Source organism: Rutidosis leptorrhynchoides, chromosome 3 (assembly GCF_046630445.1).
Source record: "Rutidosis leptorrhynchoides isolate AG116_Rl617_1_P2 chromosome 3, CSIRO_AGI_Rlap_v1, whole genome shotgun sequence".
In the NCBI taxonomy this organism is placed as follows: domain Eukaryota; kingdom Viridiplantae; phylum Streptophyta; class Magnoliopsida; order Asterales; family Asteraceae; genus Rutidosis; species Rutidosis leptorrhynchoides.
In genome coordinates, this window is record NC_092335.1 from 286,233,647 (window position 1) to 286,377,825 (window position 144,179).

At 33.1% G+C, this 144,179-nt stretch overlaps 1 protein-coding gene across 1 annotated transcript; it reads left to right on the plus strand.

Moving 5' to 3' along the window:
• Window positions 1-24,760: 24,760 nt before the first annotated feature.
• LOC139901017 (uncharacterized) lies at window positions 24,761-25,813 on the plus strand. The gene has a single exon (XM_071883760.1). The coding sequence runs from the start codon at window positions 24,761-24,763 to the stop codon at window positions 25,811-25,813; it is 1,053 nt and encodes a 350-aa protein (XP_071739861.1).
• Window positions 25,814-144,179: the final 118,366 nt, after the last annotated feature.

The following is a 144,179-nucleotide window of genomic DNA, read 5'->3' on the forward strand; positions in this document are numbered from 1 at the left end:
TCATTAAGTTAGTAGTCTTGTTTTTACATATGTAGTTCATTGTTAATATAATTAATGATATGTTTACTTATCATAATATCATGTTAACTATATATATAACCATATATATGTCATCATATAGTTTTTTTACAAGTTTTAACGTTCGTGAATCACCGGTCAACTTGGGTGGTCAATTGTCTATATGAAACCTATTTCAATTAATCAAGTCTTAACAAGTTTGATTGCTTAACATGTTGGAAACATTTAATCATGTAAACATCAATCTCAATTAATATATATAAACATGGAAAAGTTCGGGTCACTACAGTACCTACCCGTTAAATAAATTTCGTCCCGAAATTTTAAGCTGTTGAAGGTGTTGACGAATCTTCTGGAAATAGATGCGGGTATTTCTTCTTCATCTGATCTTCACGCTCCCAGGTGAACTCGGGTCCTCTACGAGCATTCCATCGAACCTTAACAATTGGTATCTTGTTTTGCTTAAGTCTTTTAACCTCACGATCCATTATGAGCTTCTCTAAGTACCATTTCTCTCATATCTCCAAATTTTGGTACCCAAATCCTTTCAGCCCTATACCGGGTTCCGTCTTCCCGAATATTAAGATGCTTCTCCGATCCTTTGGGTATTTCATCCTTTAAATTTCCCTCTTTTAAAACTCCTTGTTGCGCCTCCTTTATTTGAGTAGTAATGTTATTATGAATCATTATATTCATAGATTTTACTCGAATGGGTTCTCTGTCCTTCCTGCTCAAGGCATCAGCTACCACATTTGCCTTCCCCGGGTGGTAACGAATCTCAAAGTCGTAATCATTCAATAATTCAATCCACCTACGCTGCCTCATATTCAGTTGTTTCTGATTAAATATGTGTTGAAGACTTTTGTGGTCGGTATATATAATACTTTTGACCCCATATAAGTAGTGCCTCCAAGTCTTTAATGCAAAAACAACCGCGCCTAATTCCAAATCATGCGTCGTATAATTTTGTTCGTGAATCTTCAATTGTCTAGACGCATAAGCAATCACCTTCGTTCGTTGCATTAATACACAACCGAGACCTTGCTTTGATGCATCACAATAAATCACAAAATCATCATTCCCTTCAGGCAATGACAATATAGGTGCCGTAGTTAGCTTTTTCTTCAATAACTGAAACGCTTTCTCTTGTTCATCATTCCATTCAAATTTCTTCCCTTTATGCGTTAATGCAGTCAAGGGTTTTGCTATTCTGGAAAAGTCTTGGATGAACCTTCTGTAGTAACCAGCTAGTCCTAAAAACTGGCGTATGTGTTTCGGAGTTTTCGGGGTTTCCCACTTTTCAACAGTTTCTATCTTTGCCGGATCCACCTTAATACCTTCTTTGTTCACTATGTGACCGAGGAATTGAACTTCTTCCAACCAAAATGCACACTTTGAAAACTTAGCGTACAATTCTTCCTTCCTCAATACTTCTAACACTTTTCTCAAATGTTCACCGTGTTCTTGGTCATTCTTTGAGTAAATAAGTATGTCATCAATGAAAACAATGACAAACTTGTCAAGGTATGGTCCACACACTCGGTTCATAAGGTCCATGAACACAGCTGGTGCATTAGTTAAACCAAACGGCATGACCATAAACTCGTAATGACCGTAACGTGTTCTGAAAGCAGTCTTTGGAATATCATCTTCTTTCACCCGCATTTGATGATACCCGGAACGTAAGTCAATCTTTGAATAAACAGACGAGCCTTGTAGTTGATCAAATAAGTCGTCGATTCTCGGTAGTGGGTAGCGGTTCTTGATGGTAAGTTTGTTCAACTCTCGGTAGTCGATACACAACCTGAATGTACCATCTTTCTTCTTGACAAACAAAACAGGTGCTCCCCACGGTGATGTGCTTGGTCGAATGAAACCACGCTCTAAAAGTTCTTGTAATTGGCTTTGCAGTTCTTTCATCTCGCTGGGTGCGAGTCTGTAAGGAGCACGAGCTATTGGTGCAGCTCCTGGTACAAGATCTATTTGAAATTCAACGGATCGATGTGGGGGTAATCCCGGTAATTCTTTCGGAAATACATCGGGAAATTCTTTTGCAATGGGAACATCATTGATGCTCTTTTCTTCAGTTTGTACTTTCTCGACGTGTGCTAGAACAGCATAGCAACCTTTTCTTATTAGTTTTTGTGCCTTCAAATTACTAATAAGATGTAGCTTCGTGTTGCCCTTTTCTCCGTACACCATTAAGGGTTTTCCTTCTTCTCGTATAATGCGAATTGCATTTTTGTAACAAACGATCTCCGCTTTCACTTCTTTCAACCAGTCCATACCGATTATCACATCAAAACTCCCTAACTCTACTGGTATCAAATCAATCTTAAATGTTTTGCTAACCAGTTTAATTTCTCGATTCCGACATATATTATCTGCTGAAATTAATTTACCATTTGCTAATTCGAGTAAAAATTTACTATCCAAAGGCGTCAATGGACAACTTAATTTAGCACAAAAATCTCTACTCATATAGCTTCTATCCGCACCCGAATCAAATAAAACGTAAGCAGATTTATTGTCAATAAGAAACGTACCCGTAACAAGCTCCGGGTCTTCCTGTGCCTCTACCGCATTAATATTGAAAACTCTTCCACGGCCTTGTCCATTCGTGTTCTCCTGGTTCGGGCAATTTCTAATAATGTGGCCTGGTTTTCCACATTTATAACAAACTACATTGGCATAACTTGCTCCGACACTACTTGCTCCGCCATTACTCGTTCCGACACCATTTGTTCCTTTCGTTCTATTAACCCCTGGTCCGTAGACCTCACACTTCGCCGCGCTATGACCATTTCTTTTACACTTGTTGCAAAATTTGGTGCAGAACCCCGAGTGATTCTTTTCACACCTTTGGCATAGTTACTTCTGATTGTTGTTGTTGTTGCGGTTATTATTGTTGTTGGGATGATTGTTGTAGTTGCTGTTGTTGTTGTTGTTGTTGTTGTTGTTGGGCCGTTTGTTGTAGTTGCGATTGATGTTGCGATTGTTGGGATAATTGTTGCGATTATTGTTGTAATTGCTGTTGTTGTTGTATTGGTGATTCTTATCACCGTTTTCCTCCCACTTTCTTTTGACTTGCTTCACATTGGCCTCTTCAGCAGTCTGTTCTTTAATTCTTTCTTCAATCTGGTTCACTAGTTTGTGAGCCATTCTACATGCCTGTTGTATGGAGGCGGGCTCGTGTGAACTTATATCTTCTTGGATTCTTTCCGGTAATCCTTTCACAAACGCGTCGATCTTCTCTTCCTCATCTTCGAATGCTCCCGGACACAATAGGCACAATTCTGTGAATCGTCTTTCGTACGTGGTAATATCAAATCCTTGGGTTCGTAACCCTCTAAGTTCTGTCTTGAGCTTATTTACCTCGGTTCTGGGACGGTACTTCTCGTTCATCAAGTGCTTGAATGCTGACCACGGTAGTGCGTACGCATCGTCTTGTCCCACTTGCTCTAGATAGGTATTCCACCATGTTAACGCAGAACCTGTGAAGGTATGCGTAGCGTACTTTACTTTGTCCTCTTCAGTACACTTACTTATGGCAAACACCGATTCGACCTTCTCGGTCCACCGTTTCAATCCGATCGGTCCTTCGGTTCCATCAAATTCCAAAGGTTTGCAGGCAGTGAATTCTTTGTAGGTGCATCCTACACGATTTCCTGTACTGCTAGATCCAAGGTTATTGTTGGTATGTAGCGCAGCCTGTACTGCGGCTATGTTTGAAGCTAGAAAAGTACGGAATTCCTCTTCATTCATATTCACGGTGTGTCGAGTAGTCGGTGCCATTTCCTTCAAAATAGTTAAATGGAACAAGTTAATCATACAGAATATTAAGAGTAGTTAATAGTATTTCGTAGCATAATATGAACTCATTTATAAAAGCTTTTTCTTCATATTAGCGTTTTATAAGTTTAAATTCGGGTAGTACCTACCCGTTAAGTTCATACTTAGTAGCTAATATACAATTCAACTACTACAATTCTATATGAAAAACTGATTATAATAATATTTCGCGTTCAAACTTTTATACAATATTTTACAAACTTACAATACCGCTTATTTTACATAAAGCATGAAATATAGCACACAATAACTTTGATACAAGATAGTTGTGAAGACAATTCTAGCTAGTACACAAGTCGTTCAGCAAAGGCAATAAAGACACGTAATTCATACGTCCAGAAACAAGTCATGCATTCTGGTTTTACTAGGACTACTTCCCATCCTTGGTCTTGTGCAACATAACCGTTATGGCTGTTGATAAGACAGCGTGTTGTAACGTCATCAAAGGGACGAGGGTTACGTAATGTCCAACAGTCCCGTAATAATCTAAAAACCTCATTTCTTACCCCAATTACCGACTCCGTCACTTGTGGAAACGTTTTGTTTAATAGTTGTAGCCCGATGTTCTTGTTCTCACTTTGGTGAGAAGCGAACATTACTAATCCGTAAGCATAACATGCTTCTTTATGTTGCATGTTAGCCGCTTTTTCTAAATCACGAAGTCTAATATTCGGATATATTGAGTCAAAATAATTTCTTAACCCGTTGCGTAAAATAGCATTTGGGTTCCCCGCAATATATGCGTCAAAGTAAACACATCGTAACTTATGGGTTTCCCAATGTGATATCCCCCATCTTTCAAACGAAAGTCTCTTATAAACCAAGACATTCTTGGAACGTTCTTCGAATGTCTTACAAACTGATCTCGCCTTAAATAGTTGTGCCGAAGAATTCTGGCCGACTCTAGACAAGATTTCATCAATCATGTCTCCGGGTAGGTCTCTTAAAATATTGGGTTGTCTATCCATTTTGTGTTTTTAAACTGTAAAATAGACAAGAGTTAGATTCATAAAAAAATACTTATTAATACAAGCAATTTTTACATATATCATAAAGCATAAGAACACTATATTACATATATTACACCACACAAATACAACTATCTTATTCCGACTCGCTCATTTCTTCTTCTTCGGTTTTGGTTCGTTTTGCCAAGTTTCTAGGGATATATGATGTTCCCCTAATACGAGCCGTCGTTGTCTACATTGGTTTAGAAAAACCTGGTGGTTTAGAGGTTCCCGGGTCATTGTTACAACTTAAGGACTTCGGGGGTTGACGATACATATAAAGTTCATCGGGGTTGGAATTAGATTTCTCTATTTTTATGTCCTTTCCCTTATTATTTTCTTTTGCCTTTTTAAATTCAGTTTGGGTAATTTCTATAACATCATCGGAATTCTCGTCGGAATCCGATTCATCGGAGAATTGGTAATCCTCCCAATATTTTGCTTCCTTGGCGGAAACACCATTGACCATAATTAACTTTGGTCGGTTGGTTGAGGATTTTCTTTTACTTAACCGTTTTATTATTTCCCCCACCGGTTCTATTTCTTCATCCGGTTCCGATTCTTCTTCCGGTTCCGATTCTTCTTCCGGTTCCGACTCTTCTTCCGGTTCCTCTTCGGGAACTTGTGAATCAGTCCACAAATTATTCCAATTTACATTTGACTCTTCATTATTATTAGGTGAGTCAATGGGACTTGTTCTAGAGGTAGACATCTATCACATAATATCAAACACGTTAAGAGATTAATATATCACATAATATTCATATGTTAAAAATATATAGTTTCCAACAAAAATGTTAAGCAATCATTTTTAAAGAAAACACGGTCGAAGTCCAGACTCACTAATGCATCCTAACAAACTCGATAAGACACACTAATGCAAATTTTCTGGTTCTCTAAGACCAACGCTCGGATACCAACTGAAATGTCCCGTTCTTATTGATTAAAAACGTTCCATATTAATTGATTTCGTTACGAGGTTTTAACCTCTATATGAGACGTTTTTCAAAGACTGCATTCATTTTTAAACAAACCATAACCTTTATTTCATCAATAAAGGTTTAAAAAGCTTTACGTAGATTATCAAATAATGATAATCTAATATATCCTGTTTACACACGACCATTACATAATGGTTTACAATACAAATATGTTACAACAAAATAAGTTTCTTGAATGCAGTTTTTACACAATATCATACAAGCATGGACTCCAAATCTTGTCCTTATTTAAGTATGCGACAGCGGAAGCTCTTAATAATCACCTGAGAATAAATATGCTTAAAACGTCAACAAAAATGTTGGTGAGTTATAGGTTTAACCTATATATATCAAATCGTAACAATAGACCACAAGATTTCATATTTCAATACACATCCCATACATTGAAATGTCCCGTTCTTATTGATTAAAAACGTTCCATATTAATTGATTTCGTTGCGAGGTTTTGACCTCTATATGAGACGTTTTTCAAAGACTGCATTCATTTTTAAAACAAACCATAACCTTTATTTCATAAATAAAGGTTTAAAAAGCTTTACGTAGATTATCAAATAATGATAATCTAAAATATCCTGTTTACACACGACCATTACATAATGGTTTACAATACAAATATGTTACATCGAAATCAGTTTCTTGAATGCAGATTTTACACAATATCATACAAACATGGACTCCAAATCTTGTCCTTATTTTAGTATGCAACAGCGGAAGCTCTTAATATTCACCTGAGAATAAACATGCTTTAAACGTCAACAAAAATGTTGGTGAGTTATAGGTTTAACCTATATATATCAAATCGTAACAATAGACCACAAGATTTCATATTTCAATACACATCCCATACATAGAGATAAAAATCATTCATATGGTGAACACCTGGTAACCGACATTAACAAGATGCATATATAAGAATATCCCCATCATTCCGGGACACCCTTCGGATATGATATAAATTTCGAAGTACTAAAGCATCCGGTACTTTGGATGGGGTTTGTTAGGCCCAATAGATCTATCTTTAGGATTCGCGTCAATTAGGGTGTCTGTTCCCTAGTTCTTAGATTACCAGACTTAATAAAAAGGGGCATATTCGATTTCGATAATTCAACCATAGAATGTAGTTTCACGTACTTGTGTCTATTTTGTAAATCATTTATAAAACCTGCATGTATTCTCATCCCAAAAATATTAGATTTTAAAAGTGGGACTATAACTCACTTTCACAGATTTTTACTTCGTCGGGAAGTAAGACTTGGCCACTGTTGATTCACGAACCTATAACAATATATACATATATATTAAAGTATGTTCAAAATATATTTACAACACTTTTAATATATTTTGATGTTTTAAGTTTATTAAGTCAGCTGTCCTCGTTAGTAACCTATAACTAGTTGTCCACAGTTAGATGTACAGAAATAAATCGATAAATATTATCTTGAATCAATCCACGACCCAGTGTATACGTATCTCAGTATTGATCACAACTCAAACTATATATATTTTGGAATCAACCTCAACCCTGTATAGCTAACTCCAACATTCACATATAGAGTGTCTATGGTTGTTCCGAAATATATATAGATGTGTCGACATGATAGGTCGAAACATTGTATACGTGTCTATGGTATCTCAAGATTACATAATATACAATACAAGTTGATTAAGTTATGGTTGGAATAGATTTGTTACCAATTTTCACGTAGCTAAAATGAGAAAAATTATCCAATCTTGTTTTACCCATAACTTCTTCATTTTAAATCCGTTTTGAGTGAATCAAATTGCTATGATTTCATATTGAACTCTATTTTATGAATCTAAACAGAAAAAGTATAGGTTTATAGTCGGAAAAATAAGTTACAAGTCGTTTTTGTAAAGGTAGTCATTTCAGTCGAAAGAACGACGTCTAGATGACCATTTTAGAAAACATACTTCCACTTTGAGTTTAACCATAATTTTTGGATATAGTTTCATGTTCATAATAAAAATCATTTTCTCAGAATAACAACTTTTAAATCAAAGTTTATCATAGTTTTTAATTAACTAACCCAAAACAGCCCGCGGTGTTACTACGACGGCGTAAATCCGGTTTTACGGTGTTTTTCGTGTTTCCAGGTTTTAAATCATTAAGTTAGCATATCATACAGATATAGAACATGTGTTTAGTTGATTTTAAAAGTCAAGTTAGAAGGATTAACTTTTGTTTGCGAACAAGTTTAGAATTAACTAAACTATGTTCTAGTGATTACAAGTTTAAACCTTCGAATAAGATAGCTTTATATGTATGAATCGAATGATGTTATGAACATCATTACTACCTTAATTTCCTTGGATAAACCTACTGGAAAAGAGAAAAATGGATCTAGCTTCAATGGATCCTTGGATGGCTCGAAGTTCTTGAAGCAGAATCATGACACGAAAACAAGTTCAAGTAAGATCATCACTTGAAATAAGATTGTTATAGTTATAGAAATTGAACCAAAGTTTGAATATGATTATTACCTTGTATTAGAATGATAACCTACTGTAAGAAACAAAGATTTCTTGAGGTTGGATGATCACCTTACAAGATTGGAAGTGAGCTAGCAAACTTGAAAGTATTCTTGATTTTATGAAACTAGAACTTTTGGAATTTATGAAGAACACTTAGAACTTGAAGATAGAACTTGAGAGAGATCAATTAGATGAAGAAAATTGAAGAATGAAAGTGTTTGTAGGTGTTTTTGGTCGTTGGTGTATGGATTAGATATAAAGGATATGTAATTTTGTTTTCATGTAAATAAGTCATGAATGATTACTCATATTTTTGTAATTTTATGAGATATTTCATGCTAGTTGCCAAATGATGGTTCCCACATGTGTTAGGTGACTCACATGGGCTGCTAAGAGCTGATCATTGGAGTGTATATACCAATAGTACATACATCTAAAAGCTGTGTATTGTACGAGTACGAATACGGGTGCATACGAGTAGAATTGTTGATGAAACTGAACGAGGATGTAATTGTAAGCATTTTTGTTAAGTAGAAGTATTTTGATAAGTGTATTGAAGTCTTTCAAAAGTGTATAAATACATATTAAAACACTACATGTATATACATTTTAACTGAGTCGTTAAGTCATCGTTAGTCGTTACATGTAAGTGTTGTTTTGAAACCTTTAGGTTAACGATCTTGTTAAATGTTGTTAACCCAATGTTTATAATATTAAATGAGATTTTAAATTATTATATTATCATGATATTATCATGTATGAATATCTCTTAATATGATATATATACATTAAATGTCTTTACAACGATAATCGTTACATATATGTCTCGTTTAAAAATCATTAAGTTAGTAGTCTTGTTTTTTACATATGTAGTTCATTGTTAATATACTTAATGATATGTTTACTTATCATAGTATCATGTTAACTATATATATATCCATATATATGTCATCATATAGTTTTTACAAGTTTTAACGTTCGTGAATCACCGGTCAACTTGGGTGGTCAATTGTCTATATGAAACATATTTCAATTAATCAAGTCTTAACAAGTTTGATTGCTTAACATGTTGGAAACATTTAATCATGTAAATATCAATCTCAATTAATATATATAAACATGGAAAAGTTCGGGTCACTACATACATAGAGATAAAAATCATTCATATGGTGAACACCTGGTAACCGACAATAACAAGATGCATATATAAGAATATCCCCATCATTCCGGGACACCCTTCGGATATGATATAAATTTCGAAGTACTAAAGCATCCGGTACTTTGGATGGGGTTTGTTAGGCCCAATAGATCTATCTTTAGGATTCGCGTCAATTAGGGTGTCTGTTCCCTAATTCTTAGATTACCAGACTTAATAAAAAGGGGCATATTCGATTTCGATAATTCAACCATAGAATGTAGTTTCACGTACTTGTGTCTATTTTGTAAATCATTTATAAAACCTGCATGTATTCTCATCCCAAAAATATTAGATTTTAAAAGTGGGACTATAACTCACTTTCACAGATTTTTACTTCATCGGGAAGTAAGACTTGGCCACTGGTTGATTCACGAACCTATAACAATATATACATATATATCAAAGTATGTTCAAAATATATTTACAACACTTTTAATATATTTTGATGTTTTAAGTTTATTAAGTCAGCTGTCCTCGTTAGTAACCTACAACTAGTTGTCCACAGTTAGATGTACAGAAATAAATCGATAAATATTATCTTGAATCAATCCACGACCCAGTGTATACGTATCTCAGTATTGATCACAACTCAAACTATATATATTTTGGAATCAACCTCAACCCTGTATAGCTAACTCCAACATTCACATATAGAGTGTCTATGGTTGTTCCGAAATATATATAGATGTGTCGACATGATAGGTCGAAACATTGTATACGTGTCTATGGTATCTCAAGATTACATAATATATAATACAAGTTGATTAAGTTATGGTTGGAATAGATTTGTTACCAATTTTCACGTAGCTAAAATGAGAAAAATTATCCAATCTTGTTTTACCCATAACTTCTTCATTTTAAATCCGTTTTGAGTGAATCAAATTGCTATGATTTCATATTGAACTCTATTTTATGAATCTAAACAAAAAAAGTATAGGTTTCTAGTCGGAAAAATAAGTTACAAGTCGTTTTTGTAAAGGTAGTCATTTCAGTCGAAAGAACGACGTCTAGGTGACCATTTTAGAAAACATACTTCCACTTTGAGTTTAACCATAATTTTTGGATATAGTTTCATGTTCATAATAAAAATCATTTTCTCAGAATAACAACTTTTAAATCAAAGTTTATCATAGTTTTTAATTAACTAACCCAAAACAGCCCGCGGTGATACTACGACGGCGTAAATCCGGTTTTACGGTGTTTTTCGTGTTTCCAGGTTTTAAATCATTAAGTTAGCATATCATATAGATATAGAACATGTGTTTAGTTGATTTTAAAAGTCAAGTTAGAAGGATTAACTTTTGTTTGCGAACAAGTTTAGAATTAACTAAACTATGTTCTAGTGATTACAAGTTTAAACCTTCGAATAAGATAGCTTTATATGTATGAATCGAATGATGTTATGAACATCATTACTACCTTAAGTTCCTTGGATGAACCTACTGGAAAAGAGAAAAATGGATCTAGCTTCAATGGATCCTTGGATGGCTCAAAGTTCTTGAAGCAAAATCATGACACGAAAACAAGTTCAAGTAAGATCATCACTTGAAATAAGATTGTTATAGTTATAGAAATTGAACCAAAGTTTGAATATGATTATTACCTTGTATTAGAATGATAACCTACTGTAAGAAACAAAGATTTCTTGAGGTTGGATGATCACCTTACAAGATTGGAAGTGAGCTAGCAAACTTGAAAGTATTCTTGATTTTATGAAACTAGAACTTTTGGAATTTATGAAGAACACTTAGAACTTGAAGATAGAACTTGAGAGAGTTCAATTAGATGAAGAAAATTGAAGAATGAAAGTGTTTGTAGGTGTTTTTGGTCGTTGGTGTATGGATTAGATATAAAGGATATGTAATTTTGTTTTCATGTAAATAAGTCATGAATGATTACTCATATTTTTGTAATCTTATGAGATATTTCATGCTAGTTGCCAAATGATGGTTCCCACATGTGTTAGGTGACTCACATGGGCTGCTAAGAGCTGATCATTGGAGTGTATATACCAATAGTACATACATCTAAAAGCTGTGTATTGTACGAGTACGAATACGGGTGCATACGAGTAAAATTGTTGATGAAACTGAACGAGAATGTAATTGTAAGCATTTTTGTTAAGTAGAAGTATTTTGATAAGTGTATTGAAGTCTTTCAAAAGTGTATAAATACATATTAAAACACTACATGTATATACATTTTAACTGAGTCGTTAAGTCATCGTTAGTCGTTACATGTAAGTGTTGTTTTGAAACCTTTAGGTTAACGATCTTGTTAAATGTTGTTAACCCAATGTTTATAATAACAAAAGAGATTTTAAATTATTATATTATCATGATATTATGATGTACGAATATCTCTTAATATGATATATATACATTAAATGTCGTTACAACGATAAACGTTACATATATGTCTCGTTTCAAAATCATTAAGTTAGTAGTCTTGTTTTTACATATGTAGTTCATTGTTAATATAATTAATGATATGTTTACTTATCATAATATCATGTTAACTATATATATAACCATATATATGTCATCATATAGTTTTTTTACAAGTTTTAACGTTCGTGAATCACCGGTCAACTTGGGTGGTCAATTGTCTATATGAAACCTATTTCAATTAATCAAGTCTTAACAAGTTTGATTGCTTAACATGTTGGAAACATTTAATCATGTAAACATCAATCTCAATTAATATATATAAACATGGAAAAGTTCGGGTCACTACAGTACCTGCAATGGACGTGGGTAGATGTCTAGGGACTTGCATAAAATGCATCAACAGAAGGTGTGAGTTGTAAGGAAACGAAGGAGGTGAATTTATAAGAAAATCTCCGACAGAACAATTAAAATGGACGATCGCATTTAAAGCGGATCCTAATTCCCTTGATTACCGGAGAGTCAAATCTTATTAAGAAGATTTTCTTCAAATCCCTTGAAATCTGGGAATCAATCATATCTACGTTAAATGATAAGATGAATCTACACTTACTCATTTCACTCTTCTATGTTAGCTTCATTCGTACTCTTCATATAATTGGATTATTTATCCAAATTATTCGCTGATGATAAAACTCTAATTTTCAGCCCGTATGCATCATGAAAACATACTTATTATCATTCACGACCTTTCCACTCAAATTTCGAGACGAAATTTCTTTAACGGGTAGGTACTGTGACAACCCAGAAATTTCCAACCAAATTTAAACTTTAATCTTTATATGTTTCCGACACGATAAGCAATATTTGTTAAGTTAAATTGCAAGAATTTTAAACTATGTTCATACATTCATTCAACCTCGACCAAGTTCCAACGATTCACGAACCATTAAACGAATATGATTATATATGTATATGTGTATATATATTATAACTTGAAACGTAAACAAAATATTAGATTAAATACTTTATATGATTGTATCTGTTTCAAAATGTTTATCAATGGAATTAGAAGATAAGATCAAATGATTGAATTATCAGATATATTGAATTATGATTACAAGTCTCTGTTGAAAGGCCCACGTTGATTTGAGAAATCTTTCCATTTTAACAATATTCGAAAAATGGTAAAGTGATTTATAAATAAGAACAAATTGTCAATCATTGAGAACTAGACAAAGGATAGTGGAAGATTGAATCTCATAAAGACTCGATTGACCTATTTAGTTTCAAACGTACAAAAACGTTTTCAGTTTAAAAAGAACTTTATTATTAAAACGTATATAACTTTTATAAATATCTAGAACCACTTTTGACAACTCATTACTTAACTAGTATGATAAAGATAACGATATTTATATTTTATTTTATTAAATATATATAACGATTTAAATTAATATTATATATATTTATACGCGTATTATACGTACATAGTTTTATACTTTTACTATTCTTAAACTTTACCTTTACTTTATTTTTACTTTACTTTAACTTTAATAATTCACTTTAATAATTCATACTTTAATAATTCACTTTAATAATTCATACTTTAATAATTCACTATAATAATTCATACTTTAATAATTCACTTTAATAATTCATACTTTAATAATTCACTTTAATAATTCAAAAATCTATTATAAATAGAATTCAATAGGTTTCATTATTTCATAGAAACTTGAAAATATTTTTCTCTAAACTCTCTCAATCGATTTACATATATATATTTACTCCGTATTATTTCAAGATATTATTAGTATACATAAAATATTACGACGGAGTGCTGTCCGAGTGATTTCGAAATTGTTTTTCGAGTAGGATAAGATTAAGGAAATTATGGGTTATAGCTATGGAGGTGATTGAGTATGGTTCATGGGTATGCTCGTGAGGTCAATATAGTGTTTATCATTTCCGTTGCGTCTACGTACCTTTCCTGCAATATTGAATCTCAATATTGATACGTGAGTACTCATAATTTAACTTTTACATGATAGTATTTCGTATGCCCGAGAGACGTATTAAATTAATGTGGCTAATATATTATGATCCAAGTCGGGTCATACCCAATAACAAGCTTACCGACACCTTATACGTATTTAAACTTAACGATTGGTTCGTTAAATAAATAAGCGACACTTGGATTTTAGAAAATTGGTTTCTGAAATATTATCACTTGGGATAAATTATTTGGATAATTTATATTTAATTATTTATTGGTTAAATAATTAAGTTGTGTTATAATTTATAAAATGGTTTATAAAATAAAAGAAACTTATCAAATGCATTATATTTATAAAGTTTTATATAAATCTGAACAAGTTTTATAAATTTATTATATACACATAAGTAATGTGCAGTTTTTTAGGGACTCCAAGGACTTCACCCATGCTTATTCTTTGATGCTTTCAATAACACAATCCCATAGGTGCATGCCTTATACTTGTACCAAGGCTTGACCACTTCCTTCCAAGTGAAAACATAGATGCAATTGCTTAAAAAAACTGCTCAAAACAGTCTCCTTCTCTACTAGCTGGCCGTGGCCTTTCTTGCTCAAAAGAGGAGTTCAAATTTTGGTTTTGCAAGCTTGTATCTAGTGTCAATTAAATCCTAACTAATTACAAAGGTGTTGGGGTTATTGCTTGGGGTATGCAACACTTGAGGCTTCAAGTTAGAGGCTAAGTTCATCAATAAGTTCATCAACTTTCTGCTCAAATCAGTGTTGCTGCTGATTGGTTTATTCAAGTGCAAAAGAAGTAGTTTCAAGCTTGGATAGCAAGGTTATAAAGGCTTAAAGGTTCAACCAACTCAAGGGTGTGTTGAAGCATTATTTCTTCATCTTCTTCTTGCATCAAAACAGCCCTTGAACTCGTTTTAAGGAGGTATAAACACTATCCTTTCTTGTTAATTAGTAAGTATTGTTTCACAACTTGATCCATGGGATTTACATTTAATTGGTTTAAAGACTAAACAAGTTTAATTGGTAATTACACGCTTCCGTTCATAATGATTCTTAAAAGGTTTTAAGACTTCTCAAACATGTTAAAATCCCAACAATGGTATCTAGAGCCGAAGTTGTTGAAATATGCTTCGAATTGTTGTTTAAAACCCACTATATTTGCAATCTACTAACATGCATGAATGTAGATTGCAAAAACAAATGGGTTTGGGTGGGTATTAGGAAATGGCCGAATTCAAGAGGGCTTCAAAAGTGGGTTTTGGACTCTCTAATTTAGTCATACTTGGTTGCATGTTGAAGTTCACAATCTATGCCTTAACCTTGTGTTTGGTTGAATGTTTGAATGAATTGTATGATTCATATGGTTTGTAAGATTATTCATTCATATGACTTGTAATATTATTCTTGTAATAATTCATTCATAAGGCTATGTAATTTATTTTATATTTGGTATGTAAAATAGATTAGGTTGTATTTTCATTTTCTAGATAAAATGTATTAGGATACATATTTTGTAAAAATGAAGATACAAGATGATGAAGATTTGAAGATCACAAGGAGCATATGGATGCAAGGTTAAGTGGGAGATTGTAATCTCCTACTTTGTATTATTATCCCTTAACCCGGTGACATTTGTTTTCGGCTAAACAAATGTCCACCAAAATGGCTAGATTGTGAACATACTTATTTTGCATGTGTAGTTGTTTGTATGATTATGGATTGTATGTTTGATTGCAACAAATTAATCACACATGTTAACAACAAACAAAATGACAATTTAATTGGTTAAATTAGACGTATTAGCGACATGCAAAATGGCAATTTAAATGGTTAAATTGAAAAAGGCAACTAAAGACCTTAATAAATGGTTATTAGGAACAAGAAAATGATAACAAATATAAATTGGTTTATATCAAGTAATTGGCTCAATTACAAGACATGAAATTGGTTTTTCATAAGTACCATACACTAAATGCATGTTGGTGTATGGCATAAAAGTTTTCTCAAACTAGAATTAATGAAAACCTAAATCCCTTTTACTAACAAGGTAAACAAGTTTAACGCCATCCTATTGTGTGACACTTGAAAGTATTAGGGAACTCATGATGGGATAAAGGTCACCTAACCGTTATGAGCAAACTAATATGATTAAGGTAAATTTCGCATGCTTGTGGGATAAAGGTCACCTAACCACTTGTATGTTAAATTTACAAGTCTATACAAGTAGGACGACTTGATTTGGGAATCATGAACTTAGGGTCACCGAAGCATGAGGAACAAATAGGCGTTGATGGGATAAATATGCCATGCAAAAGGATTGCATGATCCTATAATTTAGAAGTTGCAAAAGGATTGCAATTGTCATATAAATGACTACCTAGCTAAATCAAATAACGGGATAAAGGTCACCTAACCGAAATTTGATTTACTGTTGGATTCTAATATTTAATAAGACAATTATAATATAAAAGGGTATTGTTTATTAAATTTGAAATCAATACTTAAATGAACTTTGTTAATTTTGTAGATGGCCGCTAATAACAACAACAACATTCAAAACGCACCACTTAACCTAAACAACCTATCGTTAAGGTCTCTCCTTGAGAAAGACAAACTCAACCATACGAACTTTATGGATTGGTTCCGTAATCTTAGGATTGTCCTTAAACTCGAGGATAAAGCGTATGTGTTGGAGGACCCCATTCCTGATCAACCCGACATGGATGATACGGAGGGCATGGCCTACTATGACAAATATTGTGCCGATTCGGTGCAAGTTGGTTGCCTAATGCTTGGGACTATGATACCCGAACTCCAAAAGGATTTCGAACATCATAGTGCATATGACATGATTACGCAATTGAAGGAGATGTTCCTTCAACAAGCACGTGTCGAGCGCTTTAAAACGGTTCGAGCGTTACATGCATGTCGTATGGATGACACCCAATCCATATCCTCTTATGTCCTCAAAATGAAAAGCCTTATTGATCGCGCAAACCGCCTTAATCTCAACATATCTAATGAGTTAGCCACTGATCTTATCCTAAACTCCCTGTCAAAGAGGTTTGACCAATTTGTAATTAATTACAATATGAATGGGATGGATAAGAGCATAGGTGAGCTTCACGGTATGCTTAGAACGGCGGAAACTAGCATGGGTAAAAGGGCTTTACCCGTGTTAGCAATCGATCAAGGTGGGTCAAAAGGTAACACCTCTAAGCCAAAGGTGGCCAAGAGAAAAGGACCCGCCCATCAAGGTAAAGGGAAAGGGAAGATGGTTACCCCAACCATCAACAAGGCTAAGAAGCAAAAGGTAGCCGAGAAGGCAAACCCCAAAGAAGACCCATGTTTCGGTTGCGGTGAGATGGGTCATTGGAAACGAAACTGTCCGGTCTATCTTAAGGAGTTGAAGGACAAGAGGGATGCAGGGCAAACCTCAGGTAATATGTATATGGTATATATAGAGCTTAGTATTACTTCTTCTAATACATGGGTATTAGACACGGGATGTGGAACTCATATTTGCAATTGTTTGCAGGGGTTCAAAAGAAGTGATCATAAGGCGGGAACATCAAGTCTCTATATGGGCAATGGTGCAAAGGTGCATGTTAAAGCTCAAGGAGATTTTATTTTGAAGCTTCCAAGCGGATTGGAACTTATTTTAGAAAATGTTTTGTATGCTCCGGATTTGTGTAGAAACATTATTTCTATTTCTCGCTTAAAACAATGTGGTTACGTTGTTAATTTTATTGATGATGATATTCATGTTTCTAAAGATAATGTATTCTATTTCAAGGCTTCGCCTTCAAATGGAATTTATGAATTGGTTCATGATGACACATCATCGAGCTCTATATACCATACTAGCACCAAGAAACTCAAAAGGGATTTGAGTGATTCCTACTTATGGCATTGTCGCCTTGGTCACATAAACAAGAACCGAATGCATACACTTCAAAAGAATGGACTCTTGAAATCAAATGAGATGGACTCGTTTGATGTGTGTGAATCTTGTTTACAAGGCAAAATGACTAAAGCACCTTTCAAAGGGACCTATGAAAGGGCTAAGGACTTATTGGGATTAATACATTCGGATGTGTGTGGACCCTTTAAGCCCATAGCTAGGAATGGTGAAAGATACTTCGTTACTTTCATTGATGACTTCAGTCGTTTTGGATATGTCTACTTGTTAAGACATAAGGACGAAACTTTTGAAGCATTCAAATAATATCAAAGCGAAGTACAAAATCAACTCAATAAGACAATCAAGGTACTTCGTACCGATAGAGGAGGTGAATACCTAAGCGATGCTTTCCAAGATCATCTTAGGAGTTGTGGGATTATCTCACAACTTACTCCACCTGGAACACCCCAACTTAATGGAGTTTCCGAAAGGAGGAACCGAAACCCTAATGGATATGGTTCGATCTATGATGGCAAGAAGCTCGTTACCTCTATCGTTTTGGGGTTATTGTCTATGCTCCGCGGCTCGTATTTTAAATATGGCCCCAACCAAGAAAGTGGAACGAACTCCTCATGAGATGTGGTTTGGAAAACCTCCGTCTCTATCATACTTAAAGGTATGGGGATGTGAAGCTTATCCTAAGCGTTACGTCCCTAATAAGTTGAATGCTCGATCCACGAAGTGTATCTTCATAGGATATCCCAAGGATGATATGGGATACTATTTCTATGATCAAACCGAGCAAAATGTATTTGTTGCTCGAAAGGCTGAATTCCTTGAAACTAAGTTCCTAATGGAAGGAAATAGTGAGAGGAAGATAGATCTTGAAGAAGTTCAAGATCAAGTAGATGATACACAATTGGTTGACACTAGCACTCAACATGAAAATGTTGAGAGTGATCAAATGGATGATCAAAATACACAAGACGTTCGCAGATCTGGTAGGATTAGTAATCCTCCTGAGAGATATGGGTTTCTCATGGATGGTTGCTATGTGGTTGATTTGGATGAACCAACAAACTACCAAGATGCTTTATCAAGGATTGATAAGGATAAATGGCAGGAAGCCATGAACGCTGAGATGCAATCCATGTATGACAACCAAGTTTGGGAACTTGTTGAACAACCTACTGGCTCAAGGCTAGTTGATTGTAAATGGCTTTTCAAGATGAAAACCGACATACATGGAAACTTGGATACATATAAAGCTAGACTTGTAGCAAAAGGTTTCACTCAAACTCAAGGGGTTGACTATGATGAAACTTTTTCGCCTGTGGCAATGCTAAAGTCTATTAGGATATTACTTGCCATTGCTGCTCATTATGATTATGAAATATGGCAAATGGATGTCAAGACCGCTTTCCTAAATGGACATCTTGAGGAAGATGTCTATATGGTTCAGCCTGAGGGTTTTATTGATCCGAAATATCCTAAAAAGGTATGCAAGTTAAAGAAGTCAATCTACGGATTGAAACAAGCATCTAGAATGTGGAATCATCGTTTTAATGAGGAAGCCGTGAAATTTGGCTTCATTAAAAATGGTGATGAAGCTTGTGTATATAAGAAAGCTAGTGGGAGCACTATCATGTTCCTTGTACTATATGTGGATGATATATTGTTATTTGGAAATGATATTCCGGAAATGCAAAGAGTTAAAACTTGGCTGAGTAAATGCTTCTCCATTAAGGATCTTGGAGAAGCACAATACGTTTTGGGGATTGGGATCTACAGGGATAGATCCAAGAAACTGATAGGTTTGAACCAAAGTGCATACATTGAAAAGATCTTGAAAAGGTTCAAGATGGAAAACTCTAAGAAAGGTTTGGTACCTATTCAAAGAGGAACACTCCTCAGTTCATCTCAGTGCCCCACCACGAAAGATGAACAAGAGAGAATGAAGAAAGTCCCATATGCGTCGGCCATTGGGTCAATCATGTATGCAATGATATGCACTAGACCGGATGTGTCATGCGCCCTTAGCCTGACAAGTAGATACCAGAATAACCCAGGAAACAGTCATTGGATTGCTGTTAAAAGTATATTGAAATACCTTAGGAGGACTAAGGATATGTTTCTGATATATGGGTCTGGTGAGGAGGAACTCGCTGTAAAAGGTTACGTGGATGCGAGTTTCCAAACTGATCGTGATGATTCTCGATCACAATCCGGTTATGTCTTCACATTAAATGGAGGTGCGGTCTCTTGGAAGAGTTCAAAACAGGATGTTGTTGCTCTATCCACTACAGAGTCGGAGTACATCGCCGCATCATTAGCAGCTCAGGAAGCTGCATGGATGAAGAAATTCATCGACGACTTAGGAGTGGTCCCTTCCATTCAGGACCCTCTTGAGATCTTTTGTGACAACGAGGGTGCGATTGCTCAAATCAAAGAACCTCGTGCTCACCAAAAGACCCGTCACATTGAGCGGAGATTCAACTACATAAGGGATGAAGTTGAAAAGGGGAATATATGTATTCGCAAAGTTCACACAGATCTTAATATAGCGGATCCTCACACGAAGCTCTTACATGAACCAAAACATGCAGGACATGTTTGTGCATTAGGGCTTCGATATTCTAGTGATTGGTCATGATCTGTTTTAAGTATTGTAATGGAACGAAATTGTTCAAACTCATTAATATAATTATGGTATTAATTTATTTTGAGTTATGTTCTTATTTTGCATATTTTATCCATGAATAAGTAATTATTCTAAATTCCGTAGTCGATCACATTTATGGGAACAAGTGTGAGGTTTAGACTATTATGAACTTGGATTGGTGTACATTCACGGGATGAATGTGGGGCAAGGTTGCAACCAAGGTTCATAGATATTTGTGGGATACAAATATTGGAAGACCCGCCCTCAAGATTTACAAAATGGAGCCTTTGTGGTTGATCACATGTAATCTTGAGTAAAGGCGAATATCATTGTATCCTCTGACCTGAGATACATATTGGGTTCAGATATTTGCCAAGTATTGTGCCTTGATTCTTTCCTTCGCTATTCTGAAATATGGTAGTTCATAAGGAGGAGCTCAGGTATAATGCAAGGTATATATTTAGGACATATGTAGTCAAGATGGAATTTGTCCCTCTTATTCGTTGAGATTCAGATGTCTAAGGCCTGATAAAGTTAAATCTAGAAGAGAGTGATCACTCTATGTCTCTTGGATTTAACATGACATCTAGGACGAAAGGATGTGATGAAAGATTCACCTATTCATGTTCGAGACGGGAACTCGAAAAGGATGATGTTATTGAATGGCACAAAGTCATAACATATTGGGGGTGATGGACGGTCGTTAGGTGGTATCCGTCACTTGCATTAATTTCTTACGTTTCTCGTGCAAGTGGGAGATTGATAGTATTTCGTATGCCCGAGAGACGTATTAAATTAATGTGGCTAATATATTATGATCCAAGTCGGGTCATACCCAATAACAAGCTTACCGACACCTTATACGTATTTAAACTTAACGATTGGTTCGTTAAATAAATACGCGACACTTGGATTTTAGAAAATCGGTTTCTGAAATATTATCACTTGGGATAAATTATTTGGATAATTTATATTTAATTATTTATTGGTTAAATAATTAAGTTGTGTTATAATTTATAAAATGGTTTATAAAATAAAAGAAACTTATCAAATGCATTATATTTATAAAGTTTTATATAAATTTGAACAAGTTTTATAAATTTATTATATACACATAAGTAATGTGCAGTTTTTTGGGGACTCCAAGGACTTCACCCATGCTTATTCTTTGATGCTTTCAATAACACAATCCCATAGGTGCATGCCTTATACTTGTACCAAGGCTTGACCACTTCCTTCCAAGTGAAAACATAGATGCAATTGCTTAAAAAAACTGCTCAAAACAGTCTCCTTCTCTACTAGCTGGCCGTGGCCTTTCTTGCTCAAAAGAGGAGTTCAAATTTTGGTTTTGCAAGCTTGCATCTAGTGTCAATTAAATCCTAACTAATTACAAAGGTGTTGGGGTTATTGCTTGGGGTATGCAACACTTGAGGCTTCAAGTTAGAGGCTAAGTTCATCAATAAGTTCATCAACTTTCTGCTCAAATCAGTGTTGCTGCTGATTGGTTTATTCAAGTGCAAAAGAAGTAGTTTCAAGCTTGGATAGCAAGGTTATAAAGGCTTAAAGGTTCAACCAACTCAAGGGTGTGTTGAAGCATTATTTCTTCATCTTCTTCTTGCATCAAAACAGCCCTTGAACTCGTTTTAAGGAGGTATAAACACTATCCTTTCTTGTTAATTAGTAAGTATTGTTTCACAACTTGATCCATGGGATTTACATTTAATTGGTTTAAAGACTAAACAAGTTTAATTGGTAATTACACGCTTCCGTTCATAATGATTCTTAAAAGGTTTTAAGACTTCTCAAACATGTTAAAATCCCAACATTACATACTAATAGTGTATCCCTGACTAGTGCTCGAGTATTTAGGATTATGCATGCTTGTACTTTTGATATTGCCCTTAGACATGTTAGGTTGAATATTGAATTAGTTACACTTGCGGTTGAGATAAGGTATAAGATATGCATGTCCTTGGAAAGCTAGCGAAAAATTAAGAACTTTTCCTTTAGATATCGAATGGTTTCGATGAACGGATTAGAAGTTATAATCAATTAAATTTTCGATATTTTTATTAAAAATGATTATTATTATCGTCGTTTTTATCGTCGTTCTAGTTTTATCTTATTATTATCATTATTATTATATTTATCAATAAAAGGGATTTATCATTAAAAATTGTTATTTTTTTTATTATTACTATCGTTATTATCGTTAAAGTTATAATTACTATTATTATTATTATCCAATTATTATTATTATTATTATTATTATTATTATTATTATTATTATTATTATTATTATTATTATTATTATTATCATTATTAATATATATATATATCATTATTTAAAAATGGTTATTGTTATTGTTATTATTATTATTACTATATTATCATTAAGATAATTATTAGTATTATCGTTAATAATGTTATAGTAACTATCATTATTAATATTAGTGTAATTAAAACAAATATTTGTAACACCTAATTATTTTGATTACTATTATTATCATTATTATGAACACGATATAAAAGACGATTAAAAGCTATTAAACGAAACGATTAGGAAATAATGAGTAAGAGTATCATGATGAAATTAAAATATTATAAGATATTGATTTAGATAAAATTATCGTTCTTATTATTTTTATCATTACTATTATTATTATTAAAAGTATCGTTAGTATTAAAACTATCATTTTAACAAAAATTATCATTTTAATAGAAATGTCAATGTTATTATAAAATATCATTATTATTATTATTATTTTAAATAGAATTATTATTTTAAAGATAATATTAAAAATTATCGTAAATATTAAAGTTATCATAATTAGAATTATCGTTTTATCATAATGTCATCTTAGTAATTATAAATATTGATATTTTTATAATAATAATTATTATTACAAAATAATACAACTTTTACTTACTATCATTATAGATATTATTTTATCAAATAAATATGTGATACAAACATATTTTACTACGTGTAATAACTTACTTTAATAATACCTATCATATTATCTTTATGATATTAAATGAACCCTATAAATTTTATTACTTAATATATATAAAAGTATATTTTATTACATAAATTTAATATAAAATTTTATTTATTAATAAATAAATTATATTATTACTCTAATAAATCTTTTAAAAATATTTAAAAATATAAAACGACGATATTTAAACTATATATTAATCATGTATAGATTTTTGGAAATTATTTTGAGTCAAATTTACTTTTGTTGACTTTTGCATATTAGTCTCGAGCATTAGGATTGTGATACACTATGACTTGACCTAATTTGTTAGACAAATATTGACCAACACATAATTATATATAATTAATTTAGGTTCGTGAATCCGATGCCAACCTTGCACTTGTTCAATGACGTTATATGTATTTTTACTACGAAATACAGTATGGTGAGTTTCATTTGCCTTTTTACCCTTTATATTTTTGGGACTGAGAATACATGCGCTTTTATAAATGTTTGACGAATAGACACAAGTAATTGAAACTACATTCTATGGTTGAATTATCGAAATCGAATATGCCCCTTTTTATTAAAGTCTGGTAATCTAAGAATTAAGGAACAGACACCCTAATTGACGCGAATCCTAAAGATAGATCTATTGGGCCTAACAAACCCCATCCAAAGTACCGGATGCTTTAGTACTTCGAAATTTATATCATGTCCGAAGTAGGATCCCGGAATGATAGGGGATATTCTTATATGTATCTAGTTAATGTCGGTTACCAGGTGTTCACCATATGAATGATTATTTTTGTCTCTATGCATGGGACGTATATTTATGAGAACTGGAAATGAAATTCTTGTGGTCTATTAAAATGATGGAAATAAATGATTATGATAAACTAATGAACTCACCAACCTTTTGGTTGACACTTTAAAGCATGTTTATTCTCAGGTGTTAAAGAAATCTTCCGCTGTGCATTTGCTCATTTTAAAGATATTACTTGGAGTGTTTCATAGCATATTTCGAAGAACGTTGCATTCGAGTCATTGAGTTCATCAAAGATTATTATTAAATCAATTTATAGTTGGATAGTGGATATTATGAAATGGTATGCTTGCCTGTCAATTTTCAATGTAAAGAAAGTTTGTCTTTTAAAAACGAATGCAATGTTTGTAAAATGTATCATATAGAGGTCAAATACCTCGCAATGTAATCAACTATTGTGAATCGTTTATAATGTATATGAACGGGTCCTTTCATACACCACCCATTGTCCCAGCAACTTTGGGTGTATATTCAGGGTTAACAGATCCACTTGATTTTTTGCAAAGATTTGAAGGTGTGGTTAGCACGTATAAATGGGATGAAGCAATTGCGTGCCGCGTTTTCCCAATGGTGTTGCAGGGATTAGCGTGTGAGTGGTTTCATAATCTAAACGCAAGAAGCATTGCGGGTTTTGTTAATTTAAGAGAAAAATTTCTCTTGCAATTTCAAAACTTGTTACCGCAGAAAAAGACACACATAGAGTGCCACGACATCAAACAAGGCTTTAAAGAGACATTAGGAAGTTTGCTGACAAGATACATTTATGAGTGTCAAAAAATTCCAAATCTCCATGAGGATCAAAAAATCTCTGGTTTTGTACATGCAATAAATCCGCAGAGACACCCAACTCTTGTGTGGCGTCTTCGCAGAGATGTTCCACGCAGTTTTGCTAAAGTCATGCAAGAAACATATGATTACATCCTCTGTGGTGAAGACAGTAACATAATGCAAAACTGCGGCTGGGCCAATGACAGTAACATAACACGCAGGGATGGTTACCGCGATTATAACCGCGGATCTGGTCAGCAAAGAAGGAACAATAATGGTGGAAATTGGTGCAATGACCGACAGCGTAATGGGGGAGATGGTGGTAATCAAGGTTATAATAATCGCGACAGGAATTATACGCGTAAATGGAATAATGATTCCTTTGCGGTAATTCAAACTTTGACAAAATCACCAAAAGAGATCCTTTTGCAGGAGCGTGTTGCTAAAGCATTTCCAGATCCACTGCAGTTGAGTGATAATAATAGGCGTGACAAATCAAAGTTTTGTATTTTTCATGACGACTATGGGCATGATACAAATCGTTGTCGCGACCTTGTTGAGTTCATCGCAGACGTGGTTGGACAGGGAAAATTCAATCATCTTTTGATTACCAAGGAAGCAAGTTCCACCGATGCGATAGTTGTGCCCGCATTGGCAGCTACCCCAAAAACGCCAAATGTTAACACAGTGGTGTAACAAGAACGCAAAGCACATGCGGTTAAAAATTTGGGTGCGAAGGTGGTTGGGAAAAAAGGATACTTTGCAGCAAATACAAGTTATAAACATGGTGACTGTTAATGGTGATACACAACAGCAAAAGCCGTTGGAAAGCTATGAAAATTGGCAGCATGTGCCTATAACTTTTGCGGCAGAAAATGGTTGCGCATTTTTGGAGGAACCAATTGTTATATCATGTAAGATTGCGGAGTTGGGTATTCAAGTGATGAAAGTCCACATAGACACTGGTAGTAGTGTTGATGTTATGTATAACCAGTGTTTTCGTAAATTGCCAAAAGATGTTCAATCCAAGTTGAGGCCAACCGCAATGTCTTTGTCAGGCTTTTCTGGTGAGTCTGCTGTAGTGACCCGAACTTTTCCATGTTTATATATATTAATTGAGATTGATATTTACATGATTAAATGTTTCCAACATGTTAAGCAATCAAACTTGTTAAGACTTGATTAATTGAAATATGTTTCATATAGACAATTGACCACCCAAGTTGACCGGTGATTCACGAACGTTAAAACTTATAAAAACTATATGATGACATATATATGGATATATATATAGTTAACATGATACTATGATAAGTAAACATATCATTAAGTATATTAACAATGAACTACATATGTAAAAACAAGACTACTAACTTAATGATTTTTAAACGAGACATATATGTAACGATTATCGTTGTAAAGACATTTAATGTATATATATCATATTAAGAGATATTCATACATGATAATATTATGATAATATAATAATTTAAAATCTCATTTGATATTATAAACATTAGGTTAATAACATTTAACAAGATCGTTAACCTAAAGGTTTCAAAACAACACTTACATGTAACGACTAACGATGACTTAACGACTCAGTTAAAATGTATATACATGTAGTGTTTTAATATGTATTTATACACTTTTGAAAGACTTCAATACACTTATCAAAATACTTCTACTTAACAAAAATGCTTACAATTACATCCTCGTTCAGTTTCATCAACAATTCTACTTGTATGCACCCGTATTCGTACTCGTACAATACACAGCTTTTAGATGTATGTACTATTGGTATATACACTCCAATGATCAGCTCTTAGCAGCCCATGTGAGTCACCTAACACATGTGGGAACCATCATTTGGCAACTAGCATGAAATATCTCATAAAATTACAAAAATATGAGTAATCATTCATGACTTATTTACATGAAAACAAAATTACATATCCTTTATATCTAATCCATACACCAACGACCAAAAACACCTACAAACACTTTCATTCTTCAATTTTCTTCATCTAATTGATCTCTCTCAAGTTCTATCTTCAAGTTCTAAGTGTTCTTCATAAATTCTACAAGTTCTAGTTACATAAAATCAAGAATACTTTCAAGTTTGCTAGCTCACTTCCAATCTTGTAAGGTGATCATCCAACCTCAAGAAATCTTTGTTTCTTACAGTAGGTTATCATTATAATACAAGGTAATAATCATATTCAAACTTTGGGTCAATTTCTATAACTATAACAATCTTATTTCAAGTGATGATCTTACTTGAACTTGTTTTCGTGTCATGATTTTGCTTCAAGAACTTCGAGCCATCCAAGGATCCATTGAAGCTAGATCCATTTTTCTCTTTTCCAGTAGGTTTATCCAAGGAACTTAAGGTAGTAATGATGTTCATAACATCATTCGATTCATATATATAAAGCTATCTTATTCGAAGGTTTAAACTTGTAATCACTAGAACATAGTTTAGTTAATTCTAAACTTGTTCGCAAACAAAAGTTAATCCTTCTAACTTGACTTTTAAAATCAACTAAACACATGTTCTATATCTATATGATATGCTAACTTAATGATTTAAAACCTGGAAACACGAAAAACACCGTAAAACCAGATTTACGCCGTCGTAGTAACACCGCGGGCTGTTTTGGGTTAGTTAATTAAAAACTATGATAAACTTTGATTTAAAAGTTGTTATTCTGAGAAAATGATTTTTATTATGAACATGAAACTATATACAAAAATTATGGTTAAACTCAAAGTGGAAGTATGTTTTCTAAAATGGTCATCTAGACGTCGTTCTTTCGACTGAAATGACTACCTTTACAAAAACGACTTGTAACTTATTTTTCCGACTATAAACCTGTACTTTTTCTGTTTAGATTCATAAAATAGAGTTCAATATGAAACCATAGCAATTTGATTCACTCAAAACGGATTTAAAATGAAGAAGTTATGGGTAAAACAAGATTGGATAATTTTTCTCATTTTAGCTACGTGAAAATTGGTAACAAATCTATTCCAACCATAACTTAATCAACTTGTATTGTATATTATGTAATCTTGAGATACCATAGACACGTATACAATGTTTCTACCTATCATGTCAACACATCTATATATATTTCGGAACAACCATAGACACTCTATATGTGAATGTTGGAGTTAGCTATACAGGGTTGAGGTTGATTCCAAAATATATATAGTTTGAGTTGTGATCAATACTGAGATACATATATACTGGGTCGTAGATTGATTCAAGATAATATTTATCGATTTATTTCTGTACATCTAACTGTGGACAACTAGTTGTAGGTTACTAATGAGGACAGCTGACTTAATAAACTTAAAACATCAAAATTGTAGTGACCCGAACTTTTCCATGTTTATATATATTAATTGAGATTGATATTTACATGATTAAATGTTTCTAACATGTTAAGCAATCAAACTTGTTAAGACTTGATTAATTGAAATATGTTTCATATAGACAATTGACCACCCAAGTTGACCGGTGATTCACGAACGTTAAAACTTGTAAAAACTATATGATGACATATATATGGATATATATATAGTTAACATGATACTATGATAAGTAAACATATCATTAAGTATATTAACAATGAACTACATATGTAAAAACAAGACTACTAACTTAATGATTTTTAAACGAGACATATGTAACGATTATCGTTGTAAAGACATTTAATGTATATATATCATATTAAGAGATATTCATACATGATAATATAATAATTTAAAATCTCATTTGATATTATAAATATTGGGTTAACAACATTTAACAAGATCATTAACCTAAAGGTTTCAAAACAACACTTACATGTAACGACTAACGATGACTTAACGACTCAGTTAAAATGTATATACATGTAGTGTTTTAATATGTATTTATACACTTTTGAAAGACTTCAATACACTTATCAAAATACTTCTACTTAACAAAAATGCTTACAATTACATCCTCGTTCAGTTTCATCAACAATTCTACTCGTATGTACCCGTATTCGTACTCGTACAATACACAGCTTTTAGATGTATGTACTATTGGTATATACACTCCAATGATCAGCTCTTAGCAGCCCATGTGAGTCACCTAACACATGTGGGAACCATCATTTGGCAACTAGCATGAAATATCTCATAAAATTACAAAAATATGAGTAATCATTCATGACTTATTTACATGAAAACAAAATTACATATCCTTTATATCTAATCCATACACCAACGACCAAAAACACCTACAAACACTTTCATTATTCAATTTTCTTCATCTAATTGATCTCTCTCAAGTTCTATCTTCAAGTTCTAAGTGTTCTTCATATATTCTACAAGTTCTAGTTACATAAAATCAAGAATACTTTCAAGTTTGCTAGCTCACTTCCAATCTTGTAAGGTGATCATCCAACCTCAAGAAATCTTTGTTTCTTACAGTAGGTTATCATTCTAATACAAGGTAATAATCATATTCAAACTTTGGTTCAATTTCTATAACTATAACAATCTTATTTCAAGTGATGATCTTACTTGAACTTGTTTTCGTGTCATGATTCTGCTTCAAGAACTTCGAGCCATCCAAGGATCCGTTGAAGCTAGATCCATTTTTCTCTTTTCCAGTAGGTTTATCCAAGGAACTTAAGGTAGTAATGATGTTCATAACATCATTCGATTCATACATATAAAGCTATCTTATTCGAAGGTTTAAACTTGTAATCACTAGAACATAGTTTAGTTAATTCTAAACTTGTTCGCAAACAAAAGTTAATCCTTCTAACTTGACTTTTAAAATCAACTAAACACATGTTCTATATCTATATGATATGCTAACTTAATGATTTAAAACCTGGAAACACGAAAAACACCGTAAAACCGGATTTACGCCGTCGTAGTAACACCGCGGGCTGTTTTGGGTTAGTTAATTAAAAACTATGATAAACTTTGATTTTAAAGTTGTTATTCTGAGAAAATTATTTTTATTATGAACATGAAATTATATCCAAAAATTATGATTAAACTCAAAGTGGAAGTATGTTTTCTAAAATGGTCATCTAGACGTCGTTCTTTCGACTGAAATGACTACCTTTACAAGAACGACTTGTAACTTATTTTTCAGACTATAAACCTATACTTTTTCTGTTTAGATTCATAAAATAGAGTTCAATATGAAACCATAGCAATTTGATTCACTCAAAACGGATTTAAAATGAAGAAGTTATGGGTAAAACAAGATTGGATAATTTTTCTCATTTTAGCTACGTGAAAATTGGTAACAAATCTATTCCAACCATAACTTAATCAAGTTGTATTGTATATTATGTAATCTTGAGATACCATAGACACGTATACAATGTTTCGACCTATCATGTCGACACATCTATATATATTTCGGAACAACCATAGACACTCTATATGTGAATGTTGGAGTTAGCTATACAGGGTTGAGGTTAATTCCAAAATATATATAGTTTGAGTTGTGATCAATACTGAGATACGTATACACTGGGTCGTGGATTGATTCAAGATAATATTTATCGATTTATTTCTGTACATTTAACTGTGGACAACTAGTTGTAGGTTACTAACGAGGACAGCTGACTTAATAAACTTAAAACATCAAAATATATTAAAAGTGTTGTAAATATATTTTGAACATACTTTGATATATATGTATATATTGTTATAGGTTCGTGAATCAACCAGTGGCCAAGTCTTACTTCCCGACGAAGTAAAAATCTGTGAAAGTGAGTTTCATTTGCCCTTTTTTACTCTTTACATTTTTGGGCTGAGAATACATGCAAATGCTTTATTAACTGTTTTACAATATTTATATGCGTGAGTTTCATTAATCCCTTTTTAAATGCTTTTGCAATATATATTTTTGGGACTGAGAATACATGCGCTGTTTTTATAACTGTTTTATGAAATAGACATGAGTAAATCAAAACTACGTTATATGGTTGAATTATCGAAATCGAATATGTCCCTTTTTATTAAGTCTGGTAATCTAAGAATTAGGGAACAGACACCCTAATTGACGCGAACTCTAAAGATAGATCTATTGGGCCTAACAAACCCCATCCAAAGTACCGGATGCTTTAGTACTTCGAAATTTATATCATATCCGAAGGGTGTCCCGGAATGATGGGGATATTCTTATATATGCATCTTGTTAATGTCGGTTACCAGGTGTTCACCATATGAATGATTTTTATCTCTATGTATGGGATGTGTATTGAAATATGAAATCTTGTGGTCTATTGTTACGATTTGATATATATAGGTTAAACCTATAACTCACCAACATTTTTGTTGACGTTTAAAGCATGTTTATTCTCAGGTGAATATTAAGAGCTTCCGCTGTTGCATACTAAGATAAGGACAAGATTTGGAGTCCATGTTTGTATGATATTGTGTAAAAACTGCATTCAAGAAACTGATTTCGATGTAACATATTTGTATTGTAAACCATTATGTAATGGTCGTGTGTAAACAGGATATTTTAGATTATCATTATTTGATAATCTACGTAAAGCTTTTTAAACCTTTATTTATGAAATAAAGGTTATGGTTTGTTTTAAAAATGAATGCAGTCTTTGAAAAACGTCTCATATAGAGGTCAAAACCTCGCAACGAAATCAATTAATATGGAACGTTTTTAATCAATAAGAACGGGACATTTCAGTTGGTATCCGAGCGTTGGTCTTAGAGAACCAGAATTTTGCATTAGTGTGTCTTATCGAGTTTGTTAGGATGCATTAGTGAGTCTGGACTTTGACCGTGTTTACTTGAAAAATGATTGCTTAACAAATTTTGTTGGAAACTATATAATTTTAACATGTGAATATTATGTGATATATTAATCTCTTAACGCGTTTGATATTATGTGATAGATGTCTACCTCTAGAACAAGTCCCATTGACTCACCTAATAATAATGAAGAGTCAAATGTAAATTGGAATGATTCGTGGACTGATTCACAAGTTCCCGAAGAGGAACCGGAAGAAGAGTCGAAACCGAAAGAAGAATCGGAACCGGAAGAAGAATCGGAACCGGATGAAGAAATAGAACCGGTGGGGGAAATAATAAAACGGTTAAGTAAAAGAAAATCCTCAACCAACCGACCAAGGTTAATTATGGTCAATGGTGTTTCCGCCAAGGAAGCAAAATATTGGGAGGATTACCAATTCTCCGATGAATCGGATTCCGACGAGAATTCCGATTATGTTATAGAAATTACCCCAACTGAATTTAAAAAGGCAAAAGAAAATAATAAGGGAAAGGGCATAAAAATAGAGAAATCTAATTCCAACCCCGATGAACTTTATATGTATCGTCAACGCCCGAAGTCCTTAAGTTGTAACAATGACCCGGGAACCTCTAAACCACCAGGTTTTTCTAAACCAATGTGGACAACGACGGCTCGTATTAGGGGAACATCATATATCCCTAGAAACTTGGCAAAACGAACCAAAACCGAAGAAGAAGAAACGAGCGAGTCGGAATAAGATAGTTGTATTCGTGTGGTGTAATATATGTAATATAGTGTTCTTATGCTTTATGATATATGTAAAAATTTCTTGTATTAATAAGTATTTTTTTATGAATCTAACTCTTGTCTATTTTACAGTTTAAAAACACAAAATGGATAGACAACCTAATATTTTAAGAGACCTACCCGGAGACATGATTGATGAAATCTTGTCTAGAGTCGGCCAGAATTCCTCGGCACAACTATTTAAGGCGAGATCAGTTTGTAAGACATTCGAAGAACGTTCCAAGAATGTCTTGGTTTATAAGAGACTTTCGTTTGAAAGATGGGGGATATCACATTGGGAAACCCATAAGTTACGATGTGTTTACTTTGACGCATATATTGCGGGGAACCCAAATGCTATTTTACGCAACGGGTTAAGAAATTATTTTGACTCAATATATCCGAATATTGGACTTCTTGATTTAGAAAAAGCGGCTAACATGCAACATAAAGAAGCATGTTATGCTTACGGATTAGTAATGTTCGCTTCTCACCAAAGTGAGAACAAGAACATCGGGCTACAACTATTAAACAAAACGTTTCCACAAGTGACGGAGTCGATAATTGGGGTAAGAAATGAGGTTTTTAGATTATTACGGGACTGTTGGACATTACGTAACCCTCGTCCCTTTGACGACGTTACAACACGCTGTCTTATCAACGGCCATAACGGTTATGTTGCACAAGACCAAGGATGGGAAGTAGTCCTAGTAAAACCAGAATGCATGACTTGTTTCTGGACGTATGAATTACGTGTCTTTATTGCCTTTGCTGAACGACTTGTGTACTAGCTAGAATTATCTTCACAACTATCTTGTATCAAAGTTATTGTGTGCTATATTTCATGCTTTATGTAAAATAAGCGGTATTGTAAGTTTGTAAAATATTGTATAAAAGTTTGAACGCGAAATATTATTATAATCAGTTTTTCATATAGAATTGTAGTAGTTGAATTGTATATTAGCTACTAAGTATGAACTTAACGGGTAGGTACTACCCGAATTTAAACTTATAAAACGCTAATATGAAGAAAAAGCTTTTATAAATGAGTTCATATTATGCTACGAAATACTATTAACTACTCTTAATATTCTGTATGATTAACTTGTTCCATTTAACTATTTTGAAGGAAATGGCACCGACTACTCGACACACCGTGAATATGAATGAAGAGGAATTCCGTACTTTTCTAGCTTCAAACATAGCTGCAGTACAGGCTGCGCTACATACCAACAATAACCTTGGATCTAGCAGTACAGGAAATCGTGTAGGATGCACCTACAAAGAATTCACTGCCTGCAAACCTTTGGAATTTGATGGAACCGAAGGACCGATCGGATTGAAACGGTGGACCGAGAAGGTCGAATCGGTGTTTGCCATAAGTAAGTGTACTGAAGAGGACAAAGTAAAGTACGCTACGCATACCTTCACAGGTTCTGCGTTAACATGGTGGAATACCTATCTAGAGCAAGTGGGACAAGACGATGCGTACGCACTACCGTGGTCAGCATTCAAGCACTTGATGAACGAGAAGTACCGTCCCAGAACCGAGGTCAATAAGCTCAAGACAGAACTTAGAGGGTTACGAACCCAAGGATTTGATATTACCACGTACGAAAGACGATTCACAGAATTGTGCCTATTGTGTCCGGGAGCATTCGAAGATGAGGAAGAGAAGATCGACGCGTTTGTGAAAGGATTACCGGAAAGAATCCAAGAAGATATAAGTTCACACGAGCCCGCCTCCATACAACAGGCATGTAGAATGGCTCACAAACTCGTGAACCAAATTGAAGAAAGAATTAAAGAACAGACTGCTGAAGAGGCCAATGTGAAGCAAGTCAAAAGAAAGTGGGAGGAAAACGGTGATAAGAATCACCAATACAACAACAACAGCAATTACAACAATAATCGCAACAATTATCCCAACAATCGCAACATCAATCGCAACTACAACAAACGGCCCAACAACAACAACAACAACAACAACAACAACAGCAACTACAACAATCATCCCAACAACAATAATAACCGCAACAACAACAACAATCAGAAGCAGCTATGCCAAAGGTGTGAAAAGAATCACTCGGGGTTCTGCACCAAATTTTGCAACAAGTGTAAAAGAAATGGTCATAGCGCAGCGAAGTGTGAGGTCTACGGACCAGGGGTTAATAGAACAAAAGGAACAAATGGTGTCGGAACGAGTAATGGCGGAGCAAGTAGTGTCGGAGCAAGTTATGCCAATGTAGTTTGTTATAAATGTGGAAAACCAGGCCACATTATTAGAAATTGCCCGAACCAGGAGAACACGAATGGACAAGGCCGTGGAAGAGTTTTCAATATTAATGCGGCAGAGGCACAGGAAGACCCGGAGCTTGTTACGGGTACGTTTCTTATTGACAATAAATCTGCTTACGTTTTATTTGATTCGGGTGCGGATAGAAGCTATATGAGTAGAGATTTTTGTGCTAAATTAAGTTGTCCATTGACGCCTTTGGATAGTAAATTTTTACTCGAATTAGCAAATGGTAAATTAATTTCAGCAGATAATATATGTCGGAATCGAGAAATTAAACTGGTTAGCGAAACAGTTAAGATTGATTTGATACCAGTAGAGTTAGGGAGTTTTGATGTGATAATCGGTATGGACTGGTTGAAAGAAGTGAAAGCGGAGATCGTTTGTTACAAAAATGCAATTCGCATTATACGAGAAAAAGGAAAACCCTTAATGGTGTACGGAGAAAAGGGCAACACGAAGCTACATCTTATTAGTAATTTGAAGGCACAAAAACTAATAAGAAAAGGTTGCTATGCTGTTCTAGCACACGTCGAGAAAGTACAAACTGAAGAAAAGAGCATCAATGATGTTCCCGTCGCAAAAGAATTTCCTGATGTATTTCCGAAAGAATTACCGGGATTACCCCCACATCGATCCGTTGAATTTCAAATAGATCTTGTACCAGGAGCTGCACCAATAGCTCGTGCTCCTTACAGACTCGCACCCAGCGAGATGAAAGAACTACAAAGCCAATTACAAGAACTTTTAGAGCGTGGTTTCATTCGACCAAGCACATCACCGTGGGGAGCTCCTGTTTTGTTTGTCAAGAAGAAAGATGGTACATTCAGGTTGTGTATCGACTACCGAGAGTTGAACAAACTTACCATCAAGAACCGCTACCCACTACCGAGAATCGATGACTTATTTGATCAACTACAAGGCTCGTCTGTTTATTCAAAGATTGACTTACGTTCCGGGTATCATCAAATGCGGGTGAAAGAAGATGATATTCCAAAGACTGCTTTCAGAACACGTTACGGTCATTACGAGTTTATGGTCATGCCGTTTGGTTTAACTAATGCACCAGCTGTGTTCATGGACCTTATGAACCGAGTGTGTGGACCATACCTTGACAAGTTTGTCATTGTTTTCATTGATGACATACTTATTTACTCAAAGAATGACCAAGAACACGGTGAACATTTGAGAAAGGTGTTAGAAGTATTGAGGAAGGAAGAATTGTACGCTAAGTTTTCAAAGTGTGCATTTTGGTTGGAAGAAGTTCAATTCCTCGGTCACATAGTGAACAAAGAAGGTATTAAGGTGGATCCGGCAAAGATAGAAACTGTTGAAAAGTGGGAAACCCCGAAAACTCCGAAACACATACGCCAGTTTTTAGGACTAGCTGGTTACTACAGAAGGTTCATCCAAGACTTTTCCAGAATAGCAAAACCCTTAACTGCATTAACGCATAAAGGGAAGAAATTTGAATGGAATGATGAACAAGAGAAAGCGTTTCAGTTATTGAAGAAAAAGCTAACTACGGCACCTATATTGTCATTGCCTGAAGGGAATGATGATTTTGTGATTTATTGTGATGCATCAAAGCAAGGTCTCGGTTGTGTATTAATGCAACGAACGAAGGTGATTGCTTATGCGTCTAGACAATTGAAGATTCACGAACAAAATTATACGACGCATGATTTGGAATTAGGGGTTGTTTTTGCATTAAAGACTTGGAGGCACTACTTATATGGGGTCAAAAGTATTATATATACCGACCACAAAAGTCTTCAACACATATTTAATCAGAAACAACTGAATATGAGGCAGCGTAGGTGGATTGAATTATTGAATGATTACGACTTTGAGATTCGTTACCACCCGGGGAAGGCAAATGTGGTAGCCGATGCCTTGAGCAGGAAGGACAGAGAACCCATTCGAGTAAAATCTATGAATATAATGATTCATAATAACCTTACTACTCAAATAAAGGAGGCGCAACAAGGAGTTTTAAAAGAGGGAAATTTAAAGGATGAAATACCCAAAGGATCGGAGAAGTATCTTAATATTCGGGAAGACGGAACCCGTTATAGGGCTGAAAGGATTTGGGTACCAAAATTTGGAGATATGAGAGAAATGGTACTTAGAGAAGCTCATAAAACCAGATACTCAATACATCCTGGAACGGGGAAGATGTACAAGGATCTCAAGAAACATTTTTGGTGGCCGGGTATGAAAGCCGATGTTGCTAAATACGTAGGAGAATGTTTGACGTGTTCTAAGGTCAAAGCTGAGCATCAGAAACCATCAGGTCTACTTCAACAACCCGAAATCCCGGAATGGAAATGGGAAAACATTACCATGGATTTCATCACTAAATTGCCAAGGACTGCAAGTGGTTTTGATACTATTTGGGTAATAGTTGACCGTCTCACCAAATCAGCACACTTCTTGCCAATAAGAGAAGATGACAAGATGGAGAAGTTAGCACGACTGTATTTGAAGGAAGTCATCTCCAGACATGGAATACCAATCTCTATTATCTTTGATAGGGATGGCAGATTTATTTCAAGATTCTGGCAGACATTACAGCAAGCATTAGGAACTCGTCTAGACATGAGTACTGCCTATCATCCACAAACTGATGGGCAGAGTGAAAGGACGATACAAACGCTTGAAGACATGCTACGAGCATGTGTTATTGATTTCGGAAACAGTTGGGATCGACATCTACCGTTAGCAGAATTTTCCTACAACAACAGCTACCATTCAAGCATTGAGATGGCGCCGTTTGAAGCACTTTATGGTAGAAAGTGCAGGTCTCTGATTTGTTGGAGTGAAGTGGGGGATAGACAGATTACGGGTCCGGAGATTATACAAGAAACTACCGAGAAGATCATCCAAATTCAACAACGGTTGAAAACCGCCCAAAGTCGACAAAAGAGCTACGCTGACATTAAAAGAAAAGATATAGAATTTGAAATTGGAGAGATGGTCATGCTTAAAGTTGCACCTTGGAAAGGTGTTGTTCGATTTGGTAAACGAGGGAAATTAAATCCAAGGTATATTGGACCATTCAAGATTATTGATCGTGTCGGACCAGTAGCTTACCGACTAGAGTTACCTCAACAACTCGCGGCTGTACATAACACTTTCCACGTCTCGAATTTAAAGAAATGTTTTGCTAGAGAAGATCTCACTATTCCGTTAGATGAAATCCAAATCAACGAAAAACTTCAATTCATCGAAGAACCCGTCGAAATAATGGATCGTGAGGTTAAAAGACTTAAGCAAAACAAGATACCAATTGTTAAGGTTCGATGGAATGCTCGTAGAGGACCCGAGTTCACCTGGGAGCGTGAAGATCAGATGAAGAAGAAATACCCGCATCTATTTCCAGAAGATTCGTCAACACCTTCAACAGCTTAAAATTTCGGGACGAAATTTATTTAACGGGTAGGTACTGTCGTGACCCGAACTTTTCCATGTTTATATATATTAATTGAGATTGATATTTACATGATTAAATGTTTCCAACATGTTAAGCAATCAAACTTGTTAAGACTTGATTAATTGAAATATGTTTCATATAGACAATTGACCACCCAAGTTGACCGGTGATTCACGAACGTTAAAACTTGTAAAAACTATATGATGACATATATATGGATATATATATAGTTAACATGATACTATGATAAGTAAACATATCATTAAGTATATTAACAATGAACTACATATGTAAAAACAAGACTACTAACTTAATGATTTTTAAACGAGACATATATGTAACGATTATCGTTGTAAAGACATTTAATGTATATATATCATATTAAGAGATATTCATACATGATAATATCATGATAATATAATAATTTAAAATCTCATTTGATATTATAAATATTGGGTTAACAACATTTAACAAGATCATTAACCTAAAGGTTTCAAAACAACACTTACATGTAACGACTAACGATGACTTTACGACTCAGTTAAAATGTATATACATGTAGTGTTTTAATATGTATTTATACACTTTTGAAAGACTTCAATACACTTATCAAAATACTTCTACTTAACAAAAATGCTTACAATTACATCCTCGTTCAGTTACATCAACAATTCTACTCGTATGTACCCGTATTCGTACTCGTACAATACACAGCTTTTAGATGTATGTACTATTGGTATATACACTCCAATGATCAGCTCTTAGCAGCCCATGTGAGTCACCTAACACATGTGGGAACCATCATTTGGCAACTAGCATGAAATATCTCATAAAATTACAAAAATATGAGTAATCATTCATGACTTATTTACATGAAAACAAAATTACATATCCTTTATATCTAATCCATACACCAACGACCAAAAACACCTACAAACACTTTCATTATTCAATTTTCTTCATCTAATTGATCTCTCTCAAGTTCTATCTTCAAGTTCTAAGTGTTCTTCATATATTCTACAAGTTCTAGTTACATAAAATCAAGAATACTTTCAAGTTTGCTAGCTCACTTCCAATCTTGTAAGGTGATCATCCAACCTCAAGAAATCTTTGTTTCTTACAGTAGGTTATCATTCTAATACAAGGTAATAATCATATTCAAACTTTGGTTCAATTTCTATAACTATAACAATCTTATTTCAAGTGATGATCTTACTTGAACTTGTTTTCGTGTCATGATTCTGCTTCAAGAACTTCGAGCCATCCAAGGATCCGTTGAAGCTAGATCCATTTTTCTCTTTTCCAGTAGGTTTATCCAAGGAACTTAAGGTAGTAATGATGTTCATAACATCATTCGATTCATACATATAAAGCTATCTTATTCGAAGGTTTAAACTTGTAATCACTAGAACATAGTTTAGTTAATTCTAAACTTGTTCGCAAACAAAAGTTAATCCTTCTAACTTGACTTTTAAAATCAACTAAACACATGTTCTATATCTATATGATATGCTAACTTAATGATTTAAAACCTGGAAACACGAAAAACACCGTAAAACCGGATTTACTCCGTCGTAGTAACACCGCGGGCTGTTTTGGGTTAGTTAATTAAAAACTATGATAAACTTTGATTTTAAAGTTGTTATTCTGAGAAAATGATTTTTATTATGAACATGAAATTATATCCAAAAATTATGATTAAACTCAAAGTGGAAGTATGTTTTCTAAAATGGTCATCTAGACGTCGTTCTTTCGACTGAAATGACTACCTTTACAAGAACGACTTGTAACTTATTTTTCCGACTATAAACCTATACTTTTTCTGTTTAGATTCATAAAATAGAGTTCAATTTGAAACCATAGCAATTTGATTCACTCAAAACGGATTTAAAATGAAGAAGTTATGGGTAAAACAAGATTGGATAATTTTTCTCATTTTAGCTACGTGAAAATTGGTAACAAATCTATTCCAACCATAACTTAATCAAGTTGTATTGTATATTATGTAATCTTGAGATACCATAGACACGTATACAATGTTTCGACCTATCATGTCGACACATCTATATATATTTCGGAACAACCATAGACACTCTATATGTGAATGTTGGAGTTAGCTATACAGGGTTGAGGTTGATTCCAAAATATATATAGTTTGAGTTGTGATCAATACTGAGATACGTATACACTGGGTCGTGGATTGATTCAAGATAATATTTATCGATTTATTTCTGTACATTTAACTGTGGACAACTAGTTGTAGGTTACTAACGAGGACAGCTGACTTAATAAACTTAAAACATCAAAATATATTAAAAGTGTTGTAAATATATTTTGAACATACTTTGATATATATGTATATATTGTTATAGGTTCGTGAATCAACCAGTGGCCAAGTCTTACTTCCCGACGAAGTAAAAATCTGTGAAAGTGAGTTTCATTTGCCCTTTTTTACTCTTTACATTTTTGGGCTGAGAATACATGCAAATGCTTTATTAACTGTTTTACAATATTTATATGCGTGAGTTTCATTAATCCCTTTTTAAATGCTTTTGCAATATATATTTTTGGGACTGAGAATACATGCGCTGTTTTTATAACTGTTTTACGAAATAGACACGAGTAAATCAAAACTACGTTATATGGTTGAATTATCGAAATCGAATATGTCCCTTTTTATTAAGTCTGGTAATCTAAGAATTAGGGAACAGACACCCTAATTGACGCGAACTCTAAAGATAGATCTATTGGGCCTAACAAACCCCATCCAAAGTACCGGATGCTTTAGTACTTCGAAATTTATATCATATCCGAAGGGTGTCCCGGAATGATGGGGATATTCTTATATATGCATCTTGTTAATGTCGGTTACCAGGTGTTCACCATATGAATGATTTTTATCTCTATGTATGGGATGTGTATTGAAATATGAAATCTTGTGGTCTATTGTTACGATTTGATATATATAGGTTAAACCTATAACTCACCAACATTTTTGTTGACGTTTAAAGCATGTTTATTCTCAGGTGAATATTAAGAGCTTCCGCTGTTGCATACTAAGATAAGGACAAGATTTGGAGTCCATGTTTGTATGATATTGTGTAAAAACTGCATTCAAGAAACTGATTTCGATGTAACATATTTGTATTGTAAACCATTATGTAATGGTCGTGTGTAAACAGGATATTTTAGATTATCATTATTTGATAATCTACGTAAAGCTTTTTAAACCTTTATTTATGAAATAAAGGTTATGGTTTGTTTTAAAAATGAATGCAGTCTTTGAAAAACGTCTCATATAGAGGTCAAAACCTCGCAACGAAATCAATTAATATGGAACGTTTTTAATCAATAAGAACGGGACATTTCAAAAATATATTAAAAGTGTTGTAAATATATTTTGAACATACTTTGATATATATGTATATATTGTTATAGGTTCGTGAATCAACCCGTGGCCAAGTCTTACTTCCCGACGAAGTAAAAATCTGTGAAAGTGAGTTATAGTCCCACTTTTAAAATCTAATATTTTTGGGATGAGAATACATGCAGGTTTTATAAATGATTTACAAAATAGACACAAGTACGTGAAACTACATTCTATGGTTGAATTATCGAAATCGAATATGCCCCTTTTTATTAAGTCTGGTAATCAAAGAATTAGGGAACAGACACCCTAATTGACGCGAATCCTAAAGATAGATCTATTGGGCCTAACAAACCCCATCCAAAGTACCGGATGCTTTAGTACTTCGAAATTTATATCATATCCGAAGGGTGTCCCGGAATTATGGGGATATTCTTATATATGCATCTTGTTAATGTCGGTTACCAGGTGTTCACCATATGAATGATTTTTATCTCTATGTATGGGATGTGTATTGAAATATGAAATCTTGTGGTCTATTATTATGATTTGATATATATAGGTTAAACCTATAACTCACCAACATTTTTGTTGACGTTTTAAGCATGTTTATTCTCAGGTGATTATTAAGAGCTTCCGCTGTCGCATACTTAAATAAGGACGAGATTTGGAGTCCATGCTTGTATGATATTGTGTAAAAACTGCATTCAAGAAACTTATTTTGTTGTAACATATTTGTATTGTAAACCATTATGTAATGGTCGTGTGTAAACAGGATATTTTAGATTATCATTATTTGATAATCTACGTAAAGCTTTTTAAACCTTTATTGATGAAATAAAGGTTATGGTTTGTTTTAAAATGAATGCAGTCTTTGAAAAACGTCTCATATAGAGGTCAAAACCTCGCAACGAAATCAATTAATATGGAACGTTTTTAATCAATAAGAACGGGACATTTCAGTTGGTATCCGAGCGTTGGTCTTAGAGAACCAGAATTTTGCATTAGTGTGTCTTATCGAGTTTGTTAGGATGCATTAGTGAGTCTGGACTTCGACCGTGTTTACTTGAAAAAATGATTGCTTAACAAATTTTGTTGGAAACTATATATTTTTAACATGTGAATATTATGTGATATATTAATCTCTTAACGCGTTTGATATTATGTGATAGATGTCTACCTCTAGAACAAGTCCCATTGACTCACCTAATAATAATGAAGAGTCAAATGTAAATTGGAATGATTCGTGGACTGATTCACAAGTTCCCGAAGAGGAACCGGAAGAAGAGTCGGAACCGGAAGAAGAATCGGAACCGAAAGAAGAATCAGAACCGGATGAAGAAATAGAACCGGTGGGGGAAATAATAAAACGGTTAAGTAAAAGAAAATCCTCAACCAACCGACCAAGGTTAATTATGGTCAATGGTGTTTCTGCCAAGGAAGCAAAATATTGGGAGGATTACCAATTCTCCGATGAATCGGATTCCGACGAGAATTCCGATGATGTTATAGAAATTACCCCAACTGAATTTAAAAAGGCAAAAGAAAATAATAAGGGAAAGGGCATAAAAATAGAGAAATCTAATTCCAACCCCGATGAACTTTATATGTATCGTCAACCCCTGAAGTCCTTAAGTTGTAACAATGACCCGGGAACCTCTAAACCACCAGGTTTTTCTAAACCAATGTGGACAACGACGGCTCGTATTAGGGGAACATCATATATCCCTAGAAACTTGGCAAAACGAACCAAAACCGAACAAGAAGAAACGAGCGAGTCGGAATAAGATAGTTGTATTCGTGTGGTGTAATATATGTAATATAGTGTGCTTATGCTTTATGATATATGTAAAAATTGCTTGTATTAATAAGTATTTTTTTTATGAATCTAACTCTTGTCTATTTTACAGTATAAAAACACAAAATGGATAGACAACCCAATATTTTAAGAGACCTACCCGGAGACATGATTGATGAAATCTTGTCTAGAGTCGGTCAGAATTCCTCGGCACAACTATTTAAGGCGAGATCAGTTTGTAAGACATTCGAAGAACGTTCCAAGAATGCCTTGGTTTATAAAAGGCTTTCGTTCGAAAGATGGGGGATATCACATTGGGAAATCCATAAGTTACGATGTGTTTACTTTGACGCATATATTGCGGGGAACCCAAATGCTATTTTACGCAATGGGTTAAGAAATTATTTTGACTCAAAATATCCGAATATTGGACTTCGTGATTTAGAAAAAGCGGCTAACATGCAACATAAAGAAGCATGTTATGCTTACGGATTAGTAATGTTCGCTTCTCACCAAAGTGAGAACAAGAACATTGGGCTACAACTATTAAACAAAACGTTCCCACAAGTGACGGAGTCGGTAATTGGGGTAAGAAATGGGGTTTTTAGATTGTTACGGGACTGTTGGACATTACGTAACCCTCGTCCCTTTGACGACGTTACAACACGCTGTCTTATCAACGGCCATAACGGTTATGTTCCACAAGACCAAGGATGGGAAGTAATCCTAGTAAAACTAGAATGCATGACTTGTTTCTGGACGTATGAATTACGTGTCTTTATTGCCTTTGCTGAACGACTTGTGTACTAGCTAGAATTATCTTCACAACCATCTTGTATCAAATTTATTGTGTGCTATATTTCATGCTATATGTAAAATAAGCGGTATTGTAAGTTTGTAAAATATTGTGAAAAAGTTTGAACGCGAAATATTATTATAATCAGTTTTTCATATAGAATTGTAGTAGTTGAATTGTATATTAGCCACTAAGTATGAACTTAACGGGTAGGTACTACCCGAATTTAAACTTATAAAACGCTAATATGAAGAAAAAGCTTTTATAAATGAGTTCATATTATGCTACAAAATACTATTAACTACTCTTAATATTCTGTATGATTAACTTGTTCCATTTGACTATTTTGAAGGAAATGGCACCGACTACTCGACACACCGTGAATATGAATGAAGAGGAATTCCGTACTTTTCTAGCTTCAAACATAGCCGCAGTACAGGCTGCGCTACATACCAACAATAACCTTGGATCTAGCAGTACAGGAAATCGTGTAGGATGCACCTACAAAGAATTCACTGCCTGCAAACCTTTGGAATTTGATGTTCCCATTGCAAAAGAATTTCCTGATGTATTTCCGAAAGAATTACCGGGATTACCCCCACATCGATCCGTTGAATTTCAAATAGATCTTGTACCAGGAGCTGCACCAATAGCTCGTGCTCCTTACAGACTCGCACCCAGCGAGATGAAAGAACTGCAAAGCCAATTACAAGAACTTTTAGAGCATGGTTTCATTCGACCAAGCACATCACCGTGGGGAGCTCCTGTTTTGTTTGTCAAGAAGAAAGATGGTACATTCAGGTTGTGTATCGACTACCGAGAGTTGAACAAACTTACCATCAAGAACTGCTACCCACTACCAAGAATCTACGACTTATTTGATCAACTACAAGGCTCGTCTGTTTATTCAAAGATTGACTTACGTTCCGGGTATCATCAAATGCGGGTGAAAGAAGATGATATTCCAAAGACTGCTTTCAGAACACGTTACGGTCATTACGAGTTTATGGTCATGCCGTTTAGTTTAACTAATGCACCAGCTGTGTTCATGGACCTTATAAACCGAGTGTGTGGACCATACCTTGACAAGTTTGTCATTGTTTTTATTGATGACATACTTATTTACTCAAAGAATGACCAAGAACACGGTGAACATTTGAGAGAGGTGTTAGAAGTATTGAGGAAGGAAGAATTGTACGCTAAGTTTTCAAAGTGTGCATTTTGGTTGGAAGAAGTTCAATTCCTTGGTCACATAGTGAACAAAGAAGGTATTAAGGTGGATCCGGCAAAGATAGAAACTGTTGAAAAGTGGGAAACCCCGAAAACTCCGAAACACATACGCCAGTTTTTAGGACTAGCTGGTTACTACAGAAGGTTCATCCAAGACTTTTCCAGAATAGCAAAACCCTTGACTGCATTAATGCATAAAGGGAAGAAATTTGAATGGAATGATGAACAAGAGAAAGCGTTTCAGTTATTGAAGAAAAAGCTAACTACGGCACCTATATTGTCATTGCCTGAAGGGAATGATGATTTTGTGATTTATTGTGAAGCATCAAAGCAAGGTCTCGGTTGTGTATTAATGCAACGAATGAAGGTTATTGCTTATGCGTCTTGACAATTGAAGATTCACAAACAAAATTATACGACGCATGATTTGGAATTAGGAGCGGTTGTTTTTGCATTAAAGACTTGGAGGCACTACTTATATGGGGTCAAAAGTATTATATATACCGACCACAAAAGTCTTCAACACATATTTAATCAGAAACAACTGAATATGAGGCAGCGTAGGTGGATTGAATTATTGAATGATTACGACTTTGAGATTCGTTACCACCCGGGGAAGGCAAATGTGGTAGCCGATGCCTTGAGCAGGAAGGACAGAGAACCCATTCGAGTAAAATCTATGAATATAATGATTCATAATAACCTTGCTACTCAAATAAAGGAGGCACAACAAGGAGTTTTAAAAGAGGGAAATTTAAAGGATGAAATACCCAAAGGATCGGAGAAGCATCTTAATATTCGGGAAGACGGAACCCGGTATAGGGCTGAAAGGATTTGGGTACCAAAATTTGAAGATATGAGAGAAATGGTACTTAGAGAAGCTCATAAAACCAGATACTCAATACATCCTGGAACGGGGAAGATGTACAAGGATCTCAAGAAACATTTTTGGTGGCCGGGTATGAAAGCCGATGTTGGTAAATACGTAGGAGAATGTTTGACGTGTTCTAAGGTCAAAGCTGAGCATCAGAAACCATCAGGTCTACTTCAACAACCCGAAATCCCGGAATGGAAATGGGAAAACATTACCATGGATTTTATCACTAAATTGCCAAGGACTGCAAGTGGTTTTGATACTATTTGGGTAATAGTTGATCGTGTCACCAAATCAGCACACTTCCTGCCAATAAGAGAAGATGACAAGATGAAGAAGTTAGCACAACTGTATTTGAAGGAAGTCGTCTCCAGACATGGAATACCAATCTCTATTATCTCTGATAGGGATGGCAGATTTATTTCAAGATTCTGGCAGACATTACAGCAAGCATTAGGAACTCGTCTAGACATGAGTACTGCCTATCATCCACAAACTGATGGGCAGAGCGAAAAGACGATACAAACGCTTGAAGACATGCTACGAGCATGTGTTATTGATTTCGGAAACAGTTGGGATCGACATCTACCGTTAGCATAATTTTCCTACAACAACAACTACCATTCAAGCATTGAGATTGCGCCGTTTGAAGCACTTTATGGTAGAAAGTGCAGGTCTCCGATTTGTTGGAGTGAAGTGGGGGATAGACAGATTACGGGTCCGGAGATTATACAAGAAACTACCGAGAAGATCATTAAAATTCAACAACGGTTGAAAACCGCCCAAAGTCGACAAAAGAGCTACGCTGACATTAAAAGAAAAGATATAGAATTTGAAATTGGAGAGATGGTCATGCTTAAAGTTGCACCTTGGAAAGGCGTTGTTCGATTTGGTAAACGAGGGAAATTAAATCCAAGGTATATTGGACCATTCAAGATTATTGATCGTGTCGGACCAGTAGCTTACCGACTTGAGTTACCTCAACAACTCGCGGCTGTACATAACACTTTCCACATCTCGAATTTGAAGAAATGTTTTGCTAAAGAAGATCTAACTATTCCGTTAGATGAAATTCAAATCAACGAAAAACTTCAATTCATCGAAGAACCCGTCGAAATAATGGATCGTGAGGTTAAAAGACTTAAGCAAAACAAGATACCAATTGTTAAGGTTCGATGGAATGCTCGTAGTGGACCCGAGTTCACCTGGGAGCGTGAAGATTAGATGAAGAAGAAATACCCGCATCTATTTCCAGAAGATTCGTCAACACCTTCAACAGCTTAAAATTTCGGGACGAAATTTATTTAACGGGTAGGTACTGTAGTGACCCGAACTTTTCCATGTTTATATATATTAATTGAGATTGATATTTACATGATTAAATGTTTCCAACATGTTAAGAAATCAAACTTGTTAAGACTTGATTAATTGAAATATGTTTCATATAGACAATTGACCACCCAAGTTGACCGGTGATTCACGAACGTTAAAACTTGTAAAAACTATATGATGACATATATATGGATATATATATATATATATAGTTAACATGATACTATGATAAGTAAATATATCATTAAGTATATTAACAATGAACTACATATGTAAAAACAAGACTACTAACTTAATGATTTTTAAACGAGACATATATGTAACGATTATCGTTGTAAAGACATTTAATGTATATATATCATATTAAGAGATATTCATACATGATAATATCATGATAATATAATAATTTAAAATCTCATTTGATATTATAAACATTGGGTTAACAACATTTAACAAGATCGTTAACCTAAAGGTTTCAAAACAACACTTACATGTAACGACTAACGATGACTTAACGACTCAGTTAAAATGTATATACATGTAGTGTTTTAATATGTATTTATACACTTTTGAAAGACTTCAATACACTTATCAAAATACTTCTACTTAACAAAAATGCTTACAATTACATCCTCGTTCAGTTTCATCAATAATTCTACTTGTATACACCCGTATTCGTACTCGTACAATACACAGCTTTTAGATGTATGTACTATTGGTATATACACTCCAATGATCAACTCTTAGCAGCCCATGTGAGTCACCTAACACATGTGGGAACCATCATTTGGCAACTAGCATGAAATATCTCATAAAATTACAAAAATATGAGTAATCATTCATGACTTATTTACATGAAAACAAAATTACATATCCTTTATATCTAATCCATACACCAACGACCAAAAACACCTACAAACAATTTCATTCTTCAATTTTCTTCATCTAATTGATCTCTCTCAAGTTCTATCTTCAAGTTCTAAGTGTTCTTCATATATTCTACAAGTTCTATTTACATAAAATCAAGAATACTTTCAAGTTTGCTAGCTCACTTCCAATCTTGTAAGGTGATCATCCAACCTCAAGAAATCTTTGTTTCTTACAGTAGGTTATCATTCTAATACAAGGTAATAATCATATTCAAACTTTGGTTCAATTTCTATAACTATAACAATCTTATTTCAAGTGATGATCTTACTTGAACTTGTTTTCGTGTCATGATTCTGCTTCAAGAACTTCGAGCCATCCAAGGATCCATTGAAGCTAGATCCATTTTTCTATTTTCCAGTAGGTTTATCCAAGGAACTTAAGGTAGTAATGATGTTCATAACATCATTCAATTCATATATATAAAGCTATCTTATTCGAAGGTTTAAACTTGTAATCACTAGAACATAGTTTAGTTAATTCTAAACTTGTTCGCAAACAAAAGTTAATCCTTCTAACTTGACTTTTAAAATCAACTAAACACATGTTCTATATCTATATGATATGCTAACTTAATGATTTAAAACCTGGAAACACGAAAAACACCGTAAAACCGGATTTACGCCGTCGTAGTAACACCGCGGGCTGTTTTGGGTTAGTTAATTAAAAACTATGATAAACTTTTATTTAAAAGTTGTTATTCTGAGAAAATGATTTTTATTATGAACATGAAACTATATACAAAAATTATGGTTAAACTCAAAGTGGAAGTATGTTTTCTAAAATGGTCATCTAGACGTCGTTCTTTCGACTGAAATGACTACCTTTACAAAAATGACTTGTAACTTATTTTTCTGACTATAAACCTGTACTTTATCTATTTATATTCATAAAATAGAGTTCAATATGAAACCATAGCAATTTGATTCACTCAAAACGGATTTAAAATGAAGAAGTTATGGGTAAAACAAGATTGGATAATTTTTCTCATTTTAGCTACGTGAAAATTGGTAACAAATCTATTCCAACCATAACTTAATCAACTTGTATTGTATATTATGTAATCTTGAGATACCATAGACACGTATACAATGTTTCGACCTATCATGTCGACACATCTATATATATTTCGGAACAACCATAGACACTCTATATGTGAATGTTGGAGTTAGCTATACAGGGTTGAGGTTGATTCCAAAATATATATAGTTTGAGTTGTGATCAATACTGAGATACGTATACACTGGGTCGTGGATTGATTCAAGATAATATTTATCGATTTATTTCTGTACATCTAACTGTGGACAACTAGTTGTAGGTTACTAACGAGGACAGCTGACTTAATAAACTTAAAACATCAAAATATATTAAAAGTGTTGTAAATATATTTTGAACATACTTTGATATATATGTATATATTGTTATAGGTTCGTGAATCAACCAGTGTCCAAGTCTTACTTCCCGACGAAGTAAAAATCTGTGAAAGTGAGTTATTGTCCCACTTTTAAAATCTAATATTTTTGGGATGAGAATACATGCAGGTTTTATAAATGATTTACAAAATAGACACAAGTACGTGAAACTACATTCTATGGTTGAATTATCGAAATCGAATATGCCCCTTTTTATTAAGTCTGGTAATCTAAGAATTAGGGAACAGACACCCTAATTGACGCGAATCCTAAAGATAGATCTATTGGGCCTAACAAACCCCATCCAAAGTACCGGATGCTTTAGTACTTCGAAATTTATATCATATCCGAAGGGTGTCCCGGAATTATGGGGATATTCTTATATATGCATCTTGTTAATGTCGGTTACCAGGTGTTCATCATATGAATGATTTTTATCTCTATGTATGGGATGTGTATTGATATATGAAATCTTGTGGTCTATTATTATGATTTGATATATATAGGTTAAACCTATAACTCACCAACATTTTTGTTGACGTTTTAAGCATGTTTATTCTCAGGTGATTATTAAGAGCTTCCGCTGTCGCATACTTAAATAAGGACGAGATTTGGAGTCCATGCTTGTATGATATTGTGTAAAAACTGCATTCAAGAAACTTATTTTGTTGTAACATATTTGTATTGTAAACCATTATGTAATGGTCGTGTGTAAACAGAATATTTTAGATTATCATTATTTGATAATCTACGTAAAGCTTTTTAAACCTTTATTGATGAAATAAAGGTTATGGTTTGTTTTAAAATGAATGCAGTCTTTGAAAAACGTCTCATATAGAGGTCAAAACCTCGCAACGAAATCAATTAATATGGAACGTTTTTAATCAATAAGAACGGGACATTTCATCTGCGTGGCCTATAGGGCAGTTGGAGTTGGAAATTGAAGTTGTTGATGAGCAAAACGCACAACTTTCGCGTAAAGCTCAATTGAGTTTGTATGTGATGAATACTGTTTTGCGCTATAACATTCTTTTGGGGCGCACAATGTGACAACCCGGAAATTTCCAATCAAATTTAAACTTTATCTTTATATTATTCCGACACGATAAGCAAAGTTTGTTAAGTTAAATCTCAAGAATTTTAAATTGTGTTCATACATTCATTATAACCTCGACCAAATTCAGACGATTCACGAACCGTTATATATAAATAAATATGTATATATATGTATATATATATTATAACTTGAGAATATTAATAAAGTATTAAACGTATAATACTTTACGTGATCGTATTTATTTCAATATGTTTATCGATTGAATTAGAAGATAATATCAAATTGTTGATTTATCAGATACATTATGATATGATTACGAGTCTATGTTATGAGGTTCACTGTGATTTAAAAAATCTATTCTTTTTGACAACATTCGGAAAATGGTAAAGTGATTTATAAGTAAGAACGTGAAGTGTAAATAACTTAGATGTTGGATATCGACAAGTTAAGTAGCTCGACATTTTTCATTAAGATGATTTCATACGTTTATTTAACCTTTGAACTTTATCCCATGCTTCACCAACAAACTGTAATTTAAAAACTTGAAACCTATTATGAATATATATGATTCTACTTTTTTTAAAACATTTTATGATATAACGATTTCCATTATTTTAACCTTTAAACAAAATGATTCTTAAAAATATATTTGGTTTTGGAAAACAAAATTATTATATTTATTTGATTTAGTTTCAAACGTACAAAAACGTTTTCAGTTTAAAAAGAACTTTATTATTAAAACATATATAACTTTTATAAATATCTAGAACCACTTTTGACAACTCATTACTTAACCAGTATGATAAAGATAACGATATTTATATTTTATTTTATTAAATATATATAACGATTTAAATTAATATTATATATATTTATACGCGTATTATACGTACATAGTTTTATACTTTTACTATACTTAAACTTTACCTTTACTTTATTTTTACTTTACTTTAACTTTAATAATTCACTTTAATAATTCATACTTTAATAATTCACTTTAATAATTCATACTTTAATAATTCACTTTAATAATTCAAACTTTAATAATTCACTTTAATAATTCATACTTTAATAATTCACTTTAATAATTCATACTTTAATAATTCAAAAATCTATTATAAATAGAATTCAATAGGTTTCATTATTTCATAGAAACTTGAAAATATTTTTCTCTAAACTCTCTCAATCGATTTACATATATATATTTACTCCGTATTATTTCAAGATATTATTAGTATACATAAAATATTATGTCAGAGTGCTGTCCGAGTGATTTCGAAATTGTTTTTCGAGTGGGATTGGATTAAGGAAATTATGGGTTATAGCTATGGAGGTGATTGGTATGGTTCATGGGTATGCTCGTGAGGTCAATATAGTGTTTATCATCTCCATTGCGTCTACGTACCTTTCCTGCAATATTGAATCTCAATATTGATACGTGAGTACTCATAATTTAACTTTTACATACTAATAGTGTATCCCTGACTAGTGCTCGAGTATATAGGATTATGCATGTTTGTACTTTTGATATTGCCTTTAGTTAGGTTATGTTGAATCCTGAATTAGTTATATATGCGACTGAGATAAGGTATAAGATATGCATGTCGTTGGAAAGCTAGCGAAAAATTAAGAACTTTTCATTTAGATATCGAATGATTTCGATGAACGGATTTGAAGTTATAGTCCATCGAATTTTTGTATTATTATTAAAAATGATTATTATTATCGTCGTTATTATCGTCGTTCTAGTTTTATCTTATTATTATTATTATTATTATTATTATCTTTATCAATAAAAGGATTTATCATTAAAAATTGTTATTTTTTTATTATTACTATCGTTATTATCGTTAAAGTTATAATTAGTATTATTATTATTATCTAATTATTATTATTATTATTATTATTATTATTATTATTATTATTATTATTATTATTATTATTATTATTATTATTATTATTATTATTATTATTATTATTATTATTGGTATTATTATTATTATTATCATTATTAATATATATATCATTATTTAAAAATGGTTATTGTTATTGTTATTATTATTATTACTATATTATCATTAAGATAATTATTAGTATTATCGTTAATAATGTTATAGTAACTATCATTATTAATATTAGTGTAATTAAAACAAATATTTGTAACACCTAATTATTTTGATTACTATTATTATCATTATTACGAACACGATATAAAATACGATTAAAAGCTATTAAACGAAACGATTAGGAAATAATGGGTAAGAGTATCATGATGAAATTAAAATATTATAAGATATTGATTTAGATAAAATTATCGTTCTTATTATTTTTATCATTACTATTATTATTAAAATTATCGTTAGTATTAAAACTATCATTTTAACAAAAATTATCATTTTAATAGAAATGTCATTATTACTATAAAATATCATTATTATTATTATTATTATTATTTTAAATAGAATTATTATTTTAAAGATAATATTAAAAATTATCGTAAATATTAAAGTTATCATAATTAGAATTATCGTTTTATCATAATGTCATCTTAGTAATTATAAATATTGATATTTTTATAATAATAATTATTATTACAAAATAATACAACTTTTACTTACTATCATTATAGATATTATTTTATCAAATAAATATTTGATACAAACATATTTTACTACGTGTAATAACTTACTTTAATAATACGTATCATATTATCTTTATAACATTAAATGAACCCTATAAATTTTATTACTTAATATATATAAAAGTATATTTTATTATATAAATATAATATAAAATTTTATTTATTAATAAATAAATTATATTATTTACTCTAATAAATCTTTTAAAAATATTTAAAAATATAAAACGACGATATTTAAACTATATATTAATCATGTATAAATTTTTGGAAATTATTTTGAGTCAAATTTACTTTTGTTGACTTTTGCATATTAGTCTCGAGCATTAGGATTGTGGTACACTATGACTTGACCTAATTTGTTAGACAAATATTGACCAACACATAAATATATATAATTAATTTAGGTTCGTGAATCCGAGGCCAACCTTGCACTTGTTCAATGACGTTATATGTATTTTTACTACAAAATACAGTATGGTGAGTTTCATTTGCCTTTTTACCCTTTATATTTTTGGGACTGAGAATACATGCGCTTTTATAAATGTTTGACGAAATAGACACAAGTAATTGAAACTACATTCTATGGTTGAATTATCGAAATCGAATATGCCCCTTTTTATTAAAGTCTGGTAATCTAAGAATTAGGGAATAGACACCCTAATTGACGCGAATCCTAAAGATAGATCTATTGGGCCTAACAAACCCCATCCAAAGTACCGGATGCTTTAGTACTTCGAAATTATATCATGTCCGAAGGAGGATCCCGGAATGATAGGGGATATTCTTATATGTATCTAGTTAATGTCGGTTACCAGGTGTTCACCATATGAATGATTATTTTTTGTCTCTATGCATGGGACGTATATTTATGAGAACTGGAAATGAAATTCTTGTGGTCTATTAAAATGATGGAAATAAATGATTATGATAAACTAATGAACTCACCAACCTTTTGGTTGACACTTTAAAGCATGTTTATTCTCAGGTGTTAAAGAAATCTTCCGCTGTGCATTTGCTCATTTTAAAGATATTACTTGGAGTCTTTCATAGCATATTTCGAAGAACGTTGCATTCGAGTCATTGAGTTCATCAAAGATTATTATTAAATCAATTTATAGTTGGATAGTGGATATTATGAAATGGTATGCATGCCTGTCAATTTTTGATGTAAAGAAAGATTGTCTTTTAAAAACGAATGCAATGTTTGTAAAATGTATCATATAGAGGTCAAATACCTCGCAATGTAATCAACTATTGTGAATCGTTTATAATGTATATGAACGGGTCCTTTCAGTTGGTATCAGAGCGGTGGTCTTAGCGAACCAGTTCTGCATTAGTGTGTCTAACTGATAAGTCGTTAGGATGCATTAGTGAGTCTGGACTTCGACCGTGTCTGCATGTCAAAAGTTTTGCTTATCATTTCTAGTCGAAAATCATCTGCCTATCATCCATAGGAAATTACCTGCTTATCATTATTAGTCTAGACACGTCTTGCTACATTAATTGCATGAGTAGTGTATAGACAAACTTCATATCTTAGCGTATCTGCTAAATCATATCTTATCGTATCTGTTACTTTAAACTTTACCTGACATACCCCGCAAATTCCTCCGTAATCTATGAAATCTTTTGATCTCTATATATAGTTATCCTATGTAAATAGGATACCACCCGATAGCCAAAAAAAATCATTTTTATATCGAAAATCCTTTATCCAATCGTACGAAATGGAATTTGTCATCAGTTCAAGTCACTCGGATTCTGAAATGGAATCTCACTCAAGCTCCGAAAGCAGTGTGACCGGAATGGATCAACCAATCAGTCATCACCTATTCTGGATGAATTGGGGATGGGTTCGTAGCCTCGTCAATCATTGGAAACAAGAAGAAGGCGATCCTTTCCATCCACCACATTGCCCTCTTGGCGAAGAACCTGAAGCACTTACCGGCGAACCTGTTCGAGACACCATTTTCTCTCTCATTTTCAGAGTATCTCGTCACGATTATATACTACATCAAATTCTAGATTTTATTTATCCGCTCGTTCCGACCGACAATCATCCTGGAATAATAGAAGAAGTCAACGAACTTCGCGCTCGGGTAGTGGCTTTGGAGAATATGGTGCAGAGATTACAAACACCAGCAGCAGCACCAGCAGCATAACCAGTACCACCATCATCAACGCCAACAGTACCATTACCACCTCCAACCACAACCGCGTTGTAAACCTCAACTTCACAATCTGTCCCACGAGCATCAACATCATACGCACCTTAGATACCAAGGAGTACCAACAACAATAACTGACGAAGTATTAATTCATAACTTCATTGGAGAAACATTCTGCGGCGATTATATAATCTCTAAAGTCTTAGAGATTATCTAATTTAGCCCTAACCATAAATCAGTTAAGCGAACCAAAATAATAGAAGGAAGAGTAGAAACCCTGACAAAAATGGTGTGTGATTAACAAGTTAAACTTGTTTTACCAACAGCATCAACAGTACCGTCAACGTCACCAGCATCGTCAGTACAGTCAACATCAGAATCAACAACACCTATAACATCACAAACTCCGTCAGTTCAAGAATCACTGTGGACATCATTACGAATCAATAACGTGTATATTGTATCAACAAGTTATGAAGAATTAACTCATTCCCTCTGAAGAAATTATATATATATTTTATATATATATATATTTTTTGAAATAAAAAATAAATCTTTCCGTGCTAAGCTATTGTGTGTGAATCTTAACTACTCAGTTAATTCATATTAAAAATATGCAATAATGTACGTCCCTCACCCGCGACTTAACTATCGTTAACTACAATCTCTGTCTCAATTCAACAAATTCCAATTCCTAATAAATCAAGTATATATTTGATTTTACACTTCATCATTGATGTAACCGAAACTTTTCAGATAACATCATTCGTACTTTGCGAAGTTCACAAAAATTTAACGAAAACCAACATCACATCTCAACAAATAACGAAGTATTGATTCATAATTTCAATATTATTGAAGAAATACTTATGAAACCTCTAAACCTTCAAGGAATTATTCAATTCTAGTTCCAACCGTAAATCGAATGAGTTTAATTTAGTATTAACTCATTAAAATCTATGTTACATCTGAGGAGAATATATACATATAAATTTTCATAAAGACTGTAATAAAATTCTTATATACAAAATATTAATTGTGAAAATTTTTTAACGGGTAGGTAATACTCGAGAGATATATATAAATTCACAATTAATATGTTACATTCTTCGAATCAGATTAAGCAAATTATCAATTATACTTCCTACTTTCACAATAATATACATTCTTTCATAGAAATCAAAACAACCATACTCATTCAAACCCAATTAAGTATTCTGATTTTAAAATCTCAGAATTCAATTCGAGATATAACCGGTACCATTACTTTTAGATTCCTACATCTTTCAAAGCTATACTTTGACTTCAAAAGTGTGTTAGAACATCAAATGTATACAAACGATTACAATCTATGTTCAAACCCTTCGAAAATCTCTGAAGACACTTCAAATAATGAGCAATCGAGATGATGATCCAACCACATATTACCCACAGTTATGTACTTAAAAAGTTCTCGAAACCAAAGTCATAATTCAACACATATCTGTGTCAGATCTTTTGGCATTTATTAGCAAAAATAACCTTGCAATTCCTTTGCAAAGTAGCAAATTATATCACAGCTCCAGCAAGACAACTTCGATTTTTTCATTCGGAGTAGCCTTATCATAATTTTGATATATGTGATTACCCTTTTGTTACCGGAGAACCTTTCCTATTCCACCACATTAGCAATAAACTTACCAACAACTTCACTGATCTTGGGCATTCCGAAGAATCTTTATATTTATCGAAACCTCATCATTTACTCATCTGCCTCTTGTAACGAGAATTGTCATACGAATCATTGGGAGTTAGCAATCAATATTTTGAAATCTCACAGCATGTTGATGCCAACAGTTATACATAACGTCTATTTCCAATGCTTACCTAATTCGAATGTGAAGTTTCTGAAAAACACTCTGAACCGCGAACTAGTTCTCGAAATGCTGATGAAGCAACAAAAACTGTAAACGACCTTAGCAGTAAAAAGTTTGATGATAAAGATTAGTGTATTAACAAAGCTCAGAAATAGAGAAGTTTTGGAACTGGAAAACGGATTGAGCAAAGTATGAAGGAGGCTGCGGACAAATCACAAAGACTGAACCTGCCTTCAAAGAATCCAAATGATTCAGTGTCTGCTGAAGTCATTAACGAATACCTTGCTCCTGACACTAAACCCTTACAGACAATATTCTTCATCATCCTCTGATATTAGAAATTCTAAGATATCATCGTATCTTTCATTATAAATATCCTCCATATTTCTGAAGATATTTCCATAACTATTCTTATCTGGAATCATTTATCTCTTTGCGCTATCTGTATTACATCAAAAAGGAAACTGTTTAGTTCCTATACTCTGTAAACCTTTGAGTTTAAAATATGAATGTTTTTGAAGTAGTGTTGGAAACTGAAGCATGAGTTAGTATAATATAATGACACTTGATCAACGTGATTATATTACAGTAATTCATGCTGAGTTTCTAAATGGAACGTGATGATTCACAGATCATAATATCATCATGTGCCATGTTATACGACTATTGTATTCTATTTAACCTCTAAAATATCAAGAAAATATTTTTTGATGATTCGGCCTTTTCCAAGGTATTCTAGTAATTTGACAAGTCAAGATCGTGCCATCACAATTTCCTTCCTAGAACATTAACAATGTTCATTCCGAAAATCATATTTGTCAATTCTGGACCATTACAAGCGGTGCTTAATCGCAAGAAGAAGAAACGAAAGGATAAAACTCCGAAATAGAAATTGGGGTATAAATTGCAGCAAATAAAAGAGAGCATTAACTGTGGATGACAATGATTATAGAAGATAGAAACAGAGACTTTGAAATATAAGGGAAGATATAAAGCCCAACGACAAACCAAAAATTATAAACCATATATATCGATGCATTTAGCAATATAAAGACACGGGAGAACTAGAAACACTATAAACCCAAGGGTATAGTAGAAGTAAATAGATTCTTTCGGCGGTAGATGAAAAAGAAGAATGACCGATATGAAAGTTATAAGTATATCGAGAATCAGAACTGGATGGAGCATATTGATGAATACTTTAAAATATGAGTTGAGGGGGAAAGAATAGAAGGTGATGAAACATGACTAGGAACTTAGAAATCAACATATTTAACTCACACAATGACGGAATAAGTGAATCAAACCCTCTAGTGAATAGGTTAAGCTTTTTGTGATTAATTTAGTCATACCACAACTAAATCAAGTGTGATTAGATCAACACCTAGAGCTATTATTCACCACCTGGGTGATTTGGGTTGAGAGAGAATCGGAGGAGCTCACCAGATCTGAGTGTGTGTAACAAATGAGAGGGTTAACCTAAAAATGAAGAACATAAGACTTTATATACCCCTGCTGTTGACTCACCCGTACGATTCATCCATCACACATACGAGTTGGCTTCATCAGCCGTACGGGTGATCACTCACTCGTGTCTTCTCATTTAGGTTGTAATTGTGACTTAGCTCAGCATCAATTGTGCGTATGAGCCTGTCAGCCGTACGAGTGAGGCTTCACTTGGACGTCTGACTAAGTCTAACATAGTCAAACATCCACATCTCGTTCCTGCAGTTGCTGTAACCACATACAAACACGGATAGGATAATAACGAACGATCATAGTGGCCTGTAAACTGTTGTACCTGCAATGGACGTGGGTAGATGTCTAGGGACTTGCATAAAATGCATCAACAGAAGGTGTGAGTTGTAAGAAAAGGAAGGAGGTGAATTTATAAGAAAATCTCCGACAGAACAATTAAAATGGACGATCGCATTTAAAGCGGATCCTAATTCCTTTTGTTACCGGAGAATCAAATCTTATTACAAAGATTTTCTTCAAATCCCTTGAAATCTGGAAATCAATCATATCTACGTCAAATGATAAGATGAAACTACACTTACTCATTTCACTCTTCTATGTTAGCTTCATTCGTACTCTTCATATAAATGGATTGTTTATCCAAATTATTCGCTGGTGATAAAACTCTAATTTTCAGCCTGTATGTGTAGTGACCCGAACTTTTCCATGTTTATATATATTAATTGAGATTGATATTTACATGATTAAATGTTTCCAACATGTTAAGCAATCAAACTTGTTAAGACTTGATTAATTAAAATAGGTTTCATATAGACAATTGACCACCCAAGTTGACCGGTGATTCACGAACGTTAAAACTTGTAAAAACTATATGATGACATATATATGGTTATATATATAGTTAACATGATATTATGATATGTAAACATATCATTAAGTATATTAACAATGAACTACATATGTAAAAACAAGACTACTAACTTAATGATTTTGAAACGAGACATATATGTAACGATTATCGTTGTAACGACATTTAATGTATATATATCATATTAAGAGATATTCGTACATCATAATATCATGATAATATAATAATTTAAAATCTATTTTGATATTATAAACATTGGGTTAACAACATTTAACAAGATCGTTAACCTAAAGGTTTCAAAACAACATTTACATGTAACGACTAACGATGACTTAACGACTCAGTTAAAATGTATATACATGTAGTGTTTTAATATGTATTCATACACTTTTGAAAGACTTCAAGACACTTATCAAAATACTTCTACTTAACAAAAATGCTTACAATTACATCCTCGTTCAGTTTCATCAACAATTCTACTCGTATGCACCCGTATTCGTACTCGTACAATACACAGCTTTTAGATGTATGTACTATTGGTATATACACTCCAATGATCAGCTCTTAGCAGCCCATGTGAGTCACCTAACACATGTGGGAACCATCATTTGGCAACTAGCATGAAATATCTCATAAAATTACAAAAATATGAGTAATCATTCATGACTTATTTACATGAAAACAAAATTACATATCCTTTATATCTAATCCATACACCAACGACCAAAAACACCTACAAACACTTTCATTCTTCAATTTTATTCATCTAATTAATCTCTCTCAAGTTCTATCTTCAAGTTCTAAGTGTTCTTCATAAATTCCAAAAGTTCTAGTTTCATAAAATCAAGAATACTTTCAAGTTTGCTAGCTCACTTCCAATCTTGTAAGGTGATCATCCAACCTCAAGAAATCTTTGTTTCTTACAGTAGGTTATCATTCTAATACAAGGTAATAATCATATTCAAACTTTGGTTCAATTTCTATAACTATAACAATCTTATTTCAAGTGATGATCTTACTTGAACTTGTTTTCGTGTCATGATTTTGCTTCAAGAACTTTGAGCCATCCAAGGATCCATTGAAGCTAGATCCATTTTTCTCTTTTCCAGTAGGTTCATCCAAGGAACTTAAGGTAGTAATGATGTTCATAACATCATTCGATTCATACATATAAAGCTATCTTATTCGAAGGTTTAAACTTGTAATCACTAGAACATAGTTTAGTTAATTCTAAACTTGTTCGCAAACAAAAGTTAATCCTTCTAACTTGACTTTTAAAATCAACTAAACACATGTTCTATATCTATATGATATGCTAACTTAATGATTTAAAACCTGGAAACACGAAAAACACCGTAAAACCGGATTTACGCCGTCGTAGTAACACCGCGGGCTGTTTTGGGTTAGTTAATTAAAAACTATGATAAACTTTGATTTAAAAGTTGTTATTCTGAGAAAATGATTTTTATTATGAACATGAAACTATATCCAAAAATTATGGTTAAACTCAAAGTGGAAGTATGTTTTCTAAAATGGTCATCTAGACGTCGTTCTTTCGACTGAAATGACTACCTTTACAAAAACGACTTGTAACTTATTTTTCCGACTAGAAACCTGTACTTTTTTTGTTTAGATTCATAAAATAGAGTTCAATATGAAACCATAGCAATTTGATTCACTCAAAACGGATTTAAAATGAAGAAGTTATGGGTTAAACAAGATTGGATAATTTTTCTCATTTTAGCTACGTGAAAATTGGTAACAAATCTATTCCAACCATAACTTAATCAACTTGTATTATATATTATGTAATCTTGAGATACCATAGACACGTATACAATGTTTCGACCTATCATGTCGACACATCTATATATATTTCGGAACAACCATAGACACTCTATATGTGAATGTTGGAGTTAGCTATACAGGGTTGAGGTTGATTCCAAAATATATATAGTTTGAGTTGTGATCAATACTGAGATACGTATACACTGGGTCGTGGATTGATTCAAGATAATATTTATCGATTTATTTCTGTACATCTAACTGTGGACAACTAGTTGTAGGTTACTAACGAGGACAGCTGACTTAATAAACTTAAAACATCAAAATATATTAAAAGTGTTGTAAATATATTTTGAACATACTTTGATATATATGTATATATTGTTATAGGTTCGTGAATCAACCAGTGGCCAAGTCTTACTTCCCGACGAAGTAAAAATCTGTGAAAGTGAGTTATAGTCCCACTTTTAAAATCTAATATTTTTGGGATGAGAATACATGCAGGTTTTATAAATGATTTACAAAATAGACACAAGTACGTGAAACTACATTCTATGGTTGAATTATCGAAATCGAATATGCCCCTTTTTATTAAGTCTGGTAATCTAAGAATTAGGGAACAGACACCCTAATTGACGCGAATCCTAAAGATAGATCTATTGGGCCTAACAAACCCCATCCAAAGTACCGGATGCTTTAGTACTTCGAAATTTATATCATATCCGAAGGGTGTCCCGGAATGATGGGGATATTCTTATATATGCATCTTGTTATTGTCGGTTACCAGGTGTTCACCATATGAATGATTTTTATCTCTATGTATGGGATGTGTATTGAAATATGAAATCTTGTGGTCTATTGTTACGATTTGATATATATAGGTTAAACCTATAACTCACCAACATTTTTGTTGACGTTTTAAGCATGTTTATTCTCAGGTGATTATTAAGAGCTTCCGCTGTCGCATACTTAAATAAGGACAAGATTTGGAGTCCATGCTTGTATGATATTGTGTAAAAACTGCATTCAAGAAACTTATTTTGTTGTAACATATTTGTATTGTAAACCATTATGTAATGGTCGTGTGTAAACAGGATATTTTAGATTATCATTATTTGATAATCTACGTAAAGCTTTTTAAACCTTTATTGATGAAATAAAGGTTATGGTTTGTTTAAAAATGAATGCAGTCTTTGAAAAACGTCTCATATAGAGGTCAAAACCTCGCAACGAAATCAATTAATATGGAACGTTTTTAATCAATAAGAACGGGACATTTCAGTTGGTATCAGAGCGTTGGTCTTAGAGAACCAGAAAATTTGCATTAGTGTGTCTTATCGAGTTTGTTAGGATGGATTAGTGAGTCTGGACTTCGACCGTGTTTTCTTTAAAAATGATTGCTTAACATTTTTGTTAGAAACTATATATTTTTAACATATGAATATTATGTGATATATTAATCTCTTAACGTGTTTGATATTATGTGATAGATGTCTACCTCTAGAACAAGTCCCATTGACTCACCTAATAATAATGAAGAGTCAAATGTAAATTGGAATGATTTGTGGACTGATTCACAAGTTCCCGAAGAGGAACCGGAAGAAGAGTCGGAACCGGAAGAAGAATCGGAACCGGAAGAAGAATCGGAACCGGATGAAGAAATAGAACCGGTGGGGGAAATAATAAAACGGTTAAGTAAAAGAAAATCCTCAACCAACCGACCAAAGTTAATTATGGTCAATGGTGTTTCCGCCAAGGAAGCAAAATATTGGGAGGATTACCAATTCTCCGATGAATCGGATTCCGACGAGAATTCCGATGATGTTATAGAAATTACCCCAACTGAATTTAAAAAGGCAAAAGAAAATAATAAGGGAAAGGGCATAAAAATAGAGAAATCTAATTCCAACCCCGATGAACTTTATATGTATCGTCAACCCCCGAAGTCCTTAAGTTGTAACAATGACCCGGGAACCTCTAAACCACCAGGTTTTTCTAAACCAATGTGGACAACGACGGCTCATATTAGGGGAACATCATATATCCCTAGAAACTTGGCAAAACGAACCAAAACCGAAGAAGAAGAAACGAGCGAGTCGGAATAAGATAGTTGTATTCGTGTGGTGTAATATATGTAATATAGTGTTCTTATGCTTTATGATATATGTAAAAATTGCTTGTATTAAAAAGTATTTTTTTTATGAAACTAACTCTTGTCTATTTTACAGTTTAAAAACACAAAATGGATAGACAACCCAATATTTTAAGAGACCTACCCGGAGACATGATTGATGAAATCTTGTCTAGAGTCGGCCAGAATTCTTCGGCACAACTATTTAAGGCGAGATCAGTTTGTAAGACATTCGAAGAACGTTCCAAGAATGTCTTGGTTTATAAGAGACTTTCGTTTGAAAGATGGGGGATATCACATTGGGAAATCCATAAGTTACGATGTGTTTACTTTGACGCATATATTGCGGGGAACCCAAATGCTATTTTACGCAACGGGTTAAGAAATTATTTTGACTCAATATATCCGAATATTGGACTTCGTGATTTAGAAAAAGCGGCTAACATGCAACATAAAGAAGCATGTTATGCTTACGGATTAGTAATGTTCGCTTCTCACCAAAGTGAGAACAAGAACATCGGGATACAACTATTAAACAAAACGTTTCCACAAGTGACGGAGTCGGTAATTGGGGTAAGAAATGAGGTTTTTAGATTATTACGGGACTGTTGGACATTACGTAACCCTCGTCCCTTTGATGACGTTACAACACGCTGTCTTATCAACGGCCATAACGGTTATGTTGCACAAGACCAAGGATGGGAAGTAGTCCTAGTAAAACCAGAATGCATGACTTGTTTCTGGACGTATGAATTACGTGTCTTTATTGCCTTTGCTGAACGACTTGTGTACTAGCTAGAATTGTCTTCACAACTATCTTGTATCAAAGTTATTGTGTGCTATATTTCATGCTTTATGTAAAACAAGCGGTATTGTAAGTTTGTAAAATATTGTATAAAAGTTTGAACGCGAAATATTATTACAATCAGTTTTTCATATAGAATTGTAGTAGTTGAATTGTATATTAGCTACTAAGTATGAACTTAACGGGTAGGTACTACCCGAATTTAAACTTATAAAATGCTAATATGAAGAAAAAGCTTTTATAAATGAGTTCATATTATGCTACGAAATACTATTAACTACTCTTAATATTCTGTATGATTAACTTGTTCCATTTAACTATTTTGAAGGAAATGGCACCGACTACTCGACACACCGTGAATATGAATGAAGAGGAATTCCGTACTTTTCTAGCTTCAAACATAGCCGCAGTACAGGCTGCGCTACATACCAACAATAACCTTGGATCTAGCAGTACAGGAAATCGTGTAGGATGCACCTACAAAGAATTCACTGCCTGCAAACCTTTGGAATTTGATGGAACCGAAGGACCGATCGGATTGAAACGGTGGACCGAGAAGGTTGAATCGGTGTTTGCCATAAGTAAGTGTACTGAAGAGGACAAAGTGAAGTACGCTACGCATACCTTCACAGGTTCTGCGTTAACATGGTGGAATACCTATCTAGAGCAAGTGGGACAAGATGATGCGTACGCACTACCGTGGTCAGCATTCAAGCACTTGATGAACGAGAAGTACCGTCCCAGAACCGAGGTCAATAAGCTCAAGACAGAACTTAGAGGGTTACGAACCCAAGGATTTGATATTACCACGTACGAAAGACGATTCACAGAATTGTGCCTATTGTGTCCGGGAGCATTCGAAGATGAGGAAGAGAAGATCGACGCGTTTGTGAAAGGATTACCGGAAAGAATCCAAGAAGATATAAGTTCACACGAGCCCGCCTCCATACAACAGGCATGTAGAATGGCTCACAAACTAGTGAACCAGATTGAAGAAAGAATTAAAGAACAGACTGCTGAAGAGGCCAATGTGAAGCAAGTCAAAAGAAAGTGGGAGGAAAACGGTGATAAGAATCACCAATACAACAACAACAGCAATTACAACAATAATCGCAACAATTATCCCAACAATCGCAACATCAATCGCAACTACAACAAACGGCCCAACAACAACAACAACAACAACAACAACAACAGCAACTACAACAATCATCCCAACAACAATAATAACCGCAACAACAACAACAATCAGAAGCAACTATGCCAAAGGTGTGAAAAGAATCACTCGGGGTTCTGCACCAAATTTTGCAACAAGTGTAAAAGAAATGGTCATAGCGCGGCGAAGTGTGAGGTCTACGGACCAGGGGTTAATAGAACGAAAGGAACAAATGGTGTCGGAACGAGTAATGGCGGAGCAAGTAGTGTCGGAGCAAGTTATGCCAATGTAGTTTGTTATAAATGTGGAAAACCAGGCCACATTATTAGAAATTGCCCGAACCAGGAGAACACGAATGGACAAGGCCGTGGAAGAGTTTTCAATATTAATGCGGTAGAGGCACAGGAAGACCCGGAGCTTGTTACGGGTACGTTTCTTATTGACAATAAATCTGCTTACGTTTTATTTGATTCGGGTGCGGATAGAAGCTATATGAGTAGAGATTTTTGTGCTAAATTAAGTTGTCCATTGACGCCTTTGGATAGTAAATTTTTACTCGAATTAGCAAATGGTAAATTAATTTCAGCAGATAATATATGTCAGAATCGAGAAATTAAACTGGTTAGCGAAACATTTAAGATTGATTTGATACCAGTAGAGTTAGGGAGTTTTGATGTGATAATCGGTATGGACTGGTTGAAAGAAGTGAAAGCGGAGATCGTTTGTTACAAAAATGCAATTCGCATTATACGAGAAAAAGGAAAACCCTTAATGGTGTACGGAGAAAAGGGCAACACGAAGCTACATCTTATTAGTAATTTGAAGGCACAAAAACTAATAAGAAAAGGTTGCTATGCTGTTCTAGCACACGTCGAGAAAGTACAAACTGAAGAAAAGAGCATCAATGATGTTGCCGTCGCAAAAGAATTTCCTGATGTATTTCCGAAAGAATTACCGGGATTACCCCCACATCGATCCGTTGAATTTCAAATAGATCTTGTACCAGGAGCTGCACCAATAGCTCGTGCTCCTTACAGACTCGCACCCAGCGAGATGAAAGAACTGCAAAGCCAATTACAAGAACTTTTAGAGCGTGGTTTCATTCGACCAAGCACATCACCGTGGGGAGCTCCTGTTTTGTTTGTCAAGAAGAAAGATGGTACATTCAGGTTGTGTATCGACTACCGAGAGTTGAACAAACTTACCATCAAGAACCGCTACCCACTACCGAGAATCGATGACTTATTTGATCAACTACAAGGCTCGTCTGTTTATTCAAAGATTGACTTACGTTCCGGGTATCATCAAATGCGGGTGAAAGAAGATGATATTCCAAAGACTGCTTTCAGAACACGTTACGGTCATTACGAGTTTATGGTCATGCCGTTTGGTTTAACTAATGCACCAGCTGTGTTCATGGACCTTATGAACCGAGTGTGTGGACCATACCTTGACAAGTTTGTCATTGTTTTCATTGATGACATACTTATTTACTCAAAGAATGACCAAGAACACGGTGAACATTTGAGAAAGGTGTTAGAAGTATTGAGGAAGGAAGAATTGTACGCTAAGTTTTCAAAGTGTGCATTTTGGTTGGAAGAAGTTCAATTCCTCGGTCACATAGTGAACAAAGAAGGTATTAAGGTGGATCCGGCAAAGATAGAAACTGTTGAAAAGTGGGAAACCCCGAAAACTCCGAAACACATACGCCAGTTTTTAGGACTAGCTGGTTACTACAGAAGGTTCATCCAAGACTTTTCCAGAATAGCAAAACCCTTGACTGCATTAACGCATAAAGGGAAGAAATTTGAATGGAATGATGAACAAGAGAAAGCGTTTCAGTTATTGAAGAAAAAGCTAACTACGGCACCTATATTGTCATTGCCTGAAGGGAATGATGATTTTGTGATTTATTGTGACGCATCAAAGCAAGGTCTCGGTTGTGTATTAATGCAACGAACGAAGGTGATTGCTTATGCGTCTAGACAATTGAAGATTCACGAACAAAATTATACGACGCATGATTTGGAATTAGGCGCGGTTGTTTTTGCATTAAAGACTTGGAGGCACTACTTATATGGGGTCAAAAGTATTATATATACTGACCACAAAAGTCTTCAACACATATTTAATCAGAAACAACTGAATATGAGGCAGCGTAGGTGGATTGAATTATTGAATGATTACGACTTTGAGATTCGTTACCACCCGGGGAAGGCAAATGTGGTAGCCGATGCCTTGAGCAGGAAGGACAGAGAACCCATTCGAGTAAAATCTATGAATATAATGATTCATAATAACCTTACTACTCAAATAAAGGAGGCACAACAAGGAGTTTTAAAAGAGGGAAATTTAAAGGATGAAATACCCAAAGGATCGGAGAAGCAACTTAATATTCGGGAAGACGGAACCCGGTATAGGGCTGAAAGGATTTGGGTACCAAAATTTGGAGATATGAGAGAAATGGTACTTAGAGAAGCTCATAAAACCAGATACTCAATACATCCTGGAACGGGGAAGATGTACAAGGATCTCAAGAAACATTTTTGGTGGCCGGGTATGAAAGCCGATATTGCTATATACGTAGGAGAATGTTTGACATGTTCTAAGGTCAAAGCTGAGCATCAGAAACCATCAGGTCTACTTCAACAACCCGAAATCCCGGAATGGAAATGGGAAAACATTACCATGGATTTCATCACTAAATTGCCAAGGACTGCAAGTGGTTTTGATACTATTTGGGTAATAGTTGATCGTCTCACCAAATCAGCACACTTCCTACCAATAAGAGAAGATGACAAGATGGAGAAGTTAGCACGACTGTATTTGAAGGAAGTCGTCTCCAGACATGGAATACCAATCTCTATTATCTCTGATAGGGATGGCAGATTTATTTCAAGATTCTGGCAGACATTACAGCAAGCATTAGGAACTCGTCTAGACATGAGTACTGCCTATCATCCACAAACTGATGGGCAGAGTGAAAGGACGATACAAACGCTTGAAGACATGCTACGAGCATGTGTTATTGATTTCGGAAACAGTTGGGATCGACATCTACCGTTAGCAGAATTTTCCTACAACAACAGCTACCATTCAAGCATTGAGATGGCGCCGTTTGAAGCACTTTATGGTAGAAAGTGCAGGTCTCCGATTTGTTGGAGTGAGGTGGGGGATAGACAGATTACGGGTCCGGAGATTATACAAGAAACTACCGAGAAGATCATCCAAATTCAACAACGGTTGAAAACCGCCCAAAGTCGACAAAAGAGCTACGCTGACATTAAAAGAAAAGATATAGAATTTGAAATTGGAGAGATGGTCATGCTTAAAGTTTCACCTTGGAAAGGCGTTGTTCGATTTGGTAAACGAGGGAAATTAAATCCAAGGTATATTGGACCATTCAAGATTATTGATCGTGTCGGACCAGTAGCTTACCGACTTGAGTTACCTCAACAACTCGCGGCTGTACATAACACTTTCCACGTCTCGAATTTGAAGAAATGTTTTGCTAAAGAAGATCTCACTATTCCGTTAGATGAAATCCAAATCAACGAAAAACTTCAATTCATCGAAGAACCCGTCGAAATAATGGATCGTGAGGTTAAAAGACTTAAGCAAAACAAGATACCAATTGTTAAGGTTCGATGGAATGCTCGTAGAGGACCCGAGTTCACCTGGGAGCGTGAAGATCAGATGAAGAAGAAATACCCGCATCTATTTCCAGAAGATTCGTCAACACCTTCAACAGCTTAAAATTTCGGGACGAAATTTATTTAACGGGTAGGTACTGTAGTGACCCGAACTTTTCCATGTTTATATATATTAATTGAGATTGATATTTACATGATTAAATGTTTCCAACATGTTAAGCAATCAAACTTGTTAAGACTTGATTAATTAAAATAGGTTTCATATAGACAATTGACCACCCAAGTTGACCGGTGATTCACGAACGTTAAAACTTGTAAAAACTATATGATGACATATATATGGTTATATATATAGTTAACATGATATTATGATATGTAAACATATCATTAAGTATATTAACAATGAACTACATATGTAAAAACAAGACTACTAACTTAATGATTTTGAAACGAGACATATATGTAACGATTATCGTTGTAACGACATTTAATGTATATATATCATATTAAGAGATATTCGTACATCATAATATCATGATAATATAATAATTTAAAATCTATTTTGATATTATAAACATTGGGTTAACAACATTTAACAAGATCGTTAACCTAAAGGTTTCAAAACAACATTTACATGTAACGACTAACGATGACTTAACGACTCAGTTAAAATGTATATACATGTAGTGTTTTAATATGTATTCATACACTTTTGAAAGACTTCAAGACACTTATCAAAATACTTCTACTTAACAAAAATGCTTACAATTACATCCTCGTTCAGTTTCATCAACAATTCTACTCGTATGCACCCGTATTCGTACTCGTACAATACACAGCTTTTAGATGTATGTACTATTGGTATATACACTCCAATGATCAGCTCTTAGCAGCCCATTTGAGTCACCTAACACATGTGGGAACCATCATTTGGCAACTAGCATGAAATATCTCATAAAATTACAAAAATATGAGTAATCATTCATGACTTATTTACATGAAAACAAAATTACATATCCTTTATATCTAATCCATACACCAACGACCAAAAACACCTACAAACACTTTCATTCTTCAATTTTATTCATCTAATTAATCTCTCTCAAGTTCTATCTTCAAGTTCTAAGTGTTCTTCATAAATTCCAAAAGTTCTAGTTTCATAAAATCAAGAATACTTTCAAGTTTGCTAGCTCACTTCCAATCTTGTAAGGTGATCATCCAACCTCAAGAAATCTTTGTTTCTTACAGTAGGTTATCATTCTAATACAAGGTAATAATCATATTCAAACTTTGGTTCAATTTCTATAACTATAACAATCTTATTTCAAGTGATGATCTTACTTGAACTTGTTTTCGTGTCATGATTTTGCTTCAAGAACTTTGAGCCATCCAAGGATCCATTGAAGCTAGATCCATTTTTCTCTTTTCCAGTAGGTTCATCCAAGGAACTTAAGGTAGTAATGATGTTCATAACATCATTCGATTCATACATATAAAGCTATCTTATTCGAAGGTTTAAACTTGTAATCACTAGAACATAGTTTAGTTAATTCTAAACTTGTTCGCAAACAAAAGTTAATCCTTCTAACTTGACTTTTAAAATCAACTAAACACATGTTCTATATCTATATGATATGCTAACTTAATGATTTAAAACCTGGAAACACGAAAAACACCGTAAAACCGGATTTACGCCGTCGTAGTAACACCGCGGGCTGTTTTGGGTTAGTTAATTAAAAACTATGATAAACTTTGATTTAAAAGTTGTTATTCTGAGAAAATGATTTTTATTATGAACATGAAACTATATCCAAAAATTATGGTTAAACTCAAAGTGGAAGTATGTTTTCTAAAATGGTCATCTAGACGTCGTTCTTTCGACTGAAATGACTACCTTTACAAAAACGACTTGTAACTTATTTTTCCGACTAGAAACCTATACTTTTTTTGTTTAGATTCATAAAATAGAGTTCAATATGAAACCATAGCAATTTGATTCACTCAAAACGGATTTAAAATGAAGAAGTTATGGGTTAAACAAGATTGGATAATTTTTCTCATTTTAGCTACGTGAAAATTGGTAACAAATCTATTCCAACCATAACTTAATCAACTTGTATTATATATTATGTAATCTTGAGATACCATAGACACGTATACAATGTTTCGACCTATCATGTCGACACATCTATATATATTTCGGAACAACCATAGACACTCTATATGTGAATGTTGGAGTTAGCTATACAGGGTTGAGGTTGATTCCAAAATATATATAGTTTGAGTTGTGATCAATACTGAGATACGTATACACTGGGTCGTGGATTGATTCAAGATAATATTTATCGATTTATTTCTGTACATCTAACTGTGGACAACTAGTTGTAGGTTACTAACGAGGACAGCTGACTTAATAAACTTAAAACATCAAAATATATTAAAAGTGTTGTAAATATATTTTGAACATACTTTGATATATATGTATATATTGTTATAGGTTCGTGAATCAACCAGTGGCCAAGTCTTACTTCCCGACGAAGTAAAAATCTGTGAAAGTGAGTTATAGTCCCACTTTTAAAATCTAATATTTTTGGGATGAGAATACATGCAGGTTTTATAAATGATTTACAAAATAGACACAAGTACGTGAAACTACATTCTATGGTTGAATTATCGAAATCGAATATGCCCCTTTTTATTAAGTCTGGTAATCTAAGAATTAGGGAACAGACACCCTAATTGACGCGAATCCTAAAGATAGATCTATTGGGCCTAACAAACCCCATCCAAAGTACCGGATGCTTTAGTACTTCGAAATTTATATCATATCCGAAGGGTGTCCCGGAATGATGGGGATATTCTTATATATGCATCTTGTTATTGTCGGTTACCAGGTGTTCACCATATGAATGATTTTTATCTCTATGTATGGGATGTGTATTGAAATATGAAATCTTGTGGTCTATTGTTACGATTTGATATATATAGGTTAAACCTATAACTCACCAACATTTTTGTTGACGTTTTAAGCATGTTTATTCTCAGGTGATTATTAAGAGCTTCCGCTGTCGCATACTTAAATAAGGACAAGATTTGGAGTCCATGCTTGTATGATATTGTGTAAAAACTGCATTCAAGAAACTTATTTTGTTGTAACATATTTGTATTGTAAACCATTATGTAATGGTCGTGTGTAAACAGGATATTTTAGATTATCATTATTTGATAATCTACGTAAAGCTTTTTAAACCTTTATTGATGAAATAAAGGTTATGGTTTGTTTAAAAATGAATGCAGTCTTTGAAAAACGTCTCATATAGAGGTCAAAACCTCGCAACGAAATCAATTAATATGGAACGTTTTTAATCAATAAGAACGGGACATTTCAGTATGCATCATGAAAACATACTTATTATCATTCACGACCTTTCCACTCAAATTTCGGGACGAAATTTCTTTAACGGGTAGGTACTGTGACAACCCAGAAATTTCCAATCAAATTTAAACTTTATCTTTATATTATTCCGACACGATAAGCAAAGTTTGTTAAGTTAAATCTCAAGAATTTTAAATTGTGTTCATACATTCATTATAACCTCGACCAAATTCAGACGATTCACGAACCGTTATATATAAATAAATATGTATATATATGTATATATATATATTATAACTTGAGAATATTAATAAAGTATTAAACGTATAATACTTTACGTGATCGTATTTATTTCAATATGTGTGACGATCGCTCCAAATCCATATGGACGAACACGTCATTCATTGATTTCATTGCGAGGTATTTGACCTCTATGTGATACATTTTGTAACATTGTATTCGTTTGAAAAGGTATTTCATAAATGAATATATAAATTCCAGGTTTTTAACATCTGATGATTTCTACGTATAGACAATCACCATTTAATGGTTTACAATAATACATCTGTTGACAATACAGTCAAAATAAGATACATGGTAATGGTTTGGTGAATGCAAGTTTCTTGTATATAGCATGTATGACTCCAAGCACATATCTTGTATCACGTATAAGCAAACAGCGGAAGACTTCTAGAATCCTGAGAATAAACATGCTTCAAGTGTCAACACAAAGGTTGGTGAGTTCATAGTTTTAATATTACACATAATCCGTATATCAATGTGGATTACAAAAGTTCAGTTGTTTTATTTAAAACGTTATCAATAGGTTTTACATAAAAGGTGGATCACAAGATTTCAGTTGTTTCATCCGAAACGTTTATCAATAGATTATATAAAAGTGGATCACAAGATTTCAGTTGTTTCATCCAGAAACGTTTATCAAAATATTCTACGAAATTGAGCACCCTGGTAACTAAACTTAACGTATATATAATTTGTACCCTTTGTATAATCATCTTAATAATACACGCAAACCAACGTGTACGCTTCTCAAATAGCATACGTCCGTTAAAAGGCTAGTGCTCTAGCTCGGACGGGGATGTCAAGCCCTATGGATCCATATACTACTACTCGCGCCCACCAGTTCTTATAACTGGCAGTTACTAGTTACCAAAGTTAAGGGATTTTCGGTTCAAACTCAGTGTAGAATTTAGTATGTACTTGTATCCATTGCGTTTAAAATAAAGTGCATGTATTCTCAGCCCAAAAATATATTGCAAAAGCAATTAAAAAGGGATCAATGAAACTCACGCATATAAATATTGTATATCGGTTAATAAAACATTTGCATGTATTCTCAGCCCAAAAATGTAGAGAGTAAAAGGGATCTTATGAAACTCACGCATATAAATATTGTATATCGGTTAATAAAGCATTTGCATGTATTCGCAGTTAAAAATATATTTCAAAAGCATTTAATAAAGCAGTTATAAAAATAGCGCATGTATTCTCAGTCCCAAAAATATAAAGAGTAAAAGGGAATCAAATGAACTCACTGTTTAATATTGATATACAATATTGCAGGAAAGCACGTAGACGCATCGGAGATAATAAACACGAGGTTTGATTCACAAAAATACCCCCGAACATTACCCATAACCTCCTTGGCAATAACCCATATTTTCCTTAGCTCTAGCTCGCTCGGAAACTCGTTTTGAAAATTACTTGGACAGTACTCCGTCGTAATATTTTATGTACATTATTATTTTTGTATCGCAAAAATAATAATACTAATAATAAGATTAATAATAATCTTAATAATAATAATAATAATAATAATAATAATAATAATAATAATAATAATAATAATAATAATAATAATAATAAATATTATACGGAGTAATATATATTTGTGTATGTGTGTTTTTTTTTTCATTCGAGCAAAACACCTGAATTTATAGTACCTGGCCTGGAATCTGGAGTCATGCGACTCACATGGAAATGGCCTTCTGGCCATGCGACTCGCATGAGGACCAGGGACAGCTCACATTGTTTTGGCTCCTAGCTTGTCGACATAATATAAAATAAATATAAATATATAAATAATTAATATAATTATTTATATATTATATTTTATTCTTGTGCATAGTAGACTTGTAATTTTTGTTCCGATAAATCGTACGTCATCACTCGACTTATGTCCCGGTTCCGGTTTCTCGAACGCATTTTCGTACGCTTAGAAAACTTGCATTTTACATTTCGTGACACGTACCTTTGTCAAAATATAGCCTTAAATTATCCCTTAATTATATCACTCAAAGTGTATCTTAAACTTTCGAGTGTTTTGGTCATTTACTTCTATAAATCATCGTCTCGCTATTTGTTAAAACACATTTTTATAATAGTGTTTTACTGTAGCAATTCACTGTAGCAAAGTCAATTTCACTGTAGCAAATAGTGATTTTCGAAAACACTGTAGCATTTTGAGTAATGTGGCAATTTGAAAACACTGTAACAAATTAGTGTTTAACTGGTTCATCTTAAACGCTTTAGTTAACTTATCTAAATATCAATTGAATCAATAAACGAATGTTACTATCGTTTATTATATATATGTATATATCTTTTTAATATACATAAATCAGTTTTTAAATACACATTGGAAGTTATTTATAAATAAATTTTAATAATAAATATTTCAACTTATCATATACATTCAAATAGATATTTAAACCAATAAGTTTAATGTACGGTATCAAACAATTAATACATTGTTACCTTTTCATGTTATAGTATATATGTATCTATTTACATATAATTGTTCGCGAATCGTCGAAAACAACCGAAGGGTATTTAAATATATAAAAGTAATTCAAAAATTTTGAGATTCAGTTTTACAGACTTTGCTTATCGTGTCGGAAATGTTAATCATACAAAGATTAAGTTTAAATTTAGTCGAAATTTCTGGGTCATCACAATATGTTTATCGATTGAATTAAAAGATAATATCAAATTGTTGATTTATCAGATACATTATGATATGATTACGAGTCTATGTTATGAGGTTCACTGTGATTTAAGAAATCTATTCTTTTTGACAACATTCGGAAAATGGTAAAGTAATTTATAAGTAAGAACGTGAAGTGTAAATAACTTAGATGTTGGATATCGACAAGTTAAGTAGCTCGACATTTTTCATTAAGATGATTTCATACGTTTATTTAACCTTTGAACTTTATCCCATGCTTCACCAACAAACTGTAATTTAAAAACTTGAAACCTATTATGAATATATATGATTCTACTTTTTTTAAAACATTTTATGATATAACGATTTCCATTATTTTAACCTTTAAACAAAATGATTCTTAAAAATATATTTGGTTTTGGAAAACAAAATTATTATATTTATTTGATTTAGTTTCAAACGTACAAAAACGTTTTCAGTTTAAAAAGAACTTTATTATTAAAACATATATAACTTTTTTAAATATCTAGAACCACTTTTGACAACTCATTACTTAACCAGTATGATAAAGATAACGATATTTATATTTTATTTTATTAAATATATATAACGATTTAAATTAATATTATATATATTTATACGCGTATTATACGTACATAGTTTTATACTTTTACTATACTTAAACTTTACCTTTACTTTATTTTTACTTTACTTTAACTTTAATAATTCACTTTAATAATTCATACTTTAATAATTCACTTTAATAATTCATACTTTAATAATTCACTTTAATAATTCAAACTTTAATAATTCACTTTAATAATTCATACTTTAATAATTCACTTTAATAATTCATACTTTAATAATTCAAAAATCTATTATAAATAGAATTCAATAGGTTTCATTATTTCATAGAAACTTGAAAATATTTTTCTCTAAACTCTCTCAATCGATTTACATATATATATTTACTCCATATTATTTCAAGATATTATTAGTATACATAAAATATTAGGTCAGAGTGCTGTCCGAGTGATTTCAAAATTGTTTTTCGAGTGGGATTGGATTAAGGAAATTATGGGTTATAGCTATGGAGGTGATTGGTATGGTTCATGGGTATGCTCGTGAGGTCAATATAGTGTTTATCATCTCCATTGCGTCTACGTACCTTTCCTGCAATATTGAATCTCAATATTGATACGTGAGTACTCATAATTTAACTTTTACATACTAATAATGTATCCCTGACTAGTGCTCGAGTATATAGGATTATGCATGTTTGTACTTTTGATATTGCCTTTAGTTAGGTTATGTTGAATCCTGAATTAGTTATATATGCGACTGAGATAAGGTATAAGATATGCATGTCGTTGGAAAGCTAGCGAAAAATTAAGAACTTTTCATTTAGATATCGAATGATTTCGATGAACGGATTTGAAGTTATAGTCCATCGAATTTTTGTATTATTATTAAAAATGATTATTATTATCGTCGTTATTATCGTCGTTCTAGTTTTATCTTATTATTATTATTATTATCTTTATCAATAAAAGGATTTATCATTAAAAATTGTTATTTTTTTATTATTACTATCGTTATTATCGTTAAAGTTATAATTAGTATTATTATTATTATCCAATTATTATTATTATTATTATTATTATTATTATTATTATTATTATTATTATTATTATTATTATTATTATTATTATTATTATTATTATTATTATTATTATTATTATTGGTATTATTATTATTATTATCATTATTAATATATATATCATTATTTAAAAATGGTTATTGTTATTGTTATTATTATTATTACTATATTATCATTAAGATAATTATTAGTATTATCGTTAATAATGTTATAGTAACTATCATTATTAATATTAGTGTAATTAAAACAAATATTTGTAACACCTAATTATTTTGATTACTATTATTATCATTATTACGAACACGATATAAAATACGATTAAAAGCTATTAAACGAAACGATTAGGAAATAATGGGTAAGAGTATCATGATGAAATTAAAATATTATAAGATATTGATTTAGATAAAATTATCGTTCTTATTATTTTTATCATTACTATTATTATTAAAATTATCGTTAGTATTAAAACTATCATTTTAACAAAAATTATCATTTTAATAGAAATGTCATTATTACTATAAAATATCATTATTATTATTATTATTATTATTATTTTAAATAGAATTATTATTTTAAAGATAATATTAAAAATTATCGTAAATATTAAAGTTATCATAATTAGAATTATCGTTTTATCATAATGTCATCTTAGTAATTATAAATATTGATATTTTTATAATAATAATTATTATTACAAAATAATACAACTTTTACTTACTATCATTATAGATATTATTTTATCAAATAAATATTTGATACAAACATATTTTACTACGTGTAATAACTTACTTTAATAATACGTATCATATTATCTTTATAACATTAAATGAACCCTATAAATTTTATTACTTAATATATATAAAAGTATATTTTATTATATAAATATAATATAAAATTTTATTTATTAATAAATAAATTATATTATTTACTCTAATAAATCTTTTAAAAATATTTAAAAATATAAAACGACGATATTTAAACTATATATTAATCATGTATAAATTTTTGGAAATTATTTTGAGTCAAATTTACTTTTGTTGACTTTTGCATATTAGTCTCGAGCATTAGGATTGTGGTACACTATGACTTGACCTAATTTGTTAGACAAATATTGACCAACACATAAATATATATAATTAATTTAGGTTCGTGAATCCGAGGTCAACCTTGCACTTGTTCAATGACGTTATATGTATTTTTACTACAAAATACAGTATGGTGAGTTTCATTTGCCTTTTTACCCTTTATATTTTTGGGACTGAGAATACATGCGCTTTTATAAATGTTTGACGAAATAGACACAAGTAATTGAAACTACATTCTATGGTTGAATTATCGAAATCGAATATGCCCCTTTTTATTAAAGTCTGGTAATCTAAGAATTAGGGAACAGACACCCTAATTGACGCGAATCCTAAAGATAGATCTATTGGGCCTAACAAACCCCATCCAAAGTACCGGATGCTTTAGTACTTCGAAATTATATCATGTCCGAAGGAGGATCCCGGAATGATAGGGGATATTCTTATATGTATCTAGTTAATGTCGGTTACCAGGTGTTCACCATATGAATGATTATTTTTTGTCTCTATGCATGGGACGTATATTTATGAGAACTGGAAATGAAATTCTTGTGGTCTATTAAAATGATGGAAATAAATGATTATGATAAACTAATGAACTCACCAACCTTTTGGTTGACACTTTAAAGCATGTTTATTCTCAGGTGTTAAAGAAATCTTCCGCTGTGCATTTGCTCATTTTAAAGATATTACTTGGAGTCTTTCATAGCATATTTCGAAGAACATTGCATTCGAGTCATTGAGTTCATCAAAGATTATTATTAAATCAATTTATAGTTGGATAGTGGATATTATGAAATGGTATGCATGCCTGTCAATTTTTGATGTAAAGAAAGATTGTCTTTTAAAAACGAATGCAATGTTTGTAAAATGTATCATATAGAGGTCAAATACCTCGCAATGTAATCAACTATTGTGAATCGTTTATAATGTATATGAACGGGTCCTTTCACACAACTGTTTGCAGACTGGGCATTGTTTCCTCCCCAATTCACGGGATGGTAAAGTTTGCAATAACCAATGGCATTGCGATAGTTACATCTGCGGTTCAGCAGTCATTATGTGCATCTGTAATGTTGAATGATAATGCGGGAACAGAAGACCATATGGTGGTAAAAAACGCAAATGTCATGGTGATTGAGTGATATTAAAATGTGAATATCTGAAGTTCCGCATAGAAGGTTTAATGCGAATGATAGATCATCTGAATTGTGATTTGCATATTCTTGTTTAAAAGTAACAATGCCAAGTGTTTTCACCTATTGATTGTTGTTTGAAAACAATCAAATGTAAATAAATAAAGTGTGTTGATTTTTCTTATGATGTTGTTGTGCGTAAAGTTAATTATGATGCATAAAACAAGAAAGTTATTAAGGTATGGCATAAAAGTGATGGAAAAGCCCACTTTATGCAGTATTCTGTTGAAACTAAGAATACAGTTGATTGCATCAAAATAATGTTAGCCATTGTGAAGCCGCATTAATTCTGTTATGCGAAATTAAATAATGCACATAAATGAGCATTTGTGCGAAAATTATAAATCAGTAGCAACATGAGGATACAAAGTTCAAAATTAAATAAGTGATGGAAAAGCCCACTTAGTGTTTGGTAATAAACATATGGAATGTGTATGCGAAAAGGTAAATATTGGAAATTTTGCCCAAAGTATTAGATTTAGCCGTACTTGGATGCTTCGAAAAAAACACAAATTTATATGCCTGAGGATCGTTTCGGCAGACTTAGAAGATTCATAATGTGCAGATTAGCACGCGCATACAGGTTGTTTCGCATAAAGTAATTGTTTATTATGTGCACAATAATAAACAGTGAACATGCAAAGGACAATGCTAGTGGTTATGAATATTAAAAAGTACTTAAAGCGCTATAAAAATTAAAAGTTGCAACTAATATGAACATTTTCTATTAAAAAACCGCATATGACTGCTGTCAAGTGTTACAAACAAAAATACACGCAATCATTATTGCGGATTAACTACATTATTACAAATTAAGTTCCATAATATCTTCCATGGTAACATTTTCCTCTTGGCTAAGCGCAGAGAGCGCCGGAATGTCAATACACTCGATGCCTTTACTGGTTTCATCATAAATTTGCTTCGCAACCTCTATATCGCATACTTCCTTATCGATGACCTCTGGATACGGTGGACCAATCCCATAAGCTTTTTCAATTATCGACAGAAATTTGCAACGTTCAAAGAGTTTAGCCGCATTAAGGTACTCTTGGAATTTCTGCGATACAGGTTTGGAATCCATTATCTTATGGCTAAGGGTGGGAAGATATGCGACTAGTTGTTTAAATTGCTCATCTGTAGCTTCAACTTGCGACTGGGACTCAAGTGCGGTAGTCAGTGTGGTCACTTGAGCTTCCACGGATTGAAGTGCGGTTTGAGAAGATCCAAGATCTTTCTTTAGTGTTGCGTTTTCCTTCTCTAGATGCGCAATCTTCTTATCAGCTTGCTTTAAAGCTTTTTCTTGAGCCATAAGCTCCTTCACCAACTTGTCCCTGCGGGGGACATCATCCACAAGAAGGCATAACGCAGTATATAAATTTTGCACCCGTGCACTTTCCACGGTCTCATCGTCAAATTTCTTAAATTCTGCACGAACATCTGCAAGAACCGCAGATACAAGCTGCTCTAATTGATTTGCGGCTGTTGCGCGGTCGATGTTTATGTGCTCATGAAAATTGTCAAATTTTATTGACATAATAGGGCTTGCTGGAGTGAACTCTTTGCTGAAAACATTGTGTGGAATATCCTGAGAGATATTGAACTGCACACCTTCTTGTGAACCTTTAGTAAGGTCGATGGTTTCTGTGGAAAAATTACAATAATGATTGTTACGCATAAAACGCAGTGTGAATGCGTTACAATCGCATTAATAATGAAGAATTTTGTATAAAGTAATTGCGGCAAATATTTTGCATACCTTCTTCTTCTTCAGAATCTTCTTGAATGACTTGTTTTCTGCGTTTCTTTCCTGACGCGGTAGGGTTAATGGTAGAACTTTTGCGTTTACCCTTATCGTGGATTTTCGCAATCTGGTTCTCATTAATCAACGGTCAACATCAATAACTTCGTTGTTCATAATTTGAATGTTCTTCTGGCGCATAATTTGATCGAGGGAGATCTCTACGAAAGTTATAATACTTATTGCACAGTGGTATATATTAAAATACGCAGTAACAAAATGCAAATTGAAATAAAAAACAAGTGTATACCATTGTCATCTGCATCCTTGAAGATGCCAAGCTGGTTTGCCCAGGGCCAATATGTAGAAATTCTGCCTACATAAAGAGGCACGATCCCATATGGGCGAATCTGCAAACGCGCATTGACGAGCTGTTGGAAAGTCCCAGTTTCATACTCGTCAAGTGTAACGCGATCCTTGCTGTTTTCAGAGCAGGAGCTAACCCAGATGTTAATCTTTTTATAATCGCGGAGGGCGGTTCTTTTTATGAAAAAGTAAGATTGTTGCCATTTGCCAACATTTTCCTTTGGTGTATCCATGACACCGTTGCGGCATTTGAAGCTAAACTAGCTAGCATCATGTGTTAGGATGGAGGAGAATTTGCGAAATACATCTACAGAAGGTGGCCTGTTTATGGCATTGCAGTACATCTCGAACACTATAAGTTTAGCTACCGCATTCGGATGCAATTGGCCAGGACCAACTGCATAAAACTGACATGCGGATAAGAAAAAGTTAGTGAAAGGAAGTCTCAGATTGCCTGAATATAGGGAGGTTTCGTAGATCGTAATATATCCTTCTGGAGGATTGTCTGCAGTAACACCTGTTGTGAAATGTCCCGTTCTTATTGATTAAAAACGTTCCATATTAATTGATTTCGTTGCAAGGTTTTGACCTCTATATGAGACGTTTTTCAAAGACTGCATTCATTTTTAAAACAAACCATAACCTTTATTTCATAAATAAAGGTTTAAAAAGCTTTACGTAGATTATCAAATAATGAAAATCTAAAATATCCTGTTTACACACGACCATTACATCGAAATCAGTTTCTGGAATGCAGTTTTTACACAATATCATACAAACATGGACTCCAAATCTTGTCCTTATTTTAGTATGCAACAGCGGAAGCTCTTAGTATTCACCTGAGAATAAACATGCTTTAAACGTCAACAAAAATGTTGGTGAGTTATAGGTTTAACCTATATATATCAAATCGTAACAATAGACCACAAGATTTCATATTTCAATACACATGAAATGTCCCGTTCTTATTGATTAAAAACGTTCCATATTAATTGATTTCGTTGCGAGGTTTTGACCTCTATATGAGACGTTTTTCAAAGACTGCATTCATTTTAAAACAAACCATAACCTTTATTTCATCAATAAAGGTTTAAAAAGCTTTACGTAGATTATCAAATAATGATAATCTAAAATATCCTGTTTACACACGACCATTACATAATGGTTTACAATACAAATATATTACAACAAAATAAGTTTCTTGAATGCAGTTTTTACACAATATCATACAAGCATGGACTCCAAATCTCGTCCTTATTTAAGTATGCGACAGCGGAAGCTCTTAATAATCACCTGAGAATAAACATGCTTAAAACGTCAACAAAAATGTTGGTGAGTTATAGGTTTAACCTATATATATCAAATCATAATAATAGACCACAAGATTTCATATTTCAATACACATCCCATACATAGAGATAAAAATCATTCATATGGTGAACACCTGGTAACCGACATTAACAAGATGCATATATAAGAATATCCCCATCATTCCGGGACACCCTTCGGATATGATATAAATTTTGAAGTACTAAAGCATCCGGTACTTTGGATGGGGCTTGTTGGGCCCGATAGATCTATCTTTAGGATTTGTGTCAATTAGGGTGTCTGTTCCCTAATTCTTAGATTACCAGACTTAATAAAAAGGGGCATATTCGATTTCGATAATTCAACCATAGAATGTAGTTTCACGTACTTGTGTCTATTTTGTAAATCATTTATAAAACCTGCATGTATTCTCATCCCAAAAATATTAGATTTTAAAAGTGGGATTATAACTCACTTTCACAGATTTTTACTTCGTCGGGAAGTAAGACTTGGCCACTGGTTGATTCACGAACCTATAACAATATATACATATATATCAAAGTATGTTCAAAATATATTTACAACACTTTTAATATATTTTGATGTTTTAAGTTTATTAAGTCAGCTATCCTCGTTAGTAATCTACAACTAGTTGTCCACAGTTAGATGTACAAAAATAAATCGATAAATATTATCTTGAATCAATCCACGACCCAGTGTATACGTATCTCAGTATTGATCACAACTCAAACTATATATATTTTGGAATCAACCTCAACCCTGTATTGAAATGTCCCGTTCTTATTGATTAAAAACGTTCCATATTAATTGATTTCGTTGCGAGGTTTTGACCTCTATATGAGACATTTTTCAAAGACTGCATTCATTTTAAAACAAACCATAACCTTTATTTCATCAATAAAGGTTTAAAAAGCTTTACGTAGATTATCAAATAATGATAATCTAAAATATCCTGTTTACACACGACCATTACATAATGGTTTACAATACAAATATGTTACAACAAAATAAGTTTCTTGAATGCAGTTTTTACACAATATCATACAAGCATGGACTCCAAATCTCGTCCTTATTTAAGTATGCGAAAGCGGAAGCTCTTAATAATCACCTGAGAATAAACATGCTTAAAACGTCAACAAAAATGTTGGTGAGTTATAGGTTTAACCTATATATATCAAATCGTAACAATAGACCACAAGATTTCATATTTCAATACACATCCCATACATAGAGATAAAAATCATTCATATGGTGAACACCTGGTAACCGACATTAACAAGATGCATATATAAGAATATCCCCATCATTCCGGGACACCCTTCGGATATGATATAAATTTCGAAGTACTAAAGCATCCGGTACTTTGGATGGTGCTTGTTGGGCCTGATAGATCTATCTTTAGGATTCGCGTCAATTAGGGTGTCTGTTCCCTAATTCTTAGATTACCAGACTTAATAAAAAGGGGCATATTCGATTTCGATAATTCAACCATAGAATGTAGTTTCACGTACTTGTGTCTATTTTGTAAATTATTTATAAAACCTGCATGTATTCTCATCCCAAAAATATTAGATTTTAAAAGTGGGACTATAACTCACTTTCACAGATTTTTACTTCGTCGGGAAGTAAGACTTGGCCACTGGTTGATTCACGAACCTATAACAATATATACATGTATATCAAAGTATGTTCAAAATATATTTACAACACTTTTAATATATTTTGATGTTTTAAGTTTATTAAGTCAGCTGTCCTCGTTAATAACCTACAACTAGTTGTCCACAGTTAGATGTACAGAAATAAATCGATAAATATTATCTTGAATCAATCCACGACCCAGTGTATACGTATCTCAGTATTGATCACAACTCAAACTATATATATTTTGGAATCAACCTTAACCCTGTATAGCTAACTCCAACATTCACATATAGAGTGTCTATGGTTGTTCCGAAATATATATAGATGTGTCGACATGATAGGTCGAAACATTGTATACGTGTCTATGGTATCTCAAGATTACATAATATACAATACAAGTTGATTAAGATATGGTTGGAATAGATTTGTTACCAATTTTCACGTAGCTTAAATGAGAAAAATTATCCAATCTTGTTTTTCCCATAACTTCTTCATTTTAAATCCGTTTTGAGTGAATCAAATTGCTATGGTTTCATATTGAACTCTATTTTATGAATCTAAACAGAAAAAGTATAGGTTTATAGTCGGAAAAATAAGTTACAAGTCGTTTTTGTAAAGGTAGTCATTTCAGTCGAAAGAACGACGTCTAGATGACCATTTTAGAAAACATACTTCCACTTTGAGTTTAACCATAATTTTTGGATATAGTTTCATGTTCATAATAAAAATCATTTTCTCAGAATAACAACTTTTAAATCAAAGTTTATCATAGTTTTTAATTAACTAACCCAAAACAGCCCGCGGTGTTACTACGACGGCGTAAATCCGGTTTTAAGGTGTTTTTCGTGTTTCCAGGTTTTAAATCATTAAGTTAGCATATCATATAGATATAGGACATGTATTTAGTTGATTTTAAAAGTTAAGTTAGAAGGATTAACTTTTGTTTGCGAACAAGTTTAGAATTAACTAAACTATGTTCTAGTGATTACAAGTTTAAACCTTCGAATAAGATAGCTTTATATGTATGAATCGAATGATGTTATGAACATCATTACTACCTTAAGTTCCTTGGATAAACCTACTGAAAAAGAGAAAAATGGATCTAGCTTCAATGGATCCTTGGATGGCTCGAAGTTCTTGAAGCAGAATCACGACACGAAAACAAGTTCAAGTAAGATCATCACTTGAAATAAGATTGTTATAGTTATAGAAATTGAACCAAAGTTTGAATATGATTATTACCTTGTATTAGAATGATAACCTACTGTAAGAAATAAAGATTTCTTGAGGTTGGATGATCACCTTACAAGATTGGAAGTGAGCTAGCAAACTTGAAAGTATTCTTGATTTTATGAAACTAGAACTTTTGGAATTTATGAAGAACACTTAGAACTTGAAGATAGAACTTGAGAGAGATCAATTAGATGAAGAAAATTGAAGAATGAAAGTGTTTGTAGGTGTTTTTGGTCGTTGGTGTATGGATTAGATATAAAGGATATGTAATTTTGTTTTCATGTAAATAAGTCATGAATGATTACTCATATTTTTGTAATTTTATGAGATATTTCATGCTAGTTGCCAAATGATGGTTCCCACATGTGTTAGGTGACTCACATGGGCTGCTAAGAGCTGATCATTGGAGTGTATATACCAATAGTACATACATCTAAAAGCTGTGTATTGTACGAGTACGAATACGGGTGCATACGAGTAGAATTGTTGATGAAACTGAACGAAGATGTAATTGTAAGCATTTTTGTTAAGTAGAAGTATTTTGATAAGTGTATTTAAGTCTTTCAAAAGTGTATAAATACATATTAAAACACTACATGTATATACATTTTAACTGAGTCGTTAAGTCATCGTTAGTCGTTACATGTAAGTGTTGTTTTGAAACCTTTAGGCTAACGATCTTGTTAAATGTTGTTAACCCAATGTTTATAATATCAAATGAGATTTTAAATTATTATATTATCATGATATTATCATGTATGGATATCTCTTAATATGATATATATACATTAAATGTCTTTACAACGATAATCGTTACATATATGTCTCGTTTAAAAATCATTAAGTTAGTAGTCTTGTTTTTACATATGTAGTTCATTGTTAATATACTTAATGATATATTTACTTATCATAGTATCATGTTAACTATATATATATCCATATATATGTCATCATATAGTTTTTACAAGTTTTAACGTTCGTGAATCACCGGTCAACTTGGGTGGTCAATTGTCTATATGAAACCTATTTCAATTAATCAGGTCTTAACAAGTTTGATTGCTTAACATGTTGGAAACATTTAATCATGTAAATATCAATCTCAATTAATATATATAAACATGGAAAAGTTCGGGTCACTACAGTACCTACCCGTTAAATAAATTTCGTCCCGAAATTTTAAGCTGTTGAAGGTGTTGACGAATCTTCTGGAAATAGATGCGGGTATTTCTTCTTCATCTGATCTTCACACTCCCAGGTGAACTCGGGTCCTCTACGAGCATTCCATCGAACCTTAACAATTGGTATCTTGTTTTGCTTAAGTCTTTTAACCTCACGATCCATTATTTCGACGGGTTCTTCGATGAATTGAAGTTTTTCGTTGATTTGGATTTCATCTAACGGAATAGTGAGATCTTCTTTAGCAAAATATTTCTTCAAATTCGAGACGTGGAAAGTGTTATGTACAGCGCGCGAGTTGTTGAGGTAACTCAAGTCGGTAAGCTACTGGTCCGACACGATCAATAATCTTGAATGGTCCAATATACCTTGGATTTAATTTCCCTCGTTTACCAAATCGAACAACGCCTTTCCAAGGTGCAACTTTAAGCATGACCATCTCTCCAATTTCAAATTCTATATCTTTTCTTTTAATGTCAGCGTAGCTCTTTTGTCGACTTTGGGCGGTTTTCAACCGTTGTTGAATTTGGATGATCTTCTCGGTAGTTTCTTGTATAATCTCCGGACCCGTAATCTGTCTATCCCCCACTTCACTCCAACAAATCGGAGACCTGCACTTTCTACCATAAAGTGCTTCAAACGGTGCCATCTCAATGCTTGAATGGTAGCTGTTGTTGTAGGAAAATTCTGCTAACGGTAGATGTCGATCCCAACTGTTTCCGAAATCAATAACACATGCTCGTAGCATGTCTTCAAGCGTTTGTATCGTACTTTCGCTCTGCCCATCAGTTTGTGGATGATAGGCAGTACTCATGTCTAGACGAGTTCCTAATGCTTGCTGTAATGTCTGCCAGAATCTTGAAATAAATCTGCCACCCCTATCAGAGATAATAGAGATTGGTATTCCATGTCTAGAGACGACTTCCTTCAAATACAGTCGTGCTAACTTCTCCATCTTGTCATCTTCTCTTATTGGCAGGAAGTGTGCTGATTTGGTGAGACGATCAACTATTACCCAAATAGTATCAAAACCACTTGCAGTCCTTGGCAATTTAGTGATGAAATCCATGGTAATGTTTTCCCATTTCCATTCCGGGATTTCGGGTTGTTGAAGTAGAGCCGATGGTTTCTGATGCTCAGCTTTGACCTTAGAACACGTCAAACATTCTCCTACGTATTTAGCAACATCGGCTTTCATACCCGGCCACCAAAAATGTTTCTTGAGATCCTTGTACATCTTCCCCGTTCCAGGATGTATTGAGTATCTGGTTTTATGAGCTTCTCTAAGTACCATTTCTCTCATATCTCCAAATTTTGGTACCCAAATCCTTTCAGCCCTATACCGGGTTCCGTCTTCCCGAATATTAAGATGCTTCTCCGATCCTTTGGGTATTTCATCCTTTAAATTTCCCTCTTTTAAAACTCCTTGTTGCGCCTCCTTTATTGGAGTAGTAATGTTATTATGAATCATTATATTCATAGATTTTACTCGAATGGGTTCTCTGTCCTTCCTGCTCAAGGCATCGGCTACCACATTTGCCTTCCCCGGGTGGTAACGAATCTCAAAGTCGTAATCATTCAATAATTCAATCCACCTACGCTGCCTCATATTCAGTTGTTTCTGATTAAATATGTGTTGAAGACTTTTGTGGTCAGTATATATAATACTTTTGACCCCATATAAGTAGTGCCTCCAAGTCTTTAATGCAAAAACAACCGCGCCTAATTCCAAATCATGCGTCGTATAATTTTGTTCGTGAATCTTCAATTGTCTAGACGCATAAGCAATCACCTTCGTTCGTTGCATTAATACACAACCGAGACCTTGGTTTGATGCGTCACAATAAATCACAAAATCATCATTCCCTTCAGGCAATGACAATATAGGTGCCGTAGTTAGCTTTTTCTTCAATAACTGAAACGCTTTCTCTTGTTCATCATTCCATTCAAATTTCTTCCCTTTATGCGTTAATGCAGTCAAGGGTTTTGCTATTCTGGAAAAGTCTTGGATGAACCTTCTGTAGTAACCAGCTAGTCCTAAAAACTGGCGTATGTGTTTCGGAGTTTTCGGGGTTTCCCACTTTTCAACAGTTTCTATCTTTGCCGGATCCACCTTAATACCTTCTTTGTTCACTATGTGACCGAGGAATTGAACTTCTTCCAACCAAAATGCACACTTTGAAAACTTAGCGTACAATTCTTCCTTCCTCAATACTTCTAACACCTTTCTCAAATGTTCACCGTGTTCTTGGTCATTCTTTGAGTAAATAAGTATGTCATCAATGAAAACAATGACAAACTTGTCAAGGTATGGTCCACACACTCGGTTCATAAGGTCCATGAACACAGCTGGTGCATTAGTTAAACCAAACGGCATGACCATAAACTCGTAATGACCGTAACGTGTTCTGAAAGCAGTCTTTGGAATATCATCTTCTTTCACCCGCATTTGATGATACCCGGAACGTAAGTCAATCTTTGAATAAACAGACGAGCCTTGTAGTTGATCAAATAAGTCATCGATTCTCGGTAGTGGGTAGCGGTTCTTGATGGTAAGTTTGTTCAACTCTCGGTAGTCGATACACAACCTGAATGTACCATCTTTCTTCTTGACAAACAAAACAGGAGCTCCCCACAGTGATGTGCTTGGTCGAATGAAACCACGCTCTAAAAGTTCTTGTAATTGGCTTTGCAGTTCTTTCATCTCGCTGGGTGCGAGTCTGTAAGGAGCTTGAGCTATTGGTGCAGCTCCTGGTACAAGATCTATTTGAAATTCAACGGATCGATGTGGGGGTAATCCCGGTAATTCTTTCGGAAATACATCGGGAAATTCTTTTGCAATGGGAACATCATTGATGCTCTTTTCTTCAGTTTGTACTTTCTCGACGTGTGCTAGAACAGCATAGCAACCTTTTCATATTAGTTTTTGTGCCTTCAAATTACTAATAAGATGTAGCTTCGTGTTGCCCTTTTCTCCGTACACCATTAAGGGTTTTCCTTTTTCTCGTATAATGCGAATTGCATTTTTGTAACAAACGATCTCTGATTTCACTTCTTTCAACCAGTCCATCCCGATTATCACATCAAAACTCCCTAACTCTACTGGTATCAAATCAATCTTAAATGTTTCGCTAACCAGTTTAATTTCTCGATTCCGACATATATTATCTGCTAAAATTAATTTACCATTTGCTAATTCGAGTAAAAATTTACTATCCAAAGGCGTCAATGAACAACTTAATTTAGCACAAAAATCTCTACTCATATAGCTTCTATCCGCACCCGAATCAAATAAAACGTAAGCAGATTTATTGTCAATAAGAAACGTACTCGTAACAAGCTCCGGGTCTTCTTGTGCCTCTGCCGCATTAATATTGAAAACTCTTCTGCGGCCTTGTCCATTCGTGTTCTCCTGGTTCGGGCAATTTCTAATAATGTGGCCCGGTTTTCCACATTTATAACAAACTACATTGGCATAACTTGCTCCGACACTACTTGCTCCGCCATTACTCGTTCCGACACCATTTGTTCCTTTCGTTCTATTAACCCCTAGTCCGTAGACCTCACACTTCGCCGCGCTATAACCATTTCTTTTACACTTGTTGCAAAATTTGGTGCAGAACCCCGAGTGATACTTTTCACACCTTTGGCATAGCTGCTTCTGATTGTTGTTGTTGTTGTTGCGATTATTATTGTTGTTAAGATGATTGTTGTGGTTGCTGTTGTTGTTGTTGTTGTTGTTGTTGTTGGGCCGTTTGTTGTAGTTGCGATTGATGTTGCGATTGTTAGGATAGTTGTTGCGATTATTGTTATAATTGCTGTTGTTGTTGTATTGGTGATTCTTATCACCGTTTTCCTCCCACTTTCTTTTGACTTGCTTCACATTGGCCTCTTCAGCAGTCTGTTCTTTAATTCTTTCTTCAATCTGGTTCACTAGTTTGTGAGCCATTCTACATGCCTGTTGTATGGAGGCGGGCTCGTGTGAACTTATATCTTCTTGGATTCTTTCCGGTAATCCTTTCACAAACGCGTCGATCTTCTCTTCCTCATCTTCGAATGCTCCCGGACACAATAGGCACAATTCTGTGAATCGTCTTTCGTACGTGGTAATATCAAATCCTTGGGTTCGTAACCCTCTAAGTTCTGTCTTGAACTTATTGACCTCGGTTCTGGGACGGTACTTCTCGTTCATCAAGTGCTTGAATGCTGACCATGGTAGTGCGTACGCATCGTCTTGTCCCACTTGCTCTAGATAGGTATTCCACCATGTTAACGCAGAACCTGTGAAGGTATGCGTAGCGTACTTCACTTTGTCCTCTTCAGTACACTTACTTATGGCAAACACCGATTCGACCTTCTCGGTCCACCATTTCAATCCGATCGGTCCTTCGGTTCCATCAAATTCCAAAGGTTTGCAGGCAGTGAATTCTTTGTAGGTGCATCCTACACGATTTCCTGTACTGCTAGATCCAAGGTTATTATTGGTATGTAGCGCAGCCTGTACTGCGGCTATGTTTGAAGCTAGAAAAATACGGAATTCCTCTTCATTCATATTCACGGTGTGTCGAGTAGTCGGTGCCATTTCCTTCAAAATAGTTAAATGGAACAAGTTAATCATACAGAATATTAAGAGTAGTTAATAGTATTTCGTAGCATAATATGAACTCATTTATAAAAGCTTTTTCTTCATATTAGCGTTTTATAAGTTTAAATTCGGGTAGTACCTACCCGTTAAGTTCATACTTAGTAGCTAATATACAATTCAACTACTACAATTCTATATGAAAAACTGATTATAATAATATTTCGCGTTCAAACTTTTACACAATATTTTACAAACTTACAATACCGCTTATTTTACATATAGCATGAAATATAGCACACAATAAATTTGATACAAGATGGTTGTGAAGATAATTCTAGCTAGTACACAAGTCGTTCAGCAAAGGCAATAAAGACACGTAATTCATACGTCCAGAAACAAGTCATGCATTCTGGTTTTACTAGGATTACTTCCCATCCTTGGTCTTGTGGAACAAAACCATTATGGCCGTTGATAAGACAGCGTGTTGTAACGTCGTCAAAGGGACGAGGGTTACGTAATGTCCAACAGTCCCGTAACAATCTAAAAACCTCATTTCTTACCCCAATTACCGACTCCGTCACTTGTGGGAACGTTTTGTTTAATAGTTGTAGCCCGATGTTCTTGTTCTCACTTTGGTGAGAAGCGAACATTACTAATCCGTAAGCATAACATGCTTCTTTATGTTGCATGTTAGCCGCTTTTTCTAAATCACGAAGTCCAATATTCGGATATATTGAGTCAAAATAATTTCTTAACCCATTGCGTAAAATAGCATTTGGGTTCCCCGCAATATATGAGTCAAAGTAAACACATCGTAACTTATTGGTTTCCCAATGTGATATCCCCCATCTTTCAAACGAAAGTCTCTTATAAACCAAGACATTCTTGGAACGTTCTTCGAATGTCTTACAAACTGATCTCGCCTTAAATAGTTGTGCCGAAGAATTCTAACCGACTCTAGACAAGATTTCATCAATCATGTCTCCGGGTAGGTCTCTTAAAATATTGGGTTGTCTATCCATTTTGTGTTTTTATACTGTAAAAATAGACAAGAGTTAGATTCATAAAAAAAATACTTATTGATACAAGCAATTTTTATATATATCATAAAGCATAAGCATACTATATTACATATATTACACCACACGAATACAACTATCTTATTCCGACTCGCTTGTTTCTTCTTCTTCGGTTTTGGTTCGTTTTGCCAAGTTTCTAGGGATATATGATGTTCCCCTAATACGAGCCGTCGTTTTCCACATTGGTTTAGAAAAACCTGGTGGTTTAGAGGTTCCCGGGTCATTGTTACAACTTAAGGACTTCGGGGGTTGACGATACATATAAAGTTCATCGGGGTTGGAATTAGATTTCTCTATTTTTATGCCCTTTCCCTTATTATTTTCTTTTGCCTTTTTAAATTCAGTTGGGGTAATTTCTATAACATCATCGGAATTCTCGTCGGAATCCGATTCATCGGAGAATTGGTAATCCTCCCAATATTTTGCTTCCTTGGCGGAAACACCATTGACCATAATTAACCTTGGTCGGTTGGTTGAGGATTTTCTTTTACTTAACCGTTTTATTATTTCCCCCACCGGTTCTATTTCTTCATCCGGTTCCGATTCTTCTTCCGGTTCCGATTCTTCTTCCGGTTCCGACTCTTCTTCCGGTTCCTCTTCGGGAACTTGTGAATCAGTCCACGAATCATTCCAATTTACATTTGACTCTTCATTATTATTAGGTGAGTCAATGGGACTTATTCTAGAGGTAGACATCTATCACATAATATCAAACGCGTTAAGAGATTAATATATCACATAATATTCACATGTTAAAAATATATAGTTTCCAACAAAATTTGTTAAGCAATCATTTTTCAAGTAAACACGGTCGAAGTCCAGACTCACTAATGCATCCTAAAAAACTCGATAAGACACACTAATGCAAAATTCTGGTTCTCTAAGACCAACGCTCGGATACCAACTGAAATGTCCCGTTCTTATTGATTAAAAACGTTCCATATTAATTGATTTCGTTGCGAGGTTTTGACCTCTATATGAGACATTTTTTCAAAGACTGCATTCATTTTAAAACAAACCATAACCTTTATTTCATCAATAAAGGTTTAAAAAGCTTTACGTAGATTATCAAATAATGATAATCTAAAATATCCTGTTTACACACGACCATTACATAATGGTTTACAATACAAATATGTTACAACAAAATAAGTTTCTTGAATGCGGTTTTTACACAATATCATACAAGCATGGACTCCAAATCTCGTTCTTATTTAAGTATGCGATAGCGGAAGCTCTTAATAATCACCTGAGAATAAACATGCTTAAAACGTCAACAAAAATGTTGGTGAGTTATAGGTTTAACCTATATATATCAAATCGTAACAATATACCACAAGATTTCATATTTCAATACACATCCCATACATAGAGATAAAAATCATTCATATGGTGAACACCTGGTAACCGACATTAACAAGATGCATATATAAGAATATCCCCATCATTCCGGGACACCCTTCGGATATGATATAAATTTCGAAGTACTAAAGCATCCGGTACTTTGGATGGGGCTTGTTGGGCCCGATAGATCTATCTTTAGGATTCGCGTCAATTAGGGTGTCTGTTCCCTAATTCTTAGATTACCAGACTTAATAAAAAGGGGCATATTCGATTTCGATAATTCAACCATAGAATGTAGTTTCACGTACTTGTGTCTATTTTGTAAATCATTTATAAAACCTGCATGTATTCTCATCCCAAAAATATTAGATTTTAAAAGTGGGACTATAACTCACTTTCACAGATTTTTACTTCGTCGGGAAGTAAGACTTGGCCACTGGTTGATTCACGAACCTATAACAATATATACATGTATATCAAAGTATTTTCAAAATATATTTACAACACTTTTAATATATTTTAATGTTTTAAGTTTATTAAGTCAGCTGTCCTCGTTAATAACCTACAACTAGTTGTCCACAGTTAGATGTACAGAAATAAATTGATAAATATTATCTTGAATCAATCCACGACCCAGTGTATACGTATCTCAGTATTGATCACAACTCAAACTATATATATTTTGGAATCAACCTTAACCCTGTATAGCTAACTCCAACATTCACATATAGAGTGTCTATGGTTGTTCCGAAATATATATAGATGTGTCGACATGATAGGTCGAAACATTGTATACGTGTCTATGGTATCTCAAGATTACATAATATACAATACAAGTTGATTAAGTTATGGTTGGAATAGATTTGTTACCAATTTTCACGTAGCTAAAATGAGAAAAATTATCCAATCTTGTTTTACCCATAACTTCTTCATTTTAAATCCGTTTTGAGTGAATCAAATTGCTATGGTTTCATATTGAACCCTATTTTATGAATCTAAACAGAACAAGTATAGGTTTATAGTCGGAAAAATAAGTTACAAGTCATTTTTGTAAAGGTAGTCATTTCAGTCGAAAGAACGACGTCTAGATGACCATTTTAGAAAACATACTTCCACTTTGAGTTTAACCATAATTTTTGGATAGAGTTTCATGTTCATAATAAAAATCATTTTCTCAGAATAACAACTTTTAAATCAAAGTTTATCATAGTTTTTAATTAACTAACCCAAAACAGCCCGCGGTGTTACTACGACGGCGTAAATCCGGTTTTACGGTGTTTTTCGTGTTTCCAGGTTTTAAATCATTAAGTTAGCATATCATATAGATATAGAACATGTGTTTAGTTTATTTTAAAAGTCAAGTTAGAAGGATTAACTTTTGTTTGCGAACAAGTTTAGAATTAACTAAACTATGTTCTAGTGATTACAAGTTTAAACCTTCGAATAAGATAGCTTTATATGTATGAATCGAATGATGTTATGAACATCATTACTACCTTAAGTTCCTTGGATAAACCTACTGAAAAAGAGAAAAATGGATCTAGCTTCAATGGATCCTTGGATGGCTCAAAGTTCTTGAAGCAGAATCATGACACGAAAACAAGTTCAAGTAAGATCATCACTTGAAATAAGATTTTTATAGTTATAGAAATTGAACCAAAGTTTGAATATGATTATTACCTTGTATTAGAATGATAACCTACTGTAAGAAACAAAGATTTCTTGAGGTTGGATGATCACCTTACAAGATTGGAAGTGAGCTAGCAAACTTGAAAGTATTCTTGATTTTATGAAACTAGAACTTTTGGAATTTATGAAGAACACTTAGAACTTGAAGATAGAATTGAGAGAGATCAATTAGATGAAGAAAATTGAAGAATGAAAGTGTTTATAGGTGTTTTTGGTCGTTGGTGTATGGATTAGATATAAAGGATATGTTATTTTGTTTTCATGTAAATAAGTCATGAATGATTACTCATATTTTTGTAATTTTATGAGATATTTCATGCTAGTTGCCAAATGATGGTTCTCACATGTGTTAGGTGACTCACATGGGCTGCTAAGAGCTGATAATTGGAGTGTATATACCAATAGTACATACATCTAAAAGCTGTGTATTGTACGAGTACGAATACGGGTGCATACGAGTAGAATTGTTGATGAAACTGAACGAGGATGTAATTGTAAGCATTTTTGTTAAGTAGAAGTATTTTGATAAGTGTCTTGAAGTCTTTCAAAAGTGTATGAATACATATTAAAACACTACATGTATATACATTTTAACTGAGTCGTTAAGTCATCGTTAGTCGTTACATGTAAATGTTGTTTTGAAACCTTTAGGTTAACGATCTTGTTAAATGTTGTTAACCCAATGTTTATAATATCAAAAGAGATTTTAAATTATTATATTATCATGATATTATGATGTACTAATATCTCTTAATATGATATATATACATTAAATGTCTTTACAACGATAATCGTTACATATATGTCTCGTTTAAAAATCATTAAGTTAGTAGTCTTGTTTTTACATATGTAGTTCATTGTTAATATACTTAATTATATATTTACTTATCATAGTATCATGTTAACTATATATATATCCATATATATGTCATCATATAGTTTTTACAAGTTTTAACGTTCGTGAATCACCGGTCAACTTGGGTGGTCAATTGTCTATATGAAACCTATTTCAATTAATCAAGTCTTAACAAGTTTGATTACTTAACATGTTGGAAACATTTAATCATGTAAATATCAATCTCAATTAATATATATAAACATGGAGAAGTTCGGGTCACTACAGTACCTACTCGTTAAATAAATTTCGTCCCGAAATTTTAAGCTGTTGAAGGTGTTGACGAATCTTCTGGAAATAGATGCGGGTATTTATTCTTCATCTGATCTTCACGCTCCCAGGTGAACTCGGGTCCTCTACGAGCATTCCATCGAACCTTAACAATTGGTATCTTGTTTTGCTTAAGTCTTTTAACCTCACGATCCATTATTTCGACGGGTTCTTCGATGAATTGAAGTTTTTCGTTGATTTGGATTTCATCTAACGGAATAGTGAGATCTTCTTTAGCAAAACATTTCTTCAAATTCGAGACGTGGAAAGTGTTATGTACAGCCGCGAGTTGTTGAGGTAACTCAAGTCGGTAAGCTACTGGTCCGACACGATCAATAATCTTGAATGGTCCAATATACCTTGGATTTAATTTCCCTCGTTTACCAAATCGAACAACGCCTTTCCAAGGTGCAACTTTAAGCATGACCATCTCTCCAATTTCAAATTCTATATCTTTTCTTTTAATGTCAGCGTAGCTCTTTTGTCGAATTTGGGCGGTTTTCAACCATTGTTGAATTTGGATGATCTTCTCGGTAGTTTCTTGTATAATCTCCGGACCCGTAATCTGTCTATCCCCCACTTCACTCCAACAAATCGGAGACCTGCACTTTCTACCATAAAGTGCTTCAAACGGTGCCATCTCAATGCTTGAATGGTAGCTGTTGTTGTAGGAAAATTCTACTAACGGTAGATGTCGATCCCAACTGTTTTCGAAATCAATAACACATGCTCGTAGCATGTCTTCAAGCGTTTGTATCGTCCTTTCGCTCTGCCCATCAGTTTGTGGATGATAGGCAGTACTCATGTCTAGACGAGTTCCTAATGCTTGTTGTAATGTGTGCCAGAATCTTGAAATAAATCTGCCATCCCTATCAGAGATAATAGAGATTGGTATTCCATGTCTGGAGATGACATCCTTCAAATACAGTCGTGCTAACTTCTCCATCTTGTCATCTTCTCTTATTGGCAGGAAGTGTGCTGATTTGGTGAGACGATAAACTATTACCCAAATAGTATCAAAACCACTTGCAGTCCTTGGCAATTTAGTGATGAAATCCATGGTAATGTTTTCCCATTTCCATTCCGGGATTTCGGGTTGTTGAAGTAGACCTGATGGTTTCTGATGCTCAGCTTTGACCTTAGAACACGTCAAACATTCTCCTACGTATTTAGCAACATCGGCTTTCATACCCGGCCACCAAAAATGTTTCTTGAGATCCTTGTACATCTTCCCCGTTCCAGGATGTATTGAGTATCTGGTTTTATGAGCTTCTCTAAGTACCATTTCTCTCATATCTCCAAATTTTGGTACCCAAATCCTTTCAGCCCTATACCGGGTTCCGTCTTCCCGAATATTAAGATGCTTCTCCGATCCTTTGGGCATTTCATCCTTTAAATTTCCCTCTTTTAAAACTCCTTGTTGCGCCTCCTTTATTTGAGTAGTAAGGTTATTATGAATCATTATATTCATAGATTTTACTCGAATGGGTTCTCTGTCCTTCCTGCTCAAGGCATCGGCTACCACATTTGCCTTCCCCGGGTGGTAACGAATCTCAAAGTCGTAATCATTCAATAATTCAATCCACCTACGCTGCCTCATATTCAGTTGTTTCTGATTAAATATGTGTTGAAGACTTTTGTGGTCGGTATATATAATACTTTTAACCCCATATAAGTAGTGCCTCCAAGTCTTTAATGCAAAAACAACTGCGCCTAATTCCAAATCATGCGTCATATAATTTTGCTCGTGAATCTTCAATTGTCTAGACGCATAAGCAATCACCTTCGTTTGTTGCATTAATACACAACCGAGACCTTGCTTTGATGCGTCACAATAAATCACAAAATCATCATTCCCTTCAGGCAATGACAATATAGGTGCCGTAGTTAGCTTTTTCTTCAATAACTGAAACGCTTTCTCTTGTTCATCATTCCATTCAAATTTCTTCCCTTTATGCGTTAATGCAGTCAAGGGTTTTGCTATTCTGGAAAAGTCTTGGATGAACCTTCTGTAGTAACCAGCTAGTCCTAAAAACTGGCGTATGTGTTTCGGAGTTTTCGGGGTTTCCCACTTTTCAACAGTTTCTATCTTTGCCGGATCCACCTTAATACCTTCTTTGTTCACTATGTGACCGAGGAATTGAACTTCTTCCAGCCAAAATGCACACTTTGAAAACTTAGCGTACAATTCTTCCTTCCTCAATACTTCTAACACCTTTCTCAAATGTTCACCATGTTCTTGGTCATTCTTTAAGTAAATAAGTATGTCATCAATGAAAACAATGACAAACTTGCAAGGTATGGTCCACACACTCAGTTCATAAGGTCCATGAACACAGCTGGTGCATTAGTTAAACCAAATGGCATGACCATAAACTCGTAATGACCGTAACGTGTTCTGAAAGCAGTCTTTGGAATATCATCTTCTTTCACCCGCATTTGATGATACCCGGAACGTAATTCAATCTTTGAATAAACAGACGAGCCTTGTAGTTGATCAAATAAGTCGTCGATTCTCGGTAGTGGGTAGCGGTTCTTGATGGTAAGTTTGTTCAACTCTCGGTAGTCGATACACAACCTGAATGTACCATCTTTCTTCTTGACAAACAAAACAGGAGCTCCCCACGGTGATGTGCTTGGTCGAATGAAACCACGCTCTAAAAGTTCTTGTAATTGGCTTTGCAGTTCTTTCATCTCGCTGGGTGCGAGTCTGTAAGGAGCACGAGCTATTGGTGCAGCTCCTGGTACAAGATCTATTTGAAATTCAACGGATCGATGTGGGGGTAATCCCGGTAATTCTTTCGGAAATACATCGGGAAATTCTTTTGCAATGGGAACATCATTGATGCTCTTTTCTTCAGTTTATACTTTCTCGACGTGTGCTAGAACAGTATAGCAACTTTTTCTTATTAGTTTTTGTGCCTTCAAATTACTAATAAGATGTAGCTTCGTGTTGCCCTTTTCTACGTACACCATTAAGGGTTTTCCTTTTTCTCGTATAATGCGAATTGCATTTTTGTAACAAACGATCTCTGCTTTCACTTCTTTCAACCAGTCCATACCGATTATCACATCAAAACTCCCTAACTCTACTGGTATCAAATCAATCTTAAATGTTTCGCTAACCAGTTTAATTTCTCGATTCCGACATATATTATCTGCTGAAATTAATTTACCATTTGCTAATTCGAGTAAAAATTTACTATCCAAAGGCGTTAATGGACAACTTAATTTAGCACAAAAATCTCTACTCATATAGCTTCTATCCGCACCCGAATCAAATAAAACGTAAGCAGATTTATTGTCAATAAGAAACGTACCCGTAACAAGCTCCGGGTCTTCTTGTGCCTCTGCCGCATTAATATTGAAAACTCTTCTGCGGCCTTGTCCATTCGTGTTCTCCTGGTTTGGGCAATTTCTAATAATGTGGCCCGGTTTTCCACATTTATAACAAACTACATTGGCATAACTTGCTCCGACACTACTTGCTCCGCCATTACTCGTTCCGACACCATTTGTTCCTTTCGTTCTATTAACCCCTGGTCCGTAGACCTCACACTTCGCCGCGCTATGACCATTTCTTTTAAACTTGTTGCAAAATTTGGTGCAGAACCCCGAGTGATACTTTTCACACCTTTGGCATAGCTGCTTCTGATTGTTGTTGTTATTGCGGTTATTATTGTTGTTGGGATGATTGTTGTAGTTGCTGTTGTTGTTGTTGTTGTTGTTGGGCCGCTTGTTGTAGTTGCGATTGATGTTGCGATTGTTGGGATAATTGTTGCGATTATTGTTGTAATTGCTGTTGTTGTTGTATTGGTGATTCTTATCACCGTTTTCCTCTCACTTTCTTTTGACTTGCTTCACATTGGCCTCTTCAGCAGTCTGTTCTTTAATTCTTTCTTCAATCTGGTTCACTAGTTTGTGAGCCATTCTACATGCCTGTTGTATGGAGGTGGGCTCGTGTGAACTTATATCTTCTTGGATTCTTTTCGGTAATCCTTTCACAAACGCGTCGATCTTCTCTTCCTCATCTTCGAATGCTCCCGGACACAATAGGCACAATTCTGTGAATCGTCTTTCGTACGTGGTAATATCAAATCCTTGGGTTCGTAACCCTCTAAGTTCTGTCTTGAGCTTATTGACCTCGGTTCTGGGACGGTACTTCTCATTCATCAAGTGCTTGAATGCTGAGCACGGTAGTGCGTACGCATCGTCTTGTCCCACTTGCTCTAGATAGGTATTCCACCATGTTAACGCAGAACCTGTGAAGGTATGCGTAGCGTACTTCACTTTGTCCTCTTCAGTACACTTACTTATGGCAAACACCGATTCGACCTTCTCGGTCCACCGTTTCAATCCGATCGGTCCTTCGGTTCCATCAAATTCCAAAGGTTTGCAGGCAGTAAATTCTTTGTAGGTGCATCCTACACGATTTCCTGTACTGCTAGATCCAAGGTTATTGTTGGTATGTAGCGCAGCCTGTACTGCAGCTATGTTTGAAGCTAGAAAAGTACGGAATTCCTCTTCATTCACGGTGTGTCGAGTAGTCGGTGCCATTTCCTTCAAAATAGTCAAATGGAACAAGTTAATCATACAGAATATTAAGAGTAGTTAATAGTATTTCGTAGCATAATATGAACTCATTTATAAAAGTTTTTTCTTCATATTAGCGTTTTATAAGTTTAAATTCGGGTAGTACCTACCCGTTAAGTTCATACTTAGTAGCTAATATACAATTCAACTACTACAATTCTATATGAAAAACTGATTATAATAATATTTCGCGTTCAAACTTTTACACAATATTTTACAAACTTACAATACCGCTTATTTTACATATAGCATGAAATATAGCAAACAATAAATTTGATACAAGATGGTTGTGAAGATAATTCTAGCTAGTACACAAGTCGTTCAGCAAAGGCAATAAAGACACGTAATTCATACGTCCAGAAACAAGTCATGCATTCTGGTTTTACTAGGATTACTTCCCATCCTTGGTCTTGTGGAACATAACCGTTATGGCCGTTGATAAGACAGCGTGTTGTAACGTCGTCAAAGGGGCGAGGGTTACGTAATGTCCAACAGTCCCGTAACAATCTAAAAACCTCATTTCTTACCCCAATTACCGACTCCGTCACTTGGGTGAGAAGCGAACATTACTAATCCGTAAGCATAACATGCTTCTTTATATTGCATGTTAGCCGCTTTTTCTAAATCACGAAGTCCAATATTCGAATATATTGAGTCAAAATAATTTCTTAACCCATTGCGTAAAATAGCATTTGGGTTCCCCGCAATATATGCGTCAAAGTAAACACATCGTAACTTATGGATTTCCCAATGTGATATCCCCCATCTTTCGAACGAAAGCCTTTTATAAACCAAGGCATTCTTGGAACGTTCTTCGAATGTCTTACAAACTGATCTCGCCTTAAATAGTTGTGCCGAAGAATTCTGACCGACTCTAGACAAGATTTCATCAATCATGTCTCCGGGTAGGTCTCTTAAAATATTGGGTTGTCTATCCATTTTGTGTTTTTATACTGTAAAATAGACAAGAGTTAGATTCATAAAAAAAATACTTATTAATACAAGCAATTTTTACATATATCATAAAGCATAAGCACACTATATTACATATATTACACCACACGAATACAACTATCTTATTCCGACTCGCTTGTTTCTTCTTCTTCGGTTTTGGTTCATTTTGCCAAGTTTCTAGGGATATATGATGTTCCCCTAATACGAGCCGTCGTAATCCACATTGGTTTAGAAAAACCTGGTGGTTTAGAGGTTCCCGGGTCATTGTTACAACTTAAGGACTTCGGGGGTTGACGATACATATAAAGTTCATCGGGGTTGGAATTAGATTTCTCTATTTTTATGCCCTTTCCCTTATTATTTTCTTTTGCCTTTTTAAATTCAATTGGGGTAATTTCTATAACATCATCGGAATTCTCGTCGGAATCCGATTCATCGGAGAATTGGTAATCCTCCCAATATTTTGCTTCCTTGGCGGAAACACCATTGACCATAATTAACCTTGGTCGGTTGGTTGAGGATTTTCTTTTACTTAACTGTTTTATTATTTCCTCCACCGGTTCTATTTCTTCATCCGGTTCCGATTCTTCTTCCGGTTCCGATTCTTCTTCCGGTTCCGACTCTTCTTCCGGTTCCTCTTCGGGAACTTGTGAATCATTCCAATTTACATTTGACTCTTCATTATTATTAGGTGAGTCAATGGGACTTGTTCTAGAGGTAGACATCTATCACATAATATCAAACGCGTTAAGAGATTAATATATCACATAATATTCACATGTTAAAAATATATAGTTTCCAACAAAATTTGTTAAGCAATCATTTTTCAAGTAAATACGGTCGAAGTCCAGACTCACTAATGCATCCTAACAAACTCGATAAGACACACTAATACAAAATTCTGGTTCTCTAAGACCAACGCTCGGATACCAACTGAAATGTCCCGTTCAAAGACTGCATTCATTTTAAAACAAACCATAACCTTTATTTCATCAATAAAGGTTTAAAAAGCTTTACGTAGATTATCAAATAATGATAATCTAAAATATCCTGTTTACACACGACCATTACATAATGGTTTACAATACAAATATGTTACAACAAAATAAGTTTCTTGAATGCAGTTTTTACACAATATCATACAAGCATGGACTCCAAATCTCGTCCTTATTTAAGTATGCAACAGCGGAAGCTCTTAATAATCACCTGAGAATAAGCATGCTTAAAACGTCAACAAAAATGTTGGTGAGTTATAGGTTTAACCTATATATATCAAATCATAATAATAGACCACAAGATTTCATATTTCAATACACATCCCATACATAGAGATAAAAATCATTCATATGGTGAACACCTGGTAACCGACATTAACAAGATGCATATATAAGAATATCCCCATCATTCCGGGACACCCTTCGGATATGATATAAATTTCGAAGTACTAAAGCATCCGGTACTTTGGATGGGGCTTGTTGGGCCCGATAGATCTATCTTTAGGATTCGCGTCAATTAGGGTGTCTGTTCCCTAATTCTTAGATTACCAGACTTAATAAAAAGGGGCATATTCGATTTCGATAATTCAACCATAGAATGTAGTTTGACGTACTTGTGTCTATTTTGTAAATCATTTATAAAACCTGCATGTATTCTCATCCCAAAAATATTAGATTTTAAAAGTGGGACTATAACTCACTTTCACAGATTTTTATTTCGTCGAGAAGTAAGACTTGGCCACTGGTTGATTCACGAACCTATAACAATATATACATATATATCAAAGTATGTTCAAAATATATTTACAACACTTTTAATATATTTTGATGTTTTAAGTTTATTAAGTCAGCTGTCCTCGTTAGTAACCTACAACTAGTTGTCCACAGTTAGATGTACAGAAATAAATAGATAAATATTATCTTGAATCAATCCACGACCCAGTGTATACGTATCTCAGTATTGATCACAACTCAAACTATATATATTTTGGAATCAACCTCAACCCTGTATAGCTAACTCCAACATTCACATATAGAGTGTCTATGGTTGTTCCGAAATATATATAGATGTGTTGACATGATAGGTCGAAACATTGTATACGTGTCTATGGTATCTCAAGATTACATAATATACAATACAAGTTGATTAAGTTATGGTTGGAATAGATTTGTTACCAATTTTCACGTAGCTAAAATGAGAAAAATTATCCAATCTTGTTTTACCCATAACTTCTTCATTTTAAATCCGTTTTGAGTGAATCAAATTGCTATGGTTTCATATTGAACCCTATTTTATGAATCTAAACAGAAAAAGTATAGGTTTATTATCGGAAAAATAAGTTACAAGTCGTTTTTGTAAAGGTATTCATTTCAGTCGAAATAACGACGTCTAGATGACCATTTTAGAAAACATACTTCCACTTTGAGTTTAACCATAATTTTTGGATATAGTTTCATGTTCATAATAAAAATAATTTTCTCAGAATAACAACTTTTAAATCAAATTTTATCATAGTTTTTAATTAACTAACCCAAAACAGCCCGCGGTGTTACTACGACGGCGTAAATCCGGTTTTACGGTATTTTTCGTGTTTCTAGGTTTTAAATCATTAAGTTAGCATATCATATAGATATATAACATGTGTTTAGTTTATTTTAAAAGTCAAGTTAGAAGGATTAACTTTTGTTTGCGAACAAGTTTAGAATTAACTAAACTATGTTCTAGTGATTACAAGTTTAAACCTTCGAATAAGATAGCTTTATATGTATGAATCGAATGATGTTATGAACATCATTACTACCTTAAGTTCCTTGGATAAACCTACTGGAAAAGAGAAAAATGGATCTAGCTTCAATGGATCCTTGGATGGCTCGAAGTTCTTGAAGCAGAATCATGACACGAAAACAAGTTCAAGTAAGATCATCACTTGAAATAAGATTGTTATAGTTATAGAAATTGAACCAAAGTTTGAATATGATTATTACCTTGTATTAGAATGATAACCTACTGTAAGAAACAAAGATTTCTTGAGGTTGGATGATCACCTTACAAGATTGGAAGTGAGCTAGCAAACTTGAAAGTATTCTTGATTTTATGAAACTAGAACTTTTGGAATTTATGAAGAACACTTAGAACTTGAAGATAGAACTTGAGAGAGATCAATTAGATGAAGAAAATTGAAGAATGAAAGTGTTTGTAGGTGTTTTTGGTCATTGGTGTATGGATTAGATATAAAGGATATGTTATTTTGTTTTCATGTAAATAAGTCATGAATGATTACTCATATTTTTGTAATTTTATGAGATATTTCATGCTAGTTGCCAAATGATGGTTCCCATATGTGTTAGGTGACTCACATGGGCTGCTAAGAGCTGATCATTGGAGTGTATATACCAATAGTACATACATCTAAAAGCTGTGTATTGTACGAGTACGAATACGGGTGCATACGAGTAGAATTGTTGATGAAACTGAACGAGGATGTAATATTAAGCATTTTTGTTAAGTAGAAGTATTTTGATAAGTGTCTTGAAGTCTTTCAAAAGTGTATGAATACATATTAAAACACTACATGTATATACCTTTTAACTGTGTCGTTAAGTCATCGTTAGTCGTTACATGTAAATATTGTTTTGAAACCTTTAGGTTAACGATCTTGTTAAATGTTGTTAACCAATTGTTTATAATATCAAAAGAGATTTTAAATTATTATATTATCATGATATTATGATGTACTAATATCTCTTAATATGATATATATACATTAAATGTCGTTACAACGATAATCGTTACATATATGTCTCGTTTCAAAATCATTAAGTTAGTAGTCTTGTTTTTACATATGTAGTTCATTGTTAATATAATTAATGATATGTTTACTTATCATAATATCATGTTAACTATATATATAACCATATATATGTCATCATATAGTTTTTACAAGTTTTAACGTTCGTGAATCACCGGTCAACTTGGGTGGTCAATTGTCTATATGAAACCTATTTCAATTAATCAAGTCTTAACAAGTTTGATTGCTTAACATGTTGGAAACATTTAATCATGTAAATATCAATCTCAATTAATATATATAAACATGGAAAAGTTCGGGTCACTACAACACATCCCATACATAGAGATAAAAATCATTCATATGGTGAACACCTGGTAACCGACATTAACAAGATGCATATATATAAGAATATCCCCATCATTCCGGGACACCCTTCGGATATGATATAAATTTCGAAGTACTAAAGCATCCGGTACTTTGGATGGGGTTTGTTAGGCCCAATAGATCTATCTTTAGGATTCGCGTCAATTAGGGTGTCTGTTCCCTAATTCTTAGATTACCAGACTTAATAAAAAGGGGCATATTCGATTTTGATAATTCAACCATAGAATGTAGTTTCACGTACTTGTGTCTATTTTGTAAATCATTTATAAAACCTGCATGTATTCTCATCCCAAAAATATTAGATTTTAAAAGTGGGACTATAACTCACTTTCACATATTTTTACTTCGTCGGGAAGTAAGACTTGGCCACTGGTTGATTCACGAACCTATAACAATATATACATATATATCAAAGTATGTTTAAAATATATTTACAACACTTTTAATATATTTTGATGTTTTAAGTTTATTAAGTCAGCTGTCCTCGTTAGTAACCCACAACTAGTTGTCCACAGTTAGATGTACAAAAATAAATCAAAAAATATTATCTTGAATCAATCCACGACCCAGTGTATACGTAACTCAGTATTGATCACAACTCAAACTATATATATTTTGGAATCAACCTCAACCCTGTATAGCTAACTCCAACATTCACATATAGAGTGTCTATGGTTGTTCCGAAATATATATAGATGTGTCGACATGATAGGTCGAAACATTGTATACGTGTCTATGGTATCTCAAGATTACATAATATACAATACAAGTTGATTAAGTTATGGTTGGAATAGATTTGTTACCAATTTTCACGTAGCTAAAATGAGAAAAATTATCCAATCTTGTTTTACCCATAACTTCTTCATTTTAAATCCGTTTTGAGTGAATCAAATTGCTATGGTTTCATATTGAACTATATTTTATGAATATAAACAGAAAAGTATAGGTTTATAGTAATAAAAATAAGTTACAAGTCGTTTTTGTAAAGGTAGTCATTTCAGTTGAAAGAACGACGTCTAGATGACCATTTTAGAAAACATACTTCCACTTTGAGTTTAACCATAATTTTTGGATATAGTTTCATGTTCATAATAAAAATCATTTTCTCAGAATAACAACTTTTAAATCAAAGTTTATCATAGTTTTTAATTAACTAACCCAAAACAGCCCGCGGTGTTACTACAACGGCGTAAATCCGGTTTTACGGTGTTTTTCGTGTTTCCAGGTTTTAAATCATTAAGTTAGCGTATCATATAGATATAGAACATGTGTGTAGTTAATTTTAAAAGTCAAGTTAGAAGGATTAACTTTTTTTTGCGAACAAGTTTAGAATTAACTAAACTATGTTCTAGTGATTACGAGTTTAAACCTTCGAATAAGATAGTTTTATATATATGAATCGAATGATGTTATGAACATCATTACTACCTCAAGTTTAGTAGGTAAACCTACTGGAAGTGACAAGAAATGATCTAGCTTCAAAGGATCTTGGATGGCTTGAAAGTTCTTGAAGTAGGATCATGACACAAAAACAAGTTCAAGTAAGATTTTTACTCGAATTAAGATAGTTTATAGTTATAGAAATTGAATCAAAGTTTGAATATGAATATTACCTTGAATAAGAAAGATAACCTACTGTATATAACAAAGGTTTCTTGATCTTAGATGATTACTTGGAATGGATTAGAAAGCTTGGACGTAAATTAGTAAACTTGAAGGGATTTTTGAAGTGTTCTTGAAGTGTTCTTCCTATGATGATTATAGCTTGATTATTGAAGTGATTTTTGATGAAGATGATGATTAACTACTGGAAAAATACGTTCACAATAGTGTGTGTGTGTGTTGAGAGAGAATTAGAAAGAGAATTGGAAGTGAAATGGAGTGAATGATGAGTGGTAATTGGTGAGTGGTGAGTGGGGTTAAAAGGAGTTCTAGTTAGTTGACTAGCTCATGGTAGAAGTTAAAATTGATTAGTCATACATGACATAATCAAGAGTGGAATCCCATGCTAGTTCCTATTGGTATATACTCATAGTAAGTACGTTTTGAAGCTGTGTATAATACGGGTAAGAATACGACTAGAATTCTTGATGAAAGAAAAGAATGGAAAAGTAACTGTAACCATTTTCGTTAAGTATGAGTGTTTTGATATATGTCTTGAAGTCTTCCAAAAGTATTTTAATACATCTAAATACACTACATGTATATACATTTTAACTGAGTCGTTAAGTCATCGTTAGTCGTTACATGTAAGTGTTGTTTTGAAACCTTTAAGTTAACGATCTCAATTAATGTTGTTAACCCATTGTTTATTATATCTAATTAGATGTTAAATTATTATATTATCATGATATTATGATATATTAATATATCTTAATATGATATATATACATTTAAATGTCATTACAACGATAATCGTTACATATATGTCTCGTTTCGAAATCCTTAAGTTAGTAGTCTTGTTTATATGTATATAACTCATTGTTAATATACTTATGGAGATAATTACTTATCATAATCTCATGTTAACCATATGTATATCCATATATATATCGTCATGTCGTTTTTACAAGTTTTAACGTTCGTGAATTGCCGGTCAACTTGGGTGGTCAATTGTCTATATGAAACATATTTCAATTAATAAAGTCTTAACAAGTTTGATTGCTTAACATGTTGGAAACATTTAATCATGTAAATATCAATCTCAATTAATATATATAAACATGGAAAAGTTCGGGTCACTACAGTACCTACCCGTTAAATAAATTTCGTCCCGAAATTTTAAGCTGTTGAAGGTGTTGACGAATCTTCTGGAAATAGATGCGGATATTTCTTCTTCATCTGATCTTCACGCTCCCAGGTGAACTCGGGTCCTCTACGAGCATTCCATCGAACCTTAACAATTGGTATCTTGTTTTGCTTAAGTCTTTTAACCTCACGATCCATTATTTCGACGGGTTCTTCGATGAATTGGAGTTTTTCGTTGATTTGGATTTCATCTAACGGAATAGTGAGATCTTCTTTAGCAAAACATTTCTTCAAATTCGAGACGTGGAAAGTGTTATGTACAGCCGCGAGTTGTTGAGGTAACTCAAGTCGGTAAGCTACTGGTCTGACAAGATCAATAATCTTGAATGGTCCAATATACCTTGGATTTAATTTCCCTCGTTTACCAAATCGAACAACGCCTTTCCAAGGTGCAACTTTAAGCATGACCATCTCTCCAATTTCAAATTCTATATCTTTTCTTTTAATGTCAGCGTCGCTCTTTTGTCGACTTTGGGCGGTTTTCAACCGTTGTTGAATTTGGATGATCTTCTCGGTAGTTTCTTGTATAATCTCCGGACCCGTAATCTGTCTATCCCCCACTTCACTCCAAAAAATCGGAGACCTGCACTTTCTACCATAAAGTGCTTCAAACGGCGCCATCTCAATGCTTGAATGGTAGCTGTTGTTGTAGGAAAATTCTGCTAATGGTAGATGTCGATCCCAACTGTTTCCGAAATCAATAACACATGCTCGTAGCATGTCTTCAAGCGTTTGTATCGTCCTTTCGCTCTGCCCATCAGTTTGTGGATGATAGGCAGTACTCATGTCTAGATGAGTTCCTAATGCTTGCTGTAATGTTTGCCAGAATCTTGAAATAAATCTGCCATCCCTATCAGAGATAATAGAGATTGGTATTCCATGTCTGGATACGACTTCCTTCAAATACAGTCGTGCTAACTTCTCCATCTTGTCATCTTCTCTTATTGGCAGGAAATGTGCTGATTTGGTGAGACGATCAACTATTACCCAAATAGTATCAAAACCACTTGCAGTCCTTGGCAATTTAGTGATGAAATCCATGGTAATGTTTTACCATTTCCATTCCGGGATTTCGGGTTGTTGAAGTAGACCTGATGGTTTCTGATGCTCAGCTTTGACCTTAGAACACGTCAAACATTCTCCTACGTATTTAGCAACATCAGCTTTCATACCCGGCCACCAAAAATATTTCCTGAGATCCTTGTACATCTTCCCCGTTCCAGGATGTATTGAGTATCTGGTTTTATGAGCTTCTCTAAGTACCATTTCTCTCATATCTCCAAATTTTGGTACCCAAATCCTTTCAGCCCTATACCGGGTTCAGTCTTCCCGAATATTGAGATGTTTCTCCGATCCTTTGGGTATTTCATCCTTTAAATTTCCCTCTCTTAAAACTCCTTGTTGCGCCTCCTTTATTTGAGTAGTAAGGTTATTATGAATCATTATATTCATAGATTTTACTCGAATGGGTTCTCTGTCCTTCCTGCTCAAGGCATCGGCTACCACATTTGCCTTCTCCGGGTGGTAACGAATCTCAAAGTCATAATCATTCAATAATTCAATCCACCTACGCTGCCTCATATTCAGTTGTTTCTGATTAAATATGTGTTGAAGACTTTTGTGGTTGGTATATATAATACTTTTGACCCCATATAAGTAGTGCCTCCAAGTCTTTAATGCAAAAACAACCGCGCCTAATTCCAAATCATGCGTCGTATAATTTTGTTCGTGAATCTTCAATTGTCTAGACGCATAAGCAATCACCTTCGTTCGTTGCATTAATACACAACCGAGACCTTGCTTTGATGCGTCACAATAAATCACAAAATCATCATTCCCTTCAGGCAATGACAATATAGGTGCCGTAGTTAGCTTTTTCTTCAATAACTGAAACGCTTTCTCTTGTTCATCATTCCATTCAAATTTCTTCCCTTTATGCGTTAATGCAGTCAAGGGTTTTGCTATTCTGGAAAAGTCTTGGATGAACCTTCTGTAGTAACCAGCTAGTCCTAAAAACTGGCGTATGTGTTTCGGAGTTTTCGGGGTTTCCCACTTTTCAATAGTTTCTATCTTTGCCGGATCCACCTTAATACCTTCTTTGTTCACTATGTGACCGAGGAATTGAACTTCTTCCAACCAAAATGCACACTTTGAAAACTTAGCGTACAATTCTTCCTTCCTCAATACTTCTAACACCTTTCTCAAATGTTCACCGTGTTCTTGGTCATTCTTTGAGTAAATAAGTATGTCATCAATGAAAACAATGACAAACTTGTCAAGGTATGGTCCACACATTCGGTTCATAAGGTCCATGAACACAGCTGGTGCATTAGTTAAACCAAACGGCATGACCATAAACTCGTAATGACCGTAACATGTTCTGAAAGCAGTCTTTGGAATATCATCTTCTTTCACCCGCATTTGATGATACCCGGAACGTAAGTCAATCTTTGAATAAACAGACGAGCCTTGTAGTTGATCAAATAAGTCGTCGATTCTCGGTAGTGGGTAGCGGTTCTTGATGGTAAGTTTGTTCAACTCTCGGTAGTCGATACACAACCTGAATATACCATCTTTCTTCTTGCCAAACAAAACAGGAGCTCCCCACGGTGATGTATTTGGTCGAATGAAACCACGCTCTAAAAGTTCTTGTAATTGGCTTTGCAGTTCTTTCATCTCGCTGGGTGCGAGTCTGTAAGGAGCACGAGCTATTGGTGCAGCTCCTGGTACAAGATCTATTTGAAATTCAACGGATCGCTGTGGGGGTAATCCCGGTAATTCTTTCAGAAATATATCGGGAAATTCTTTTGCAATGGGAACATCATTGATGCTCTTTTCTTCAGTTTGTACTTTCTCGACGTGTGCTAGAACAGCATAGCAACCTTTTCTTATTAGTTTTTGTGCCTTCAAATTACTAATAATATGTAGCTTCGTGTTGCCCTTTTCTCCGTACACCATTAAGAGTTTTCCTTTTTCTCGTATAATGCGAATTGCATTTTTGTAACAAACGATCTCTGCTTTCACTTCTTTCAACCAGTCCATACTGATTATCACATCAAAACTCCCTAACTCTACTTGTATCAAATCAATCTTAAATGTTTCGCTAACCAGTTTAATTTCTCGATTCCGACATATATTATCTGCTGAAATTAATTTACCATTTGCTAATTCGAGTAAAAATTTACTATCCAAAGGCATCAATGGACAACTTAATTTAGCACAAAAATCTCTACTCATATAGCTTCTATCCGCACCCGTAATAATAGATCTATATTTATGATTCGCGTCAATTAGGGTGTCTGTTCCCTAATTCTTAGATTACCAGACTTAATAAAAAGGGGCATATTCGATTTCGATAATTCAACCATAGAATGTAGTTTCACGTACTTGTGTCTATTTTGTAAATCATTTATAAAACCTGCATGTATTCTCATCCCAAAAATATTAGATTTTAAAAGTGGGACTATAACTCACTTTCACAGATTTTTACTTCGTCGGGAAGTAAGACTTGGCCACTGGTTGATTCACGAACCTATAACAATATATACATATATATCAAAGTATGTTTAAAATATATTTACAACACTTTTAATATATTTTGATGTTTTAAGTTTATTAAGTCAGCTGTCCTCGTTAGTAACCCACAACTAGTTGTCCACAGTTAGATGTACAGAAATAAATCGATAAATATTATCTTGAATCAATCCACGACCCAGTGTATACGTATCTCAGTATTGATCACAACTCAAACTATATATATTTTGGAATCAACCTCAACCCTGTATAGCTAACTCCAACATTCACATATAGAGTGTCTATGGTTTTTCCGAAATATATATACATGTGTCGACATGATAGGTCGAAACATTGTATACGTGTCTATGGTATCTCAAGATTACATAATATACAATACAAGTTGATTAAGTTATGGTTGGAATAGATTTGATACCAATTTTCACGTAGCTAAAATGAGAAAAATTATCCAATCTTGTTTTACCCATAACTTCTTCATTTTAAATCCGTTTTGAGTGAATCAAATTGCTATGGTTTCATATTGAACTCTATTTTATGAATCTAAACAGAAAAGTATAGGTTTATAGTAATAAAAGTAAGTTACAAGTCATTTTTGTAAAGGTAGTCATTTCAGTCGAAAGAACGACGTCTAGATGACCATTTTAGAAAACATACTTCCACTTTGAGTTTAACCATAATTTTTGGATATAGTTTCATGTTCATAATAAAAATCATTTTCTCAGAATAACAACTTTTAAATCAAATTTTATCATAGTTTTTAATTAACTAACCCAAAACAGCCCGCGGTGTTACTACGACGGCGTAAATCCGGTTTTACGGTGTTTTTCGTGTTTCCAGGTTTTAAATCATTAAGTTAGCATATCATATAGATATAGAACATGTGTGTAGTTAATTTTAAAAGTCAAGTTAGAAGGATTAACTTTTGTTTGCGAACAAGTTTAGAATTAACTAAACTATGTTCTAGTGATTACGAGTTTAAACCTTCGAATAAGATAGTTTTATATATATGAATCGAATGATGTTATGAACATCATTACTACCTCAAGTTTAGTAGGTAAACCTACTGGAAGTGACAAGAAATGATCTAGCTTCAAAGGATCTTGGATGGCTTGAAAGTTCTTGAAGTAGGATCATGACACAAAAACAAGTTCAAGTAAGATTTTTACTCGAATTAAGATAGTTTATAGTTATAGAAATTGAATCAAAGTTTGAATATGAATATTACCTTGAATAAGAAAGATAACCTACTGTATATAACAAAGGTTTCTTGATCTTAGATGATTACTTGGAATGGATTAGAAAGCTTGGAAGTAAATTAGTAAACTTGAAGGGATTTTTGAAGTGTTCTTGAAGTGTTCTTCCTATGATGATTATAGCTTGATTCTTGAAGTGATTTTTGATGAAGATGATGATTAACTACTGGAAAAATACATTCATAATAGTGTGTGTGTGTGTGTGTGTGTGTGTTGAGAGAGAATTAGAAAGAGAATTGGAAGTGAAATGGAGTGAATGATGAGTGGTAATTGGTGAGTGGTGAGTGGGGTTAAAAGGAGTTCTAGTTAGTTGACTAGCTCATGGTAGAAGTTAAAATTGATTAGTCATACATGACATAATCAAGAGTGGAATCCCATGCTAGTTCCTATTGTTATATACTCATAGTAAGTACGTTTTGAAGCTGTGTATAATACGGGTAAGAATACGACTAGAATTCTTGATGAAAGAAAAGAATGGAAAAGTAACTGTAACCATTTTCGTTAAGTATGAGTATTTTGATATATGTCTTGAAGTCTTCCAAAAGTATTTTAATACATCTAAATACACTACATGTATATACATTTTAACTGAGTCGTTAAGTCATCGTTAGTCGTTACATGTAAGTGTTGTTTTGAAACCTTTAAGTTAACGATCTCAATTAATGTTGTTAACCCATTGTTTATTATATCTAATGAGATGTTAAATTATTATATTATCATGATATTATGATATATTAATATATCTTAATATGATATATATACATTTAAATGTCGTTACAACGATAATCGTTACATATATGTCTCGTTTCGAAATCCTTAAGTTAGTAGTCTTGTTTATATGTATATAACTCATTGTTAATATACTTATGGAGATACTTACTTATCATAATCTCATGTTAACCATATGTATATCCATATATATATCGTCATGTCATTTTTACAAGTTTTAACGTTCGTGAATCGCCGGTCAACTTGGGTGGTCAATTGTCTATATGAAACATATTTCAATTAATAAAGTCTTAACAAGTTTGATTGCTTAACATGTTGGAAACATTTAATCATGTAAATATCAATCTCAATTAATATATATAAACATGGAAAAGTTCGGGTCACTACATGTTGCAGGTGCAACAGGTGCGAATTGATCAAGTGATGGATAGTTACGTTTGATCTACTCAAGCAACTCTTCAGTAATTAACGAATTAAAGTCATGTACTGAAGGTTCGGAAGTTGCTGGGGATCGTGATGTAGACATGATAAAAGTAGGGATGTGGTTTGGTTAAGTGTAAGAATGAAAAATGCAGAAAGATGATTGAGTGCGATGAAAATTGTAAGTATGCTTTTTTAGAGAGAGAAAATAGTGTGAGAAAGTGAAAATGGACATATGCGGTGATGTTTTCTATTTATACTTGCACGATTGCAAATAGCCGTTTAAGAATAATCATGATGATCCAACGGTTATTAAAATGCGAAGGGATTGCAACGGCTAGAAATATAGCCGTTAGCAGGAAAACTGCAATGCGGATGGATTATTTACGTGATGTGCGATACTGCATAAGCTATGCGAATGATTTTTTTTAAAAAAGAAGAGAACCCCATAAACACTACATACTTATGTATATGTACATATTTAGTGCGAAAGGCCATTTGAAGGCGAAAACACAAGACAACTGAACCGCAGTATGAATGCGGTGGGATTGCGCAGAACATTAAAGAGTGCGAAGGCTTCTCGTAGTGTTTATGCGGAATGCCTAAGTGCCCGCACAACTTACTTCCGCGTAACTCCTAGACCTATAAATAGGGAGCTTGGCCTCTCATTTTAGGTTGTTGATTCTGGAAGGGTTGCCCTAGCCATATTGATTTCTCTCGTAACTTTGCCTGAGACTAAATCATTATTTGGTTAAGGTAATTTACTAAGACCGGGACATGGTTGTTGATCGTTTAGCATTTAACGAAATATGACAATAAGGTCCCAAAACCACAATCGACATCCACTATACCCCCTCATTGCAGTCAATCCTTGATTAACCCTAATTGGATAATCTAGGATTGATCAAGACACAAGTAATCGAAACTACATTATATGGTTGAATGATCGAAGCCGAATATGCCCCTTTTTGCTTGGTAACCTAAGAATTAGTAAACCAATCTACTAATTGACGTGAATCCTAAAGATAGATCTATTGGGCCTAACGAACCCCATCCAAAGTACCGGATGCTTTAGTACTTCGATATTGTTTTATCATGTCCGAAGGATTTCCCGGAATGATAGGGGATATTCTTATATGCATCTTGTTAATGTCGGTTACCAGGTGTTCAATCCATATGAATGATATTTTTGTCTATGCATGGGACGCATATTTATGAGAAATGAAAATGAAAATCTTGTGGTCTATTAAAATGATCGATATGATTATTTATGTTAAACTAATGAACTCACCAACCTTTTGATTGACACTTTAAAGCATGTTTATTCTCAGGTACAAAAGAAATCTTTCGCTGTGCATTTGTTCAATTTAAAGATATTACTTGGAGTCATTCATGACATATTTCAAAAGACGTTGCATTCAAGTCGTCGAGTTCATCAAGATTATTATTAAGTCAATTATAGATGGATATATTATGAAAGGGTATGCATGCTGTCACCTTTCGATATAAATGAAAGTTTGTCTTTTAAAAACGAATGCAATGTTTGTAAAATGTATCATATAGAGGTTAATTACCTCGTGATGTAATCATATGTTATTGTATTCGTCCTTATAGATTAGGACAGGTCACTTCACGTTTTGCCCGATCTTCGCGTTTTCACTCCGTAACAGACTAACAATTTCAGTTTCACGCCATTCGGAGTAGTTTAGAGGCGTAAAATTTAGAAATATGCATCGTAACTAATGGTGTATCCTATCGTATACACACATAAAAGACATAATGGTTGCATAAAAATAGCATCGGGAAGGCTGGAAACAACAGTTCTGTGAAATTATCCGTCCAGCGTTCTCCGCTGAACAGGCTGCTCCGTCATGCGTAAGCCCTGAAGGCCGCCTAGCGTGTAAGTCCTCGCCGGAGAACGGCACTTTCAGCATAAATTTCGGACCACGAATAACAGAACGTATCATCATCTGACACGTGTCCCCGAGCAATCTGGTGGATCTAACACTATAAATAGACCCCTTGGGTCGTCATTTTACAGAGTTCAGACATTCTGATAACTTTGAGAGCTGAGACTTCACCTCTCTCTTTCTCTCTCTACTTTCTCTCACTAGAAGTCATCCGGCTAGCACTTATACGCTCTGCGGACGACAGATTGATTAAGCCACCCCACAAGTTCTTACACTTATGTACCGGGTCTGCAGGGATTATTTCCCGAGGGTAAAAATCAATCGGCAACACTCTGCCCTCCTAAAAGCTAGATCACTTCTGGTCTCTTGTTGACATACTAAGCCTTACCTCATAAGGAAATAGGTGTTAACAATGGTGCCATCCATTATTAAGACGAATCATCTCACCAATACTGATAAAAACGGCGAGGATAACGAATTCATACCCATAGAAGTGGGCATGATACATCCATGGAAATCTGGACAACGAAGGAAGGCAGAAGTATTAGAAGATTGGGAAGAACAATTAATATCATTTCCTTCTATGTGTAACACAAACCCATCTGATGGTCTAGTAGTTTTGAAGCGCGAGTTGTAAATTTCTTAATACGCAACATTTACACTGACACAGGAGCTGGAGCAGACATTATGTATGAACATTGTTTCATACAGCTACCCAAAGATGTATAAGAGAGAATAAAGGAAACATATGTGCCGTTGGCAAGTTTTACAAGTGAGCCATCGTGGTCTGAGGGAAGTATTTTGCTTGAAGTAACCTTGGGCAAGCCACCCCTAAGACGTACAGCCAACATTGAGTTCTTGGTAGTTAAAGCAAATTCACAGTACAACATAATTTTGGGAAGAACTGCTTTAATGTCGTTTGGAGCTGTAACGTCAACTGTACATGGTATGATGAAGTTTCCAACACCAGGCGGAGTGGCAACGTTATATGCAGAATGGCAGAAGTCAATTGAGTGTGCCCAAGTAACAAAGGCAGTAATTAAGCCAATCATACACGATGATGGGTCAATTTCACCAAATCTTAAATTTCCAGATCAGAAAATCATAATTGGGCATACGTTGTCCACTGAATGTAGAGAAAAATTATACAATATTTTGACAACAAATTTAGACGTTTTTGCGTGGCAGCCGTCCGATATGACCGGTGTTCTAAGGGAAATTGCAGAGCATAGGCTAAATGTGAACCCCAATGTACATCCTGTTTGTCAGAAAAAGCGTGGCATGGCGCCAGAAAGAAACAAGTTCCTTCGTGATGAGGTACGAAGTTTGGTAGATGCTGGGATCTTGGGAGAGGTCAAATATCAGACATGGGTAGCCAATCCGGTCATGGTTAGGAAGCTAGATAATTCATGGCGGATGTGTGTGGATTTCACGGATATCAATAAAGCATGTCCAAAGGACAATTATCCTTTACCTGAAATTGATTGGAAGGTTGAATCATTAGCAGGATATCGATTCAAATATTTTCTAGATGCAGATAAGGGATATCATCAAATCCCGATGGCTTTAAAGGATGAAGACAAAACGGCTTTTCACACGACGGAAGGCATATTCTGTTATATGAAAATGCCTTTTGGTTTGAAGAATGCAGGAGCAACATATCAACGACTTATTGATATGGCGTTTAAGGATCAAATTGGGCGAAACTTAGAAGCTTACGTTGATGACATTGTCATCAAAAGTCATACTGAAGAAAAGATGTTACGAGATATACAGGAAACTTTTGCATCTCTACGAAAAATTAACATGAAATTAAATCCCAAAAAGTGCACGTTTGGTGTGGAAGAGGGAAAATTCTTAGGTCATATTGTCACAGAATGTGGAATTAAAGCTAATCCTAAGAAAATTCAAGCAATTGAAGATATGAAGTCACCAACTAGCAAGAAGGATGTTCAACGGTTACATGGATGTTTAGCAGCATTAACAAGATTCTTGTCCAGAGCAGCTGAAAAGTCACTTCCATTCATGAAGGTGTTAAAGGGCTGTCTGAATAAAAAAGATTTTATGTGGACGGCGGAAGCTGAAGATGCATTCCAAGAGATCAAATAGTTGTTAAAAACATTACCTACGTTAACAGCAACAAAAGAGGGGGAACCCTAATTTTATACTTAGCTGTCTCAAAGGAAGCAATAAGTTCTGTTCTAATTGCAGAACGGAGCGGCGTGCAAATGCCCATATATTTTGTTAGCAAGGTGTTGCAGCTTAGTGAAACAAATTATCTACCACTTCACCGAATGGTTTATGCCCTTGTGCATACTGCACGACGTCTACGAAGATATTTCCAAGGTCATCCCATCTTAGTGTTGACAGATCAACCATTGAAGCAAATACTCCGGTGCCCAGAATCATCTGGCCGTTTAGCAAAATGGGCCATCGAGTTGGGGGAGTATGAAATCAATTTTGCTCCTCGAAATGCAGTTAAAGGGCAAATTTTGGCAGATTTCCTCTTGGAGACAAATGAAAAAGTAGAGTATGACAACAAAATGGCACCATCACAACATGAGTGGGAGTTACACACTGATGGGGCATCCAGTGAAGAGGGAACAGGTGCAGGGCTAGTTTTAACAAGTCCAGACGGTGAAGAATATACTTATGCACTGAAATTCTGTTTTTATGCTTCAAACAATGAAGCAGAGTATGAAGCGTTACTCTCCGGCCTCCGCATAGCGGTAGAAATGGGCATAACAAATTTACGAGCGTATGTTGATTCTCAAATTGTTGCCCAGCAGGTTAATGGAACATCGATGCAAGGGATGCGTCCATGAGGCAATATGTAAAGTTGGTGGAAGCAATTTCAAAGAAATTTGATAACCTTGAAGTCGTGCAAATCCCTCGAAATAAGAACAAAAAAGCTGATGTTTTGAGCAAGTTAGCCACGTTAACATTTGATCATTTGCACAAACGAGTGTTGGTTGAAGAACTTAAGGAGAAATCAATACATGGAAAACCAATTATTGCAATAGTTGAAGAAGCTAAGGAAACTTGGATGACTCCGTATTTGAGGTATTTGCATGACGGATGGTTACCTGTTGATAAGGCGGAAGCAAGAAGAATAAGAGTGACTGCACCAATGTATGAAATAGTTAGTGGCGTCCTTTATCGAAAATCATACAATGGTCCGTTGTTAAGGTGTCTAACCGATGATGAAGCGTTAAAGGTGGTCAAGGAAATGCATGAAGGAGTCTGTTCGCAACATTCCGGTTTCCATACTGTGGCGTCACGGATCATGCGACAAGGGTATTTTTGGCCTTCACTTTATCGGGATGTTGCAGAAATCATCAAAACATGTGAGAATTGTCAGATGCATGGAACAATTCAGCATCTTCCAAAGTATGACTTAATACCGGTATCATCCGCTTGGCCGTTCTGTAAATGGGCTATTGATATTGTGGGGCCATTCAATAGGAGCACTGGTAATGCTAAGTTCTTGGTGGTAGCAATCGATTTTTTCACGAAATGGGTTGAAGCAAAGGCTTTAGCAAAAATCACAGGAGAAAATGTCAAGAAATTTGTTTGGCATGATATTATATGCCGTTATGGGGTGCCAAATGAAATAGTTAGCGATAATGGCAAGCAATTTGCAGAAAAATCCATTTCAGAGTTGGTGTGAAGAGCTGGGCATCAAATAAAATTTTACATCTGTTGCTCATCCTCAAGCTAACGGACAAGTTGTGACAACCCGGAAATTTCCAATCAAATTTAAACTTTATCTTTATATTATTCCGACACGATAAGCAAAGTTTGTTAAGTTAAATCTCAAGAATTTTAAATTGTGTTCATACATTCATTATAACCTCGACCAAATTCAGGCGATTCACGAACCGTTATATATAAATAAATATGTATATATATGTATATATATATTATAACTTGAGAATATTAATAAAGTATTAAACGTATAATACTTTACATGATCGTATTTGTTTCAATATGTTTATCGATGGAATTAGAAGATAATATCAAATTGTTGATTTATCAGATACATTATGATATGATTACGGGTCTATGTTATGAGGTCCACTGTGATTTAAGAAATCTATTCTTTTTGACAACATTCAGAAAATGGTAAAGTGATTTATAAGTAAGAACGTGAAGTGTAAATAACTTAGATGTTGGATATCGACAAGTTAAGTAACTCGACATTTTTCATTAAGATGATTTCATACGTTTATTTAACCTTTGAACTTTATCCCATGCTTCACCAATAAACTGTAATTTAAAAACTTGAAACCTATTATGAATATATATGATTCTACTTTTTTAAAAACATTTTATGATATAACGATTTCCATTATTTTAACCTTTAAACAAAATGATTCTTAAAAATATATTTGGTTTTGGAAAACAAAATTATTATATTTATTTGATTTAGTTTCAAACGTACAAAAACGTTTTCAGTTTAAAAAGAACTTTATTATTAAAACGTATATAACTTTTATAAATATCTAGAACCACTTTTGACAACTCATTACTTAACCAGTATGATAAAGGTAACGATATTTATATTTTATTTTATTAAATATATATAACGATTTAAATTAATATTATATATACGCGTATTATACATACATAGTTTTATATTTTTACTATATTTAAACTTTACCTTTACTTTATTTTTACTTTACTTTAACTTTAATAATTCACTTTAATAATTCATACTTTAATAATTCACTTTAATAATTCATACTTTAATAATTCACTTTAATAATTCATACTTTAATAATTCATACTTTAATAATTCACTTTAATAATTCATACTTTAATAATTCACTTTAATAATTCAAAAATCTATTATAAATAGAATTCAATAGGTTTCATTATTTCATAGAAACTTGAAAATATTTTTCTCTAAACTCTCTCAATCGATTTACATATATATATTTACTCCGTATTATTTCAAGATATTATTAGTATACATAAAATATTACATCAGAGTGCTGTCCGAGTGATTTCGAAATTGTTTTTCGAGTGGGATTGGATTAAGGAAATTATGGGTTATAGCTATGGAGGTGATTGGTATGGTTCATGGGTATGCTCGTGAGGTCAATATAGTGTTTATCATTTCCGTTGCGTCTACGTACCTTTCCTGCAATATTGAATCTCAATATTGATACGTGAGTACTCATAATTTAACTTTTACATACTAATAGTGTATCCCTGACTAGTGCTCGAGTATTTAGGATTATGCATGCTTGTACTTTTGATATTGCCCTTAGACAGGTTAGGTTGAATCTTAAATTAGTTACACTTGCGGTTGAGATAAGGTATAAGATATGCATGTCCTTGGAAAGCTAGCGAAAAATTAAGAACTTTTCCTTTAGATATCGAATGGTTTCGATGAACGGATTAGAAGTTATAATCAATTGAATTTTCGATATTTTTATTAAAAATGATTATTATTATCGTCGTTTTTATCGTCGTTCTAGTTTTATCTTATTATTATCATTATTATTATCTTTATCAATAAAAGGGATTTATAATTAAAAATTGTTTTTTTATTACTATCGTTATTATCGTTAAAGTTATAATTAGTATTATTATTATTATTATCCAATTATCATTATTATTATTATTATTATTATTATTAGTATTATTATTATTATTATCATTATTAATATATATATATATATATATATATATATATATATATATATATATATATATATATATATATATCATTATTTAAAAATGGTTATTGTTATTGTTATTATTATTATTACTATATTATCATTAAGATAATTATTAGTATTATCGTTAATAATATTATAGTAACTATCATTATTAATATTAGTGTAATTAAAATAAATAATTGTAACACCTAAATATTTTGATTACTATTATTATCATTATTATGAACACGATATAAAAGACGATTAAAAGCTATTAAACGAAACGATTAGGAAATAATGAGTAAGAGTATCATGATGAAATTAAAATATTATAAGATATTAATTTAGATAAAATTATCGTTCTTATTATTTTTATCATTACTATTATTATTAAACGTATCGTTAGTATTAAAACTATCATTTTAACAAAAATTATCATTTTAATAGAAATGTCATTGTTACTATAAAATATCATTATGATTATTATTTTAAATAGAATTATTATTTTAAAGATAATATTAAAAATTATCGTAAATATTAAAGTTATCATAATTAGAATTATCGTTTTATCATAATGTCATCTTAGTAATTATAAATATTGATATTTTTATAATAATAATTATTATTACAAAATAATACAACTTTTACTTACTATCATTATAGATATTATTTTATAAAATAAATATGTGATACAAACATATTTTACTACGTGTAATAACTTACTTTAATAATACCTATCATATTATCTTTATGATATTAAATGAACCCTATAAATTTTATTACTTAATATATATAAAAGTATATTTGATTATATAAATTTAATATAAAATTTTATTTATTAATAAATAAATTATATTATTTACTCTAATAAATCTTTTTAAAATATTTAAAAATATAAAACGACGATATTTAAACTATATATTAATCATGTATAGATTTTTAGAAATTATTTTGAGTCAAATTTACTTTTGTTGACTTTTGCATATTAGTCTCGAGCATTAGGATTGTGGTACACTATGACTTGACCTAATTTGTTAGACAAATATTGACCAACATATAAATATATATAATTAATTTAGGTTCGTGAATCCGAGGCCAACCTTGCACTTGTTCAATGACGTTATATGTATTTTTACTACGAAATACAGTATGGTGAGTTTCATTTGCCTTTTTACCCTTTATATTTTTGGGCTGAGAATACATGCGCAACTTTTATAAATGTTTTACGAAATAGACACAAGTACGTGAAACTACATTCTATGGTTGAATTATCGAAATCGAATATGCCCCTTTTTATTAAGTCTGGTAATCTAAGAATTAGGGAACAGACACCCTAATTGACGCGAATCCTAAAGATAGATCTATTGGGCCTAACAAACCCCATCCAAAGTACCGGATGCTTTAGTACTTCGAAATTTATATCATGTCCGAAGGAGGATCCCGGAATGATAGGGGATATTCTTATATGTATCTAGTTAATGTCGGTTACCAGGTGTTCACCATATGAATGATTATTTTTGTCTCTATGCATGGGACGTATATTTATGAGAACTGAAAATGAAATTCTTGTGGTCTATTAAAATGATGGAAATAAATGATTATGATAAACTAATGAACTCACCAACCTTTTGGTTGACACTTTAAAGCATGTTTATTCTCAGGTGTTAAAGAAATCTTCCGCTGTGCATTTGCTCATTTTAAAGATATTACTTGGAGTCTTTCATAGCATATTTTGAAGAACGTTGCATTCGAGTCATTGAGTTCATCAAAGATTATTATTAAATCAATTTATAGTTGGATAGTGGATATTATGAAATGGTATGCATGCCTGTCAATTTTCGATGTAAAGAAAGTTTGTCTTTTAAAAACGAATGCAATGTTTGTAAAATGTATCATATAGAGGTCAAATACCTCGCAATGTAATCAACTATTGTGAATCGTTTATAATGTATATGAACGGGTCCTTTCAGTTGGTATCAGAGCGGTGGTCTTAGCGAACCAGGTCTGCATTAGTGTGTCTAACTGATAAGTCGTTAGGATGCATTAGTGAGTCTGGACTTCGACCGTGTCTGCATGTCAAAAGTTTTGCTTATCATTTCTAGTCGGGAATCATCTGCTTATCATCCATAGGAAATTACCTGCTTATCATTATTAGTCTAGACACGTCTTGCTACATTAATTGCATGAGTAGTGTATAGACAAACTTCATATCTTAGCGTATCTGCTAAATCATATCTTATCGTATCTGTTACTTTAAACTTTACCTGACATACACCGCAAATTCTTCCGTAATCTATGAAATCTTTTGATCTCTATATATAGATATCCTAAGTAAATAGAATACCACCCGATAGCCGAAAAATCATTTTTATATCGAAAATCCTTTATCCAATCGTATGAAATGGAATTTGTCATCAGTTCAAGTCACTCGGATTCCGAAAGGGAATCTCACTCAAACTCCGAAAGCAGTGTGACCGGAATGGATCAACCAATCAGTCATCACCTATTCTGGATGAATTGGGGATGGGTTCGTAGCCTCCTCAATCATTGGAAACAAGAAGAAGGCGATCCTTTCCATCCACCACATTGCCCTCTTGGCGAAGAACCTGAAGCACTTACCGGCGAACCTGTTCGAGACACCATTTTCTCTCTCATTTCCAGGGTATCTCGTCACGATTATATACTACATCAAATTCTAGATTTTATTTATCCGCTCGTTCCGACCGACAATCATCCTGGAATAATAGAAGAAGTCAACGAACTTCGCGCTCGGGTAGTGGCTTTGGAGAATATGGTGAAGAGATTACAAACACCAGCAGCACCAGCAGCATAACCAGTACCACCATCATCAATTCCAACAGTACCATTACCACCTCCAACCACAACCGCGTTGTAAACCTCAACTTCACAATCTGTCCCACGAGCATCAACGTCATACGCACCATAGATACCAAGGAGTACCAACAACAATAACTGATGAAGTATTAATTCATAACTTCATTGGAGAAACATTCCGCGGCGATTATATAATCTCTAAAGTCTTAGAGATTATCTAATCTAACCCTAACCATAAATCAGTTAAGCGAACCAAAATGATAGAAAGAAGAGTAGAAACCCTGACAAAAATGGTGTGTGATTAACAAGTTAAACTTGTTTTACCAACAGCATCAACAGTACCGTCAACGTCACCAGCATCGTCAGTACAGTCAACATCAGAATCAACAATACCTATAACATCACAAACTCCGTCAGTTCAAGAATCACTGTGGACATCATTACGAATCAATAACGTGTATATTGTATCAACAAGTTATGAAGAATTAACTCATTCCCTCTGAAGAAATTATATATATATTTTATATATATATATATTTTTTGAAATAAAAAAATAAATCTTTCCGTGCTAAGCTATTGTGTGTGAATCTTAACTACTCAGTTAATTCATATTACAAATATGCAATAATGTACGTCCCTCACCCGCGACTTAACCATCGTTAACTACAATCTCTGTCCCAATTCAACAAATTCCAATTCCTAATAAATCAAGTATATATTTGATTTTACACTTCATCATTGATGTAACCGAAACTTTTCAGATAACATCATTCGTACTTTGCGAAGTTCACAAGAATTTAACGAAAACCAACATCACATCTCAACAAATAACGAAGTATTGATTTATAATTTCAATATTATTGAAGAAATACTTATGTAACCTCTAAACCTTCAAGGAATTATTCAATTCTAGTTCCAACCGTAAATCGAATGAGTTTAATTTAGTATTAACTCATTAAAATCTATGTTACACCTGAGGAGAATATATACATATATATTTTCATAAAGACTGTAATAAAATTCTTATGTACAAAATATTAATTGTGAAAATTTTTTAACGGGTAGGTAATACCCAAGAGATATATATAAATTCACAATTAATATGTTACATTCTTCGAATCAGATTAAGTAAATTATCAATTATACTTCCTACTTTCACAATAATATACATTTTTTCATAGAAATCAAAACAACCATACTCATTCAAACCCAATTACGTATTCTGATTTTAAAATCTCAGAATTCAATTCGAGATATAACCGGTACCATTACTTTTAGATTCCTACATCTTTCAAAGCTATACTTTGACTTCAAAAGTGTGTTAGAACATCAAATGTATACAAATGATTACAATCTATGTTCAAACCCTTCGAAAATCTCTGAAGACACTTCAAATAATGAGCAATCGAGATGATGATCCAACCACATATTACCCACAGTTATGTACTTAAAAAGCTCTCGAAACCAAAGTCATAATTCAACACATATCTGTGTCAGATCTTTTGGCATTTATTAGCAAAAATAACCTTGCAATTCCTTTGCAAAGTAGCAAATTATATCACAGCTCCAGCAAGACAACTTCGATTTTTTCATTCGGAGTAGCCTTATCATAATTTTGATATATGTGATTATCCTTTTGTTACCGGAGAACCTTTCATATTCCACCACATTAGCAATAAACTTACCAACAACTTCACTGATCTTGAGCATTCCGAAGAATCTTTATATTTATCGAAACCTCATCATTTACTCATCTGCCTCTTGTAACGAGAATTGTCATACGAATCATTGGGAGTTAGCAATCAGTATTTTGAAATCTCACAGCATGTTGACGCCAACAGTTATACATAACGTCTATTTCCAAGGCTTACATACTTCGAATGTGAAGTTTCTGAAAAACACTCTGAACCGCGAACTAGTTCTCGAAATGCTGATGAAGCAACAAAAACTGTAAACGACCTTAGCAGTAAAAAGTTTGTAGATAAAGATTAGTGTATTAACAAAGCTCAGAAATAGAGAAGTTTTGGAACTGGAAAACGGATTGAGCAAAGTATGAAGGAGGCTGTGGACAAATCACAAAGACTGAACCTGCCTTCAAAGAATTCAAATGATTCAGTGTCTGCTGAAGTCATTAACGAATACATTGCTCCTGACACTAAACCCTTACAGACAATATTCTTCATCATCCTCTGATATTAGAAATTCTAAGATATCATCGTATCTTTCATTATAAATATCCTCCATATTTCTAAAGATATTTCCATAACTATTCTTATCTGGAATCATTTATCTCTTTGCGCTATCTGTATTACATCAAAAAGGAAACTGTTTAGTTCCTATACTCTGTAAACCTTTGAGTTTAAAATATGAATGTTTTTGAAGTAGTGTTGGAAACTGAAGCATGAGTTAGTATAATATAATGACACTTGATCAACGTGATTATATTACAGTAATTCATGCTGAGTTTCTAAATGGAACGTGATGATTCACAGATCATAACATCATCATGTGCCATGTTATACGACTCTTGTATTCTATTTAGCCTCTAAAATATCAAGAAAATATTTCTTGATGATTCGGCCTTTTCCAAGGTATTCTAGTAATTTGACAAGTCAAGATCGTGCCATCACAATTTCCTTCCTAGAACATTAACAATGTTCATTCCGAAATTCATATCTGTGAATTCTGGACCATTACAAGCGGTGCTTAATCGCAAGAAGAAGAAACGAAAGGACAAAACTCCGAAATAGAAATTGGGGTATAAATTGCAGCAAATAAAAGAGAGCATTAACTGTGAATGATAATGATTATAGAAGACAGAAGCAGAGACTTTGAAATATAAGGGAACATATAAAGCTCAACGACAAACCAGAAATTATAAACCATATATCGATGCATATAGCAATATAAAGACACGGGAGAACTAGAAACACTATAAACCCAAGAGTATAGTAGAAGTAAATAGATTCTTCCGGCGGTAGATGAAAAAGAAGAATGACCGATATGAAAGTTAGAAGTATATCGAGAATCAGAGTTGGATGGAGCATATTGATGAATACTTTAAAATATGAGTTGAGGGGGAAAGAATAGAAGGTGATGAAACATGACTAGGAACTTAGAAATCAACAGATTTAACTCACACAATGGCAGAATAAGTGAATCAAACCCTCTAGTGAATAGGTTAAGTTTTTTTTTTGATTAATTTAGTTAAACCACAACTAAATCAAATGTGATTAGATCAACAGCTAGAGCTATTATTCACCACCTGGGTGATTTAGGTTGAGAGAGAATCGGAGGAGCTCACCTGATCTGAGTGTGTGTAATAAATGAGAGGTTTAACCTAAAAATGAAGAACATAAGACTTTATATACCCCTGCTGTTGACTCACCCGTACGATTCATCCATCACATGTACGAGTTGGCTTCATCAGCCGTACGGGTGATCACTCACTCATGTCTTATCATTTAGGTTGTAATTGTGACTTAGCTCAGCATCAACCGTGCGTATGAGCCTGTCAGCCGTACTAGTGAGGCTTCACTCGTACGTCTGACTAAGTCTAACATAGTCAAACATCTAAATCTCGTTCCTGCAGTTCCTGTAACCACATACAAACACAGGATAATAATGAGCAATCATGGTGGCCTGTAAACTGTTGTACCTGCAATGGACGTGGGTAGATGTCTAGGGACTTGCATAAAATGCATCAACAGAAGGTGTGAGTTGTAAGGAAACGAAGGAGGTGAATTTATAAGAAAATCTCCGACAGAACAATTAAAATGGATGATCGCATTTAAAGCGGATTCTAATTCCTTTTGTTACCGGAGAATCAAATCTTATTACAAAGATTTTCTTCAAATCCCTTGAAATATGGAAATCAATCATATCTACGTCAAATGATAAGATGAATCTACACTTACTCATTTCACTCTTCTATGTTAGCTTCATTCGTACTCTTTATATAAATGGATTGTTTATCCAAATTATTCGCTGATGATAAAACTCTAATTTTCAGCCTGTATGCATCATGAAAACATACTTATTATCATTCACGACCTTTCCACTCAAATTTCGGGACGAAATTTCTTTAACGGGTAGGTACTGTGACAACCCGGAAATTTCCAATCAAATTTAAACTTTATCTTTATATTATTCCGACACGATAAGCAAAGTTTGTTAAGTTAAATCTCAAGAATTTTAAATTGTGTTCATACATTCATTATAACCTCGACCAAATTCAGGCGATTCACGAACCGTTATATATAAATAAATATGTATATATATGTATATATATATTATAACTTGAGAATATATTAATAAAGTATTAAACGTATAATACTTTACATGATCGTATTTGTTTCAATATGTTTATCGATGGAATTAGAAGATAATATCAAATTGTTGATTTATCAGATACATTATGATATGATTACGGGTCTATGTTATGAGGTCCACTGTGATTTAAGAAATCTATTCTTTTTGACAACATTCAGAAAATGGTAAAGTGATTTATAAGTAAGAACGTGAAGTGTAAATAACTTAGATGTTGGATATCGACAAGTTAAGTAACTCGACATTTTTCATTAAGATGATTTCATACGTTTATTTAACCTTTGAACTTTATCCCATGCTTCACCAACAAACTGTAATTTAAAAACTTGAAACCTATTATGAATATATATGATTCTACTTTTTTAAAAACATTTTATGATATAACGATTTCCATTATTTTAACCTTTAAACAAAATGATTCTTAAAAATATATTTGGTTTTGGAAAACAAAATTATTATATTTATTTGATTTAGTTTTAAACGTACAAAAACGTTTTCAGTTTAAAAAGAACTTTATTATTAAAACGTATATAACTTTTATAAATATCTAGAACCACTTTTGACAACTCATTACTTAACCAGTATGATAAAGGTAACGATATTTATATTTTATTTTATTAAATATATATAACGATTTAAATTAATATTATATATACGCGTATTATACATACATAGTTTTATATTTTTACTATATTTAAACTTTACCTTTACTTTATTTTTACTTTACTTTAACTTTAATAATTCACTTTAATAATTCATACTTTAATAATTCACTTTAATAATTCATACTTTAATAATTCACTTTAATAATTCATACTTTAATAATTCACTTTAATAATTCATACTTTAATAATTCACTTTAATAATTCAAAAATCTATTATAAATAGAATTCAATAGGTTTCATTATTTCATAGAAACTTGAAAATATTTTTCTCTAAACTCTCTCAATCGATTTACATATATATATTTACTCCGTATTATTTCAAGATATTATTAGTATACATAAAATATTACATCAGAGTGCTGTCCGAGTGATTTCGAAATTGTTTTTCGAGTGGGATTGGATTAAGGAAATTATGGGTTATAGCTATGGAGGTGATTGGTATGGTTCATGGGTATGCTCGTGAGGTCAATATAGTGTTTATCATTTCCGTTGCGTCTACGTACCTTTCCTGCAATATTGAATCTCAATATTGATACGTGAGTACTCATAATTTAACTTTTACATACTAATAGTGTATCCCTGACTAGTGCTCGAGTATTTAGGATTATGCATGCTTGTACTTTTGATATTGCCCTTAGACAGGTTAGGTTGAATCTTAAATTAGTTACACTTGCGGTTGAGATAAGGTATAAGATATGCATGTCCTTGGAAAGCTAGCGAAAAATTAAGAACTTTTCCTTTAGATATCGAATGGTTTCGATGAACGGATTAGAAGTTATAATCAATTGAATTTTCGATATTTTTATTAAAAATGATTATTATTATCGTCGTTTTTATCATCGTTCTAGTTTTATCTTATTATTATCATTATTATTATCTTTATCAATAAAAGGGATTTATAATTAAAAATTGTTTTTTTATTACTATCGTTATTATCGTTAAAGTTATAATTAGTATTATTATTATTATTATCCAATTATCATCATTATTATTATTATTATTATTATTATTAGTATTATTATTATTATTATCATTATTAATATATATATATATATATATATCATTATTTAAAAATGGTTATTGTTATTGTTATTATTATTATTACTATATTATCATTAAGATAATTATTAGTATTATCGTTAATAATATTATAGTAACTATCATTATTAATATTAGTGTAATTAAAATAAATAATTGTAACACCTAAATATTTTGATTACTATTATTATCATTATTATGAACACGATATAAAAGATGATTAAAAGCTATTAAACGAAACGATTAGGAAATAATGAGTAAGAGTATCATGATGAAATTAAAATATTATAAGATATTAATTTAGATAAAATTATCGTTCTTATTATTTTTATCATTACTATTATTATTAAACGTATCGTTAGTATTAAAACTATCATTTTAACAAAAATTATCATTTTAATAGAAATGTCATTGTTACTATAAAATATCATTATGATTATTATTTTAAATAGAATTATTATTTTAAAGATAATATTAAAAATTATCGTAAATATTAAAGTTATCATAATTAGAATTATCGTTTTATCATAATGTCATCTTAGTAATTATAAATATTGATATTTTTATAATAATAATTATTATTACAAAATAATACAACTTTTACTTACTATCATTATAGATATTATTTTATAAAATAAATATGTGATACAAACATATTTTACTACGTGTAATAACTTACTTTAATAATACCTATCATATTATCTTTATGATATTAAATGAACCCTATAAATTTTATTACTTAATATATATAAAAGTATATTTGATTATATAAATTTAATATAAAATTTTATTTATTAATAAATAAATTATATTATTTACTCTAATAAATCTTTTTAAAATATTTAAAAATATAAAACGACGATATTTAAACTATATATTAATCATGTATAGATTTTTAGAAATTATTTTGAGTCAAATTTACTTTTGTTGACTTTTGCATATTAGTCTCGAGCATTAGGATTGTGGTACACTATGACTTGACCTAATTTGTTAGACAAATATTGACCAACATATAAATATATATAATTAATTTAGGTTCGTGAATCCGAGGCCAACCTTGCACTTGTTCAATGACGTTATATGTATTTTTACTACGAAATACAGTATGGTGAGTTTCATTTGCCTTTTTACCCTTTATATTTTTGGGCTGAGAATACATGCGCAACTTTTATAAATGTTTTACGAAATAGACACAAGTACGTGAAACTACATTCTATGGTTGAATTATCGAAATCGAATATGCCCCTTTTTATTAAGTCTGGTAATCTAAGAATTAGGGAACAGACACCCTAATTGACGCGAATCCTAAAGATAGATCTATTGGGCCTAACAAACCCCATCCAAAGTACCGGATGCTTTAGTACTTCGAAATTTATATCATGTCCGAAGGAGGATCCCGGAATGATAGGGGATATTCTTATATGTATCTAGTTAATGTCGGTTACCAGGTGTTCACCATATGAATGATTATTTTTGTCTCTATGCATGGGACGTATATTTATGAGAACTGAAAATGAAATTCTTGTGGTCTATTAAAATGATGGAAATAAATGATTATGATAAACTAATGAACTCACCAACCTTTTGGTTGACACTTTAAAGCATGTTTATTCTCAGGTGTTAAAGAAATCTTCCGCTGTGCATTTGCTCATTTTAAAGATATTACTTGGAGTCTTTCATAGCATATTTTGAAGAACGTTGCATTCGAGTCATTGAGTTCATCAAAGATTATTATTAAATCAATTTATAGTTGGATAGTGGATATTATGAAATGGTATGCATGCCTGTCAATTTTCGATGTAAAGAAAGTTTGTCTTTTAAAAACGAATGCAATGTTTGTAAAATGTATCATATAGAGGTCAAATACCTCGCAATGTAATCAACTATTGTGAATCGTTTATAATGTATATGAACGGGTCCTTTCACAAGTGGAGGTTACCAACAAGGAAATTGTTGCTGGCATTAAGGCACGATTAGGTCTAAGTCAAACTGGATGGGTGGATGAATTGCCAAATGTATTGTGGGCACACCGGACGACGCCAAAGCGGAGCACGGGGGAAACACCTTTCAGTCTGGTGTATGGAACAGAGGCAGTGATACCGGCTGAGATATGTGTGCCAACGCAACGTATTATGGCATTTGATGTTGAGGTTAATTCTGAGGCGTTAAGAGAAAATCTCAATTTATTGGAGGAAAGAAGGTTGATGGCCGCCATCCGGCAAGCGGATCATAAACATAAAATGGCAAAATACTATAACAAGAAAGTGCAGCATGTGCAATTTGAAGTAGGTGATTTAGTGCTACGTGATAATGAAGCAAGCAGGCAAATCAAATTTGGAAAGCTAGCCCCAAAATGGGAAGGACCTTATAAGGTCACGAAAGTAAATCAGAACGGATCCTACATGCTTGCTGCGCCTTCCGGCGAGCAATATGAAAGAGCTTGGAATGCAATGAATTTAAAGAAATTTTATGCGTAACACTATATGCATGGATAGCTTGATCAACTGTCAAATGCATGAGATATAGTCATAAATGTAAAAATTTCTTTAAAGAATATGAATAATAGCAATTATTCTTATGGCAATATTTTTCAAATTTTATCCGGCCAAGGATTTTTTAGCCCAGGTGTCACATAGCTGTGTGTCATCCCTACCCGCAGAAAGAAAGAGAGCCTTTCGGTGGTAGAAGTACAATCATACTCAAAATGGTTGTATCGATAGTGAGACATGTAGAACTCACTAAAACTAGAACTCACTAAAACATCGAAGCGATGAAACGAATCTACAAAAAATGTCATGACACATATACACAAAATACAAAACAAAACAGAAAACGGATCATAGTGTCCAGCAAAATATCTAAAGGCGAAAATAATTCATAACTTTTCCTCATGAATTTCATGACGGAAGGCGTATGGCGGAGAATATGTTTTTAATATTCATAACTATAATGATTGCAACGTACAATCTCAGTATCTTGAACATTGTTCATTACAATAATCTTACTAAGTTACATCATATCTTTCTAATGTACATAACTAAATGCAATATTAAGCGTATGTAAAAGCAGATGTATAAAAACATAATGTTTTATTCATTCTGTGGAGTGTAATTCAGTACATCATCTATTGTTACATTCGGCCTTTTACACGGATTTTCAAGATCAGAAAACTTTATATTTTCTATTGAGGCACCGGCTTCATCAGCTTCTAAAATAGCATTTTCATTAATTTTTGATGTGATTACCTTAGGAAGAGGATTTGGAAGTTCTGGTAGTTTTTTCTTCATAAAGTTGAAAAAATTTAACCGTTCAGCAGATTTTGCAAGGCGGACAAACTCACGGATTCTGTGAGATAGTGCCTGACTGTAACGACCCGGAAATTTCCGATCAAATTTAAACTCTAATCTCTATATGATTCCGACACGATAAGCAAAAACCTTAATGTTGAGTCTAGAAAGTCTGAAATCTATATCCAGATAATCAGTTACCCTCTGACCATGCCTGACGATTCACGAACATCTATGTGTATATATGATATGATTAAATATATAAAATAAGATGCAAAATAATTAAGTGTAATTTAAAAATGAATCTATATATGAGTACTACGTATCATTAATATTATATGTATATATATAAAATATATATATATATATATATATATATATATATATATATATATATTTTTACAAAACAAGTATTACTTAATTAATGAAATGTAAATGTTAATATATTATAAGTAATCACAAGTTAAAGTATAAATGTTATGTTAATATTATGATTATTACTTTTATTATTATTATTAATATTATTATCAATATTAGTATTATTAATATTAGTATTAAAGGATTATGTGTATCAAAATAATGATATTAATTATAAATATTAAGAATGATTAAAGTTATAATTTAAATTATTTATTATTATCACTAAAAATTATTATTGTTAATATAATTAGTATTATTACTAAATGATTAGTTATTAATTATTAAATATTAAAATTTTGGATATTATTATCATTATTATTAATTTTATTATAATTATTATTAATATACTTATTATTAGTATTAATACAAGTATATTTATTAAAAACAGATTTATATATATATTTATATACAGATTCAATTATATAAATGCAATTACATAAAGATAGATATATAAATACTAGTATATATATAAATACAAATTACGTATGTATTTCTATCCTTTTCAAACAAGATATGATTCTATTTTTTTCTGAACTTATAAGATCTGATTCCCAAAAACAATCACTAGATTTCAAAATTTGGTAGACATCCTTTTCTCCTTTTATTTTTTTTTATTTATTTATGTTGTACCCTAATATATTCTGTCGATCTTGGATCCTTATATAAACTCACGGATTTTAGAGTATTGAGATAACAGATAATCATATTTTCTATTAACAATTACAAATACTCTTTACAAACTTCAACTGAATTGGAATTAAAACACAAAATACGAATAATAACAGGTCCCTGCCCTGTTTCTTCGATTTTTTTTTAACAGATGATTTTATGATGAATTTTATATTGTGTAAATGTAGTTAATTCAGAAAACCTTCGTTTAAACAATCTGGAAAATCTCAAGTCTCAAATTCAATTATCAAATTCTAATTTTCGAAGTCAAATCCAATTCTTAAAAGACAAACGGTATGAATTTAGATCAAATTCGATTTTTCTGTTAAGTTTTAAGTTCAATCGAGACTTCTAATAGTTTCTAAGAGTGATTTTAAACATAACTCGTGTTGTAATTTTGGTCTGAAATATGTTAAAGATTCGAAATTGATTTTGAGTTTCAACGTGGTATATTTTTTTTCATAACTGTGTTTTTAATTAAATTTCCTAGTGATTTGAGTGATGCAGTTAATCTTTAATCGTTTTGTATCTTTTTCCTAATTCTAAAAACTGAAATTTAAAACGTTACTAGATAGGATAGGGTTCAGGTCGTGTACAGATGAGAGAAGAAGAAGGTGAAAGGGAAATAGTTAAAACAGAGGTTAAATAATAATGGATACGGTATAAAATCAGATAATAGGCTTTAGCCGAATGGTCATGGGTGTTTGTCGGGGTAGCAAGGGGTTGCGGGTTCGAGACCCAGCTGAGACACTTCTTTTTATCCTGAATTTTGAGGTAGTTTATTATCTTACTATTATTATTATTATTATTATAATTATTAATTTTTCATTATTATTAATTATTATGTTTATTATGTTTATTATTATAACATATTATCATCACTAATATCATAAATATTATTATAAGTATCAAAATGGCTATTACTATTATTATCATTATAATTATTATCATTAATCTAGTCTAAATTATTATCATTATTATTATTAGCATAAACATTATTAATTTCATTATTATTCGTATTATTATTTTTATTACCTTTGTTATTATCAAATTTTATGGTTAAAATGAAGTATCATTATAATTAACAAATTTTCAAAGTCAATATATTTTTAGCAAAACTATCATCAAAATTAGTAAAGTTATTATCCTTATTAAAATTAACACTACTAATATATATATAAACATGTTTGTTTACAATGAAGTATATTAATAAGTACACAAATGATATAGGTTCGTGAATCCAAGGCCAACCCTATACGTGTTCAATGATGTTATATGTATTTTTACTACAAAATACATTAGGTGAGTATATAGTCCCACTTTTAAACTCTAAATATTTCGGGATGAGAATACATGCATTTTATGATTTATGTTATGGACACAAGTGATTAAAAATATATATTCTACGTTGAGTTGTACCACTGGCATACTTCCCTGTAACTTGGTAACTACTATTTACATGAGGTATTGTAAACGCGAATCCTGTTGATAGATCTATCGGGCCTGACAACCCCAACCGGACTGGACGACCAGTATTCAACGGTTGCACAGTACTTCGTTTCGGTGACTACACTTGGTACAGTGTAGTGAGATTTCATAATAAAGCGAATATGCGACGTTGATTAAATGTTAAGTATGGTTATCAAGTGCTCAACCACTTAGAATATTTTTATTAAAACGTTTATGTATATGAAATCTTGTGGTCCATAGTTATAACGCTGCTAGCATCAAACCTATATATCTCACCAACTTTATGTTGACATTTTAAAGCATGTTATTCTCAGGTATGAATTAAGTCTTCCGCTGTGCATTTTCTCATGTTAAGGACAATACTTGGAGTCGATCATCGCAATGGAATCAAATGTTGATGATTTCGTCCAGGGGGATAAGGACGGGTCCTCACAGTTGGTATCAGAGCGGTGGTCTTAGCGAACCAGGCCTTGCATTAGTGTGTCTGACTAGTAGTTGTTAGGATACATTACTGAGTCTGGACTTCGACCGTGTCTGCCTGTCAAAAAGTTTTGCCTATCATTCTAGTCGGAAATCATCTGCTTATCATCCTTAGGAATTATCTACTTATCATTCATAAGTCTAGACACGTCTTACTGCATTTAGTGCATCGATAGTGTATAGAAAAAATTCATATCTTAGCGTATCTGTTACTGTAGAATTGCCTGACACATGTCGTAAATTCCTCCGTACTCTACGGAATCTTTTGATATTCTATGAAGTTAGAATATCATCCTATATTCGAAAAATTATTTCACATCGAAGACCGTTTCCATCCACTAAATTGTCCTCTTGGAAATGAACCTGAAGCACTTACCGGCGAACCTGTTCGAGAAACCATTTTCTCCCTTATCTCTAGAGTATCTCGTCACGATTATATATTATCCCATATTTCGAATCTTGTTCATTCACTCGCTTCAACCGCCAATCATCCCGGTGTACAAGCAGAAGTTAACGAACTACGTGCTCGTGTGACGGCTTTGGAGAATATGGTGCGAATGTTGCAAACACCAGCAGCAGCACCAGCAGTATAATCAGCACCACCATCATCAACATCAACGGTATCCTTATTATCCCCAAATCACAACCGCGTCGTAAATCTCCACGTCACAAACTATACCTCAAGCATAATCACCGTTCTACGTATTGTTCTATCTACATTATTTTCGTTCTACATAACGTTCTACATTGGTTATCCTGACTTTACATATCATTCCACATCAATTATCTCTGTTCGATATGACGATTATGTAATTTCTAAAGTTAGAAATTATGTAATCTGGTATTAACGATAAATCAAATAAGTATAATATCTTATTGACTCATTAAATCCATAATTGCATCTGAAGAAAATATATATGCAAATATATTTTCATAAAGATTGTAATTAAAAACTCTTCAGTACAAACTGTTAATGATGAAAATATTTTAACGGGTGGGTAGTACCCGAGGAGTATTTAGAATTCACATTAATAAGTTACACTGTACATTCTTCGAATCTGATTCAACGGCCGTTTGCTATCCTGCTTACAACCACCGATATACATATCTGATCACCATAAAATGACCATTTCTGTTCAAATTTCATATTTGGATTTTGACCTATCAGAATCCAACAAGTGGCATGAAGAAGAAAACATTAGACAAAATAAAATTTGTTAGAAACAGACGAATTAACAAAATTGAAATATTGTTAGGAATCCACGCTAACTGTTCCTAGCTAACTGTTCCCGGCTAACATTTAATTTATTGCAATTTACATTCTTGTAATTTTATTTCTGCACTTTACATACCGTCGGGACACATGTACAACAATACGTCGGATTTATTCTGAGACAACACGTTGTATAATGGGTCATGATATATATTTATTTATTTTACGCACTTTAAATAACGGGACACGTATATAAGGTTTCGACCTATCATATCGACCCATCTATATATATATTTCGGAACGACCATAGACACTCTATAGTTGGCTATACAGGGTTGAGGTGGATTCCAAAATATATATATACTTTGAGTTGTGATCGACACTGAGACCGGTACACGGGTCACGATACGTATTAATTAATTCGAATATTATATATTTAATTTATATATGAATTCATTGGACTATTGGACTATTGGACTATTGGACTGCTAACTTTGGACAATTAAAATGAATTAAAATGTTGATTATAACATATGAAACTAAACAATTCTTCAAGCTTGCCACTTGATTTCATCTTAAACCTCATTTGTACCTCGACAGTCACAATTCACGATTCTTGAAAACACCTCAATTGAGAGGTTGAACCAACCGCACCTCATCTCTGGAAGAAAAGATCGTTGCATAAAATTTATGCACCTGAAAACTCTCGAAAACTGAGTAAACGTTTAACCCATATCTGTGTTAGCTCCTTTGGCGCTGTTATTATCAAAAATAACTTTGCAGTTCCTCTCCAAAGTAGTCAATTTTGTCACAGCTCCACTTCGACTTCTCAGTAAGATTACTCTTAGTATAATCTCGATATATATACGTTGTTCTTTCGCCATTATTACCGGAGAACCTTTTATATCCCATCATATTACCATCAACGTTTAATCATCTAAAAATACAATTCTCCTGAAACCATCTTGGTTTGATAACCGATGACCCAGATCCGATAACTTTGAAAATGCTGACGAAGCAGCAGGTTGTAGATGGTCTTAATGACCAAAAGTTGATGATAAAAGAAGGAAGTGTTAGGAACGCTCGATAGAAAATTTCGTACTAAAAACCGGATTGAGCAAACCGTGAAGGAGACTCTGAACAAATTTCAAGGACTAAACTTGTACATAAAGAATCATGACGATTCTGTAGCAAACACCTTGCTTCTGAATCTAAACCCTTACGGGTCAATCTTCATCATCATCCTTCGACATTAGAAATTCCAAGATATTATCATATCTTTCATTATAAATATCCTCAATATTTCTGAAGATACTTTCACAACTATCCTTATCTGAAATCATTTATTCCTCCGTAATATCTGCGTTACAATATAAAAGAAACTGTGTTAGTTTCTAAGTTCTAAAACCTTCGAGTTTAAAATAGGAATGTTCTGAAGCAGAGTTGGGAACTGATGCATGAATTAGTATAATATAATGAAACTTGATCAACTTCATTATATTACAGTAAGTCATGTTGAGTTTCTAATGGAATGTGATGATTCACAGTACCATCATCATATGTCATGTTACACGGCTCTTAAATTCTATTCAATCTCCAAACATATTAGGAACATATCCTCTTGATAGTTCTATCTTTTCCAGGATATTCTGGTAATTTGGTAAATCAAAATTTTGCCATTACCATTTCTTTCTGAGAACATTAAATATGTTCATTTCGAATTTCATACCTACGAATTTCGGATAATTGCTCGCTTGACTGGAGGACGGGAAGAAGAAACGAAGGGACAAAGCCCCGAAATAGAAATTGGGGTATAAATCACAGCAAATAAAAGAAAGCATTAACTGTGGATGACAATGATTGTGGAAGACAGAAGTAGAGACATCGAAGTATAAGGGAAGATATAAAACCCAATAACAAACCCGAAATTACAAACCGTGTATATCAATACGTATTGCGACGTAAAGACACGGGAGAATTAAAAACATTATATTCCAAGAAAATGATAGAAGTAAATAGATTCTTCTGACGCCAGATGAAAGAGAAGAATAAAAGATATGAAAATTAGAAGTATAACAAGAATCAAAACGGAAGGGAGCATATTGGCGAATGTCTTAAAGTGGGAATTAAGGAGAAAGAGTAGAAGATGTAGGTTGTGGAAAATAAGGAAAACGAAGGAGTGGATTTATAGTGAAGTATCCGACAGAGAAATCGAAACAGATTGCCGCATTAAATCAAAGAAGATCCTGATCGCCGAAGAACCAAATCTTATTACGTAAGATTTTCTTTAAATCCCTTAAATCCCGGAAATCAATAGTAGCCACGTTATCGATTAAAACAATTCCATATTTACTCATTTCACTCTTTTGTGATAGCTTCACTCGTGCGCTTCACATGACTGAATCGTTTTATCTATATCTTTCAATAATGATAAAACTCCATTATTATCTCATATTTGTCATGAAAACATTCATATTGTTACCCATGACGACCTCTATCAAATTTCGGGGAGGAAATTTCTTTAACGGGTGGGTACTGTAACGACCCGAAAATTTCCGATCAAATTTAAACTCTAATCTCTATATGATTCCGACACGATAAGCAAAAACCTTAATGTTGAGTCTAGAAAGTCTGAAATCTATATCCAGATAATCAGTTACCCTCTGACCATGCCTGACGATTCACGAACATCTATGTGTATATATGATATGATTAAATATATAAAATAAGATGCAAAATAATTAAGTGTAATTTAAAAATGAATCTATATATGAGTACTACGTATCATTAATATTATATGTATATATATAAAATATATATATATATATATATTTTTTTACAAAACAAGTATTACTTAATTAATGAAATGTAAATGTTAATATATTATAAGTAATCACAAGTTAAAGTATAAATGTTATGTTAATATTATGATTATTACTTTTATTATTATTATTAATATTATTATCAATATTAGTATTATTAATATTAGTATTAAAGGATTATGTGTATCAAAATAATGATATTAATTATAAATATTAAGAATGATTAAAGTTATAATTTAAATTATTTATTATTATCACTAAAAATTATTATTATTAATATAATTAGTATTATTACTAAATGATTAGTTATTAATTATTAAATATTAAAATTTTGGATATTATTATCATTATTATTAATTTTATTATAATTATTATTAATATACTTATTATTAGTATTAATACAAGTATATTTATTAAAAACAGATTTATATATATATTTATATACAGATTCAATTATATAAATGCAATTACATAAAGATAGATATATAAATACTAGTATATATATAAATACAAATTACGTATGTATTTCTATCCTTTTCAAACAAGATATGATTCTATTTTTTTCTGAACTTATAAGATCTGATTCCCAAAAACAATCACTAGATTTCAAAATTTGGTTGACATCCTTTTCTCCTTTTATTTTTTTTTATTTATTTATGTTGTACCCTAATATATTCTGTCGATCTTGGATCCTTATATAAACTCATGAATTTTAGAGTATTGAGATAACAGATAATCATATTTTCTATTAACAATTACAAATACTCTTTACAGACTTCAACTGAATTGGAATTAAAACACAAAATACGAATAATAACAGGTCCCTGCCCTGTTTCTTCGATTTTTTTTAACAGATGATTTTATGATGAATTTTATATTGTGTAAATGTAGTTAATTCAGAAAACCTTCGTTTAAACAATCTGGAAAATCTCAAGTCTCAAATTCAATTATCAAATTCCAATTTTCGAAGTCAAATCCAATTCTTAAAAGACAAACGGTATGAATTTAGATCAAATTCGATTTTTCTGTTAAGTTTTAAGTTCAATCGAGACTTCTAATAGTTTCTAAGAGTGATTTTAAACATAACTCGTGTTGTAATTGTGGCCTGAAATATGTTAAAGATTCGAAATTGATTTTGAGTTTCAACGTGGTATATTTTTTTTTCATAACTGTGTTTTTAATTAAATTTCCTAGTGATTTGAGTGATGCAGTTAATCTTTAATCATTTTGTATCTTTTTCCTAATTCTAAAAACTGAAATTTAAAACGTTACTAGATAGGATAGGGTTCAGGTCGTGTACAGATGAGAGAAGAAGAAGGTGAAAGGGAAATAGTTAAAACAGAGGTTAAATAATAATGGATACGGTATAAAATCAGATAATAGGCTTTAGCCGAATGGTCATGGGTGTTTGTCGGGGTAGCAAGGGGTTGCGGGTTCGAGACCCAGCTGAGACACTTCTTTTTATCCTGAATTTTGAGGTAGTTTATTATCTTACTATTATTATTATTATTATTATAATTATTAATTTT

Excerpts from the sequence above, each read along its gene's own strand:
- LOC139901017 (XM_071883760.1), top strand. The coding sequence starts at position 24,761 with ATGTATATGAACGGGTCCTTTCATACACCACCCATTGTCCCAGCAACT.